Below are 113,598 nucleotides of genomic sequence, written 5' to 3'. Positions count from 1 at the left end.
CTAAACCAATGAGCCACCCGGGCTGCCCAGAGCTTATTTTTAAATAGACCTTCTCCACTTACTACTAGTATGTTAAATTTTATTTATTTTTAAAGGTTTTATTTATTTATTTATTTATTTATGAGAGGCAGAGACATGGGCATAGAGAGAAGCAGGCTCCTCACAGGGAGCTGGATGCGGGACTCGATCCCAGGTCTCCAGGATCATGCCCTGGGCTGAAGGCAGGTACCAAACCGCTGAGCCACCCAGGCATCCCTAGTTGGTTTAAAAGATCAATTCAGCTTATCCTCATTTGGTAATCCTAATATTAAATGGTATCACATGTATGAACTATTCCAAAGGCAGTGATTTCCCACAACTGGTGAGGTCATGGATTCAGATATAACAGGAATCGGAAGTTGAGTTTTTAAGATAAAATTTTATTAACATTTCTAAGTCTGTTCTGTTTGGTAGTTGAGTACTTACTACAAAGCTTACATACATATTTTTTTCTTTCTTTGAAGTTAGAAAATACTGATGATAGAGTTAAATTATATTATGTGGGATTTTCAGCTTGCCATAAGATGTCCATGTTCCTGAGTTGGTTGTAGTTTTTTGTTTGTTTTTTTTTTTAAGATTTTATTTATTCATGAGAGACACAGAGAAAGAGGCAGAGACACAGGCAGGGGGAGAATCCGGCTCCATGCAGGAAGCCCGATGTGGGACTCGATCCAGCGACTCTGGGATCATGCCCTGAGCCAAAGGCAGACGCTCAACCACTGAGCCACCCAGGCGTCCCTGGTTGTAGTTTATTTTTTTTTTTTTTTCCCTGGTTGTAGTTTAAAAAGAAAAAAAAATCCCTGACAGACAGTGGTTTCAAGTATGTAAATTACTAGTTAGTATCTAGTGAATTTTGAATGCTGAAAATAGCTCACGATGTGCCCTTTAAGCCAAGGTATGAAGTGAGATTTATTTTTAAACCTAATCTTTCAAGAGCTCTGACCAGAAAGGAGAGATCAGGGACAAGGCACAACAAAGTATTAAAATTAACATTTGAGTTCTCAGGTTTGGCAAGGCCTTTCAAAACTGGTTTAAGGGGTAAGTATAGATAATTTTACTTTCTTCAAAGGGTATAAAGGCCATATCAGTGTACCCTGAATACCAGTTAGTTTGATTGCATAAGAGGGAAGCTACCCACTGGTAGCTCCCATAAACCTGTCGATTTGCAGTTTGCAAAACATTTTACATATAATAAAACAACTATGAAAAACCACAACATATATTTAAGAACTGAACTGAATATTTTATTCCTTCCATTTTACTCCTAGTGGGGTTTTAGGTCTACAGTGACAGCTGGGCCTTGGAGTGCCAGACACACTGGTCATCACAGGAATCCCAAGTGTACTGCAGAACCGTAGGAGAGCCTCTTTTGTCTCCCCTATTCCACTGTTCTAACAAACAGCAGTACTTTTATTCTCTAGTACCAACTGGGTGTCCAACAAGTCACTTCTGACACCAGCCAGAGTTAGCATAGACTCTGTAAGTTAAATGAGCAGTGCCACAAGACTGCCCTCACTTCAGACAGTAGCCAAAAATGAGGTATCCAGGATATCTGCACTTGTGCCCTGTCAGCTACAAATTAGGGGTTCCCACCCTTGTCAGGTTCAGTACACTAGAACAACTTAAAGAACTGAGGAAAGTGCTACATTTACTAGTATAGTTTTACTCTAAAGGATACAACCCAGGGGCACCTGGCTGGCTCAGTTGGTAGAGCATGTGACTCATGATCTCTGGGTTAAGTTTGTGCCCCGAGTTGGGTGAAGGAATTACTTTAAAATGTCTTTTAAAAAATGCCAAATGGAAAAGATGTATAGGGCAAAGGGAGTTGGGGGAGGTGGGCAGAGCTTCTGTGAACTTTTGGTGCTCTACTCTCCCTACACAGGATGTGTTCACCAACCTGGAAGCTCTCTTAACCCTTTACCTTGTTTACTAAATTTCATTACCTAGATGCGATTGATGAAATCATTGGCCATTGACTATTGAACTTACTCTCCAGCCTCTCCCTGGATATCTTGGGGTGTGGCTGATTATTCCAGCCCCCTAATCATGTGGTTGCTTGCACTGGTGACCAGTGCCAAGATCACCTCATTAGCATAAACTCAGGTATAGGCAAAAAGGAGCGTATGACAAAAAACATCTCAGGAAATTCCAAGGATCTTAAGAGCTCTGTGCCAAGAACCAGGGACAAGACTGAATATATATATTTTTATTATACCTTACCTACAATCCGATTCAAAGGAAAACTAAACTGAACCCTAATAGGAATACATTTAAAACCCAGAAGTCAGGCAGCCCCGGTGGCGTAGTGGCTTGGCGCCTGCCTTCGGCCCAGGACATGATCCCACGTCCGGCTTCCTGCATGGAGCCTGCTTAAAAAGGCTGACTTCCTCATACACTATTGAAAGGAATATTAGTGTGGAAATATATGTGCTTCTGTTTCTGCTACATTCAACTTGAAATTAAAGATTTCAAGACCGAAAGGGTCTTTGAAGTTCTAGACTATTTGCCCATGTTATAATTGGAATAAGGCAACAGTACCGAGGCCTAAATGTAGATCAAGTCCACAAGAAAATCAAGTATGTTTTAATGTACATCTTCAATTGAACATGAGTTGTTTTAAACACATTATCGGAAGGTCATCAGTGTATTCACATGGAAATAATGTTTTATAACTATGTCATACAAAATTAAAAGGAAATGCCTGACCTTAAAAGTTTAGCCTGATTCTGTTGGAGAAAACTTAGCTTCACATTCCTTAGGTTTAACACTCTTAATTACATCAAGAGAGGAGGGGAACCTAAGCTTAATATTTTTCAGATATGATGTGCTGAGCTGTGCTATGGCTCTTACACCATTTGTCATAAAAGACTTAAAATGAGAAGCGGCAGGAATTAAAATTTAAACCCTCCCCACCACCACTACCAATTAATACAATCCTTTGTAGTTGGAGACCTAGAAGTATATTGCTTTAAAAAGGTAACAGGAAAAAAAAAATAATAAAAAAAGGTAACAGGGCAGCCGGGGCTCAGTGGTTTAGCACGGCCTTCAGCCCAGGGCCTGATCCTGGAGACCCAGGATCGAGTCCCACATCAGGCTCCCTGCATGGAGCCTGCTTCTCCCTCTGCCTCTCTCTCTCTCTCTCTGTGTCTCATGAATAAATAAAATCTTTTTTTAAAAAATTAAAATAAATTAAATAAATAAAGTAAAAAGGTAACAGAGGCTGTCATAAATGTATCCTGACCTTATGAGGATATCTTAAAGTTACTCTGCTGTATGAAGATTACTTCATTAATCCTGTTGACATGGTGAATAGGAAGGCAGGCTGTGAATTCAATATTTTTTCTTCTCACTTTTCCTAAAACCTGATGTCATACATAATTATTCACCTGAAATAATGCCCACCTTGATGGTCATTGTTACAAAAGACAGTCTAGGGGCAGCCTGGGTGGCTCAGCCAGCGGTTTAGCGCCACCTTCAGCCCAGGGCATGATCCTGGAGACCTGGGATCGAGTCCCACATGGGGCTCCTTGCATGGAGCCTGCTTCTTCCTCTGCCTGTTTCTCTGCCTCTCTCTCTCTCTCTTTGTATCTCTCATAAATAAATAAATAAAATCTTAAAAAAAAAAAGTCTAGGATAGAAAAATAGCATCATGGGCAGTCCCGGTGGCTCAGTGGTTTAGCGCCACCTTCAGCCCAGGGTGTGATCCTGGTGACCGGGATTGAGTCCCCCATTGGGCTCCCTGCATGGAGCCTGCTTCTCCCTCCGCCTGTGTCTCTGCCTCTCTCTCTCTCTCTCTCTCTGTGTCTGTCATGAATAAATAAATAAAATCTTTTTTAAAAAAGTAGCATCATTTATGAATCACTTATCATATGCTGAACATTTAATCATCTCAGTGACCTGAGGTAAATATAAATGAGGGAAAGTAAGAGAAGGAGATGAGAAACTGGTGAAGAAGGGAACCAGTATTTGAAACCAAGGAGCTTGACTGCACAGACTACAGTCTTGACTAAAATACAGTTAACCTTTGTATGAGCCTTCTTTTTGGAATCCACATCAGCCCATGATGGGGTTTGGGGTGCAGGGTACAGGAGATCAGAAAAGCTGGCAAGATACATGCAGCAAATTCTTCTGATGTCTCCTTGCCCTGACACTACACCATCTAGGCAGTGGTTCTCCCACTTAGTGCATGAGAATCTTGTTAAAACATACATCGCTAGACTTCACACCCTAGGCGGCTGATTTAATTGGTCTGGATTAGGGCTCTAAAAATTGCAATTGCATGTCTAACAAGTTCCCAGCTAATACTAACACCCTTAATCCTGGAACCCCTGTCAGTTGGGGAATAACGGACATAGGGCACTCCAAGGAAGCACAGGATGAGTAGTCTTTCTGATGGTCTTTTTCTATAGTGTAGACAGGTGCTACTCTAAAAATATTTTGTTACCTATTGCTCATGTTTATCATTCAAGTAAAGGACTGGACGAAGGCAGCTATCTTCGGTTTTTTTCATTTCAAGCAAGAACATTCTGCTTGTTCTCAGTAAATAATTACTTCTCTGTTTCTAAAATGAAAATGCCACAAAGACAAGAAGCACTGGAGAATAGAGAAATTAAAAGCCAAAGTATCAAAATAATTGGCTAGGAATACTTATGCTGCTTCCAAGTAACCCAAATATACGTAAGACACAAAATGTTAGCTAATATCTGCTGAGAAGTAAATGCCAATATATGAATTCACTTGAGAGAATAGCTGATCATTAGTTGTGGTTTTGCGGTCTGGTAGACTGCCTGCCTATATTTGTCAGGACATAAACTGTCCTGTGAAATAATTGTTACTAGATATAGCTGGGAAAATACTACTGAGGAAATACTATGGGTTCAGAACCCTGCTCCAGTTAAAACAGTGCTCATTAAAAACTAAAGATTCAGGGCAGCCTGGGTGGCTCAGGGGTTTTGTGCCACCTTCAGCCCAGGGTGTGATCCTGGGGACCCGGGATCAAGTCCCACGTCGGGCTCCCTGCGTGGAGCCTGCTTCTCCCTCTGCCTGTGTCCCTGTGTCTCTGCCTCTCTCTCTCTCTCTCTCTCTTTGTGTATTCTCATGAATAAATAAAAAACTAAAAAAAAAAACTAAAGATTCAGACAAAGGTAAATGATTTATTTTTTATTTTTATAAATTTTCGTAAGATAATTTTACTTAAGTATCCGTGGGCCCAGGGCTCTTACGCTGTTCTTCATTGCTGAGTTGTAAATAATACCCAAGTGCCAATTATAAGAACATATTACACTAATTACTACTACGGGGCTACACCTTCAAGAAAAGTTTGGAGTACAGTTGCTACTGTAAGTGAGAATCTCAGGGACTCAAATTTTATAGTGAAAATTACTTTTATAATGAAAATTTCTCAAGATCACAATTTGTTTTTTTATTTTTCTTATGTTTTTTGTATTTTACCTTTAGGAAGAAAGTTCAATATTGAACTAAAGGATGCAACGGGGAGATCTGAAGTGAATTAAATAAAAATATTGAGAATATTGGGACACCTGGGTGGCTCAGTGGTTGAGCGTTTGCCTTTGGCCCAGGATGTGATCCTGGAGACCCAGGATCGAGTCCCACATCGGGCTCCCTGCATGGAGCCTGCTTGTCTCTCTGCCTATGTCTCTGCCTCTCTCCCTCTCTGTGTCTCTCCTGAATAAATAAAATCTTTAAAAAAAAATTAAAAAAAAATATTGAGAATATTGATAGAACTTAGGCTCACTGGCAGAGGGAAATGTAGTGGCCCTTCACTCAGCCACTGAAATTTGCAACCTCTTTCTTTTTCGTTTTGTTATTTATTTTTTTTTAATTTTTTTTTAATTTTTTTTTTATTTATTTATGATAGTCACAGAGAGAGAGAGAGAGAGAGAGAGAGAGAGAGGCAGAGACATAGGCAGAGGGAGAAGCAGGCTCCATGCACCGGGAGCCTGATGTGGGATTCGATCCCAGGTCTCCAGGATCGCGCCCTGGGCCAAAGGCAGGCGCCAAACCGCTGCGCCACCCAGGGATCCCTTCGTTTTGTTATTGATGTTAAATTACACCTACTCAAGTAAAAGATTTACATATTTTAGGAAATAAAGTAAAAAAAACATATCTTAGGTAATAAAGTAAAAAAATATTCTTTAGGGACACCTAGGTGGCTCAGCGGTTGAGTGTCTGCCTTTGACTCAGGGCATGATCCTGGAGACCCAGGATCGAGTTCCACATTGGGCTCCCTGCAAGAAGCCTGCTTCTCCCTCTGCCTATGTCTCTGCCTCTCTCTTTGTGTCTCTTATGAATAAATAAATACAATCTTTAAAAAAAAATTCTTTAGGAAATAAAGTGAAAGTTATTTTACTGGTTATTTCCATTTATCAGAAATAATGATTGTTAACATTGCATGAATATTTGAATATCTAGCTCTACACACACACATATACACATGAAAGAGAGAGGAAGAGGAGGAAGGAGAGAAGGAGAAGAAAAACAGAATTTAAAAAGGAGGAAGGAGAGAGATGAGGGGAGAGGGTGTACTTTTTTAAACAGTATTGCCATGCTAGCTTTAATTCTTTCAGTTTAATCTTGCTTGAATTTAATAAGCTGAATAAAATGGTAAAGCTCAGATAAATCTTTCTTACTGCAAGAAATATTAGTTCTTGGGACGCCCGGGTGTCTCAGCGGTTGAGCTTCTGCCTTTGGCTCGGTGTGATCCTGGAGTCCCGGGATGGAGTCCCACATCAGGCTTCCTGCATGGGGCCTGCTTCTACCTCTGCCTGTGTCTCTGCCTCTTTCTGTGTGTCTCTCATGAATAAATAAATTAAATATTTTTTAAAAAGAAATATTAGTTCTTTAAAGATTCTTACAAAGTTGACAAAGGATTTTAATAAGTATCAATTTTGATTAAATTTTAACTTGTCAGTTGACCCCCATGCTGTGAAAGTATGAACTTGGCATTCTCATACTTCCACTCATTGATTTTGTTGTATTTGCGCTGTCAAGGTTTATAAAGTCAGTGTTCAGGTTAAGCCACTGTTGAGTTACAGCTCAAGAAAGAATTAGTGAAATATAAGATCTGAAGATATTAACAGAATATAAAAGAAGTTAAACAGAAGGTAAAAATTTGGAAAACATCAAAAGACATGAGCTAGAATGAGGTCTGACATACATAATATCCAATTAGAATTCTGAAAGAAAGGTAAAACATGGGATAGGGGTCATAGTCAAAGAGATTGAGAATTTTTCTGAATTGTTGAGAGATATGCATTATCAGATTTAGGTAGCACACAGATCCTAAGCAGTATAGAGAAGACAAATTTTCTTGGAATAAGATATGCCTTTGGAGTTGCAGATCCAACTCCACAGCACTATGAAGTCTTAGAAAACTTTTACTCTACTTCCTCTCCCAAGATTTGTCAAATATCCCTATGGGAGGAAAAAAGGAAGGAGACTAGGGGTAGGAAAACCCTAATTCAGGCTCACATTCAGTAGGATAGAGTATACCAGGTAACAATGCCAGAAAATGAGGACTGTCCCTATATGCCCTAGACTAGTAACTACCAAATATGGAATCAGAACTTGAAATAGTAATAATAGCTACCACTTATTAAGCACTCATTAGAGGAAGCACTGACCTGTTTGTGGCCCGAACTACTTAAAGACTGTGATGAAAGTTGTATCCTTTCACACATTTTTAGTGGGGGCTCCTCCTGCGAACCACCCCAAAGCCCCTAAAGTCCAGATTAAGACAACCTAATTTAACTGTTTGCAAGAAACTTTGTCATTAATTCTCACAATTTCCAGAGTACAGATGAAGGACCTGACATTAGAAGATGCTTGAAACAAAAAAATAAATAATAAATAAATAAATAAATAAATAAATAAATAAATAAATAAATAAAAAAGATGCTTGAAACCAAAGAATTCATACAGCTAAGCTAATCAGTGCCAGAACTAGGAGACAAGGTATAATGTTATGACTCAAATATCTAAACTTTTGGCCATTGCCAGTGTTTCTCAAAGCATAGAGCAAGTACCTCCTGTGTTAGAATCACACAGGGCTGTTCCTAAGAATGTATTTAACTTATTTTCTGCCAAGACAATGGAGCAGAGCTTAGAAAACTGAGACTACCTGCATTGACTAGGTCTGTTTAATCAATTCTTTCAAAAAATGTTTTTTTCTCACATTAAAATATTTTTTCTGACACATATGCCCATTGTAGAAAATAGGAAAAAATGCTGGAAAATATTAAGAAGATCATTTAAATTACCTATGATTCCACTAGGTAACAAAAAAACATTACTAATATCTAGTGTATATCCTTCTACTCAAACATATCACAAATTTGTATCATTTGGCTTTGTAACTTTTGCTTTCACTTAATATGTTGAAAATACTTCCCCATACTATTCAAAATAAGAATTTTTAACTTCTAAAAAACGCTACACTGTAATCAACCTATTGAATGGCTCTTTCTAGAATAAAAATAATGCTTTTTTTCAAGTGGAGGGAATTGAATGAGCAGTCACTAGTCCTATATGGCTGGGGATCCCAGGACTTCCAAGGGAAGGGAAGTATGAAGGAAAGGCTCTGAAAGGGAATAGGCTCTAGCAGAATGGCTGCAAGAGAAATTGGGGTCAAGGGAGCTCCTGGAATGGAATCTGGCCAATGGACTTTGGAAGTGGTCTCTGATGCTGAAATTTTCCTGTTTTCTTTCAGTAACCTTCCAAGCCACTAGAATCTAGCATCTTTGGTGCTCTACAGGGGCATGATGGGAGGGTCTACGAAAGAGTCTATGTTAGGTTGTGAGTTTGAGGCTCTTGGCTTCCAAGCAGTTTCCTTAGGAACTCCTATCCTGTATATTATGTTACAGGATTCAAGTAGAATTTTATATTTTTAAACATGTAATGTCTTACCCTATGCTTTATTGCTTTAGAAAGAAAACAAGGGGGCAGCCCCAGTGGCTCAGTGGTTTAGCACCACCTTCAGCCCAGGGCCTGATCCTGGAGACCCAGGATAGAGTCCCATGTCGGGCTCCCTGCATGGAGCCTGCTTCTCCCTCTGACTGTATCTCTGCCTCTCTTTCTCTGTCTCTCATGAATAAATAAAATCTTAAAAAAAAAAAAAAAAGAAAGAAAGAAAAGAAAACAAGGGGCACCTGGCTGGCTCAGTAATGCTCCACCTTAGTGGAGCAGGTGACTCTAGATCTTGGGGTTGTGGGTTTGAGCCCCATGTTCGGTGTAAAGAGTACTTTAAAATCTTTTTTTCATTTTTAAAAAAAGATTTTATTTGTTCATGAGAGACACAGAGAGAGAGAAAGAGAGAGAGAGGCTGAGACACAGGCAGAGGGAGAAGCAGGCTTCATGCAGGGAGCCCGACGTTGGACTTGATCCCAGGTCCCCAGGATCAGGCCCTGGGCTGAAGGCGCCACTAAACCGCTGAGCCACCCAGGCTGCCCTTTTTAAAAAAGAAAGAAAGAAAGAAAGAAAACAAACTGATGGCATGTACTATTTTTAAAATCGCTCTTCAAAGAAAAAAAAAAAAACATTTTTTTTTCTTTTTAGGAAAGGGCCTCCCTTTATTTTTTTATTTTTTAAATAATTTTGAATTTGTCTTTTTTTTTTTTAATTATTTATGATAGTCACACAGAGAGAGAGAGAGAGAGACAGAGATACAGGCAGAGAGAGAAGCAGGCTCCATGCACTGGGAGCCCGACGTGGGATTCGATCCCGGGTCTCCAGGATCGCGCCCTGGGCCAAATGCAGGCGCTAAACCGCTGCGCCACCCAGGGATCCCAGGACCTCCCTTTAAAGACAAATCTTTCTCACAGAGAATTTTCCTCTTCCACAAGTAGATAACCACTCTCATCAACCAGGGATTGGTTGCTTGCCAATCTCAAGGGCCAGTCCCTGGAGCTGTCCAAGGTTTTGTTTCTTGCTCTTCCTGTTCGTGTCCCCCTTCGTCATACAAAGAGGCAGCAAAGTAAGAAGAAGGGCACGGACTCTGGAGTCCAACTGCCTGGGCTTGAATCCCAGCACCAGCATTGGACCGCTATGTGATCTTGAGCAGTCAAGTAACATCTCTGGGCCTCAGTTTCCTCATTTGACAAAACGGGGATGGTAATAAGAATACCTAATTTATAAGGTTATTCTGAGGATTTAATCAGTTACCGTTGTGAAAGTATGCAAGCGCCTGTCAAATAGCAAAAAAAGGAATCTCTGGCTTCCCTAATTTCTACCATAAACAGACTTTAACTTATTTGACTCCTTTAGCACTTTTGCTTTTTGTAATTATTACTCTGCAATGAGGAATACAGAAGAGTATGAGGAAGTGGCAAGAGTCCTCACCGAGCTGTGCCTTAGGGTGCCCGGTCTTGGCTTTGCCATCAACCAAGCTGTGTGATCCTTGTTAACTGACTTCTCTGACCTCACGTTCCTCCTCCGTAAAACGAAGGACGGTGAATTTCAGTAAATAACCTCTATGCGTTGACTCTCCTGGGAATCTCATTTTCTGCTCAACGCTCAGTTCCGGTGACTCGGCTTCCCTGTTTGTAAACTGTAAAAATATCTGGCACCTACCCTTAGCCGGAGGTTTGCAGCTGGGGAAGAGACAGGCGCTTGCAGAGGCTCCCAGCCTCAGCGCTGCCAAAGCAACGGACCTGACGCGGGCGGGGGTCCGGGCAGAGGGGGCACCCGCGCGGCTTTCTGCAGAGCCTAAGCCTGCCAGACTCACCTGGGGGAACTGTCACGGTGGTTTGCTCAAAACCCGGTTCTGTCGGGAAGGTTACGGGGTCGCGGTCTCCCACGGACCCGCAAACCTTTGATCGAGGGTCTCCAGCGGTTCCGCACCCGGCGTGAGTTGAGAGCCGGGTGTGGCCCTGCCGCCGCTTCCCATCCTTGCCGTGCGAGGGCCAGACCCCCGCCTCCGGGTCTCCGACGGGTGTCCCCGCGCCGCGCACCCCCTCCCCCCGGCGCCTCCTTCCTGGCTGCCATAGAAACCGGCCTACGAGGTCCGGGCCCGCGTACCGGCGCCCGACCGGCCCCCGGCCACCACCCCCTCCCCCCGGCCGGCCCCCTCCCCCCGGCCCCTGGCCCCTGCCCCCCCCCTCCGGGCGCCCCCCCCCCGGCCCTGGCCTCCTCCCCCGGGCGGCCCCCTCCCCCCGGGCGGCCCCTCCCCCGGCCCCTGGCCCCCTCCCCCCGGCCGGCTCCCTCCCCCCGGGCGGCCCCTCCCCCGGCCCCTGGCCCCCTCCCCCGGGCCGGCCCCCCGCTCCCGATTGGTCCTCCGGGAGGCGCTGCGGGGCGCCTGGGTCCCCGCCGCAGAGCCCGGGCCCGGGCGGCGGGCGGGGCTTGCGGGGGCCGCCGTGGGTCCGCCGTGGGTCCGCCGTGCCTGACAGCCCGGAGCCTCCCGCGGGCCCGCGGCGCCCGCCACCCACGCACCAGCCGCCCGGGGCTCGCGGCCCCGCCACGGAGGTAAGCGGCGGCCGCGGGCTCGCAGCCAGCACCCCCGCCCGCGTGCCCTCCGCCGGGCTGGGGGCCTGGGGCCGCGCGGGGCGTCGGGGACAGGGAGACCCGGCTCCCCACGGGGCGGCGGGCGAGCTGGGGTCCGCAGAAGGGCGCCCCTCCCCTCCCCTCCCCTCCCCTCCCCCCCTCCCCGGGCGGCGGGGCGCGCGCGGCCGGAGGGCGTTAGGCGGGAGGCGCGGGCGCGCTGGCTGCGCCCCTGGGCCCCGGAGCCCGCCCGACGGCGCCCGCCCCGCGCACACCTGGCGCGGGCACCTGAGCGCGGGGCACCTGCGCGACCCCGGACGCCGCCAGCGGACGGCTGTGGCCCCCACCGCCCCGCGCCACCACGCCCCCGACACAGTCGTGCTGCCTCGGAAGACTGTGCAAGTAAGGAAGAGCCTCGGCTCCTCCTCCCGGGGGTCCCCTTCGGGAATATTAGGAGCTCCGGGATGACCCGGAAAGGATGGCAACGGGGTCTTTGAAATGTCGTGTCTGGTCAGCGTCTGCGTGCCTGACCCAACATCTGGGCAGATGGACAGGTCAAGGCAACCCAAGGCAACCTAGGGCCGCCAGGATCAGCCGGCCCCACTTTTTCCTTCCCTTCCTCCCCAACCTCGTCCTCCTCCCCCACCCTCCCCCGCTGCCCCCGTCTTCGTCCTCCCGCGTTCACTAGACAAGGCGGCCCTCTGTGAGACCCGCCCCCCGCCCCCTGGCCCACCCCGCTTCAGAATGGGAGCAAGTGAACCACATTCTAAGCTCCCACCCGTGCGATTCAGACAAGTTTGGAAATTAAACAAATCGCGTTTGCGACCGGAGACCGCGGGAATCCAGAAGGGAAACAAACAAAACCAGACCCGAAAAAATCTATTGCAAGTTAAGTCAAGATTTCAAGGGAGAATCTAAAAGGACTATTTGTTTATGGCAATATGGGGTGTGTGTGTGTGTGTGTGTGTGTGTGTGTGTGTGTGTGTGTGAATGTGAATGTTTGAAAAATCTGTATCACTCAAGCTTGCATCATCAGTATTCAATGGGATTCACAGAAGCGCTTCAAAAGATGGTTTCTGTTAGTGTTGCAAAAGCACTTCCAATTTTGGTTGCCATGGTAACCGGAGAAGTCGCCCCGCACCGTTGAGACGCTGCCTGGCTGGAACCAGGAACTGTTCTTGAGATCTCCTCCCGTCCCCTCATGTCACCATGGTAATAATAATTGAGCTTATAAGACACTTGTTTCTTTTCTTTGAAGTACTAGAAGCCCCGGGCTTGGTGTCTTTAAATCTTTATCGTTTCAGAGTTTGCAATTTGTGGAACAGAGATCTTCCCTCCCAGACAACTGAGTGTAAACACTTCCCTCCAGCCGTGGGCCCTGCTGGCCCAGCTCGCTCCCCACAGCTCTCTCCTCTAACGGGAGAGGCTTGAAGGAGGAGAGTTTGATGTTAAAGGAATCCTGGCCTGGCACCGCATCTCCCTCCCCATCCAGCATTTCAATTTGGAGTCCTAATTAGCTCTCTAATTAGGAGATGGGGGGAATGTGAGTGGAGGTACCAGAAAGACTAGAATGGGGGGAAAAGCTAAGTCCTACTGTCCTGGACTCTCCTGTCCTGTGGGCTGTTGAATTTGCCTCATGGCAAATTTATTTTTGGCTTGACCACTGTTCAGTGGTAAGCCTGGAAAACCCTTCAGAGAGGCCTCCTTCTGTGTTAGGAAAAAATGTGGGTTGGATATTTAGTTTGCGGTATGTGCTTTTTTCTAATAACTGAGCTGCATTTAAAATAAAGGCAGGTTTGTATGAAATCTAAATTTCCTGGTAATAACTACAGCTAGGCGGTGGAGCCCTCTATGCTCTTGGTTTAGCCTTAGGTTTTCAATGGAGATAGATTCATTTGGGGGCAGCAGTGGCATCATTCAGATACTTTCATTAGCAAGTGTTGGTGTCTTTAAAGAATCATAACTCTTGATCTATCCACAATCCCTGAGCGATGAATCCTATAAAATTAATTTTGTACGATGATGGCACATGACTGGGAAATTTGAAAACCTCTAGACTTAGAGTTTTAAAAGAAGGGAAAAATAAAAAAATATTTCATCCTAGTAGGTTAATGTTTTCAGGCAAATATATAGTTTCACTTTGAGAAATTTAAAGATTAAAATAATGTGAAATCCAACTTCATTTTTTGAAGTTCATTACAGTATCTCACTGTTAGAGACTAAAAAGCCTTAATTCGTTGGCTGATTTCTTTCAGTTCTTGAGAGGATCAGGTGTTTATAAAATTAGCCTCATTCTATTGTATTGTCATTTCCTATTGTTGTACTAGAAAAAAAATTTCTAGAATTGAAGTTATGTATTTTGAGAGAAGGAAATATTCAAATTTCTTGTGAAGACAATAGTCTACAATTTGAATTAAGCAGATCACAGCTTCTAAAATTATTTTCTCCCAAGAACTTCAAAATAGTTCAGCCAGTATTATATGGTATCCTGAGGAATATTAACCAGTTTTACAGATGGGCAAGTTGCATTCAGAAGTTTCAAGTCATTTCAGTTAATCATTACATGGAAAGTGAAGAGACAAAAATACACCAGAGTCAGCCAAGACTCAGAGAAAAATCAAGATGAGAAGAAAGACAACAGAGGAATTGTGAGAAGAATTTAAGATTAGACAGAAAAATAAAACTGTAGGGAAAAGGAGTCTTAACTGAGAAAAGAAAACGCACAGAATGAGGAAAAAGGAGTCAAAGAGAAAAAGTCAGGTGCAAAGAGAATTGCACAGAAACAAACTCAAAACCAAGACAGGGAGCAGGAAACTAAAAGGAACTCCTCATCTTTCATGGAGAACAGGGACCTTGATGTTTTTCCCAAAAGCCCAGGTATCTCATTTAGCAAACTCCTCTGACTTGTGTCGCAGAACTATGGGAGGCCTGAGTGGCAGATTGGGGTGCACGCTGGCCCACTGCCTCCTGTTGCACCCAGACCTTGAGATGAGGCAGCTTTCCCATCTGCAGGCCTGTCACATGAGGTGCTCCCAATCCTTAAGTCACCAGGAAAGCCTGTATCTCCATTTATTGGGGTCATTTAATTGAGATAATCTGTAGATGCACTTGATTATGTAATTGTATTTTTTTACTTTAAATTACAAGTTTTGATCTTTAAAAATTGCCTATCAAGTAATGCATTCATCTAATTTTATGAATTCGAGCATTTTAAAAGATTCTAACAAAAACAACAGTCCCCCTCCTTGGATACAGCCACTCTCTGCTCTTGGCTGTTTGATTACTTAACCTCCCCATTTCTGAATATTTGCTTGTGTAGCTGGTCTTGATTTATCAGTTTTAGACAGAATCTATGGGCCTTCTCTTATTGTAGGAGTGGATATAGCTCTCTCCAATCCTTGCAAATTCCCCCCCTTTATTTTTGCAACATAATTGATGGAAAGAAATCAGCCAGGGCACCATTGACATAACCTTTTATTTGGTTTCCCATTGCCGAGCATGGGAAAGCTCTTAAGAGCATCTGGCTTGGGTCAGGTGGGCTAAATGTTTCCTAAGACTTTAGCCAGTGTAGCCAAAGTTCAGCTAGTATCGGAAATAGTTGATCATGGGTGGCCCTCGGACAAGGGAGGAGTTGCTCCTGCAGATTAGCATCTATTGTTTGCCTAATTTGGGTTTTATACAAGGGAATGGGGAGGAAAAGTCAGTGGCTGAGTCTTTTGGGATGGTAAGGAGCCAGAGCTGCAGGGGACAAGGCCTTGTGCACATCTCAATGTAAAATTCTGTCCTACAACACCTCTGTCAAGTAATATCACAATTTTAATTAAATCGATGTTGAGTTAGCATTATGATTGTGTAATTATTGTTCACTGCAGAGCCAAGTTGTAAACTACGATATTTCTTTTTTCTGTACAATTTTTTTGGAGAAAAGAATTATTTTTTATTTGCTTAATTTTTAGGAATCTATTGTTATTTCTTCCCAGATATGCTAATGGATCTGTAAAACACCTCTCGTATGTATTTTCTACACAACAAAATGCATCAGATAGTCGTTAGTTCCTTCTGGGCCGCCCCTCATCCCCACCCTCCAAAACGGAGCCCTCAGGGGGATCCCTGGGTGGCGCAGCGGTTTGGCGCCTGCCTTTGGCCCAGGGCGCGATCCTGGAGACCCGGGATCGAATCCCACGTCGGGCTCCCGGTGCATGGAGCCTGCTTCTCCCTCTGCCTGTGTCTCTGCCTCTCTCTCTCTCTCTGTGACTATCATAAATAAATAAAAATAAAAATAAAAAAATCAAAATGGAGCTCTCAGATCCCCAGTCTGAACCAGTTCTTTTGTAGCCTTGACACACACCCACATTGTGAGATTTCCCTTCACTTCACTTCTTTGCGAATTCCTTGTTCTCTTGTTTTTCTCTCTGTTGGTTTACTCTTTCATTTTGCAAAGCATCCACTGTGGTAACTTTTTTTTTTCTTTTGTACTGCGGTAGCGTCTTAAAGAGTTATGGGAAAGTTTTGAGACCTTGCATGTCTGAAAATGTCTTGATTTTACTCTCGCACTTGGTAGTTTGAGTATAGATATAGTTCTAGGCTGGAAATTAATTCCTGCAAATTTCTGAAGGCATTGGTCCATTGTTTTTAGCTTCCGGTGTTGCTGTAAGTTCAGTATCATCCTGATTCTTGATTCTTGGCCTGAAATCTATTTTTTCTGTCTGGACTTTGTAGGATTCTCTCATTGTTTTATGAAATGTCACTAAGTATGAATTCATCTTCTATGGATTATGTTCACATACCTACTGGGCCTTAGAAACTTGTATCCTGCCCTTCTGGAGAATTAATGATATAGGCATACTTGGAAAAATCATTCCATTTTATTGGTTACTTTTCCTTGCCATATATTGATTATTTTATTGCATCAACTCAAGACTTCTAGTTTTGAATGACTTGGTTGCTGCTCTTTGGAATCATGCATGCTTCCAGGACATTTTGCATTCCATTTGTTTTCTTACCACTTTTTGTCTTCTAAAAATGATCAGTGCTCGTATTCATATGGGTCATACCCGTAACTCTACTAATAGTTTTTATACTCTGTGCATTTGCTATATGGGACATGTGTGTTTTAAAATGTAAATTAAAGCACAAAGACAGCAAATTTGTTGTAGACTAAACAATGATGTGATGGCCAAGTCTAAAATGATGAGGGGGGCAGCCTGGGTGGCTCAGCGGTTTGGTGCTGCCTTCAGGCCAGGGTGTGATCCTGGAGACCCAGGATTGAGTCCCACGTTGGGCTCCCTGCATGGAGCCTGCTTCTCCCTCTGCCTGTGTCTCTGCCTCTCTCTCTGTGTGTGTCTCTCATGAATAAATAAATAAAATTCTTTAAAAATAAAATAAAATGGGCAGCCCGGGTGGCTCAGCGGTTTAGCGCCTGCCTTCAGCCCAGGGCGTGACCCTGGAGACCCCGGATCGAGTCCCACGTCGGGCTCCCTGCATGGAGACTGCTTCTCCCCTCCGCCTGTGCCTCTGCCTCTCTCTCTGTTTCCTCTCTGTGTATTCTCATGAATAAATAATAAAATCTTTTAAAAAATAAAATAAAATAATGAGGGATCTTTCATGCCAACTCTAGGTAATCTGCAACATAAATATTTCTCTAGAATATAGTCTTATTCACCCTCTCATTTTGCGGGTGAGGTAACAAATCCAGAGATATTAACTGTGTGGCCATTTCTCCTGACTCCCACCCCCTTTTTTTAAATAGGCTCCATCCCCAGCATGGAACCTAACATGGGGCTTAAACTCACCACCCTGAGATCAAGAACTGAGCTGCGATCAAGAGTCAGGCACTTAACCACCTGAGCCACCCAGGTGCCCCTCTCTTGACTCCCTTTTAAACATTCATTCTTTCAACCCTCTGTCTTTGGCTACCTTGTCTTCTATTCCTTTTCTTTTTTTAAACTTTTTTCTTTATTATAAAGAAGGATTATACTTCTTTATTATAAACTATGTATTATAAAAGAGTACATATTCCAGAGATAGCAAGAAGTAGTGGGTAAGTCTTACTTACTTTTACTTTTTTTAAAATAATTTTTTATGAAAGATTTTATTTGCTTATTTATTTGAAAGAGAAAAAGAGAGGGAGGGAGAGCGTGAGAGGGGGAAGGAGCTGAGGGAGAGGGAGTGGGAGAGAGAATCACAAGCAGACTCCAAACTGAGCCACTGAGTCCATCCAGCACAGGCTTGATCCCACAACCAAGATCATGACTTTAGCCAAAACCAAGAATCAGAACCTTTTACCGACTGGGCCACCGAGGCACCTTAAGTCTTATTTACTTTTTAAAAAACATTTATAGTTAATATACAGTGGGTTTTTTGTTTGTTTTTTAAATTTTTTTTAAAGATTTTATTTATTTATTCATGAGACACACACACACACACACATACATACACACACACGAGGCAGAGACACAGGCAGAGGAAGAAGCAGGCTCCATGCAGAAGCCCGACGTGGGACTTGATCCCGGGTCTCCAGGATCATGCCCTGGGCCAAAGGCAGGTGCTAAACCACTGAGCCACCCAGGGATCCCAATATACAGTGTTATATTAGTTTCAGGTGTATAATATAGTGATTCAGTAATTCCACATCATCCAGTGCTCATCATGACAAGTGCACTCCTTGATCCCCATCATCTATTTTTTTTTAAGATTTTATGTATTTATTCATGAGAGACACAGAGAAAGAGAGAGGCAGAGACCCAGACAGAGGGAGAAGCAGGCTCCCTGCAGGGAGCCCGATGTGGGACTTGATCCTGGGAATCCAGGATCATTGCCCTAAGCCAAAGGCAGGCACTGAACCTCTGAGCCACCCAGGCATCCTGATCCCCATCATCTAAATCACCCATCCCCCACCGCATCTCTCTGGTAACAAACCATCAGTTTGTTCTCTATAGTAAAGAATCTGTTTTTTGATTTGTCTCTCTCTCTTCTTTTGCTCATTTGTTTTGTTTCTTAAATCCCACGTGTGACCAAATATACAGATATAGTTAACAGCACACCAGCACTGCAGTGTTTGTAGCAGCAAAGCCTACTATAGCCAAACTGTGGAAGGACTCACGATGTCCTTTAACAGATGAATGGATAAAGAAGATGTGGTGTATATATACAATGGAATATTACTCAGTCACCAGAAAGGTTGAGCACCTACCATTTACATCAGTGTGGATGGAACTGGAAGGTATTATGCTGAGTAAAATAACTCAATCAGAGAAAGACAATTATCATATAGTCTCACTCATATGTGGAATATAAGGAATAGTGAAAGGGACCATAAGGAAAGGAGGGGAAACTGAATGGGGAAAAATTAGAGAGGAAGACGAACCATGAGAGACTCTTGACTCTGGGAAACAAACTGAGGGTGGCTGAAGGGGAGGTGGGTTGGGGATGGGTAACTAGGCGATGGGCGTTAAGGAGGGCATGTGATGTGATGAGCACTGGGTGTTATACTATATGTTGGTAAATTGAATTCATTTTTTTGAATTTTATTTATTTATGAAAGACACAGAGAGAGAGGCAGAGACACAGGCAGAGGGAGAAGCAGGCTCCATGCTGGGAGCCCGATGTGGGACTTGATCCCGGGACTCCAGGATCACACCCTGAGCCAAAGGCAGACACTCAACCTCGGCCACCCAGGCGTCCCGACAAATTGAATTTAAATTTAAAAAAGAGGAAGGAATTAATGAGCTCATAAAAACTAAAAAAAAATTCCACATATGAGTGAAATCATGTGCTATTTGTCTTTCTCTGACTGACTTATTTCACTTAGCATTATACTCTAGCTCCATCCATGTTGTTGCAAATGGCAAGATTTCATTCTTTTTTTTTTTTTTAAGATTTATTTATTTATTTATGAGAGAGAGAGAGAGAGAGAGGCAGAGACACAGGCAGAGGGAGAAGCAGGCTCCACGCAGGGAGCCCGTCGTGAGCCCGACGTAGGACTCGATCCTGGGTCTCCAGGATTGCGCCCTGGGCCAAAGGCAGGCGCTAAATCGCTGAGCCACCCCGGGAACCCCGATTTCATTCTTTTTGATGGATGAAGAATATTCTGTTGTAAATACATATACCGCTTCTTCTTTATCCATTCATCTAATGAGGGACACTTGGGTTGCTTTCATAACTTGGCTATTGTAAATACTGCTGCCATAAACATAGGGGTGCATGTATCCCTTTGAATTAGTGTTTCTGTATTTTTTATTATTATTATTATTTATTCATGATAGTCATAGAGAGAGGAGAGAGAGGCAGAGACACAGGCAGAGAGAGAAGCAGGCTCCATGCACCGGGAGCTCGACGCGGGACTCGATTCTGGGTTTCCAGGATCGGGCCCTGGGCCAAAGGCAAGTGCCAAACCGCTGAGCCACCCAGGGATCCCCCCAGTGTTTCTGTATTTTGGGGGTAAATACCCACTAGTGCAATTCCTGGATTATAGGTTAGTTCTATTTTTAACTTTTTGCGGAAACTCCATACTCTTTTCCAGGGTGGCTTCACCAGTTTGCATTCTTATCAACAATACAAGAGGGTTCCTTTTTCTCCACACTCTCACCAACACTTCTTGTTTCTTGTTTTTCTGATTTTAGCCATTCTGACAGTTATGAGATGATATCTCATTGTAGTTTTGATTTGCATTTCCTTGATGATGAGGGATGTTGAGCATCTTTTCATGTGTCTCTTGGCCATCTGGATATCTCCTTTGGGGGATCCCTGGGCCGCTCAGCGGTTTAGCGCCTGTCTTCGGCCCAGGGCGTGATCTTGGAGTCCTGGGATCAAGTCCCACATTAGGCTCCCTGCACGGAGCCTGCTTCTCCCTCTGCCTCTCTCTCTCTCTCTCTCTCTCTCTCTCAATCTGTCTCTCATGAATAAATAGATAAAAGGTTAAAAAAAAAAAAAGTAAAAGGATCTCTCCTTTGGAGAAATGTCTGTTTATGTGTTCTGCCCATTTTTTAGATTGTTTCTTGGATATTGAGTTGTATAAGTTCTTTATATATTTTGAATGCCAACCGTTTATTAGACGTGTCATTTGCACGTCTTTTCCCATTCAGTAGGTTGCCTTTTAGTTTTATTGATTATTTCCTTCACTGTGCAAAAGCTTTTTATTTTGGGACCCTGAGTGGCTCAGCAGTTGAGTGTCTGCTTTCGGCTCAGGGCATGATCCTGGAGTCCTAGGATTGGGTCTCACATCACACTCCCTGTGGGGAGCCTGCTTCTCCCTCTGTCTGTGTCTCTACCTCTCTCTCTCTGTGTCTCTCATGAAAAATTAAATAAAATCCCTTTTTTTTAAAGATCTTGGAAATTGATTTGTTTTCTTTTTCTTTTATTTATTTATGATAGTCATACAGAGAGAGAGAGAGAGAGAGAGGCAGAGACATAGGCAGAGGGAGAAGCAGGCTCCATGCACCAGGAGCCCGACGTGGGATTCGATCCCGGGTCTCCAGGATCGCGCCCTGGGCCAAAGGCAGGCGCCAAACCGCTGCGCCACCCAGGGATCCCTCTAATCCTATTTTTAATCCCAGCTAGAGAGATTACCATGGTTAACATTTCAGAGGGTTGTTTTTTGATAGTTAAAAATAAAGCAAAAAAAAAAAAAAATTCTTGAGATATTGTACACAATTTTATTTGTTGTTCTTTTCACTTTATGTTTTGAGGTTTTCTCTCATGTTGTTGGATAGTCAGTATCATTCTGTATGGTATATTTGTTTTCTGTATTGATCCTAACCCAGAACCTTACAAATTACATTTTCAGTAAGCACTAATTGTCTGGGAAGACTACCCTTTCTTCTGGACCCTTTGGGTTTGGTTCAGGTGTAAAGAGAGATTCTTCCATTACGAATTTGTGAAGCCCCCCCACTCCCCCACCCCACCCCCGGTTTTAAATGCCACATTTCATTTGTTTTCCTGACCTCCATTTCCTTACCTTAGCGCTTGTTTACTCACAGGGGCAGATTCCTTCAGGCCTCTTCTGCTTCAGGAAATTTTCCTTATACATTCACGACACCCAAGATGTTCTCTGAACGCCCACTCTCCTGTACACATCTCTAGCCAAGCGCTTTGTACATTGTATTTAAATGACCTGGGGCACCTGGGTGGCTCAGTGGTTGAGCATCTGCCTTTGGCCTTTGGCTCAGGTGGTGATCCCCAGGAATCAACACCCCCCCCATCCCCACATCAGGCTCCCCACAAGGAGCCCACTTCTCCCTCTGCCTATGTCTCTGCCTCTCTCGGTGTGTTTCTCATGAATAAATAAATAAAAATCTTTAAAATATATAAACGGTCTTTGGCACAAAGTAAGTAGGCAGCACTTAAAAATAATGTTTGCAGGACTGGACGTTCCATTGATGCTGATGGAGAATTCCATTGTAGAGTGAGAGGGTAGCAGCCTCACATTGCTTAGGGTGGGAGTGAGGGCAAGAAAGTAGGGGAGAATCATCTGTTTGTCATCCTTCGTCTTTCTAGCAACATCTGTTCAGTGGGATTTCTGTGACACGCACAGCTCCTGCTTGTGAGACCAGATGAAGCAACAGCATCTGCTGTGTGTGAGGCACAAGCTCTGAGGTCAGATGGGCCTGAGCTGGAAATCAAACTGATATGTGTTTTATTGCCTGGATAACTTTGGACAAGTCCCTAAGTTCTTAAGTTTAGTTTCTTCATCTGAAAAATGAGGGTAATTGCAGGCACCTTTCAGGGCTGTTGTAAGGATTAAAGGTAATACGTATCAATTAATTGGAACAAAACAATGATAGCTATTCTAAGTTAAAAATGCTTTTGGCTGCGAGGAATAAAAGAACTTGTCTGCTTAGCTACAAGAAGTTTATTTTCACATAGGAAGAAAGCTCTAGGTAAGGTGTATTAGCCCAGGCTGCTGTAAAAAAAAAAAAAATACTATAAACTGGGAGCTGAAACAACAGAAGTCGATTTTCTCACAGTTCTGGAGGCTGAGATGAGGGTAAGATGAGGGTGCTGATGAGCGCTGCCTTCCTGGCTCTCAGATGGCCACATTCTCTCTGTGTCCTCACATGGCAGAGAGAGGGGTCAGGCGGGGGAGCTCTCAGATCTCTTCTTGTAAGGACTCTAATCCCATCATGGAGACCCAACCCTTGTGCTCTCATCTAAATGTAAATTCTGTCTCCAAATACCATCACCCTGGGGGTTAGGGCATCAACGTGTGAATTCTGGGAGAAGTACAATTCATACATAGCAATAGGTTATGTTAGCTTTGTTTGAACTGCCATCAGAGACCTAATTTATTGCTTTTTGCTCTGCCATTCTTCCTCTTGCTCTCAAAGTTATCATTTCCTTATCTTTAGGTGACCACTACACCTCCAGACAAGGTCCACACTGGAAGAAAGGGAAAGGGGCTGTGCTGCTTACTTGGTTTAAGGCCGAGTCTCCTTACTTGGCATTGTTGTATAGGAACCTTTAGGAGTGTTATACCCTATTTTATTTTAGTGTTATACCCAAGTTACCAGAAACTTCTTGTTAAGGTCTTATTCTCCAGAATTATGTCTCCTGGCCAGCCCCAGCTGTGTGTGGTGGGGGCAGGGGGGCTTTCCAGCTTTTTTTTTTTTTTTTAAGATTTTATTTATTCATGAGAGACACAGAGTGAGAGAGGCAGAAACACAGGGAGAAGGAGAAGCAGGCTCCATGCAGGGAGCCCGAAGTGGGACTCGATCCCGGGTCTCTAGGATCAGACCCTGGACTGAAGGCGGCGCCAAACCGCTGACCCACCCGGGCTGCCCTGCTTTCCAGCTTCTATAGCAGAAGTCAAGGAAGGGAGAAAAGAGTTAGAAAGATGTTCATTGAACCAGCCTGTAACTTTTTTTTTTTTTTTAATTTTCTTTTTTTTTTAATTTTTTTAAAATTTATTTATGATAGTCACAGAGAGAGAGAGAGAGAGAGAGAGAGGCAGAGACACAGGCAGAGGGAGAAGCAGGCTCCATGCACCGGGAGCCCGACGTGGGATTCGATCCCGGGTCTCCAGGATCGCGCCCTGGGCCTAAGGCAGGCACCAAACCGCTGCGCCACCCAGGGATCCCCAGCCTGTAACTTTTGTCACATTGTCACTTATTGATAGAGAGCCCATATGTCCCCATAGGCCAGGGACAGCCCTGGTTTACACCTGTTGTCCCAGTGTGATTATTAAATAGCAACTCCTTCTATTCTCAAAATTGTCCTGGATTGAATGACAAATTCTATGTTCCCTCTATTTATTGAGTACTTGCTATTTAATGTAGGCTCTCAGTAAATAGTGGTTATTAATAAAAAAAAGATAGAATGCAAGCATAAGATAAATAATAAGCCAAGATCACATGTGATGAATGCCTGTTTGGTACAGGCAGCCAATGTGTTGGGTTTACAGGAAAGAGAAATGGGTGAATCTGTAAATGAGTTGGGGTGAGCTGATTAGGGTAGAGATGAAGTATAGGGGGAAATGTGACACCATGGCATGGAAAATAAATGGATTGGGTACAGTTCGGAAGATAGGAAAGTTTATGTGCCAGAGTTTGCTTTGAAAGGATGAATAATAACAGGGGCACCTGAGTGGCTCAGTCGGTTGAGCATCCAACTCTTGATTTCAGCTCAGGTCATGATCCCAGGGTCATGGGATTGAGCCCCACATCAAGCTCCATGTTCGGTGTGGAATCTGCTTGTCCCCCTCCCTCTGCCTGTCTCCAGGCTCATGCTCATTTGCTCTTTCTTTCAAATAAATAAATAAATAAATAAATAAATAAATAAATAAATAAATAAAAAAAATCTTAAAAAAAAAAGACTAGCAATAAATAAGTCTTAACACTGCCTTTGTTTGAGTGATGAACACCTTGTAATATATGGGATACAATACTAAGATATTGATTTGGCCTAAGAGTATTTTGAGAACTTATGACACAAAATATAAAACATTTATATATTAAGTCACATATACTTTTCTGCCATCACAAAATTTATCAGAGAAATTTTGCATATGTGAAGAAACATTTTCTAGATTATCATCTTTTTTTAATAATAATTGATTGAGCAGGAGTAGGGAGAGGCAGAAGCAGACTCCCTGCTTAGCAGGGAGCTGGATGCAGGGCTCAATCCCAGGACCCTGGGATCATGACTTGAGCTGAAGGCAGATGCTTAACCAACTGAGCCACCCAGGTGCCCCTCTAGATTATTATCTTGCAGAGCATATAGTAGAGTATGACCTTGAGCTGTTTAGTAATAAAACCCTCCTTCATCAGGAGAAAATATTTGTATCTTCTAAATTTTCTTTTGAGTTGATCTGAAAAGAAAATATTTACTTAGCTATTTTTTTTCCTTTGCTTGGTTTTAAAATCCCAATTTGTTTTATATATTCATTCATTCTGTTGGGCTGGGTTGGTTGGTGGGTTGACATAGCGGAAATAAGGTAAAGAAATTTGGTTCTTGTCTTATCCCTGGCCACCGACTAGTAAGTCTTTTTCCTCTCTGGATCTGTTTCTCAAATACAAAATAGAGATTAAATAATCCTATTTCCTCTCTACTTTGGGTTCCTAAGAGTCCATGAGTGGTTTGGGAAACCATGAGACAGCCAATCGTTTTACAGTCTCAGGTCACTTTGGTTTAAGGAGGTATTAAGAAGTAAGTTTGCGGGCAGCCCGGGTGGCTCAGCGTTTTAGCCCAGGGTGTGATCCTGGAGATCTGGGATCAAGTCCCATGTGGGGCTCCCGGCATGGAGACTGCTTCTCCCTCGCCTGTGTCTCTGCCTCTCTCTCTCTCTCTCTCTCTCTCTCTCTGTCTCTCATGAATAAGTAAATAAAATATTAAAAAAAAAAAGTAAGTTTGCAGAGGAAAACTGACATCAGGCCACGAAGTCCCTGAATGTCCATCTAAGCAACTTGCCATTCATTTTTGGCAGAAGGAAGCCATTTCCTAAACAGCATGGAAGATCAATGGCACTCTGATGGATTGGAGGGAAGAAAGACAAAGAAGGAAAAGACTTGTTTTATTCCAAGTTCTGAGCTATTTTACAGTGTTCAGTGACCTAACAACATGGTCCAAAGAGCAGAACACCAGTGAGGCTTAGCTCCCCTGTTGCTGGGTTGGTGTTCCGAGGAGTTCTAATGGCACATCACAGGTCTAATCACTGTGACACTCTTCTGTTGGTAGATCAAGGCCAGCCCTCCCATTCCCATTCTATTATAGCTATCTGCCACTTTTCAGAGTTCACGTTATACTATTCCACTTGTAAAAAAGATCTACGATGGTACCTGTTTTCCCTAACCAAAAGAAACCTGAAGAGGATTTTGGCTTTTATGGAAAAAGTCAAAGAATAAAAATGCATTCAGCATTGGTTTTGCAGCGAGCCCTTACAGAGGTAGTGCCCCCGGAGCAGGGACAGAGGCGCCACCAACCTCTGTCCCTGGGAGCCACACTGAGCATCTCAGCATCAGCCAGCAGAGGTTTGAACTGTTGTCTGTGAGCATCTGTGCTTTATCTCCATTTATTTATTGTTTTTTAATTTTTTTTATTTACTTATGATAGTCACACAGAGAGAGAAAGAGAGAGGCAGAGACACAGGCAGAGGGAGAAGCAGGCTCCATGCCCTGGGAGCCCGACATGGGATTCGATCCTGTGTCTCCAGGATCGCGCCCTGGGCCAAAGGCAGGCGCCAAACCACTGTGCCACCCAGGGATCCCTATCTCCATTTATTTTGTGCAGCTGCTAGCAAAATATTTCCTAAAGTATCAGAAAAGCCCAAGAGAGGGATGCCTGGGTGGCTCAACGGTTAAGCGCCTGCCTTCTGCCCAGGGTGTGATCCTGGAGTTCTGGGATCCAGTCCCACGTCGGGCTCCCTGCATGGAGCTCTGAGGGAGCTCTGCCTGTGTCTCTGCCTCTCCCTCCCTCTCTCTCTCTCTCTCTCTCTCTCTCTCTGTCTCTCATGAATAAATAAATGAAATCTTTAGAAAAGAAAAGCCCAAGAGGGGTTATTTTTGGGGTCTGAGAATGCTAAAAAATTAAAATTAACAGTAATCGCTCCTTTACATTATGCCATCAAAGCTCATGAAAGGTTTTGCAGAAACTCTATACTTTCGAAAAGTGGCAGAAACCTGTATTTCCTTTCTAAATGACATCGCCAATATTCTGCAACCTTATTTCCCTATTACTTTTATTTTTGAAGGGAAAAATTTACAATCTAGATAATTTTTTTTAAGATTTTATTTATTTATTCATGAGAGACACACACAGAGAGAGAGGCAGAGATACAGGCAGAGGAAGAAGCAGGCTCCATGCAGGGAGCCTGATATGGGACTCGATCCCAGGTCTCCAGGATCACACCCTGGGCCGAAGGTGGTGCTAAACCACTGAGCTACCCAGGGATCTCCTACAATCTAGTAATTTGTCTGTCAGTCATCCAAACCAATTTTTGTTTAGATCTTCTCTTGGGAAATAATATTATCAAGTAGTTGAAGAGATTAGCATTCCAATATCATGCTGCCACTTTTAGGAGTAACCACACCATGGATTTTGATATTTAAGTTGCCTGTTGCAGTGATTTTCCCGTACTGATGTCTTCAAGTTTCCAAAGACTGCTGTTCCTGACCTGTTCCAAGATCCCATCTCTGATCACCACCTTTAATGTGGTTTGGAATTATTTTGGAATTTTTTTCTCCTTTTAAGTCTTCATCTTTACCTCCTCTCCTATCTTATCTTTCCCATTCCCAAAAACTCATTTCTTTTTTTTTTCTTTTAAAGATTTTATTTATTTATTCATGAGAGACACATACACACACAGAGGCAGAGACCTAGGCAGAGGGAGAAGCAGGCTCCATGCAGGAAGCCTGACGTGGGATTTGATCCCGGGACTCTGGGACCATGCCCTGGGCCAAAGGCAGATGCTTAACTGCTGAGCCATCCAGGCATCCCTAAAACTCATTTCCTTTTATGAAATCTTCTTTAGGTAGATTTTGATTCTCTCAACTTTTAACTTGTCAGATTTAGAATTATCTGCTGAGCACTTCTACTTTAGCTAACTGATGGAAATGTTGAAAAAGATTCCTCCCAGTTCCATACTCAGGACAACTCATTGCCCTATCCAAAATTGTTCAAATCTCTGGGCTTCTGTGGCTATTCTGACCCACTCCTATGTAATGACTTTGCTCAGACCTCTTTTAGAAAGTATGAAGATGTGAATCTACATTATGAAATTGAAACAGGTCTGCTTGTATGTGGGTGGCACGGAGTACAAGACTAAATATACCATTTTAAGCCTTTTCACACATAAAAACACAGAACAGTTCAGATTTCAACTGAAATCCATTAAACTTACAGATTCATTTGGGGGAGAGTTTATGAGTTTCTAATAGTATTCCCTTATTAAACATGGTATGTCTTTCCATTTATTAGATCTTGTTTTATGTTGTCCAATAAACACTCATAATTTTCATAATTTATGTCGCTCTCAACTCCTCTGTTGGATTTATGCTTAGGTATCTCATCAAAGTTATTGCTACTCATATCAGTGGACTATGTCTTATTATTTCCTTATTATTACCAGATTACTGTTGGTAAATACAAATGTTACTGAATTTGCACTAATCTCATCTCCAGCAACACTCACTGTTAAACCTACGTATTAGTTCTAACGGTTTATAAATAGGGGTTCTGGAATTTTCTATGTTTAAAATCTGTGTCGGCAAATAGGAACACTTTTATTTCTCCCTTTTCAATATTTAGTTATTGTCTTCTTATCATTGGCTGGAGGCTGCAATAACTATTGAATAGAAGAGTGTTGGCCGGATCCTCGTGTTGACCGGATCGTGTTGACTTTGTAGAGAATGCTTCTAATATTGAGCCACTTAAGATATTGTGCCACTTAAAAAGATGCTATAGGTTTTTGGTAGGTAGCCTTAACTTGCTTGAGCAAGTTCCCCTGTATGCCTCATTTGCTAATATTTTTATTAATAATGAGCATACAATTTTATCAAATGCTTTTTCTGCATCTCCTGAGATATCCTTTTGCTTTTCTCCTTTAATTGAATTTTGTGTTGAATTAAACCCACACATCTTCTATTGTTAAGCCATGCTTATATTCTTGGGAGAAATTTTACTCAGATGTGCTTTTATAGGGCAGCCCCGGTGGCCCAGCGGTTTAGGGCCACCTTCACCCTGGGGTGTGATCTTGGAGACCCTGGATCGAGTCTCATGTCAGCCTCCCTGCATGGAGTCTGCTTCTCCCTCTGCCTGTGTCTCTGCCTCTCTCTCTGTCATGAATTAAAAAAAAAAAAAAAAAAAAAAAAGTGCTTTTATAAACATATTGCTAGCTTTGATTTGGTACTACTATTTTTATTTTACATTTTTGGTATCTATGTTAGGGAGTGAAATTGACTTATAATTTCACTTTCTTGTACAGTCTGCCTAACTTTCATCATGTATTCTCTTCCAAAAAGGCCTGAGTTGTGGTTGTAACCTAAAGTATAGTTTTGTTTCTTCTATGGTGTGTACATATACGACAAACAATGCTATCCCTTCTTATTTATTACTTCCTTTGAAACATTTAAGTAATAATGATAATAATTATGACCCATTTTGGACTTTCTCTGTATAGTTGTCACTCAAAAGCACAATTATCGGGATCCCTGGGTGGCGCAGCGGTTTAGCGCCTGCCTTTGGCCCAGGGCGCGATCCTGGAGACCCGGGATCGAATCCCACGTCGGGCTCCCGGTGCATGGAGCCTGCTTCTCCCTCTGCCTGTGTCTCTGCCTCTCTCTCTCTCACTGTGTGCCTATCATAAATAAAAAATAAAAAATTTAAAAAAAAAAAAAAAGCACAATTATCTAGAGTTTCATCAAGTCAGTTTGGATACTTGCAGTAGTTATTTCTTATTGTTATTACTTGTTATTACAAGTCCATTACAAAGTTGAGAATAAAGAAGAATTTAATTTGTATATTAACTATCACTGATGTTCATCAAGCCTAATGGTTTATCTAAAAACAAAGCACTTTAAAGAATATTACTTTCTCATTCCCCTACCTGCCTTTGCTACTGTCACTGATTCATGTCATACCCAAACTTGGACTTCATGGCACTTGCTGGTTCCTTAGAGCATTATGTTCCACAGTAGAATGCACCAAAGGAGGCAGCAAGTGGACTGGGGCAGGCTTGGATACCATGCTGGCACTGCAGCTTCCCAGCTCTTTGAGTTTGGACAAATTCCTTAACCTCTCTAAAATTTTACTTATGCCATCAGTCAAATGGGAATTTTAATAGCTGTCTTGAAGAGTTTGTTATAATGATTAAATCTATAATATAAGCAAGCACAGCCTGGTATATTGTAAATGCTTAATAAAAGTAGCTTTTAGGATTCTTTCACTGTAAAAATGAGTAAAATGCTAGCAATACTATGCTAGCACCAAATAAAAATATGGCTTCTCTCAAATGTCCTTCAAAAGGTGCTGTTGATTTGCAGATTTTAAGTTTATGTGACAGTGCCTTTCATATCGTATGTCTTAATTCTTTTTCTTTTGACAAATATTTATTTGGTGCCTCCCATATCCTAGGACTAGATGCGAGGGAATATTGAAGATCTGAGATAATAAGCAGCAGAGTTCAGCCTAGAGAGACCAAACATAATTAGAATATGAACTGATAGAACATAAGGTATGAAATATCAAGATGGGACATAAGGTAAAATGTGAGAATAGCAAGATAGGAGTTCAGTGGGACTCTTGAGAAAGAAGCAACTAACTGGCTAAGTAGAAGAAAACACAAAGAAAGTGATATTTCAGTAGGGTTGTAGAGGCTAAAAAAGGTAAGGAGCAGTGTGTTCCAGGCTGAGCAAACTGGATATATAAAACTATCCAGGCATGAAAAGATGTTTTATGTTAGGAAAGGTAAAACTTTAGGAATAAATTGCATAATTGATTCAGATGTCAGAACCTCCCTTCAGGGCTGGATATGTAGCTGTGAGTCTTTGAGCTTGAAGGAAGGGGGCCAGGGATGCTTTGAAACCTCTGCTAGACACTGACCCTCTGGTGTCCTAGAGGTAGGATTTAATTCCCTGCTAATTAGTGTTGGTTTTGGCTCCCCTGGGGAAGTTTAAACACATAAAGAAGGAAAGGAGTAGGGAGAAAGGCAAAGGCAAGTGCATGGATGTGTATGTTTGCTGAACTGTTTCAGAGGAATTGAGAAGTGCAGAAAAGGTCTTGAAAATAGAGCAGGGATTATTTTGCACGCTTTAAAATGAAGCAAATTTTGCTGGAGGCTGCTAACATCTCACACCCTAAAAATAAAAACAATGAGATATGGAACCTTTTTTTTTTTTTTTTTAACTCTTAACTGTGATCATTTTAACCTCGGTAACCTTCCAAAGGGAAGCCATAATTGGGTTGCTTTTATTGTCTGTGGGCTGGAGCAAATGCTGGTCTGTAAACATTCTGATGCTTCCAACTCAAATAGCCTTCTTAGGAATGTCTACCCACATTTGAGGTGTGCTTCACTGGGAACCGTAGAATGTTATATAAAAGCAACGGGGCATCTCACCAAACCCCACAGTTTCAGAAATTTTCCAGCCAGAGGTGCTCTGGTTAGGGGCACTTATAACAGAGCCGCCCTTGTTTCAGGAGAAAACACTTGAAAGAGATTTGGAGTTTTAACATTTTTTGCCTTTATTTTTTCTTTATCATAGAACAGTTGTTAGTAGTGCTGTTGTTTTTCCACCAGAGAAGGATATGAAAGAAATATCTATTTCTGTATCTTCCAGGATCCATACTAGCCTTTTTTTTTATTTTATTTATTTATTCATGAGACACACACACACATACACACACACAGAGAGAGACAGAGAGAGAGACAGAGACAGAGAGGCAGAGACACAGGCAGAGGGAGAAGCAGGCTCCATGCAAGGAGCCTGACATGGGATTCGATCTTGAGGCTCCAGGGTCACGCCATGGGCCGAGGGCAGACCAGACACTCAAGCGCTGAGCCACCCAGGCGTCCCTCCATACTAGCTTTTAAACTATCTGTACAACAGGAGCACCTGGGTGGCTCAGTCGGTGAGCGTCTGCCTTGGGTGCAGGTCATGATCCCTTTGGGCTCCCTGCTCAGTGGGGAGCCTGCTTCTCTCTCTCCCTCTGCTGCTCCTTCCTCCTTGTGCTCACGCTCTTTCTCATCAATTAAAAAAAAATCTTTTAAAAAAACATCTATACAACTCAGATCCACTCAGACAGCACTTATGAACTCCTCCTGGGTACTCAGTGTCCAGAATCCTGAAGCTAATAAGATTGAGGACATGCCCCATAGAAACCCGCATTCCAGTAGGGAGGACAAATATGTACACAAGTAGCACAAGCACTAGACGGAATTTGAGGATCTTCAAGGAAAACACAGAGTTCATGGAGGAAATATCAGGGGAAGAGCTGAATTGTGTGTGGACTATCAGGAAGAGAAGAGAAGGGAATTTAGGCCAAATTTGAATAGCAAGTAGACTTTTAATCATGAGGTGATTGAAATGAGGAAAAGAATGGAACTAATCTCCTGTAAAACAAGAATTTAAAGTAATTGTTGTGCTTAACAACAAAATACACCTGTTTTAATTTGCTTATTCATTCATCTATTCCATAAACGAGTACTGACTACCTGTGCCAACTAGCTGTGCTGTGCCAGGCACTGCGCAGAGATAGGCGACGAGCACAGCCTTCCTCCCGGCCCTCAGCACCCTCACCGTCAGCAAAGATGGACAGAGACGTTCACACAAGAGACAGTATCCACAGAGATGCGTGCGAAATTCGCTGAAAGTCTCTTGGACTCAAAGGAGGTGAGGAAGCCTTCACAGTGGGATAGAGTTTTGAAGGTTCAGTGGGGGATGGGTTGAAGAAAACAGTCCTGGTAGAAGGAACCATTGGAGGCTACTGCTCCTCGTCAGCCCAACACACACTGTGGATGGAATTCAAGCAAAGATCGCCGAAGATGTCTAATGAAACACAGGTTCTGATTTTTCTTAGGAGCCTTGAAAAAAAATATATCAAGTATCAAAATATTTTAAGACTTGTATTGCCTCCTCCCTGCCAGTGCCCTAAAGCATGCATCTCCACCTATTGTGGGGTCCAGCCTTGCTGGGTTGAGGCAGCAGTCAAGGGTAAAAGGACTGGGGTGGTATTGACGCCGGAAGATTTAGGACTTGCTTCACCTTTAAGACTAGGAGAAGGCAAGAGAGAAGTCTGGGTTGGTGCTCAGATGTCTGACTTGGCTGACAGGGTGTTGGCCACACCCTGCCTTGGGATTTCTACTCCACCATGTGTCATTCTGGTCATTCCCCATGTCTGGCAGAGGCCCCTCGGAGGCAGGCAGGCCTCCAACACTTGTTGCCCTTGCAGAGTCCCTCCATTTTTTGCACTTAGTCCAGGCTCCAAAGGGTGTTTTATAATGGCCCCCTCTGAGGGCCCCAAGCAAATCCTCACAGGCTTTCAAGTCCTCAGGACCAGATTCAGCCTCTGACATAAGTATCATTTCAGCACAGCTGTCAGGAGGCTCCTGATACAAGCTTGGCTCAGGACAGGAGGGCTCAGCAGGGGTTCCCAATCCTCTCACTCATCTCTTGTACTCCCTCCCCTGGCTAGTGCTCCTCCAAGCAAAGGTAACCTGGTCCCCTTACTCCCTGCGGGACTGTGGCTCAGTGACAATAAAGAGAAGATGCAAGGGATCCCTGGGTGGCGCAGCGGTTTGGCGCCTGCCTTTGGCCCAGGGCGCGATCCTGGAGACCCGGGATCGAATCCCACGTCGGGCTCCCAGTGCATGGAGCCTGCTTCTCCCTCTGCCTATGTCTCTGCCTCTCTCTCTCTCTCTCTCTGTGACTATCATAAATAAATAAAAATTTTAAAAAAATTAAAAAAAAAAAAAGAGAAGATGCAGCCTGATGGAGACCCATCCTTATCCCAGCGTCACGCATAATTAACCCACTCCCAGCCCCCAAGTCTGTCTGGGAACAAAGCCCCAGGCAACAGCTAAATATATCTCTGGGATTGTTCCTGAATATTCTGAAGTGTCAAAGACTGAAAGACTTTTCCATCTTATCCTGGGCCTACATTGTACTACATTGTTTTCTTCAGGATTCCCAAAGCCCCAGCTTCAAGAGAAACAAACAAAAAATATCTACAGGTACATTATCAATAGAGGTTTAGCTTCCTCTCCACATTCTCGCAGGCCCAGGGCAGGATACAGGCTCCCTACATGCCATGTATTTTCATCACCAATAATTGAGCATCTAAGTCTGCTTGGGAATCTATTCTGTAGTCGGATGGTAACTATGTCACCATTTCAAGTGCTTGATTTAATATGGTGCCAGATTTCATTTCTTTCTAAGTCATCCTATTTCTGGATTCAAAACTTTAAAAAAGATCTCATCTTTGGAGTGCTGGACTAGACCATCTCAGTCGGGGGGGCCAGTGTATCATACTGGGGATGAGTCACTTTTACATTCGTGGTCATCAGAAATCAGCCACAATTCCCAGATATTGGTGAAGATAAGTGTGTATTTTTAGCCCTTAAGCCAAGAAAATTTCTGTTGTAATCATAGTCAAAAAAGTATCAACAGCAAAGGTACACACAGAAGAATACAGAGTAAAATATGACAGAGCTCTTCGAATTTTCCCCCTTCACCCCAATTTCATTTCCCTCCTTGTCAACAGCTAGGAACCCCATACATCCAGAACCTTCCCTGCACTTTGCAGATATCTTTCCTTTTTTTTTTTTTTTTTTTAAGATTTTATTCTTTTATTCATGAGAGACAGAAAGAGAGAGAGACAGAGACACAGGCAGAGGGAGAAGCAGGGTGCATGCAGGGAGCCCAACATGGGATTTGATCCTGCGACTCCAGGATCACACCCTGGGCCAAAGGCAGGCCTTAAACTGGTGAGCCACCCAGGCATCCTGATATCTTTCCTAATACATGAATATAGATCCCTGCTTAAGTGAGGAGTGACTATTTCCATGAAGCTCTCAGAAATCTCATTTCATGGACCCTGTGGTCATTCCCCTATGATCTCTTATTTTTACAGTTATACGTAATTCATGAAATTCAAACTCAAGTAGTACAGGGTGGGGAGAGGGGAGTGTGGGCCGGGAATCACAGTGGAACCCTTGATGCATCCTTCTGAATCTTTGCATGTTCGGTCTGTGATCTTCTTGCAGTTTTTTTTTTTCTCTTCTTGCAGTTTTATGCATTGAAATAATATCTAGTCTCTAGAGCTCAAGCTTTTTTCCGAGCTGCCCTGTGAGATGAGAGATCCTCATTATCTACTTTGACTTGCCTCCTTGGGGAGATTGCTTCAGCCAGAAATACCGGTCAATTAGCAAGCACGAGGGAACAGTCTGTAATTCTCAGAACTGGCTTCCAAAGCCTCCAGGCTCCCTGGTGGGCAACACTTAAGCTGCCTCCTTAGCACTGTGTAATCACTTCTCCCATCAGCCCCAGAATGGTGGCTGCTCTGGGGAAGAAAGTGTCTCTAATTACATTTGCTTCTCTCTTCCTCAATTGCAAAGGTCCTCTGTGCGGAGGTCTGTGCCAACCGGTTCTTGGAGAAATAAAGGCACAGCCAGCCACGAGAAGGCCCTCCCTCCCCTTTTAGAGAGCAGTTTCTTTTGCTTTTTGTTAAGCCAGGTAGGCCCATGTGACCTTCTACTTCGCTACTCATACTCTTTTTTTTTTTTTTTTTAGATTATTTATGTATTCATGAGAGAGGCAGAGACACAGGCAGAGGGAGAAGCAGGCTCCCTGCGAGGAGCCCAATGGGGGACTCGATTCCAGGACCCCGGGATCAGGACCTGAGCTAAAGGCAGGCGCTCAACCACTGAGCCACCCAGGCGTCCCAACCATTCATGTTCTTAAATGGATTTACATCATTATTTACCAGGCTCTCTTCAGATGAAAGACCAGTTTGGTTTTGCTGTATTTTCTCTTCATGTAAAGTCCAGAGTGACTGCATGATTTATGAATTTCCTTCCCCACTTTAGAGGTTTTTCAGTTTCCCATCAAGAAGAACACTTTTTTTTTTTTTTTAAGAGTTTACTTATTTATTCATGAGAGAGAGAGAGAGAGAGAGAGGCAGAGAGAAGCAGGCTCCTTGCAAGGATCCTGATGTGGGACTCGATCCCGGGACCCCAGGATCACGCCCTGAGCCTAAGGTAGGTGCTCAACCACTGAGCCATCGAGGCATCCCCACTTTTTTGTTTTAAAAAAGCCACTTAATCTTTGATCCTGGTATATTTATAGGTATAAACCTATAAAGACAGGTAAATGCCCTTTATTACCATTTTCTTTCCTGAGAGCATTTAAAAATGTAGAGAGGCTATATTTTATATGGACTAAATTGCTCTGGTCTGAAGACCTCAGGAATGATTTTCTGTGAGATGAGTTGAGGGGGTGTCCTTTATTGGAAACCGGGCAGGGAGTTGTCACTGTGTCTGCTCCCAGCTGGCCCTAAGCCAGCCTCCTACCAAATTGCGAGTTGTTCTTCATGACAACGGATGAAAGGCTGCAGCAGCTGAGATCAGATGTAGTGGCCATGGATGTAAAAGAACGTCTTTTCCCCTCTGGTATGCAAGATTTGAGTTTAAATGTGAACGATGTCTTGAGATCAACGCATTCAGTACCTTTTAGTGATGCAGTAAAGAAAAGTATCCAAAATTGAATAGAAAGATAGGGAAACGTTTGCTTAATGAATGAAGGCTTTTTGGAAAAAATGAGCAAGGATAAAGTATTTTGGGGAAGCGTGGACAAGTCATGTAACCTCTCTGGGCCTTTGTCCCCTCATTCCTAAAACAAAGAGGTTAGAGGAGAGGAGCACTGAGGTGTCTTCTATTTCTAACATTCCAGGATTGCACAGTTCTTCCTTCTGGCCATTTTGGACAGTCTGGGCAAAGACCAGTAGGCAAGAAAGAGGAGTAAGCTCTTAAGAATGTGAGCAGGAATGGAAGTTGCAAGCAGAGATATGAATTACCGAAAAGGGAATATGAATGTTCTGGAAGCAGGTTTTTTAATCCAAAAACGTGGTCCAGGTTGTTACAGAAAAAGATTTGGAGGCAGCTGGCTGGGTGGTTTGTATTAAGTGAATATTTTCTAGTGTAACATTTTAATTCCTTTCATTATTTTAAATGTATTTAAAAGTACACATTTAAAGTATACAATTCAATGGCTTTTCATGTATTCACAGAGTTGTGCACACATCACCACAACCAATCTTAGAATATTTTCATTACCCTAAAAAGAAACATTGCTCTGCTTAGCAGCATTTCCAACCCCTACCCCAAACCGCAGTCAGCCACTGATCTGCTTTCTGGTTTTATGGGATTTGCCTATTCTGAACAGGTTATGTAAATCGGATCATATAATATATGGCCCCTTGTGACTGGTTTCTTTCACTTAGCGTATGTTTTCAAGGCTTGTCCATGTGGTGGTATATATCTAGTACTTCATTTCTTTTTATTGATGAATACTATTCTATTGTTTGTATATACCACATTTTATTTCTCCTTTCATCAGTTGTTGGATATTTAAGTGGTTTCTACTTTTTGGCTATTATGAATTATGTTGCTATGCTTGTATAAAAATTTTTGCGTAGACATATGTTTTCAGTTCTCATAAGTATATACCTAGGAGTAGAATTGCTGAGTTGTGTGATAACTATATTCAGCTGTTATTGATTGATTGTGCAAAAAGGTGATTTTATTAAAGCATGGGGATAACGATTGATTGTGCAAAAAAGGTGATTTTATTAAAGCATGGGGATAGGACCCATAGACAGAAAGAAGTGCTGCTATGCAGCTGTTTTAAAAACTGACAGATTGTTTTTCAAAGTGGTGAACTGTTTCATATGCCCATCAGCAGTGTACCAGGATTCCAGTTTCTCCACATCCTTGCTAACACTTGTTATTACAACTTTTTGATCCTACCCATCCTGGTGGGTCTGAAGCGGTGCCTTATTGTGGTTTTGCATTCCGTGATGACTAATGATGTTGAGCATCTTTTCATATGTTTATTGGCCATTTATATGTCTTCTTTGTTTTTGTTTTTGTTTTTTTTGAAGATTTTATTTACTTATTTGAGAGACAAAGAGTGGGAGGGAGGGGGCTGGAGAGCAGAGGAAGAAGGACAGGAAGACTCCATGCTGAGCTTGGAGCTAGACGTGGGAGTCAATTCTACCACCCTGAGATTATTACCTGAGCCGAAATGAAGAGTAAAATGTTCAACCAACTGAGCCTCCCGGGTTCCCCTGTATATCTTCTTTGAATATATATCTATTCAGATCCTTCGTACATTTTTAAATTGGATTATTTATCTTTTTATGATGGAGCTTTATTTATAGATTCTAGATACAAGTCCCTTACCAGATAAATGATTTGCAGAAAATTTTTTCCATTCTGTAGGTTGCCTTTTCACTTTATTGATGCTGTCCTTTGAAGCATAAAAGTTTTTGATTAATGATGGCCAGTTTATCTGTTTTTATTGTTGTTCTTGCTTGTACTTTTGTATCATAGCTAACAAATCATTGCCTAACCCAAAGTTGTAAAGATTCATGCCTATGTTTTCTTCTTTTTTTTTTTTAATTTTATTTATTTATGATAGTCACAGAGAGAGACAGAGAGAGAGAGGCAGAGACATAGGCAGAGGGAGAAGCAGGCTCCATGCAGGGAGCCTGACGTGGGATTCGATCCCGGATCGTGCCCTGGGCCAAAGGCAGGCCCTAAACCACTGCGCCACCCAGGGATCCCCCTTATGTTTTCTTCTAAGAGTTTTATAGTTTTAGCTCTTATAATTGGGTCTTTGAAGCATTTTGAGTCAACTTTTACTTATGGTATGAGGTAGGGGTCTAACTTCATTCTTCTTCTACATGTAGATAGCCTTTTAATTATTTTTAACTATATATATATATATATCAGTTATTTGAGTGGTTGCTCCAGGCTTAAAATATATTTTTTAACTGATCAGAAATTAGTTTAAATTTATACTAACATAATTCCAGTGAGATCTAGATATTTTACTCCTTTATAGCTCCCTTCCCAGCTCCCCTTTGTTTTGTTATTATTGTTATAACTATTACATCGATGTGTGTTAGAAATACAACATATTGTTATGTTACTTTGTATAATTTCATGTACTTTAAGAAAGTGAGAGAAGGAAGGAAGGATAGCAAGTATAGATAGATTTGGGGGTTATTATGAGCCCCTGAGGTGCAGAAATGCTCTCTGCTTTGCTCATCTTCATGTCCCCTGCACCGAGAACAGTATTTGTCACATAGTAGGTGCTTACCTAATACATAAATGAATGAATAATGATCTCCATACAGATAATATATAGACTCCCAGAGAGAGAGAGAGAGCGAAAGAGCATCACAACAAGATGTGGAGATGAGTAGTGAAGAGATAAGAGAATAAGATTACATGATTGTGGAGGTGTTGTGGGAGAGATAATAATCACACTAAAAAATATGAAGACCATGTCTTTCTCATTCAATGTCATGTATCTGATGCCTAGTGCAGTGTTGACATTTGGGAAATGCCCAGTAGAGGTTTGAATGAATAAATGAAGCATCCCATGACTAGTGCAGATCTTGGGGGAGGAGGCAAGAGTTTCAGCCTCAGAAGTCCCGGTGCTCTCCAAATGGACACATTCTCTGACTCTTCTCAGTGACCATGACTCTGCACTGGTGCTTCTTCTGTGGTTCTCACCTGTGTCCCACATCCCCACTAGACTGTCAGCTCCCTATGTGTGTTCTCAGCAGAAAGTCCAACCACTGAAGGATAAGAAGTACAAACCTGTTGGTTAGAACTTAGCAGAGGAAAGATGGTAAATTTATCGTTAACCAAGTTGGTAGGGCAGAGAGTGGGCCATGAGAAGAGGAAGAAGAAAACTATTGATAATAGAATGAGACAACTGAGAGAAAGCCTGTGATATTCTAGATTTATTTAACTCACTCATTCCTCCACAACACCTATATTGAAAGCCTGTTTTATACTAGGCTAGAGATGCATATAACAAAGTGTTCAACTTTTCTTATACCAAATATTAAATCCTAGACATAAAAAACTTACTTCATTGTTGTAAGAACATTCTGGAAATAACTATACAGCCCTTTATAGTGACTAAGATGTATAAGACTGGAGCCTTGCTCCCTGGGCTTGAATCCCAGCTGGGTGGATCACCTGATGACCTCCTTGTGCTGACTAGAGCTCCTTTTCCTGTAAAATTGAGATATCCCGACTTCTGGATTAAACGGTGAGTACACATAAAACACGTAGGACAGTGCCTACCACATAGCATATAGTAAATAAGAGCTAGCTATTATTATTGATATACAATTATTATTAAACAAAGACCATAATAGTTAATTGAGATCATCTAGTAAGTTTCTTTTTCTTACGAAAAGATTTTATTTATTTATTTGACAGAGCGATAAAGAGAGCCAGAGAGCACAGGCTGGGGTGGGGGTGGGAGTGGGGGTGAGGGGAGTGGGGGGTGAGGATGGCAGAGGAAGAGGGAGAGTGTAGGCTCCCCACTGAGCAGGGAGGCCAGTGTGGGCCTGGATCCCAGGACCCTGGAGTCATGACCCAGGCCAAAAGCAGACGCTTACCGGACTGAGCCACGTAGGCGCACCCATCTAGCAAGTTCTAATACAATTTTAGAGTTCCAATTTCATAGTACCTAGCTACCCAGAAATCTTCTTAGTAGCAATCATTTATGTACAAATGAATTTATTTATTTAGAAGCTTTAGCTATTAAGAAGGAACAATCCTCTCCTTATGTATGATTCATTTTGTTAAATGATTACGATGGCAAAGAGCTGTTTTCTATCTTTGAATACCAGCTCCATTCCAGAGGTTACCAGAACAGAGAGGAACCCGCTGGATGGATATATCAGAGGGCTGGAAAGAAGTTGCTTTATTTTTTAATTTTTTTTTTCAAATTGGGTTAATATGAATGAATCCCTGTCTGAGATTTCAAAGCTGTGGCAGATCAATGGGCTCAGGAATCAAAGGCACCAAACGTGATGTTGCTAATGTAAATGTATAAGCCATTCAGAACACTAATTAAAGACTGTTCCCAGTTGGTTTTATCATGTAAAAGAATAGCATCATGAAAGATTCTGAGGCTTAAAAAAATCTTCAGAAAGATACCGTAGAAAAAAAAAAAGATACTGTAGAAAGGTTGAATGATTTTTTTTTTTTAAGATTTTATTGATTTATTCATGAGAGACACACAGAGAGAGAAGCAGATACAGAGGCAGAGGGAGAAGCAGGCTCCATGCAGGGGGCCCAGCGCGGGACTCTCGATCCCAGGACTGAGGGATCACACTCTGAGCTGAAAGCAGTTGTTCAACTGCTGAGCTGCCCAGGCGTCCCTGAATGATTTATTTCTATTACTGTATTCAAAAACCTCCTCCCTCTCCCCACCAAAGTGTTCCATAACCCACTATTGCTTGGAGTCCTAAAGTACAATTCAGGAGTACAATTCAAGAGTAAGATTTTTCTTACTGTAGAACTGCAGGTTCCCTCCTTTCAGTAGTTTTCTAGTAGAAGCAGAGAACTTACTTCAAACACTGAACATTAGTACCTGATGTTCTTTTTTCATCAGTAGATTGCCTGTGTTAGGTCATGCATGTCCAGTGAATGTCCAGCACTTTGGGTCCTGAACAAATACATCATGTGGAGAGGAAGTTGATGGCACATAATAAATGTTTAATAAGTGTTTGTTTAATGAATAAATGTGGTGAGGGCAAACTGAAAAAAAATTTATTATAAAGAGGAGTCTCATCTAGATAATTTCACCCTGAATGATTGCAAACAAGTCATATAACTGGATCATTCCATGCCTCAGTTTCCATGTCTTTAAAAGAGTTTTTTTTTTTTTAAAGATTTTATTCATTTATTCATTAGAGACAGAGACAGAGAGAGAGAGAGAGAGAGGTGGAGACACAGGCAGAAGGAGAAGCAGGTCCCACGCAGGAGTCGGATGTGGGACTGGATCCCAGGACTCTAGGATCACACCCTGGGCCAAAGGCAGGCGCTAAACTGCTGAGCCACCCAGGGATCCCCATTTAAAGGGTATTTTTTGGGATCCCTGGGTGGCGCAGCGGTTTAGTGCCTGCCTTTGGCCCGGGGCGTGATCCTGGAGACCCGGGATCGAATCCCACGTTGGGTTCCCGGTGCCTGGAGCCTGCTTCTCCCTCTGCCTGTGTCTCTGCCTCTCTCTCTCTCTCTGTCTCTCTCTCTGTGTGACTATCATAAATAAATAAAAATTTTAAAAAATTTAAAAATAAAGAGTATTTTTGATACATTGTGGTTTAAATTAAATTGTGGATTAAAATATTAATTAAAAAGTTGGTGCTTTTAGGAGTAAAATAGAACTATGTTAATTCAAAATCATAACATTGAAGACTCCCACTGCCCAGCTCACCTGGCTACAGTAAGGAGCAGGGAAGCAGTCTAAACATCACGTCGTACAGTTGCTCAACCCTGGGCATACGTTGATCATCAGGAGAATGAGCACTCACTCTTATTTGCCCTGAGATTCCTTTGAAAGAAGTGACACTAACAAGTAAAACAACACAATGGGTATGCAACTGTATCATTATTCTTAGCCTCAGGGACTGTCCAGGGGAAGAAGAAAAAAAAACAAAGAGGAAGAGATAACAGACATAAGTAGGATGATCACATTCTATATCATGCAAATGAAGACACTTTTGAAAATGAAAAAGCAGCTAATATTAATTACATGGACAGTTAAGGAAACCGGAATGTCTGGTTAGCCTGGGTCTACACCATGCCCAAAACCCATTCAAGCATATAGGATCAATTCTACCCTTTTTACCTAACTAATTTTTTCCCTTCCTGACTCCATCTTTTCTGATAAAACTCCTCCCAGCTCCTCTAGGTAAACACTGGGAGTTCTACCTTCATTTGATAGTTACAGCATCTGTGGTTCTCATTATAGAATCATTGGCATCATAGAGGCAATGAAGATTGAGGTATATGCCTTTCTGCTCCATTTGGTGAAATTCCACCTGTATTTTTAGTTAATTTACTTACATGAATGCTATCCAGTTTTCCACACCTTATTTTGTCTGATAAACTATAAGTCCTTGTAACCTGTAGATAATCTCTTGAGTTTGCTGACCTTTGACTTTTATTACTACTAACAAACCTTGATACTTTTCTTACCTCCAGTGCAATAGGTTTTTCCTTCTAATTAGCACTGCCCCCTCAACAGTCAGAGTGTTGACATCTCTGCTGGCCATACCCATTAGGATACCTGTGTGTTGTAATGGGAAAGAGGCAGGTCTTTTATACATTTGGTCAACAAATATTTAATTGAGCATTTATTGTGTGCCAGATACTATTCAGAGCCCTCGATTTGCAGTGTAGTCTGTGATTTGTCTTTTGGTTTTCATATCTTTCGATATGCAGAAATTTTTACTTTCATGAAGTCAAACTTGCCAATTTTTTTCTCTTTTATGGCTTGTGTTTTTTTGTGTCTAGTCCAAAAAACTTGCCCTACTTCAGGTCCTGGATATATTCTATGTATACTTCCAGAAACTTCATTGTCCTAGGTTTTATGTATAGGTCAATGATCCATCTCAAATTCATTTTTGTGTGTGGTATAGGATAAAAGTCAAGGTTCAACTTTTATTTGCACAGATTATCCCCCTTTCTCCTTTCCTAGGTTGTCCGGTAATACTTCTATTGGAAAACCTTCCCATCGGGCTTTCTAAACTGTGAGGGGAAAGCAGTTGAGTTACAATATTTCAGCATGTCCATATAGGCTTATGGGTTTTTAATCTCATTCGTGTGAATGTTACAAAGGTCCAGAAGGGGGCAATGTGACACTTGGACTTCAAGAGGGTTTTTTTCCACAGATGCTTTGGAATTCATCCTATATCGTTAAAATCAAGAATCTTAGGTTAGGGAATGATTCTGTAGACATCACGGAGTCCATCACTCTCACTTGTCAGGAAAGAAACTGAAGCCCAGAGAGGGGAAGGGACTTGCTTAAGGTCATACAGGCATTTAGTGGGAAAGTCTAGACCCCAATTTCATCCTAAGTTTTCTTCCTTCTGGCCTGTATACACCTATAAAGCAAAACAAATGTTACTGACTAAATACAAACAAAGCTTCAACCAATGAAATTTCGATTAACAATATCACTTGGGGGGCACCTGACTGGCTTAATGGTTGAGCATCTGCCTTCGGTACTGGTTGTGATCCTGGGGTCCTGGGATCAAATTCCACATCAGGCTCTCCACGGGAAGCCTGCTTCTCCCTCTGCCTATGTCTCTGCATCTCTCTGTGTGTCTCTCATGAATAAATAAACAAAAATTAAAAAAAAAACTCAACATTATCACTTGAAAAATATGAATAATTGTTTTGTTGAAATTAATTTGTTCCTTATAAGTAAATTAAATAATTACAGTGCTTTTAAAAACAATGTCATAGTTATTCATATCATACTTTAATTTCTTTCAAATGACCAGTCCTCAATAAATATTTGTGAATTTTCTTTGTATTGAAGGTATAAATAATTTAAAATATCTTAAGATCTCAGAAACCGTTATCTGAAGTCTCTGCAATTTTTATTCTCTCCTTGACCCAAGTACTTTCTCTCTATAGGTATCACATTTTTCAAATAATTATACATTACAAGACATTCAAATGATATGGAAACATAGGAAGTAAGAAATGAAACAAGCTCATTTAACATTATAAATATTGTATAACATCAGGTTGTAAAAATATTAGGTTGCTTTGACAAAGGTCAAAACAATGACCTTAAGGAAGGCTTAAAGAAGGTAGAATCTTAATTCTCTCACAACCAAATCTACAAGTGAGTGACCCTGGGCTGATACGGTGGCTCTGTAGTGAGGGAGGCCCAGGTTCCCCCCCCCTCTTGTGGCTCTGCCATTCTCAGGCCATGGCTTCCATCTTGGTCTAAGATGGCTGTTTCCATCTACACCACCATGTCTGTATTCCAGCCAACAAGAAGAAGGGAAAAAAGAAGAGGAGGATGACACGCTTCTTTCCTTTCCTTTTCCTTTTGCCAACAACTCATGACCAGAATTCAGGTGCATGGCTGAACCGAACTAGAAGGGAGACTGGGCAATACACTAGCAGGATAACAGCACGCCCAGATAAGACTTCTTTGTTGTGGAATAATGGCTTTCAAATCTGGTTATGCAACACAGTCACCTGGGAAACTTAAAAACAGACCAAAAAAGTCTGCCCTCTCCCAAGATCACTGAAATCACAACCTTTGGAGGTAGGAGCCTAGGTTTCTGCATTTTAAAAGAGCTCTGTGGTGATTTTGATGCAGGTCAGGGCTAAGAATCAGTGCTATAACAAAGTACAGACAGGAAGGAAGGAAGGGAGGTAGAAAGGAAGGAAAGGAAAGGAGGGAGGGAGAGAGAGAGATAGAGAAAGAAAGAAGAAAGAAAGAAAGAAAGAAAGAAAGAAAGAAAGAAAGAAAGAAAGAAAGAAAAGAAAGAAAAGAAAAGAAAGAAAGAAAAGAAAAAATAGAAGGGGTACAAATAACAGCCTCTACAATACTCCTCTTTATTACCCCCAATTCTGCATCACCCTCTTCCCACCTCCACCCCTACAGGGTTGTCACCTACTACTTCAATCTGTATTCTTCAGACCTTTTCCAGTGAATCCACAAATGGACACATCTATCCATACATATGTGCGTGTCCAAACACCCAGTAGTGACTCTCAAATTTCTCTATGTATGGGTCTTGGGATTGCAATATTGTGGAGGTTTTTTTGCATGACAGTTTACGTTAATTTAAGAAAATATAGATATCAGAGAATGGGGAAATCCAATGGGAGAATTTGGGGTGTTGGGAGAGCGATAGCCTACCTGAGACACCTGCTGGCTCAGTCTCTACAAATATCACATTATGGAATCATTTATATTTTGCCAGTGATTGGAAATGGCATGTCTATTACATGGGAAATTTCCATAATCCGTGAGATTTTTTTTTTAATTCTCTATTCTGTTAGTTCAGATTGCTATTGTACACTGACACAGGTTCACTTTTTCATATTGGATAACTTCTCTCCTGTTCCCTGTCACCTTTACCTTCGCTTACCTACACTACTAGGTAAATATTTACGAATTCTCAGATTTGTTGTTTATACTGTGTGACGGGATCGCTGAGATATGGGAGGCTCTTAATAAAGGTATCAAATCCACCTGAACTTTTTATATGGTAAAAGTAAAAGCTTTTGTTCTGGAACACGTTTCTCCCTTTCCCAGATCCTAGTCCTCTGGCCTCTGGTCATGCTAGCTTTCTTGAGTTCTGCTCAGATAGAAAAGGACAATGTTTTCCTAACTTCTAAGGCCATCACTCAAACGTGGTTCTCTACTTCGTGAACGTGCTATATCAGAGTTGAAGTTCTAAGGCAGCAAAAGAGCAGTTTCTGTTTTGACTTGCAAATATTTTTAGCCCCCTAAAAATAAACGGTGAGCTGCAAATAGACACAAATGTTCCCACACTGTGTTTCCTAAATTCATTATTTTTGAAGAGATGAAGCATACATTTTGTTTTTCTGCTTAGGGCCACCTGCTTATCATTCAATCCATGATTCCATTCTGTACCTTAATGTTATTCCTTCTCCATCCTATACCTTAATGTCATTTCTTTATTTGTTTAGATGCCAGCATACTCCCTCAGAGGAGATGGGAAGATTTATGTTTTGGAAATGGATTAATCACACATAAGATTAAAATCCTTATGGGGAAGGCCTTGGGTTTCTGCTATGTCCTGACTGAAACATAATAACATTCTCTCCCTTATGTGTTTGAAATTCCTGATTCCACATGTTACAAGGCTTAGGTACACAGTCTTCTCCCTCATGGTGCTTATAGTCAAGACATCAAAACAACTTCTTTCTTTCTTTTTCTTCTTTTGACTTAAATACGTATTTCCATTTTAAAATCACTTTGTTTTGTTCCTTCCATCATGGTAAGTGTACTCTTTAATCCTCCTCCCCTATTTCTCCCACCCCCCACCCACCTCCCCTCTGGTCACCTCCCCTCCGGTTTGTTCTCTGGAGTCAAGAGTCTGGTCCTTGGGGACACCTGCCTTAAGCTCAGATTGTGATCCCGGGAGCCTGGACTGAGTCCTAAGTCAGGCTCCTTGCTCAGCAGGGAGCCTGCTTCTCCCTCTGCCTGCCACTCCTCCTGCTTGTGCTCTCTCTCTATCTCTCTGACAAATAAATAAATAAATAAAATCTTAAAAAAAAAAAAGGCCTATTTCTTGGTTTGCCTCTCTTTTTTTTCCTCTTTGCTTATTTGTTTTGTTTCTTAAATTCCACATATAAGGGAAATCAGAGGGTAGTCTTTCTCTGACTTATTTTGCTTAGCATTATGCTCTCTAGCTTCTCATGTCATTGAAAATGGCAAGATTTCATTATTTTTTTATGGCTGAATAACATTCCATCATAGATATAGATATAAATATAGATATAGATAGATATTTATATCCACATCTTCTTTATCCATTCATCTACCAATGGACACTTGGGCTGCTTCCATAGTTTGGCTATTGTAATTAATACTGCAATAAACATGGTGTGCATGTGTCCCTTTGAATTGGTGTTTTTATATTTTTGGACAAATACCCACTACTGTAATTCCTGGATTGTAGGGTAGTTCTATTTTTAGCTTTTTGAGGAGCCTCCATACTGTTTTCCAGAGTGCCTGCCCCAGCTTGCATTCCCGCAACAGCGCTCAAGTGTTCCTTTTCTCTACATCCTTCACTTGTTGTTTCTTGTGTTTCTGATTTTAGCCATTCCGACAGGTGTGAGTGTGAGGTGATACCTCACTGTGGTTTTGATTTGCATTTCTCTGATGATGGGGGATATGGAACATCTTTTCATGTGTCTGTTGGCAAAAGCAACTCTCTTAACTTTAGTCAGGCTTAGTTTTTTTTTTGTTTGTTTCTGTTTTGATCTATGAAAAGGGAATGACAATACTCCACATCACAGGACTGTCATGTCATGTCATTCATTCATCTACCCATTTGTCACTGTTGCCTATTGTAAAATACCTAACATTTTAAAATTACATATATATTTTTGACCTAGTATGTTTTAACAATCTTTTTAAAAATAGCAATAGAAAATGTTAAACAGATACAAAAATGGTGCAAAGACTGTTATAAACTTCCATGTGCTCATCACCCAGCTTTTAAAATGATCAATTCGTTGCCAAACTTGTTTCATTTAAATTTTACTATTCCCTCCACTCCTGGTTACTTTGAAGCACATCTCAGACATATCACTTCATTTAACAATTATTTTTTCTGGAACTTTATCTTTTTTTTTTAATTGACTTATACTTGACACACAGTGTTACATTAATCTCAGTTGTACAACATAGTGATTCAATAAGCCTATGCCTTATGTTATGGTCACCACAAGTGTAGCTACCATCTGTCACTATATATTTTGACAATACAATTGACTGTATTTCCTATTTTTTAAGATTTTATTTACTTATTTATTCATGAGACACAGAGAGAGAGGCAGAGACATAGAGACAGGCAGGGAGAGAAACAGGCTCCATGCAGGGAGCCCAGTGTGGGACTCTATCCCGAGACTCCAGGATCACACCCTGGGCCAAAGGCAGCCGCTTAACCGCTGAGCCACCCAGGCGTCCCACTGACTATATTTCCTATGCTGTACCTTTTATCCTTGTGACTTATTTATTCTGTATCTGGAAGCCTGTATCTCCCACTCCTTTTCATCCATTTTGCCCATCCCCCCACCACTCTCCCCTCTGGCAACCATCAGCTTGTTCTCTGTATTTTTGGGTCTGTGTCCACTTTTTGTTTGTTTTGTTTTGGATTCCACATGTAAGTGAACTTGTAAGGTATTTGTTGTTCTCCATCAGACTTATTTCACTTCTCATTATACCCTCTGGATCCGTCCATGGTTTTGGTTTTTTCTTTTTAAAGATTTTATTTATTTATTAGAGACAGAGAGAGAAAGAGGCAGAGACACAGGCAGAGGGAGAAGCAGGCCCCATGCAGGAAGCCTGACGTGGGACTTGATCCTGGGTCTCTAGGATCAGACCCTGGGCTGAAGGCAGCGCTAAACCATTGAGCCACCTGGGCTGCCCTGGATCCATCCATGTTGTTACAAATGGCAAGATCTCATTCTTTTTTATAGCTTAGTAATTTTTATGGCTTAAATTTATTTTTTAAAACATTTTATTTATTTATTCATGAGAGATACAGAGAGAGAGGCAGAGACATAGGCAGAGGGAGAAGCAGGCTCTCTGCGGGGAGCCCGATGTGGGACTCAATCTCAGAACCCAGGATCACAACCTGAGCCAAAGGCTCAACCACTGACCACCCAGGTGCCCAATAGCTTAATAATTGTGTATATTCACCACATGTTGATCTATCAGTGGACACTTGGGTTGCTTCCGTATCTTGGCTACTGTAAATAATGATATAATAAACATTGGAGATGCATATATCTTTTTGAATTAGTGTTTTTGTTTCCTTTGTGTAAATGCCTAGCAGTAGAATTACTGGATCATACAATATTTCTATTTTTAGAGGAGCCTCATACTGTTTTCCACAGTGGCTGCACCAATTTATACTCCTACCAACAGCGCACAAGAGTTCCTTTTTCTTCATGTCCTCGCCAATACTTCTTATTTTTGTCCTTTTGATTTTAGCCACTCTGATAGGTGTAAGATCATAGCTCACTGTGGTTTTCATTTGCATTTCCCCAATGATTAATGATTTTGGGCATCTTTTCATGTATGTCTATTTGCCATCTGTATGTCTTCTATAGAAAAATGTCTATTCAGGTCCTCCGCCTATTTTTAATCAGATTATTTGTTTTTCTTTCGTGTTGGATTGTAGAAGTTCTTTATATATTTTGGATATTAACCCCTTATCATTTATATCATTTGTGAGTATCTTCTCTCATTCAGTAAGTTGACTTTTTGTTTTGTTGATGGTTTCTTTCACTGTGCAAATGCTTTTTATTTTGGTGTAGTTCCAACAGTTTATTTTTGCTTTTGTTTCTCTTGCCTCAGGAGACATATTTAGAAAAAGGTTGCTAAGGCCAATGTCAAAGAAACTACCTCCTATGTTTTCTTCTAGAAGTTTTATGATTTCAGGTCTTACATTTAGGTCTTTAATCTATTTTGAGTTTATTTTTGTACATGGTGTAAGAAAGTGGTCCAGCTTCTCCTCTAACAATCATTTTTAAAGATTAATGTTTGTTCCCACTTAAAACTTTAAACCTCTTTAAACATTTCAAACTGCATCTATAATTTAATTTATTTCATTTCCTTTTAAATAAGGTATTTTATTTCATTAACAAAATACTTCCAAAATACTAGTAATTTTTATAAATATAATTTATACATATAAACAGGGTAAGCCTTACACTTTTCTTAAATACATTCCTATGCTATTTATAAACAATGAAATTTCAACACAAAACCACAAATGTAAACCAATTTTTCAATTCTTTATTTAAAATTAGAATCATGGGTTCCTGGGTGGCTCAGCTGGTTAAGCATTTGCCTTTGCTTCAGGTCATGATCCCAGGGTTATGGGATTGAGCCCTGCATTGGGCTCCTTGTTCAGTGGGAAGCCTCCTTCTCCCTCTCCCTGTCCCTCTGCCTGCTGCTCCACCTGCTTGTGTGTGCTCTCTCTCTCTCTCATAAATAAAATCTTTTATTTTTTTAAATATTTATTTATTTATTTATTTATTCATGAGAGACAGAGAGAGAGAGGCAGAGACACAGGCAGAGGGAGAAGCAGGCTCCATGCAGGGAGCCTGATGCGGGACTTGATCCTGGGACTCCAGGATTACACCCTGGGCCGAGGGCAGGCACTATACTGCTGAGCCACCCAGGGATCCCCCTAAATAAAATATTTTAAAGAAAATAAATAAGTAAAACTAGAACCACAAAACTTTTTGTCACTTTATTCTGTTAATTTTTCTTTACAAGTATATAAAATACCAATTTCATACATCATCACAACAAAAGTATTAATACTATGGGATTTAAGTCTCCTAAACATCTCTGGTTTTGACAATAAATCCTCCCAAGGTTAAAAGATACTTGACCACTAAGTAGCTACTATGTCATTCTAGATGTCACAGAGGCAGGCATCTCCCAGCCAGTCTGCCACATTTGTGGATTAAACTCAACTAATCTGTTTCTATTCTCTACTGAATAGTTTCACTAATCTTCTTGGGACCCAAACTCCTACAGATATTTAATAGACAGTTGAGTATTTTATAGCTTTGTCTAACTCTGAGGTCAGAGTTGTAAGAAAAATGCCAATGACAGATATGCTGTGAGAATGAATTAGATGGTTAAATAAGCTTCATAAACACTGAATTGAACAAGCAAATGAACAAAACACAGACCGTGTTTCATAAACACTGAATTGAACAAGCAAATGAACAAAACACAGACTCGTGCATGTGCATGAGTGTGTGCTTTAAATATCACAAGACTATAAGGTACGAATGCAGATAGCTGAGTGGTATCACATGTGCCTCTCCCAGGTGACCTCGACTGTGGACCTCTGGATGACCCTCCCCTTTTCTTCAGGAGATATTCCTAGAAAACCTGGAGCCGACTCTGTAAATTGGCAACCTGAATGCCAAATCTGGCCTGATGGTTCAGTTTCACTTGGCCACACGGTATTTTTTAAATCTTTAATCTACCATTTAAAAGTTGAGAGAGTTCACCAAAAACTTGATTTCCAGCTGTTTTTAAACAAAGGCCAGACAGAAATAAGCCTGCATTCTAATGTGGCTACTCTGGCCGGAACTGAGTGTGGGCTTCTTCCTCATGCTTGGGATGGGCATTAAGCAAGGTATGGGCAATGCACTGAGCCTCATAGAACACCTGCGTGGCCCTCTAGGTAAATTTGAGTTTGTGACCTTGATGGCTGAAGTTGACCTTGATGGCTGAGGAAACCTCAAGGGAAGTTGAACTCCATGTGGGAAGAGCTGATGTAATAAGTCATCAGACTGGGTGGATTGGCCATGGATGGTGGTTATAAGTGGATTGGGGGACACCGAAGCTGAGTGGCCAGAAAAGTAGCCTGTAAGGTCAAGCAGAGTGAGAGATAGTGTTAAGAACAGCCCTCTATTCATTGCTAGGGCACACCCAGTTCTCCTTGATTTTCCACTTGCTTCAAAATTTCCCAACTGCCCCCCATGGAGATCTTGATGTGTGTTGAGAAATAAAGAGCTAAGGCCAAAAGCTAAGACGGTGCAAATGATTTTAAGTGGTAAAATATATTTTTAAATGAAGCCTATTTGTTAAAGATTCTCCCTGAGGGTGCACCATGCCTGAGAAAGAATTACATGGGATTTGTCTATCATTGCATCTCGTTGCCACACAGACAACCCAGCTTTTCCTCTAAGCAAACCAGTGCCTGCCTGCCCTTGCCAGCCAGTGAAAAGGTTGTCTGAAAGCCTTGCTCAGAAATTTTGTAATTTAAACTCAGACAAAGAGAATAAAGGCCAGATGGTTTTCTTTGATATACTCTTCTTCACAGTGGGTTGCAAGTCAAGAGAATGAATTACTTAAGGAAGTTCTGTTTTCTTTCATCTTATTTAATGCATTGCTATTCAGCAACAGTAAGCTAATAATTAAGGATGGTCCTGCCTCCTCCAGAAGCTTTGATCTATACTGATGTGACTCCATGTTTTTGGCTGGTTGGGTTTCTAAGCTCTCATTTACAAAATCAAAAGGGCAAAAAGTAAAACCCCCAACAAATGTCTCTGAGAAAAGGGGGATTTCATCTGCAATTAGGTATGTCATCATTTCCATCATTTGCATGATGTAACTTGATGTTTCGGGGACACTACTAGAAAGTAATCTAGATAGAAGCTATTTATAGCAACCCCACAACCTGTAATCAGGACATCTATTTCCAAACATCTAAGAAAAGTCTTAGGGGAAAAGATTACGAATGCAAACAGTATTCATTATACACATACCCAAATGGGATTTATCTTTCCATTAATTTTTTTCTTCTATTTTTTTTATTCTATTGGACTGAGAATCATTACTACTTTTGAAATTTGTTGGAAATTCAGGGCAGTCCCGGTGGCTCAGCGGTTTAGCGCTGCCTTAGGCCAACAGTGGAATCCTGGAGACCCAGGATGGAGTCCTATGTCGGGCTCCCTGCATGGAGCCTGCTTCTCCCTCTGCCTGTGTCTCTGCCTCTCTCTCTGTGTGTGTCTCTCATGCATGGATAAATAAAATCTTTAAAAAAATTTTTTTGTTGGAAATTCAAGTACAATAGGAATCTAAATAGGAACCATGTCTCATTTTACTGGGGACACAATAGTGTGACTCTAGAAATTCTAATAATTAGATGTTGGACTTCCTGAGTTGATCAGCTAATTTTCTTCCTTTTTTCCTCTATTGTTCATGTCTTCTAGATTTTTTTCTTTTCTTTTTTTTTTTTTTTTTTTACAAATGTTCAATCAAATGATTTAATTTCACTTTAGAAAAGAGCTCTTTTTGGTTCTCTGAGGGTTTGTGTGTGTTTGTTTTAGCATTTTGTCCTTGTTTCTATAGATGCAATATCATTTCTTCAGTCTTCTGCTTCCTGCCTTGCTTGCTGTTTCATTCAAGTTCTTCTCAGTGGTTGTTTTGATTGAGTGCGGTTTCTTTCATTTTGGAACCTTTCCTCAGGTGGTGCTTCTCAATTGGACATTCATTCAAAGCAGGAGGCACTAGAATCTGATTGGAAGCCCCCTGGCTGCAAGTGAACCCCACACCTGGGGCCTTTGTGTTGAAGAATCTGCAAATACTGGTTTCCGGAGATCTTTTCTCTTGAGAGCTATTAGGTTTATCCAAAAGAGGAATCCAGGGCACCCAGCTGGCTCAGTCAGTAGAACATGTGACTCTAGATCTCAAAGTCCTGAGTTCAGCCCCACAATGGGGATAGTTTTTACTTAATAAAAAACAATAGGGAAAAAAAAAAAAAAAGAGGAATCCCCTGCCTGAAGATTATATACTTATTTCCCTCCATTCTAAAAACTCAGAGTGCAGGGGTACAGAGAAAAGGGAAGGAGGGATCCCAGAACCCAGAGTCCGACCAAACCCTCTGTCCTGGGCCCTGTGAGTGGGAGGAGAAAGTAACCACCTGGCTTTGAGAAGGGGCTCCTGCTCTTACCGCTCCATATTTCAAACAATTCCTGTTGTATTTTGGTCTGCTTCATCCCTCCATACATGGAGGTACTTGGTCTCTCATAGTTTGAAGTGTTTTGAGCATTCAGATGTTGCAGTTTTTGTCACCGTCTTTGCCAAGTTACTCATTCTCCTCAATTTGTTTTCCAAGCCTGCAGAAACATGTTGACATTTCACTGGGCTGCTCTCCTTTCTTTTATTCTCTTTGTTTTTGTGAGTTTATACCCTTTTTCCTACTATTCCTATTGTGGATTTTTGGAAGGAAGTAGAAATAAATGAAAGTATAAATTTTTCAGTATTTAGTCAGAATTCCTAATTATGTTTTGACTTTACAAGCAATCCAATAGAGCAAGATTATTGTGTAAGATTGCAACACATTACATATTTTTGATTTTCTAAGTGTAAATACATGCACATGGAAAAAATGTACATCAGTTAAAAGAGTAAATAGTGAAAAGTACACTTTTCTGTCACTTTGATCCCCAGTCCAATTCTTTCCCCCCCAGATACAGTAATTATTGTCAATTCTTTAGGGATGCCCTCCTCTCTTACACTCCTGATACCACATTTATATACACTCTTCCAATCTCTTAGCCATATATGTTGGATATTGTAACTCATTCTTTTTCAAAAGTGCATAGTAATCCATTATGTACATATTATCATTTATTTAACCAGTTCCCTCTTGATAGCCACATAAAAAATTTCTAGTTTTTGCTGCAAAGCAATGCATTAATGAATATCAATCTAACGATCCTCATATTAGAAATAGGTATATTTTTATGCAGTGTGCATGAGTTAACCTCAGAAGTGGAATCACTGAGGCAAAGAGTATGTATGCATGCGCTTTACTAGTTACAGCCAAATTGTCCTCCAAGCACTTGTACCAATTTATAATCTCAGTAGCAATAATGACAGTTCCTGTTTCCCCAGACCCTCTCTCACCAGTGCATTATCAATGTTTCTTTTATTTTTAAGGTTTTATTTATTTATTCATGAGAGGCACACGGAGAGAGGCAGAGACATAGGCAGAAGGAGAAACAGGCTCCTTGCAGGGAGCCAGATGTGGGATCATGCCCTGAGCCAAAGGCAGAGGCTCAACCACACAGCCACCCAGGCATCCCTGTTTTAATGCTTTTTTTTTTTTTTTTTTTAAGATTTACTAGTGCATTATTTAAAACTTCTTTGTAGTTTCCAAGTTTATTGGTAAAAAATCTAATTTCAGTGTAGTTTCATGTGCATTTCTTTGGTTGTAAGTGGGGTTGAACATCTTTTTCTATATTATAGAGCCATTTGTATTTTTTGTGAAATGTCTGCTCATGTTATCATTTTTTTTCTTTGGAGATACTTTATTTTTCTAATCAATTTGCAAAAATCACTTATCTAAAAATTAGATCTTTGTCTATCATGTGTTGGAAAGCTTTTCCTACCGGTTTATCATTTAATTTGCTTTATTTGGGGCGCCTGGGTGGCTCATCAATTAAGCGTCTGACTCTTAATTTCAGCTCAGGTCTTGATCTCAGGGTCATGAGTTCGATCCTCACATTGGGCTCCATGCCTAGCATGGCACCTACTTAAATAATAATAATAATTTGCTTTATTTGTTTATGATACCTTTTGGCAAACAGTTATCATTTTATGTAGTCAAATTTAATGTTTTCTTTTATGGCCTTCTCTGAAATCATAAAAAAATTTCTTTTTTTTTTTCTAGTATATTATGGTTTCATTTGTTTTACATTTGCTCAAGTGACCTATTTGGAACTTATTTTGGAGTAGGATGAGTTAGGGGTTCAAATTTTCCAGTTGGCTTGCTACCTGTTTCAACAAGTTGGAGTTCATCCTCAATACAAACCCACTTCAACGTTTTCAAAATTGCCAAAACTCCTTTATCTGATCTAAACAGAAGATTAACTATCTCCCTAGCCACTAAGGCAAGACAATTGGTTTCAAGGCCATTGTGCAAGAAATTTAATTTGCAGGTAGAGGGTATATAGTGCAAGATAAAGCCTGACACTTGATAATTGTGCCTAATCCTGTATTAGGAAGAAAGAAGGGAGGAATTCCTGGGGGCACCTGAAGTTAATCAAGGTAGCGAGTCAAAACCCAATTGTAAATCCCTGGCCTGAATGGAGTTCAAGAAACAGAGCCCAAATCAGGAGAATGGGGGAACCAGAAAAGCAGAAAGTCCTGACCAAGCATGAGAAGTCAGAGAGCAGGGCAGCCCCTGTGGCACAGCGGTTTAGCGCCGCCTGCAGCCCAGGGCCTGATCCTGGAGACCCAGGATCGAGTCTCACGTCAGGCTCCCTACGTGGAGCCTGCTTCTCCCTCTGCCTGTGTCTCTGCCTCTCTCTGTCTCTCATGAATAAATAAATAAAATCTTTAAAAAAAAATTACCTCTACTAAATCATACCCAAATGCGACAGTTGATAAATTGGTATATTAATTCATTCCTTCTTCATCAAGCGTTTATCAGATAGATAAGTGGCAGGCAATATGCTGAGCTCTGGGAGATAGAGGGATAAGGTACAGGTCCTGGCTCTCCAGGTGCTTGTCTAGCTGGGGTACAAGTAGGTGAGGTGCAGAGATGGTGCAGTGGTGAGGCACCCCGAGCGAGACAGGCATGCCCAGAGTTGTGTGAAAGGCCCAGGAAGGACACAGAGCCAAGAAGTTCTTCATACAGCCTGCTGGAACATGAGATGGCCAGCACTGCTTTCCTGTCTAAAGTCTTTACTCTCTTTATATAGGTAAAGCTAAAGAATTATAATTTCCAAATTATAATTAATGCCACTCCTCTTCTCATCTGTGTGGTAACTTTCTGCCAGGGATCTGAGGAGACCTAGTGCCACTTGATCTTCATAGAGATTCTTACTCTGAGGTCGGGTTTCAAAGGGTCCGTTAGCCCCTTAAAATTGGATGCAAATTGTGTGCGCATGCTTTTTATTTCTGGGGAATAGGGTCATAGATTCCCCAAGAATCTCAAAAGAGTATGTGACCCCAGAAAGCTAAAGAACCAGTGACTAGATTTTCTTCAACCTAATTAAAGATCTTTTATCTTAAAGACATCTTTTAAAACGTCTTCACCAGGGGCACCAGGGTGGCTCAGTTGGTTAAGCATCTGCCTTCTGCTGAGGTCATGATCCCAGGGTGCAGGGATCAAGCCCCGAGCCCCATGTTAGGCTACCTGCTTGGCAGAGAGCCTTCTTTTCCCTCTCCCTCATACCTGTCCCCCTGCTCGTGGTAGCACCTGCTCTCTCTGTTGAATAAATAAATAAAGTCTTTAAAAAAATAATAAAACATCCTAATCAGACTATAACCTAGAGATGTGTGTGGTTACTAATGCCTGGCCCCTTTTACGCCTTTATCCCTGATCTTCCAGCTTCCTCACTGTCCAAAAAGAGGAACAGAGCTGGGCGGCAGTTTACTTTCCCATCTTTATCTTTATTTGGCAACCCCACACATAGCATAATAATAGAAACATCTCTGTACTTAATTGTAATAATGTGATATCATCAAACAGAATCAGAATTCACATTTCTGGGGCACCCGGGTGGCTCAGTAGTTGAGCATCTGCCTTTGGCTCAGGTCATGATCCAGAGCCAGGGATTGAGTCCCGCGTGGGGTTCCTCGCATGGAGCCTGCTTCTCCCTCTGCCTATGTCTCTGCCTCTCTCTCTCTCTCTCTGTCTCATGAATAAATAAAATCTTAAAAAAAAAAAAAAAAGAATTCACATTTCCAAAGCAATCTCTCATGTTCACACAGGTTTTGGTTCAGAACTCTCAAATCCAAAAATCAAATTCAACACTCTTTAGGTAGGACATTGTGTTCTGTGCTGAGGGAGTGAGGAAGGGAACAAGACATACAGATGAATTAAACCCAGTGCCCACTTTCACGGAGATGGAAAATGCACAACATGCTGTGGGAATTGAGAAAGTGATTATTTCTTACTGTACGTTGCAGGAGGAAAAGTCCTGAAGATGTTTATGCTGGACCGTATTGCTTTACTGCAGAGGCCACAGACTTAGCCCTCCTGCAACATTACCCTTGGCTTCTGCACCTTCAGAATGAGCTGACTGGCCTGGAGGCAAATACCCGATCAGAAATACATAGAAAATAAGCCTGGGAGAAAAATTAGCCTTTATCATGGAATGGCACATAAAGAGTGGGAACAACCATTATCAGAAAAATTGTGCAAGAACATACAGTGTAACAGGAAATAGAATACATTGTTATTTGAATCAATGTAAGGATTTTGGAAAACTGATATTAATAGGAAATCTTTATCATCATTAGTACTGTATTATTATTTTAAAAGTCTGGCTTTAAAGCAATTAAAGGCAATATGTATATTTTCCTTAATGTCAAGAAACAGAAAAATAGTATGGCTAAAAATATTAACAGGCTGTGAGGGCTTTTCTAAAATGTAGATCGAGGAGTGAGTGTATGTTCACTTTCTTCCTACTAAATCATATACAATCAAGCATTTACCACTGATAGTCACAACTGAAATTTGTGTGGTGCTTTTTTTTAGATCAATGCTTACAAGGCAGTTTCATGTTCGTTGTAAATCCTGTGCAGTACATTAGCATAGGCTAATAAATTTTCTTATTCTCTCTTCTTAGGATGAATCAGCACCTGCCAAATTTTTGAGACAGCTCACGGCTTAGAGGAAGGCTCATCTAAATAAAGGCCGGCTAAAGTGACATTGCAGGGACTTAATCCTTCTCGGGCAGCCCTTGTGACCAGAAGGCTGATTTGCAAGTTTCTTCTTTTCCTGGGGTCCAGATCATTGGGTCCCTGGGGCCCTGCTACTCGCCAGCAGAAGTGCAAAATGCAGGAGGTCAGAGCAGAAGGCCAGCGGCAGGGCCCCGGGGGCCTCCGAGGGGCTCTCACAGGCCAGTGTGAAAGATCCTCCAGCCATCAAAGGAAATAGCAAACTGGAGCCTTTGTCCTGGGACCAGCCGCCCACCACAGAGCATCAGACCGCATGGGTGGCCAGAGGGCTCCTGGAGGCTGAGCAGGGAAGTGGTTATGGTAACTGGCTGTGAGCGCGCCTGGACGGGGAGAGCTGGGAAGTGCGCCGTGAAGGCAAGTGTGAAATGTCCCGAGTGATGGGGGCAGCTCTTGGCTTGGCTGCGCAGGCCCTGCCGGCCTGTTGGCCTCTGCCCTCCTCCTACTGAAGCCACCGGGGGGGCCCCCTGGCTCCGCGGGCCACCTGTCCCGCTCCCGGGGCTCCCGCAGGCCCAAACTCCCGCCTCCCACCCCTGGGCCCTTTGCACCGCCCCGCACCCTGCCTGCCTTCCCATCGGTGCCTCTGGCCGGGCCGGACATGTGAGCCCGCGTGGACGATGACTGCAGTGTACGCGAATGGAGGCGGCCTGGTGACCCCCCACTATGCCAGGTGGGACCGGCGGGAGAGCGTGGAGAGCGGCTGTCAGACGGAGGGCAGCAAGGAGGACGGCGAGGGGCAGCCCCGCCAGCTGACGCCCTTCGAGAAGCTGACGCAGGACATGGCCCAAGACGAGAAGGTGGTGAGAGAGATCACGCTGGGGAAACGGATCGGCTTCTACCGAATCCGAGGAGAAATTGGAAGTGGGAACTTCTCCCAGGTCAAGCTGGGGATTCACTCCCTAACCAAAGGTAGGCGCTGAGCTTCCAGGATCCCCTCCTGTGGCACTGGGACAAGGGGAAAGGGTTAGGAGGCCAGGGCCAGGGCAGTGGGTGAAGGAGGCCCCATGGGACGCCAGCGCTGTGCCACACACCTTCCATCCTGACCTCGGTTAGTGTTCTCGGGAACCTGTGAGGTCAGTATTTTTATTTCCATTACCAGAGAGGGAACCTGAGATCCAAAGAAATTAAATATGGTTTCAGCAGTTCAATCTCGAAAGATTTTCACTCTAAACGTTCTCTTGCTTATGGTGTAGATGAATTCACTCAACGTTGAAGGGGCCCTGTCCTCTCCAGTTAGGCCTTGGAGAAGTGGAGTGGAGTGTGGCTTGGTTCGAGGCAACTCATCTTCCAAGTCCTTATTTGTAACTTCTGTGTATGTGCATCTGTGTCTGTGTGTCTATGTGTCTGTCTGTGTGTGTGTGTGTGCATGTGCATGTGTCAGTACTGATACACAGGAGACCTCCCAGGTCACTATTATGAGGGGATATAGCAGAGTTCAGGCTCCCCTCCTCATCCAAGGCTGCTCCTCCTGCTATATTTGGGGAAATGGCTTTTGATCTCAGGACTTCTCTGCTCCGGTCTACTCCGTACTACTACTTCTCACGGTTGCTTGACTCTTTGCTCTCTACCAGAGACCACGCTGGCTTGGCTCCGGACGCTCTGGACCCCAGACCAGCAAAGCCCACCGCTCTGGCCTCAGGGAGGACCGATGCAGAGCGCCCAGCTGCCCTTTGCTGTCCCAGCCCAGTGAGGGCACTTCCCTGTGCCACCTGTAACTTAGCTGAAGCCTGGAGATTGTAAGAAGGGAGGCGGAAGGCAGGAAAAGACCACTTGCAACTTGGTATCATTTACCAACTTCCTAAGGCCCACAGACTCCTCCCTGTCCTGGCGAGTATATTTCTCACCTGTACTGACATTTCTCACCTGCTACCATATCTCAGTGCTGCTCTTTTCTTATATTAGAGTTGCCTTTTGTTTTCTTTTCTTCTCTAACCCTCAGGCCCAACCCAATATCTGGCCCCTACATAAAAAGCACCCACATATACATACACGGAGGCACTCATACTCCCAAGTCACTGGAGCTCCAAGTCTCCATCCATCTTACTCGGAGACCAAGTGTCCAGGTGGGTCCACATGCTCACATCTCAGCCACTCACCGTACTCAGCCCACTACATGCCAGTACTTCTGTGAGCCTCCGCACCCCGACTCACACAATGCGGCCAGTGACAAGTGCTGACTTTACCCACAAAAGTAGATTGAGTGCTGTGACCTGAATCTAATTGGGACACGTGTTGCCTTTTGGTGGTGCCAGAGCAAGAATGAAAGACCAAGGTGTAAGACACAGGGAGAGGAAGGTTCAGAACCTGAGATAGAAGACGTGATTAGGGAGAAAGAGGACAAGGTGGGGAAAGACAAACCCAAGAGAGGTGCTCAGAAACAAGAGCATGTCCAGCGCAGCAGAGAGCCCACGAGGCCAGAGTCCAACCAAAAGGCCAACGTGAGCTGTTTCCTGAGTGTGGGTTCAGGTGTTAGATTCCAAGGGTGAGGAGGCAGCATGCGTGGGGCAGTGGAGAGAACAGGCACTTTGGGATCGGGCACATTTGCTTCAGGTCCTGGATCAGTCCTTTACGAGGCACTTCTTTGGCCCCTAGTTGCCTCAGCCATAAAATAGAGAGGATTCTTCTCTTAAAATTGTTGGAAAATCAGAATTAACATACACAAAGTACATGGCACACTCATTGGTACAACTTGTTTTGTTTTTTACTTAAATAAATTTACTTCAAAAGGAAATGTAGGGCACCTAGGTGGCTCAGTCGGTTAAGCATCTGCCTTCAACTCAGGTCATGATCCCAGGGTGCTTGGATTGACCCCCATGTGGGGCCCCCTGCCTGGCGGGGAGCCTGCTTCTCCTTCTCCCTCGCTTGTGCTCTCTCACTCTCTCTCAAATAAATAATCTTTTTTTTTTTTTTAAGAATAGTCTTTTTTTTTAAAAGAATAGTCTTTAGAAAAAAAAGGAAATGTATTATTTAAATAATGAAAACTAGTGTCACTTGCTATGAATAGAAGGTAATGGTAAAAACATATAATGGACACTTAATTTTTTATTATTTTTTATATAAATTTTTATATAAATTCTTGTGCGTATGGTGAGAACTTTTCAAATTTACTCACTTAGCAACTTTCAAAAAGTTCTCAAGGAAGATCGCCAAGTAATAGAGAGTAAAACACTCCAACAACCAGTCTGAGACTTTCTCTTTGCCTTACTTGGGAGAATTAAAGAATAACTCAAACAGGAATGATTGTTCCTGGGCTGTGATTCAGTGCTATTTAAGGCAGTTTCTCTGCAGGAAAATCAGTCGGCGCCCCATGAATGGTGCAGGCTCCACTTTGGGAAACACCGACTTCATCCAGTCCTCCCAATTTCGGGAGGCAGCACGGCTTCATGGGGCAGCCCGCGGTCTCGGGCCTTCTCCGGCCCACTGGCTCGGTGAGAGCTGTTCTCTAAGTAGCAGACGGTCATGCGATAAATACTGTGGGAAGACACTAGCTCTGGAATCCGTGAGACCTGGGGGGAATTCCTAGTCTTTCCAACTCTAGCTGTGTGACCCTGAACAAGTTACTTTATCATTCTGTGCCTCAATTTCTTCATGAATAAAATTTAAAAATATAACAAATGTCTACCATGTGCCTAGACAGAGCACACAGTAAGTATTCATTAAATGCTCCTTCTAGCCTGATGTCAAAGAAGTCTGGGTTCTTTGGGCCTCCTGAGTCACACAGCATTGGGTTCGCGGAACAGAAGCCTACTCAAATGAGCTCACGTGGAAAGGGGTGAATCATGGGCAGGGGAACCCTGGGCACCCACAGCAGGGAAGCAAGTGAGTTTCGAGATATGACCCTCTCCATCTCCTCTTTTTATCTGGGGCCTCACGGTTTCTCATTTCTACTTCCCTTGATGAAAGTGTTCTTCATACTTCTTTCCGCAGAGTGGCTTCCTCTGCAAAGTTATCAGAGGACTCACGGCGAAGAATGGTGGTTGCCAGTCCCCCATCTCTATGGTCTCCCAGCATTGTTACCCCTCTCCATCCCCTAGTGTCATTCTGCACCAGCTCACATTTTAAAGAGAGAGAATGTGATTGCTCCCTAGCCAACCGAGGACAGGCCACCGCGGAGCTCAAGGGCACCCCCAAGTCAAGTCAGCTGCGGCCTCTAGGGTCTCGCATCCCACAACCGTGTCAGCAGAGCCTGAGGTCCTAACTAGTGTCTCTGAGAGGGGAGGATAGAGAACACAGCAAATCGACGGACACATCTGCCCTCGAGATAATAACCAGCAGAGTAGAGAAATCAGCACAGGCCAGAAGCAAGAAAGTGAGTCTGGAGTCAGGCTGTGCAGTGAGGAGGGCAGGAGAAAGATGACTCACCCATGACTTCGATTCATGTGATTTCCTTCTCGAATGTCACAGGCTTCTCATCTCCCGTATGGCAAAATTAACTGATTCCAGTTCCTTGAGTTCCAGAGAACATGCCATTTGTCTGCTGTGCCAGTTGGGTGCCTCAGTGGCCTCAGCAACATGCTCTCCTCACTGCCGACCCGCTGCAGTGTAGCCCTGCTGTCAAAGGTTCGGTGTTACCCTCTGGCTGTGGGACATATGTACACAAGAGAGAGGAAGGCCCAAAGCACAGGCAGTGAGAAAGGCAGTTCAACCAGCAAAGTTAAGCAACAGAAAATGCTAATGGCAGGTCACTGAGCAACCTAAAAGTGAATCCTAGACCTCACTTGTAGGCCCATCCCATAGTGGCCTGATCCTAGAGCCTCACCCCACCTCTCTTCTATGGTTCTGCCCTCAGTGAGCCCCATAGTTAGGAGGGAGCAGGAAGGTGACAATGAAGGCAGCTGAAAAAGGGGGTGGAATGGGGGAGCAGGGAGCCCAGATGCCAACAGGTGTGAGGGCTCAGGAAAGAAAAGGGTGGCTCGGGTACCAGGAAGTAGAATCTCTTAGGGACTGGAGGACTTGGCCACCCCGAGCTAAATGGAATAGAAAGTTAGCTGCCACATACCTCCAAACTCTTTACCTCTGAAAGAGGAGATTCATCAGTGGGTGGCTTAGAAAGCCACGCTGGGCATTCCAAACAGTTGTCCCACTGCCCGGCCATATCAGATTGTGTAACATGGATGACAATTGTATAAATGTGGTTCCTGTACAAAAGCCAAACAGCCCAGAATTGTCATCAGGCTTTCTAGGAAATGTGGACTATCTAGATGAGACAATGGAGGGATTCCCAGGAAAGCAGAGGGTTTGGGTGCCAGGAGCAGCAATTAGGACGTAGTTTTAAAAGGGCACCAGCTGTTATGGATGCATCTCTAGAAAGAAGACTCCAGGAGAGGCCTCTGTTGGCTGGAGTTTATTTTTATAGCTAACAGCTCAGATTCCCCTGGGCCTTGCAAGCTGATAGGACAGCTATGAGTCCCCTTTTAAGCTGATTAGAAATTTCACAAAAGACATGATGCACTCAGCTTCTGAATATTTTATGTTCCATCTGCTTTCACAAACAAAAGTAAATGTGGCCACGAGGTGCCCATTCCTTCCTCTGTTGCTGCCCTCCCTGACCTGTTCTTCCCTGGTCTTCCTGTCACCCTAGTCTCACATTTCTAGAGCCTTTCTTTTTTCCCAATTTATTTATGCATCAGTTCATCATGTCCCCCCGCCCACCCCACACACCTTCCTTTTTTAAAAAATATAATTACCTCTCCTGTGCCCACATTTTGTTTTGGGCCTTAAAGAGATGAATGTGATACAGCTCCAACCTGTTAGGAACTGGCGGTAGGTAGTGGAGACAGGATGCGATTGGTAAGTGTTGCTGCAGAGTAAGGCCAAAGGGTGTGCCGTGCTGTGCCTGAGGGCAGCAGGAGAGGGTCATGTAGCAGGACGGCCTGGTGGTAGGTCCTGAGATATATGAAGTGCATGGAGGTATGAGCCAGTGAGGGGAGTATTTGGAGATTCAAAAGAAACCAAACCACGGGGACCCAGAGGGTGATGTAAGCAGGGCCTAGATCATGAAGAGTCTTCTTGCACTTTGGGGTTTGTCATTTAGGTATTGGGGAGTCACTGAGGAACTTTTAGCAGGCAATTAATACAAGTGATTAATATGATCAGCGTTCAGTGAGGAAAGCAAATTGAAGTTGAGGAGTGGCAAAAGTCAGAGAAGCCAGAAAAAATGTTAGTCTCAGGTCCAGATGAATGATGATGTCCATCTCAACTAAAGAAGTGACAGAGGGTCACCTGGGTGGATCAGGTTGTTAAGCATCAAACTCTTGATTTCAGCTCTTTCTTTTTTTTTTCAGAGAGAGCATCTTTCCTGGAGGGTGATCGCTGACCTGAAAGAAAAAAGTCATTGGCTGCAGATGTAGGGGAGAGGTGGCTGAGCAGAGGGGACGGCCAGCCTAGGGAGAGAGTGCGCCGGTATTGGCCCTGGAATGGCCAGGGTGGTGAGGCCAGGGGCAGCAGCCACCAGATAGTGTGGGGTCATCATATCACAGGAGGGACTCTGGCTTTTCCTCTGAGTGAAACTAGAGCCCTTTGAGGGAGCAGAGAAGTGACATGATCTGGCTTATGCTTTAATAGGATCACCCTGGCTGCTCTGTTGAAAATAGACTGCGAGGGGTCAAAGGCAGAAAAAGAGAGATCAGTTAGGAGCCTACTGCAGTTATCCAGGCAGGAGACAATGGTGGCTTGGAGCAGGAAGGCAGCTGGGGTGAGGTGCTCGGAAGTGGCTGGATTCTGGCTGTATCTAGAAGGTAGGGATAACGGGATCTGCTGACAGATTCCAAGTGGAATGTAAAAGAAGATTCAAATACTCAAAGATTTTTGGTCTGGACAAGTGTAAGAATAGAGTTTCCATTTACTGAAATTGGGAAGACTGGAGGAAGAGCAGGTTTGGGGAGGCGGAGATCAGGAGCACAGTATTGAACGTGTTATGTCGTGCATACTTGTTACACATCTGTTACACTTCCGTGGCAGAGGCCATGGGTGCCTCACCCACATCTCCCAGCGCCTTACCACCTCGGGGCATGCAAGCCTGACCTCCCCATGCCAGGTTCTCCGTCTCCTTGCCTCTGGGCTTTCTCTGGCTGCTGGAGCCTGCTCTTCCCGTGTGCGTGGGAGGCCAGAAATAGAGGGAATTGATATCCCCCAGAGCAGCCAACCACCAATCACTGGCAGTAGTTGATGTATAAATACCCCAGGCTCCTGTGATATTTAGGCAGAGTAACATTTAGCAGGACTGACTGGTAACTTGCTTGGTAACACACTATTTATTGGCCGTCTTTCCCATCTCTGTTCCTTATTCTTGTGCCTGTATTTCCTAGGTTACCTCTTTTGTAAACTACTTACACCTAAATCCCTGCCTCAGGCTCTGCTTCACGTGGAACCCAAACTAACAACTAAGTGACAAGGTCGTGTAGGCGGACATGCTTATGCATCTGGAATCACTGAGGAAATGATTGTAGGGAAGGAGTCCAAGGACTATGCCTTTAGGTAGCCAACATCCAGAGGCTACGGAGATGAGAAGGACACAGCCTTGGAAGTAGAAGAGGCAGGAGAAAAGACAGATACCATGGGATTCACTTATATGTGGAATCTAAAAAACAAAACAGACATATTCTTAAATACAGAGAACACAGGGTGCCTGGGTGGCTCAGTCAGTTGAGCATCCAACTCTTGATTTTGGCTCAGGTCATGATTGAACCCTTTGTCAGGCTCTGTGCTCAGTGGGGAGTCTGCTTGAGATTCTCTCTCTCTCCTTCTGTTCCTCCCTCTGCCCAAATAAGTAAATCTTTAAAAATAGATAAATATAGAAAACAAACTGATGGTTGCCAGAGGCGAGGAGAGTGGGGGAATGGGCAAAATAGGCAAAGGGAATTAAGAAGTATAAACTTCCAGTTATAAAATAAGTCACAGAGACGAAAAGCACAGCATAGGCATATAGTCAATAATACTGTAATAATGTTATACGGCGACTACTTACCGAGGTGAGCATTAAGAATGTGTGGAACCTGAATCACTATGTGGTCTTCCTGAAACTAACATAACATCGTACTCAACTATGCTTCGGTAATAAAAAAAAAATAAAAATAAAAATAAATAACTAAAAAAAAAACAGGGACACCTGGGTGTCTCAGGTTGTGATCCCGGGGTCCTGGGATCGAGTCCCACATCAGGCTCCCTTTGGGAGGCCTGCTTCTCCCTCTGCCTATGTCTCTGCCTCTTTCTCTCTCTGTGTCTCTCATGAATAAATAATAAAATCTTAAATAATAATAATAATAACCAAAGAGAGATAGGAAAAATGCCAGGAGTGTGTGTTGCCCTGGAAACCAAGTGACAAAGGTGTTTCAAGGAGGAGGAATAAAGCCTAAGAAATGACCATCAATTTTAGCAACTTGGGGGTCTGAGTGGTCACCAGAGTAGGGTGCACATTCCCTAAGAATTGCGCAAGATAATTCACTGATGAGGGAAGGCAATATTAGAATTTCCATTTATATTTATTTGTCCTATCTTTTCCATTTCTATGATTATATATATTTAAAATGTCTGTATTAGTAGTACATGTATATAATTTGTAAATGTATATAAAAGTAGTGCTCAAAAATATTTATTGATAAAGCCAATCAAAAGCCAATTTTTTTTTAAGATTTTATTTATTCATGACAGACAGAGAGAGAGAGAGGCAGAGATGCAGGCAGAGGGAGAAGCAGGCTCCATGCAGGGAGCCCCATGTGGGACTCCGTCCTGGGTCTCCAGGACCACACTGGCCTGAAGGCGGCACTAAACCCCTGGGCCACCGGGGCTGTCCCTCAAAAGGTATTTAGACCAATACCCTAAAGTATCAAGGTCTTTCCTGCTTCAAGACCTTCTCTCCTTCTCTCCTACACATCCTGACCATTAGAACCTACCCTCATCACTTCCCCATCTACTTTCCTCTAACAGTCAGATTTCAGGGAGAGCCTTCCAAGTCTTCCCTGATCGCCAGACTAGGGGTACACCCCCTTTATGCCTGCATTGCCTCCCACACCCTTAGCCTGTAAGCCAGAGACCTTCCACCTGCCTCTCCAGATCCACTCTCCACCCCTCATTCTGCTCTCTGCCCCGGGCTACAGCCAGTCTCCTTAGTTCTTTGGGTTCCGGTTGGCTTTGGTCTCTCGCAGAGGACGGAGGAAGGAGCAGGAGGACCTGCTATCTGTTCTCCCAGCTTCTCGCTGTAAGGTTGGCTCAGCCTAGCTATGTGTCTGGAAGGAAGGTCTCAGCTCCTCTCACGGCAAATTTCTTTACACAATATTCTGTGTTCTAAGGTCTCTTTTCTTCCCTTGCCCCTTTGCTCCCATAGACATGTTTTGCTTGGTCCAATCTAGGTTTAAAATTTTGAATTTGTTGCTGACACTTAGTGATTGGAACATTTGCATAAATTCAGATGTCTGGCTTCTCTTGAAAAAATCAGATTTGACAACACTGGAGTTGTTTGCCCTAGGGCATGCACTCCTCAGACTCCATAGTCCCCACTACTCCCTATTGCCTTGCAGTAAGCTTGCTGCCCTCAGACTCTTCACTAGATTTGGAGAAAGGGGAGGGTTACTTTCAAATGTGTCTACACTTTCTCTCATCTGCCAGCACCAAGAGGGTCCTCAATCTGGGATTGCCATAGTCCCCTCCTTACCCACCCGCCTGCTCGCAGGCCTATCCTTCTATCAATTTCCCACAGTGCAGCCAGAGTACTCACTCTGGTACGGAAATCAGAGATCACACTCTCCCTTAAAACCATCTTCCACTCTCCTACAGATAAAGGCTGCATTTCTTAAAACAGTCTCCAAGGCCCTGGGTTTTCCGACCCTGCCTACAACCCCAGGCTGGTGTGGACCCACTCCCCTAAGTCTCTGTGTCAGCACAGCGGGCCCCTCTCAAGTCCGCAGACACACACCCACACGGTCCCTCGCCCAGGCCCAACACTCATGCTGCTCCCACAGCCACGTGCTGGGCCTCCCTCCTCCACCTCTTGTTCACAGTGTCCTTTCCCGGGGAGGCCTCTCTGTTCTATCTGTACTCCTCCTTCACAGTGCTACACTCGTCATCTGGGCTTTTTTCAAAGTCTTTGTCCCTCGCTGGACTGTAGGAACGGTGTCTTCTTTATCGCCTGGTACTCGCTTGTACTAGTAGGTACTCGCTTGTACTCACTGAACATTTGTTGAAAGAGTGGATGTGGAGACCTAGCTCTTCATGGAAGAGCAGTTCCTGCCACTCGGCAACAGTTCAGAATACTGGGCTTTTTTCTGTTTTTCATAAAGATTTTATTTATTCATTCATGAGAGACACAGAGAGAGAGGCAGAGATACAGGCAGAGGGAGAAGCAGGCTCCCTGTGGGGAACCTCATGTGGGACTCAATCCCAGGACCCTGGGATCATGACCTGAGCCAAAGGCAGATGCTCAACCACTAAGGCACCCAGATGCCCCAATACCAGGGCTTTTAAAAATGTTTCCTGTGATTACCCATTTATGTTACCAAGCATGGCAACAATCTGATTGAACGCAGAGTGGAGGAAGCAGGTCGGGAGAAGTGAGACCCCAGGGTCCCCAGGGCACAGGGTTTAAGGAAGCTCGTCCCCTTGCAGCCCTTCTCCTGCCTTTCTTGGGTCCAGGCCCTGGGAGGGCAGCCTTGCCAGGAACCAGCCAAAAAGAAGAAAAATGAAATAAGACGAGGACTATGCTCCAGGGAGGTCTGTGCTCCAGGGAGGTTTGTAACAGCAGCCTGACCGCACCACGACCTGGTCATCGGGGGCCTGCAATGTGGGCAACAGTGAATGGCAGAGGGGACATGCGTCCTCACGGAACCTCCCAGAACCTCCCAGAAGTCTGGGTCGGCTCTGGTGGGGGAACAGCAGCTGGCCCTCCCGCAGGCAGTCTGCCCGATTAAGGGATGGAGCTCTTTATTCTCACCCTTTTTTTTTTTTTTTTTTAAAGATTTTATTTATTTATTCATGATAGACACACACAGAGGGAGGCGCAGGCTCCATGCAGGGAGCCTGATGTGGGACTCGATCCCGGGACTCCAGGATCATGCCTGGACCGAAGGCAGGCACCAAACCGCTGAGCCACCTAGGGATCCCCTTTATTCTCACCCTTAAAAGAGCAGCTCACCTAGCAGGCTGCCAGACCCGAAGTTTCTATTTCTGGTAAGCAGGTGGAGTGAATCTGCAGCCTGAAGCCTGCCAGGTAGCGGACACAGGACCCGGGAGGCCAAATGCATCGGGCTTGGCGGTGGTGACCCTGTCCCTGGGGCTCGCTGCCTGCAGAGGTCACATAAACCCCAAGGATTCTGCTCCCTTATGGCTGGGCTCCTCCTTCCCTAGTATCGCCTCCACCAGAGCAAGAGTGGTCACATCAGAGGCCAGTGGACCCTGCCCCTTTCCATTCCAGAAGCCCTAATGGGCCTACTTTATATACCGACAACGCTCTACTTGCAAGCAGCCCCATCTGTTTTCGTGCCCACACCCACGGTGCTAAAATTCTTCAAGGCAGTTGTTTGTAAGTGGGTCACAGGGGCCCTGCAACCCTGGTTTCCCATTTACTTGCCTGGAAATTTTTTTTCTTACCTAATCGAAAGTCTGGTCCCAATTCGAGGCAAAAACTGAATTGTTTTACTTTGGAGTAGATTCATCATTTTCAGACATTAACCATTTTTATTACATAATTGCTGTCAATTGTGTAAATTAATTGCAGGAAAATTAGAGAATACAGATAAGTAAAAATAACTTTTTTAAACCACCCATAATCTCCTTATTAATAAAATCACTATTCTAAATATTTTGATGCAAAACTTGCCAGATTTTTTTTGTATGCAAATGATATTTGTATTTTTTTCTCACTTGCTCTACATTGAACATCTCTTCATTTCAAGAAATAAAGACCCGCACCATTATTTTGATAGCTGCATGGTGTAGTGTCATAGAGATAGAGGAACCACACTTCGGTTAAACCCATCTCTCTTGCTGGATGCTGTTCCCAATAGCACAGAAATCTACATGTGTCAGATTATTTCTTTAAGATTAATTGCCAGGGGGCACCTGGGTGGCTCAGTGGTTGAGCATCTGCCTTTGGTACAGATCTTGATCCGGGGGTCCTGGGATCAAGTCCCACATCGGGCTCCCTGCGGGGAGCCTGCTTCTCCCTCTGCCTGTGTCTCTGCCTCTCTGTGTGTTTCTCATGAATAAATAACTAAAATCTTAAAAAAAAAAAAAAGTAAATAAAAAAGATTAATTGCCAAAGGTGAGGGGCGCCTGGGTGGCTCAGTCAGTTAGGCATCTGCCTTCAGCTCAGACCCTGGGATCACATCCCACACTGGGCTCCCTTCTCAGCCGGAGTCTGCTTCTCCCCTTGCCTCTCCTCTGGCTTGTGTTCTCTCTTGCTCTCTCTCTCTCTCAAATAAATAAATAAAATGTTTTTTAAAATAATAATTGCCAAAGGTGAAATGGCTGGGCCAAAACATGCACTATTTTTAGGGCTGTCAATACATAATCGCAAACTACAGTCCAGAACAATCTGTACCAGAGAACCCTCACTCCCGGTGAGCATCACACGGCCTGGTCAGTCTGCTGGTGACTGCCCCCGCCCCGCCCTGCCCCCCAAGTGCCACTGTGGCTTGTACTGTTGCATCATGTACCTGGCACTGACAGAGTCAGACAAAATGTGAAGGGAAGGGGCAGGAGGGGCAACAGACAAGGAGTCAACAGTGTGCTGAGACCACAGTACAGAGAATACACAGAACCCGGATGTCCTAGAGCAGGGAAGCAGGGACGAGCCAGGCAGAGGAAATGATCCAGGGGGAGGAAAGGTCCCAGGCTTGGGTGTTCAGTCTCTCTTCAGGGAACAACAAACAGTTGTGTAACGGATTAAAGCCATGCATGGGGTGTTGGGAACTGTGGGCCAGGGGTTATGAGGCAGAAGAGGTGGGTTAGGTCTGAATGGGAAGGGTTTTCTGGGCTAAGCAAAGAAGCTTTAACTTGATCCAGAAAACTGGGTAAAGATCATCAAACTGAATCTTCCTTGGAAGGTAGGAGTGGGCACCAAAGTCTGTGCCTGGAAGACTCACACTGATCCAAGGGATGAGCACTGACAGCCACTCAAGAACGGCTGTCATCACCACTGACGAGCTCTGTGAGCTTGGGAACGGCCATTTACCCTCTGTGTCTAGTGAAATAAAGGGGCCAGTTTGGGTCCCTCGCAGTTCTAAGCTTTTGTGCTCCTATGAACACTGGCATATCCTTTGACTTTTTCCCTCCCAGAAAAGGTGGCCATTAAGATCCTGGACAAGACCAAGTTAGACCAGAAAACCCAAAGGCTACTATCCCGTGAAATTTCCAGCATGGAAAAATTGCACCATCCCAACATCATCCGTCTGTACGAAGTCGTGGAGACCCTGTCCAAGCTCCACTTGGTGATGGAGTATGCAGGGGGCGGGGAGCTCTTCGGGAAAATTAGCACCGAAGGGAAGCTCTCAGAACCAGAAAGCAAGCTCATCTTCTCCCAGATTGTGTCTGCCGTGAAGCACATGGTGAGTGGGGGTGAGGAATAGAGTTTTGCTCCCACATCACCCATGGTGGGAGCCTGGGCTCTGGTTCACCCATGTCCGAGCATCCCAGAGGCCTTTCGTCCTGCAGGGGCTGACGGGAGTCCCTTCTGGGAGAATCCAGAGTCTGAATTTGATCACACTCATAGCCTCTAAAGCAGTGCCCAGGGGTCTCCAGTGACATAGCGGCCCCCTGGCTTCTGGGGAAGTTGGCAGAGCTGCTCCCATAGCAGGAGCACCCTCACCAGTCCCCGGCTCTGGCCTTTCTCCCCACCCACCCTCCACAGCAGGAGAGCTGGCTCCTCGCAGCTTCTTGGCCCTGGCTACCTACCTGTGTGTGTAGGAAGCTCTCTCCCCTCTTATTATGTCTCATTCCAAATCCTTTCCACACTTCACGACTCCACTCAGTCCTGTCTGTCTCTGGAACTTTCTTCAATCTCACATCAGCTCACACAGATCTTTCTCTCCATCGGTAGATCCCCCCAGCTCTAGCTGCCTCGGTGCTCAGCAGATTAACACTTGCTTATGTCATTCTTACTTTAGTTCTCTGATTATTTCATTATGTAAATCTGGACTCCTAAAGCACCCCCCACCCCAGTTCCTTCAAGAACTGGTTTTCCTGTGCCTTCTCCGCCATTGGCCATATTGCCACAAACACAGAGGGGCTGGACACATGGGCCTGGCCACCACCCTTATGGCTCCGCTAGTCTACAAGTCTGGGCTGTCCTCTTTACCCAGTACAGTCTCAGTCCAGTTGGCAGAAAAGAGACACTTGCCTGGGGGTCTTTATGAGCTGAGAGGCTGTTTCTGGTTCATTCTCTGACTGAATGCTGTGGGGGCAAGGCTGGGGTCAGTGGCTTCCCAAATTACTAGCAGGGAAGTTAGTGACCTGGGGACCCAAGACAGGCATCAGGAGAGAGAAGGGGAGGGGGAGAAAGTGAGCAAGAGAGAAGAGCACGACTGTAACGGCAGTGGGTGTTTCAGACGTGTGGTGCCAAGCGTTGCCATTTAAGTGGCCCTATGCTGCCGCGAACTTTCCCAGGGCCAGGGAGTAAGCGACACCCACACTGAGCAAAGAGATGGGAAGAGTCTTCCTCATCCTCTGTAGGAAAAAAATCGGGTGGGAGAGCAGAAGAGAACCCAGGCTGAGTCCTCCGCAGCCCTCTGCCCCTGCCATTCCTCCCGGCTCTCTGGTCTCTGAGAAGAGGGCTGGTGAATCACGGATGTAGACCCGGATTCCCGAGCGTACCTACTGTGCGCAGGGCCTTGCTGGGCCCTGCAGATACAGCATCGAACACCGTTCTCACGGCAGTCTCGTGAGATGGCTCTCGATCTCTCATTTTACCAAGAAAGAAAACACATTGCACAACTGGTATCGTTGAACCTAGAATTAACCAAGCCGTCAGGCTCCCAAGCCTGGATTCTTACCCCAAGAAGCCCAGTGAAGTAACATTAAACCATCTCTTGGGACTAAGGAGGTTAGGGGTCCCAAGATGGTCTGTCTGGATCCATCCCGATCGTGAGAGTGGGGGTGGGACATGCTCTAGAACCTTACCAAATATAGCCTCCTAACTTCTACTGAATTCTGCAAAGATAAAGGAGCACCCCCCCAACACACACACACACACACACACACACACACACACACAAAAGAGCGTGGTTGAAAAGTTGGGGGAGGCCTCTAAACCTTCTTGGGAGGGATCCCTGGGTGGCGCAGCGGTTTGGCGCCTGCCTTTGGCCCAGGGCGCGATCCTGGAGACCCGGGATCGAATCCCACGTCGGGCTCCTGGTGCATGGAGCCTGCTTCTCCCTCTGCCTGTGTCTCTGCCTCTCTCTCTCTCTCTCTCTCTCTCTCTCTCTCTCTGTGTGACTATCATAAATAAATAAAAATTAAAAAAAAAAATAAACCTTCTTGGGGATGGTCCTTGCCAAGAGATTGCTCAGCCAGAAAAACCCATATATGGCCTCAAACATGAAGGTTACTGTTTGAGAACATTCAGTTTCGAAAGATCCAAGTCTCATGTGGGTGGGACAAACTCCAGCTGTTGCCCCACAGAAGAACAGAACCTTTGGTCTCTTTGGGGGGGGTGTGGCTGTTATGTGTGCCAAGGGTTTGAAGACAGGGCAGCTCTGGAGGCCTGCAGATGTGACTTAGGTTGACATGCATTGAACTCCTGCTACTACCCCATCATCACCTCCCTGTTTCAGAGCAACCCACGCATTGGTCTTTCCGTTAGTGTCATACCTTGAAAGTGATGACTTTTCCCTACGTCTCCTCCCGCAGCACGAGAACCAAATTATTCACAGAGACCTGAAGGCAGAAAACGTATTTTATACCAGTAATACTTGCGTGAAGGTGGGTGATTTTGGATTCAGCACAGTAAGCAAAAAAGGCGAAATGCTCAACACTTTCTGTGGGTCGCCTCCCTACGCTGCGCCCGAGCTTTTCCGAGACGAGCATTACGTCGGCGTTTACGTGGACATCTGGGCCTTGGGGGTGCTTCTGTACTTCATGGTGACTGGCACCATGCCCTTTCGGGCGGAGACCGTGGCCAAGCTGAAGAGGAGCATCCTGGAGGGCACGTTCAGCGTGCCTCCCCACGTGTCGGGGCCCTGCCTCCGCCTCATCCGGGGCGTCCTGCAGCCGGTGCCCACCGACCGGCACGGCATCGACTCCATCATGAGCAACGAGTGGATGCAAGGGGTGCCGTACCCCACCCCTTTGGAGCCTTTCCAGCTGGATCCCAAACATTTGTCCGAAACCAGCACCCTCAAAGACGAAGAAAATGAGGTCAAGAGCACTTTGGAACACTTGGGTATCACAGAAGCGCACATCCGGAACAACCAGGCCAGAGACGCCCGGAGCTCCATCACAGGAGTCTATCGGATCATTCTACACCGAGTCCAAAGGAGAAAGGCTTTGGAGAGTGTCCCGATAATGATACTCCCGGACCCTAAGGAAAGGGACCTAAAGAAAGGGTCCCGGGTCTACAGAGGCCTAAGACAGACGTCTAAATTCTGTTCAATTTTATAAATTGCATTAAACTGCTGGTAATTCACCAAGAGCATTGTTGCTGCTTTTAATTTTTTTTTTTCATGGACAACTTGGGTGGAGACACTTTTGTAATTTTTAAATAAATTATAAACTGAAGATCTGCATTTCCCCCCCAAAAAAAATTTGTCTAGATTTGCTGTCTTATTCACCAACTCTAGCGTTCATTCATTTATTTAATCAAGGACTATTTATCCAGCACCTGCCGAGGGCCAGGAAGTGTTCAAGGTGCCAAGGAAAGAGCAAAGCATGAGAGAGGCCGGACCCTTGCGCTCCTGTGCAGGGGATTCTAGGGCTGGAGGAAGGCACTGGTGGAAAAAAACGTTTTTTAAGGAAAACCATCAGATAGTGAGGGATGCTCTACGGAGCATGCAAATCGGGGATGTGAGAGTAGAGGCTTGCTCCTTTGTGTGGAACCAGTAGGGAAGGTCCCTCTGAGTAGATGACGGTCCGTGACCCTGGAGAGCCGGCCAGGGGCACAGCAGGCAGCGAGGGGTTCAAGGCGGCTTCCTGCCAGCGCAGGGCACAGGCTCCAGGCCGAGGAGCTTCTCTGGGGAATGATCCCGGGGAGGAGTGAGGCGCCGGGCAGAGAAGCAGGGTGCTGGGCCCTCGGCCTCGCGTGGTGCCTGAGGTGCCCCGTGAGCGCGTCAGGTGCTTGCCCGGGTGCAAAAGGGGAAGCCAAGGGGAAGCTGGCCAAGAGCGCCCGCCCGGGGCCACCCGCCTGCCGTGCCCTGCGCTGCGCTGAGTACGACCCGGCCACCCCGGCACCGGCGCGTGGTTGGGAAGGAGGGTGCAGACTATGCGGCGGGAGGGCCAGGGGTGCCCCTGGTGCTCCCCAGCCTCCCTGGGGGGAAGGGCACCCAGCCCTGGCTCTGGGCTGCAGGACGCGGTGCAGACCCGCACCCCACGGTCGCGGCCTCGGGGGCCGGAGGAGCGTGTGGCCCAAGGAACCCGAGGGACACAGAGGGGCTGTGGGACACGCTCCACCCCAGGCTCCCCGCAGCTCAGCCCCCGGTTACATGCAAACTGCTGGGGCCCCCGGGAAGGACCTCACGGGGTCGGATGGGTCGGCGGGTTACAGCGTGGCCCCCATCCCGGCGCATCAGGATCCCCTGGAAGCTTGTTCAGGCTGCCCGGAGGACCGGCGCCGCCCCCAGGCTTCTGATTCAGCACCTCTGGAGTGGGGCCCCAAGAATTCGCCAAGAGTTCCTGGGCGGTGCTGCCGCTGCCACTGCCACAGAGGGACCCAGAGCCACAGGCCGCGCGGCAGCTGGTGGGGCTCAGCATCTCAGCTGGGCCCGAGCGAAGTAGGCATCCTGATCAGCAAACATTGGAGCCTCTGGGGCTGGCTCAGTTGGTGGAGCATGGGACTCTTGGTCCTGGGGTTGTGAGTTCAAGCCCCACGTTTGGTGTAAAGATTACTTAAAAAAAAAAAAAAAAAAAAAAGCTAAAAACAACCTTAGGTGCACCTTGGTGGCTCAGTCTGTTAAGTGTCCACCTTGGGCTCAGGTCATGATCCCAGGGTCCCGGGATTGAGCCCCACATGGACTCCCTGCTCAGTGGGGAGTCTGCTTCTCTCTCTGCCTGCCCCTCCCTGCTTGTGCTCTCTGTCAAATAAGTTAATCTTTTTTTAAAACACACCTTAAAAAGCAAAAGATTTGAGCCCTTATTTGTCTTGCTACAATCTCTGTTCACTGGTATCACGAGGCCCCAAAATTACGCTCCAGTGAATCTCTTGGGTTCCAGACCTACTCCTCTATCTCCTCATGATAATCACGCCCAACAGTCTCCACCAGTATAACAGCTCCTTTCTTTGCCTGATTGGCCACTGGCACAGGGACCTCAGAGTGACCGCGTGATAGTCACGGATTCCAGTTCACTGGACCCTTACTGGAGCCCCTGCTGAAAGTATCCCCCTGCCCCCTGGAAACCCAGACCTCTAATCTAGCTGACCCTGGGCCTAGGAAAGAGAGGTACTAATTCTTCAAGTGGGTCCCTGACTGTGCTGGCGAGAAAAGGTTATTTGCTTTCTACCTGTTGGCGCCCAGGCCTACATTGTGTGTGTGTGTTTTTAAGATTTTATTTTTAAGTAATCTCTCTGCCCAATGTGGGGCTTGAACTTGGGACCCTGAGATCAAGATCGCAGGCTCCACCAACTGAGCCAGCTGGGCGCCCCCAGACCTGTGTATTTGAATAACAGGGGACAACATCCATCAGCCTTGAAAGACTGTCAGGACGCGACCTCAGGCCTACAGCTAGGGTCCTGTAGCACCGGTGACTTAGCTGACCCACTCCGCTGTCCTGCTCATGCTGCCTGCATCTCATGTCAAGGCGCATAGTAAGATGAGTAGATGCCACGGTCAGGGGCCCATCGTCTTTTCCAAAAAGTCTCCGAGGCAGTGTTATGAGAGATACCCCGAAAAGAGATGAGCTGCTCTCCGTGTCCTAGCATGATGGTGTTCAAGGATACGTTGCAATCAGGACAAGCAGACCCATGTCCCGAGTAGGTGGCCGTCCAGTAAGGTGAGTCGCTGTGGTGCCCATCTGAAGTTAAACCCCGTGGATCTGATGATGCCCAGCTCACGAGGAGACAGCTCCAGGGGCTTCGTCTCCTACTGCCCCGTGATCAGGTGCTGCAGCTCGCGAGGGCCCGGCGCACACCAGCACCCGGAGGAGTCCCTTGTGGAGAGCATGGCCTCTCCAGGCCCCTCCAGGCCCCTCCAGGCCCCTCCAGGCCCCTCCAGGCTGGGCTGTGACCTTGTCCTGGGACGGCCAGAGACGCCACACGGTGTTCCTCTCTGCCGTGTTTACGGCCACGGTGCCAGTGCCGTTTGCACCAAAGCCTGAACTGGATCTTTCGGTGCGTTTGTGGGGATCCGCTTGAGCCTGGCAGCCGTGACCACTGGGTGCAAGAATGTGCTAAGCACCATGTATGTACCTCCAGGACCCAGACAGACCTAAGCCCTGGGCCTGACTTCGCACCAATGGATCTAAGACCCAACGATCTATCCTTTGCTGCGGAAGGAATGTGGAGCCGTGCCCCCAGGCCACTGGCCCTCTAATCCTCCATCCGTGTGGCAGGGCCCCGATTCTTCCTGGAGTCTGTCACCCACACTCCGGCACACATGGGTCTTGCGAGGCCATGTGAGTTCCTGCCACTCCGATGCTACACCCCCTTGGCACACTGTCGCAGCTCTAGGCTAGACGTCCTGCAGGCTGCCAAGGTAATCAGGTCCTGCAGACCCTGTGGTGACCCAGAGTGTGAGACTTGCAATTGCCCGGAGCAGATGAGAATAGCTGCTCATCCCGGAGGAACCTGAACTGTTCTAATTCTCCTTTTGATGGAAATTGAGAAGAATGCGTTTTCCAAAGTAATAGCATATCAATGCCAGAGGTTTCCGGTAAAGACCCCACACCCAGGGTGGCAGCTACAACAGACTAACAACTACCCTCCTCTATTATCCATCTGCTCTCTGTAGCAGCCTGATGGAGAAGTTAAAGGAGGTGGTGATGGGGCCCTTTACCCTTGTGTCCTTAGAAATTTTTGATGATGAGACTGACTTTGAATGCTAATACTGATGGCTGCATTTCCTCATGTGATTGCTCATGATTTACTAACATGACCTCGGAGAAAGTACAGTTCCAGAGGTTTCCATGTGGCTCTTCCCCCACAGGTCAGTGGTCTAAACATAGTTATCCCAAATATATACTTGAAGATGGGGGAAAGAGCCCCAAGGTGGGACCCATTGTGAGGCAGACGTTGGCCTGAACTCCACCCGTCACCCAGTTTCCAAAGACCCCCATCCACACATGGGCCATAATAGCGTTTAGGATTCCCTGGTATTTCAGTTTAGACTTTTTAATCCAACAGTCCTTAAAACTTCTGGGTGTGTAGTTGAAGTACTTGTGCCAGCAGGGCTTATCCTCAAGAAGACCTGGCCTCCCAGTCACTGGGCACTGGGTCTATAAATTAATCTGCATCTGGGACCATGATTTTCTCGTCATGACAGGCTACAGCAGTCTCTGCTCACCAGCTCTCCTCTTTTCATTCTTTTGTTGTTATAAAAGGAACACTCCAGCCAGCTGTCACTCAGGACTCTGTGATCTATTAGCCATTGTCACAAAGTCCTGCAGATCAAGACACCTTGATTTCCACTTCAGCCTGACTGTCCATTATATCATGTCCATTGCCTCTAACACTTAAATAATAATGCATGGCCTCTGCTGTTCTAGAATCTCATCATCTCCGCTGATAGTAGCATGCATTTCCCACTGTCAAGGCCTACCAGCAGTGGCAGCCATCACTGACCTTTTCAGAGCTGCTGGGACACCCCTCCCCAGAACATTCCTTGTTGCCTCCTGGGGACTGTAGGTAGGGGGTTCTTCAGTTGATGTTTTCCTTAACACTGCCATCTGTGACTCATTTACTGTGGGCCATACTCCCCTCCAGCTTCTCTAGCCAACCCAACTGCACATTAAGACCAGCTCCGGGTGTTCTATTGAACCAAGTGATGGGTAAATGCTCCCGTGATGATAAACTCTCTCCTTCCAGCATAACGGTCTCCCTTGGACCTCCACCCTGGGCCCCACACCCTCGGGATCCACTTGAACACATTTTGCCCCGGTTCCTGATAGTACACATTAGCCCGATTCTGCAATTCCTTCCAGGAGACCAGGCCGTTTCCTCCCACACACACAGAGGCTGCGCTGGCTGAAGCCATGTCGAGACCTGACCTGGCTCTGGCTTTACCTTTGGGGGAGGATCTCAGGGAGGTCATGCACCATCTCACAGGCGTCTGCCTCCCTGAGGTCTTGGCCGGGTCTTCAGGCAAGGAGGGACAAGCTGCTCCTGCCAACCCTATGTGAGGGGAACCTTGTTTTCAACACTTGCAGGTGCATCTACACTGTTGTTACCCACTGAGGTCCCAGGGTCCCACTCTCTTCCTACCAAGGCTCTGACTTTGATAAAGAATTGTCAGGATGGCATTTTATCTCGTCTGCAGCTCAGCCCATGTTACAATGAGACCCCAGGCCTCTTTTAGGTTCTCTACCCTCTGCCTGGGAAGGCCCCAGAGCTTCCACGGTGGGCCTCGAGTTGAGAGCTGGCTGTCTCAAGCCAGTATTTTTTCCCCCAGGCTGCCCAAGCACTTAATAAAAACTAGCCAAACCCACCATCTTCCTCATTGCCCACCTACCGCTCAGGTGCCAACAGGTACTGTAAAGTCGGGTCAGCACGTCATCCACCCGCATCTACAGCTGAGTCTGGGTAGCGATCGTGCCCTCCACGCGCCAGGGCTGGTCAGTCAGCACCTGCTCACCAACAGCGTTAGTGGTCTATTGTTGTGAACAATTACTACAAATGTAGCTGATTAAACAACACAAATTAATATCCGACAGCTCTGAGGTAGAAAGAAATCCCTCCCGGGGCTCTCTGGCCTAAATCAAGGGGGCACAGAGCTCCTTTGGGGAGCCTGGAGAAGAATCCATTTCCTTGCTTCTTCCTGCCTCTGGAGGCTGTCCCACATTGCTGGGCTGGTGGTCCCCCGCATCCACCCACAAGGCCAGCCACGCAAGGCCAGCCACGCCGCAGCTCCCCGGTCATCCGTCGACGCTCACCTTGCCCTCTAATCACAATCCTGCAAAGTTCTCTGCTTTTGAGGACTTACATGATTAGGGTGGGCCTATCTGGACAACGCAGCAAAATTTCCCCATCTCAAGACCCTTCACCTTAATTCCATTTGCTTTTGCCAAGTTGGGTAACCTCTTTGCAAGTTCCAGAGATAGTCATCTTCTGGGATGGGGGAAGTCGTGCCTACTACATTTGCCCCCTACAAATGGCAGTGTGAGCGGTTGCCATGACTGGTGAGCAAACCAGCTGCAACCTATTATCCTGAGGGTCTGCATCACAGAGCTATTCTGGGTACCGGTGGGCTTTGCCTGGATTCTCCAGAGGAGAAAAAAAAAAAAAAAAAAAGCCTGACATAAAAGCTTACATGCAGCTCACTGATTTGGGAAATGATCCCAGGATGCATGAGATGTAGATGCACACAAAGAAAACAGAAGAGGAAAGGCAGTGTAAGGGTGCACTACCCAACTGGCCGTGGCAATTGGTAGTTGGTTCTGCAGGATCTTCTGAGGAACCCGGTGGAATGCTTTATGCACTAGCCAAATGTCCACCACTGGTCCAGGGTCGCCCCATGGGAACTTAACTCATCTGTACATCCAGGCTGTGAAACTGTGAGTGCCAAGTGAGTTCTGTGGGAGTCCCACATCACAGTGAGGCTAAAGTGAAAGGTACTTAGCAGGAATCCAATGGAAGGTGCTAGCATATTCTCTGAGATCCTGGTCAAAGACCAAATGGAAAGAGTTGCCACATCTGTGGCTGAAGCTGAAGGCAGGGCAGAGAGCATGTGAAATGGGGCGCAGGGGTTCAGACACACGGAGCAAAGACTCTAAGACTGGAAGAATAACCTTGGCACATTTGAGGAATGAAGACAGGGTCGATGGAAACATTGTAAGCCTTGGTGAGGAGTGTGGTACTGACTTGAAGGAGGCAGACAACAGAGCCCCTAGGAGTTGGCAAGCCTGAATAAGAAATTTGCAATGTGCTTATTGCCGAGTGGGGCAGTCCAGGTAGTCTTCAAGGAGGAAGCAACTCTTGAGATAAGCCCTCAAAGATCAACAAAGTTTGGCTAAAATGGGTTGGAGATGCTAATTTAATAGCATCTGAAAGACATGGAGGCACGGCAATGCTTTTGCAAAGTTAGTCTAACAAAACTTTTATTCTTTTTTTAACAATAGATGCCTGCGCAGTGATGAAATAGGACAAAGATGGATTCCTTTTTTTTCTTCTAAACATTTAAAATAAAAATATTTTAAATTTTTATAAGCTGGAGCCCTCATGATCTATGAACTTCAGGAGGATTGGTATTCATAATCTTCAGCACCAAATTACTATCTTTATAATACTGTTTTTTTTGGGGGGGGGGCAGTGGGGAAGAATCACAGATCACCTATTTTCTTTGACTACCAATAAGGAAAATAATGAGGAACCCAGGGTTAATTAAAAGTAGTTGCTAGGAATCTTAAAGAAAATTTTCATTTTTTAAAAAGATTTATTTATTTATTTATGATAGACACAGAGAGAGAGAGAGAGGCATAGACACAGGCAGAGGGAGAGGCAGGCTCCATGCCTGGAGCCTGACGTGGGACTCGATCCTGGGACTCCAGGACCGCACCCTGGGCCAAAGGCAGGCGCTAAACAGCTGAGCCACCCAGGAATCCCTGAAAATTTTCATTTTTATGTCAAGATTATCTAGCTCTAAATTATTTAAAGACCCAGGGTGACTGGGTGACAGGCACTGAAGGGAGCACTTGACGGGATGAACACTGGGTGTTATACTATATGTTGGCAGGTCGAACTCCAATAAAAAAAATATACAAAAAAAATTATTTAAAGACCTTTTACGTTCCCTGCTTTACTAACCTCTTTAGTGTTTCTTTCAGGGCATTTCCAATAGCAGACAAGACAGGAAGTGTTTCAACTGAGTCACAGGAAGATCAAAAGTAGCTGTTTGCATCTGTTTGAGTTTTATCTCCTGCTAATCTTAAACTGACTCATTATGTTCATAGAAACAAAAACCCAGAAGGTTCAAAAAAAGTTCGGTGCCCAAACAGAGCACAAATTCCAACAAGGAGTGAGGGGAAGGATAGCACTCCTAAAGCATATTAATTAGGATTGAAGGATTTGTAGAAATGACCTTAGAGAAAGAACACTAGCCCATTTCCTAAATGATCCAGAGGGATAGACTGGTCCAGAAAATAAAAGAAATCACTAAGTATTGAATCTACACATGACGTATGAGCTGAACAGGGCTAGAAATAATCTGGGTTAATTTTTGATTTCTACAATCCGAAGAGTGGATAGGGCTCTTAGAGGTGATCTAGTTCAGTATTAATACCACTGCAAAAACTATAAAACCCCTAGGAGTGGGACACCTGGGTGGCTCAGCGGTTGAGCTTCTGCTTTTGACTCAGGGCATGATCCCAGGGTCCCACATCAGGCTCCCTGCTTGAAGCCTGCTTCTCCCTCTGCCTGTGTCTCTGCCTCTGATTCTCATGAATAAATAAAATCTTTTTTAAAAAAACAACCAACCCTAGAAGCACCAGCAACATGTGGCTCTTAGGGGCGCATAGGTGGTTCAGTCGGTTGAATGTCTGACTCTTGATTTTGCCTCAGATCATGATCTCAGGTTCATGGGATGGAGCTCCAAGTCAGGCTCTACGCTCAGTGGCCAGAGTCTCTCTCCTTCTGCCCTTTCCCTACTCATGCTTGCTTTCTCTCTAAAATAAATCTTAAAACATGTGGCTCTTGCTGACAGTAGGCCATTTTATATGGGCTGTAAAATTTGCTTTTAATCTTTATTTTTATTATTTTTTAAAGATTTTATTTATTCATGAGAGAAAGAGAGAGACAGAGACATAGGCAGAGGGAGAAGCAGGCTCCATGCAGGAAGCCTGATGCGGAACTCGATCCTAGGACCCCCAGGATCACGCCATGAGCCCAAGGCAGATACTTAACTGCTGAGCCATCCAAGCATCTCTGCTTTTAATCTTTAATTGCAACCCTTAATCTTAGGTTATTTTAAGGAAAATATAGTAATTTTCTTCATAAATACTTATGGCAAAGTTTATACATATTTACTACCCACTTGGGAGTTAATGTCTTTGTCTCCAGTTTAAGGATAACGTATTATCAGTACAAATTCTTCTATGTTAGATAAATAGCTCCTTGAAGGCAAGACCATATATCTTGTTTTTTTTTTTTTTTTTTAATTAAGATTTTATTTACTTATTCATAGAGACACAGAGAGAGAGAGGCAGAGACGTAGGCAGAGGGAGAAGCAGGCTCCATGCAGGGAACCCGACGTGGGACTCGATCCTGGGTCTCTAGGATCACACCCTGGACTGAAGGCGGCGCTAAACTGCTGAGCCACCCGGGCTGCCGTCTTGGTAACTCTTTAATTCAGAGTGCCTTGCTTATATCAGGTTTTCAAATGTCTGTTGAATGATGAACAAATAAATTAGTGAATGAATGAACTGAAATGAAACAAATACCCATACTTTGAAATAGCACATTAGCTGATTTTTGCCTAAACTGTTAGTTCAAGAGGGAAAAAGAATACACACATATCTGAAATATTTCTCTAAAACTTTATTCAAAGTTATTCACCTCACTGTTAATAAGGTGTACAGTTAATGCTCTGTGCCAATATTACGAGGCTTGCCCATTGCCGGCAATGGACTTTGAGAAAAACCCATTTCCTGACACCCAAAAGTTAAATTACTCTTTTCAAAACATACCAAACTCCCAATACTTGTGAAAGTATTACATGCACCATTTTCCCATTAATCTTTAAATGTGAACTTACATTATTAATCTACATCAGTGGATGTTAAAATGAAGTCATTTTAACAAATGGACTGTACAAATCAAAATACCACTAGTTAATATTAGACAAGAGTATTTTACAAACACTACATTACATATTACCTTGCAATTTGAAACATTACAGTTCATGTTTGTGTAAGTTTATTTTAGATAACTGAAACTTCACAGAATTTAACAGCAAATAAAGTTTAAAAAATTTAGTTCTGTACATTAGTTCCAACTATCTCTATTTTACAGTCTATAAGGCTCATGTCATAGTTCAGCACCAAAAAGATCTACAAAACTGTCTAACCAGTCTTCTTATTCATTTCATGTGATAGTATTTTTTTAAGTGAAAGTCTGAAAAAATGCTTTATAAATCCTACTCCCAGACCTTGAAATGGAATACTTTTTTTGGCCGTTCATACTATATAAAACTTGGGTTGTCCTTTTATTTATTTTCATTGAAAAGATACCAGAAAAAGGGAAAAGAAAGGAAAATAACACTTATACCGTGAATTTAGGCTGTCAGTCTGTAAGTTGAATTTATAACACTGAAGCATCACAGGTAACCTAACAATGCCCTGTGCCCCATCCTTCTATTTTGTTTTAAAATTTTAAAAGGCAGCCAGAAAAAATTTTTATTTATTCTTTAAAATAAGGCGCAAAGAAGGATTGCAACAACTTCCTCATACACCGCTTCACTACCATCTCCACCTTGAACCAAGGATTCCAAAGCTGACCCAGAGCTATGTCCATAGTTTCCCAGTGTACCACGCGGTCTATACCAGACGTCTGCTCAATGCTAGCATCTCTCTGTTCAGAGGTCATTACAATAACTCGTCACTGCTGGCCTGGATTTAAAGCAACATTCCAGTTTCCAGAACCAGTGTTACCATCCCAACTCTTCTCCCTCTTTAGGATTTATAAATTATAGAAAAAGAGTATATTTGTCTTGCCATTTTTAAACAGGGTTTGTGCATATCACATTTTAAGACTACATTCCATAAACTAGAAACTTTTTTTTTTTTTTTCAAAAACCAGATACTTTCACTAAGCTTGTTGGTTCAAAGTACAAAAGTCTTACATGTTTAAAAAAATTAAAATTGGAGACTAGTACCTCTGCTTTCTTCGCCTGAAGCACACAATTCATGATACCACATTCAAAAACTAAGCTTCATGCATACGAATGGCCAGAGAGGTATGAAGTTTACAGAGCCCTTAAACATCATTCCCGTACATTAAGCACTGGCTGGACCACAACAGGAAGCGTGTGAGCAAATTGAGCAAAGAACTCTCCCAAGAACACGATAGTTTTCCAGGCTTCATGTCAGTCACATAAAAAGTTACACAACATGTAATCCTTTAAAACTGTCCCCAGACATCCCATTCCCAGAACTGTTCCTATACAGACCCCCCACCCCAACCCGCACAGAAGTTTTCCACCTCACAGAAGTATCTTAATGCTCCCCGTTACTAATGACAGCTGCTTCGGCTTCTGCTGCTGTGGCAGGGAGTCTTGGCACTTTCTTAGCAGGACTTGGGATATGCTAAAAATCAAAGGAAAAAAAACTTGTCAACTCTCATAGCAGTTTTTTTGTTTTTTAAAAAGTCATTGTGTTAAATTCTACTAAGAAAAAAACTGAGAAGGGACAACTTTGGAGAGGTTTATGCTAAACATATATATTCTATAGAACTTTTTGTGGAACTAAACAGCCATTCTTTACTTTATGGTGAAGTTATTAGACAAATATTCCTAGAACAAGGAAGAGAAGGAGGCCACAGAGACCCACCACACACAGCATTCTACTTGTTACTCTTGCATTCCCAACTCTGACTCAGGTGGCCCGACTAGCTACTTCATCGGTGTAATAACAAGAAGAAAGACTATGCATCCTTCACATTGGTGCTGAACAGATAAAAGAAACAACTTCAGGGTTATATATAAAGTTCTCAGTTCAAATTGGGGCCATGATCCTTGGCAAGTCATTTAACTTTTCGCAGCTTCGTCTCTAAAATGGGAATAATACCATTTACCTCAAGATGGATTTTTTAAGGATTAAATTAGAAAATGTAAATAAAATCCCTAGCATATAATAGGAATTCAAATCCTTGCTATTAGTGTTACTTCTTGATAATCTGCAGAGAGATTTGACAATGGCCTAAGATGAGAAGGGCTCCAAACTCCGCTCTCACCTAGACATGACCACAAATGGGCCTTCTCTCTACATCAGTCTTCCTTTCAATATTGGTATTATTAACAAAACCTAGTCTTTACTGCGTGTTTTAAAAATGTTAATAATTATAAATGCAAAGCTCATTCTTTATCAACATTCCTTTAAGCTGCTCAGTCTCAGGTCCTGAAGCCCTGAGATCTGAGGATGGAGACTTCTCAGCCTGTCCAAGGCCGAGCAAAACACGAGGAGCTTCACCTACCTCAGTGGCTGCACTTGAATGTACGAGTCCTACTCCTTCACCCAGAGTATCCTCACTGGGGGAGGGGCGCCGGGCATAGGTCCTCCTGTGCTTCTCATCCACTCTGACGAGGTACCAGGTCCCTTCGAAGAGGGAATCTACTGAACTCTGAGGAATATAGTTGACTAAAGGAAAAGCAGAGAACATGAAACATTAGTTAGGATACATAAGTCACTTGGTAATAAAACTAGAGAAAAGTTGCCTATTTCCCCACAATTTTCACTGATAACACATTAGTACAGAATAAAGCCTAGACACCCTTATCTTATATGTAACATGTTTCAGGTTATTAGAGCCTTCTCCAGTAGGCTTTGGGTGTATACCTCTATGTTTAAACACAACTTAATATTTTTACCCAAGTGATGAGTGTCCTCTCTGAGCTTCATGTTTTCAGCAAAGACATCTGGTGCCACACAAGTTCTTGAGTCAAGTCTTGATTTGAGGTCACATAAACTTGCTGTTATTTTATCAAGAGCAGACCCTAAAACAGTAAATCCCAATATTAAAAGAGAATTTTTTTTAAAGATTTATTTACTTATGAGAGACAAGGGGCGGGGGGGGGGCGGGGCGGGCAGAGACACAGGCAGAGGGAGAAGCAGGCTGCATGTAGGGAGCCCGACGTGGGACTTGATCCCGGTGATCCCGGGACTCCACCATCATGTCATGGGCCAAAGGCAGGTCTCAACCGCTGAGCCACCCAGACGTCCCAAAAGAGAATATTTTTATATTCTCTTAACTGACTGGGTGGCGCAGTCAGTTAAGTGTCTGACTCCTGACTTATGCTCAGGTTATGATCTCAAGGTTGTGGGTTCGAGCTCCACATCAGGCTCTGCACTGTGTGTGGATCCTGCTTAGGATTCTCTCTCCCTCTCTCTCTGTCACTCCTCATAGCCCCCCACAATCTCTATTGGAAAAAAAAAAAAAAAAAGGCAAAAGTAGCACATCCCAAAACTTGAAAATGCTGCCAAAAAGAAAAAAAGCTTTCCATTTCTTGAAGTACCAGATACTACTTAGGTGGAAGAGAAAATGGTATCTGTTTGGCACAGCTCCCTATGGTCTCTGACTAGACATTTGTTCAGTATCAGCCAAGAGACAAATCAGGAAATAGATGGGATGTTAAACTACAAATAACTTATTGTCCATAGTCAACCTGACACAGTTTTAGATTAATGTCAAGTCTTCCATCAGTTTTTCTCCATGTTTTTGCTCCTTCCTGTTCAAGAATATAAGACAAGACCATAAACCTATAAAAATTAGGTATGTTGTATGAAACGAAACCACAAGAAAAGACTTGGTATTACTCATTCATATGATCAGGCTCCACAGCTGCCTGCATTAGACAGATCTGCTTCCCTTACCCTCCCGACTGCACCTCCCCTGGTTATAAACACTTTACAAATGAGAATAAAATAAAGTTACTTGCTGGAGACAGAAAAATCAGACATTGTGCCATAAAAAGATTTTTTCAGCTCATTATATATTTTTTCTGACTTGGAAAAAAGGGAAGCTCTCCCAACGCAGATAATCCTGCCATTTACCCAGTTAAAGTGGATTCTTAGAGAGTAAAAATCTGGCTACGTTGAAAGAAATGAAGATACAAATGTAATGGTCTATGGGGCAGATTCAAGTGCTTGCTTGAGGAGTCTGCTCAATCAACCTTAGCACAGTAGGTCACAACATGTTCTTGTTAGAAGAGCTGCGTTTACCTGGTGTGGCATCTTGTGTAACTCTAAGGGAGTACAGGGTGGCAGCCAAACCAGAACCGTAAGAGAACACACCAATCCTCTTTCCTGCCAGCTGCTGAGGGGAGTACCTGTGTAGGGGGAAGAAAAGTTATTAAAAAGTCTCACTGATCCTTTCTCTCTCTCTCTGCCCTTTCTCTTTCTCTCTCTCTCTCTGTCTCTATGAATGAATAAATAAAATCTTTAAAAAAAAAAAAGGGGCGGGAGCCCCGGTGGTGCAGCGGTTTAGCGCCGCCTGCACCCTGGGGTGTGATCCTGGGGACCCTGGATCGAGTCCCATGTCGGGCTCCCTGCATGGAGCCTGCTTCTCCCTCTACCTGTGCCTCTGCCCCTTTCTCTCTCTCTCTGTCTCTATGAATGAATAAGTAAAATCTTAAAAAAAAAAAAAAAAGTCTCACTGAGGGGCGCCTGGGCGGCTCAGCTGGTTAGGCATCTATCTGCCTCAGGTCATGATCCCGGGGTCCTGGGATCAAGTGTGGCATGGGGCTCCCTGCTCTGTGGGGGGTCCGCCCCTCCTCCAGCTTGTGCTCTCTCTCTCTCTCTCTCTCAAAAAAAAAAAAAAAAAAAAAAAAAAAGCCTTTATAAGTAAATAAATAAAAATTAAAAGTCTCACTGATCCAAAACTACAATGTGTGGGAAGACAGAAGTTAAGAGCAAAAATTCATCCGGTGGCCTTAGGAAGTGGACCTAAAGCTCTACAACAGACCAAAACCAAGAGTCTTTATCTTTTTGGTAATGATGGGGCTTACGAAAGTCATTATGCCATAAAATAAGTTACTTTGTCAACTAGGGGTTTATGGTTCAACTGTAGGTCAAGAATAAGATCATGAGAACAGCAGCCAGGGAAGCCAGCATGAAATGAAGTACTCAGGAGTAGCTTCATCCCATTTATCCTTAAATCAATGGACAGTAGCCTCAAGAATCTGGATGTCATCCTGTGATCTGCCACCAACATGCCTGACCCCAACGTTGGTCTTCAAAATCTAACATCCCCAAATAAGAGGAGATAGGCAGCTGAAATATGTACTTACTGTGCTAGAACAGAAGCGAGGGAGCCATAAACAGACGATGTGTACATATTTCCATTTTGATTTGACACAAGCAAAGATGCCTTTGTTTTCTGATTAAAGAGTTCAGCACTAGCCTTCATAAATGCCTTTTCCACATCTCTATCAAAGTAGGTATCTTCTAATTTAACATCCCTGAAACATTTAGAAAAAAGGCCATCTTACAATGTTCAAAGACTACATTTTTATTATAGTAGCCAATGTAACTAATATTCTAATCTGCCTGTATGATTTGCTTTCCCTATTTATTAAAAGCCAAGTAGTAACAGGTTAATTGCCGTGGAAGATGTAACAGTTGTACACATTAGGTCCTTTTTGTCAAATCTTTGTATAACCAAGTTAAGACAACTTAATTCTAATGGGTTAATAAATTCCCTAAAACTCTATTGTCACCAAACAGAATACACTATACTATTTCAAGTCCATCATAATGCCTATTTAGTTAGCAAAGTCAGGATATTGCAGAAGCTGAGTCTTAAAAGTTGAGTAGAATTTATTAGATGTAGAAGGGACAGGGTGACTTTAACAGGCACGGCAGGGAACTTTAAGTGGGGAAATGTGGAAGGAGCATGAAAGCAGACTTCAGTAGTGGCGGCGCATGGCATGGGATGGGACACAGGCGCTGGAGAGGAGATTTCAGAGGCTGGAGTAGTAAATATAGGCCCCATGGGGCTCTATTATCATGGTGACAGAGGGAACAGAACTAAAAGGAGGAAATCAGAAAATAGGAGTAGAAATGACTAAAGAATTCATGTAGATAAACTACCAGTTCTCTGGGACTCAGTTTCTTCTACTTTAGACTAGATGACTTTTAAGATCCAATTAACTTTAAAATGTTCATGTCTATAGGGATCCCTGGGTGGCGCAGCGGTTTAGCGCCTGCCTTTGGCCCAGGGTGCGATCCTGGAGACCCGCGATCGAATCCCACATCGGGCTCCCGGTGCATGGAGCCTGCTTCTCCCTCTGCCTGTGTCTCTGCCTCTCTCTCTCTCTCTCTCTCTGTGACTATCATAAATAAATAAAAATTAAAAAAAAAAAATACACAAAGAAGAAAAAAAACCCTAACAAACTTCTCTTACCCAAAGGCTTCCAGGCCACTATATATACTATTTTTATCTCTGTTCTGGTCATTAAGGAAGTCATTCAGCAACATCCGAGCTAGAGACTTCTGAACCAGCTTACAGTAGGGCGAGTGGAAGATCATGAAACCAAAATCATTCAAGGTAAAATCTTTATCATTTCCCTCTGCAAGAGAAATCCAAAGAAATTATGAAATTCACTTTAAAACACTAACTTTTGAAGTATGATTTTAGAACAAGGCTAAGATGTTCTTCTATCTTTAAACAGCAACCAAAAATAAACTGTATAATGAAATTATCTCTATGGCTTAAAATGCATATCAAAAAGACACCCAGAGACAGAACACTACCCATCACTACATCACTGTTTTCAAACCTCAGAGCTTAAGAGTCTGTAATTAATTTAGTGGGTTGGGCCTGTTTTTTGTTTTTTTTTTTTTTAACCTTACGGTATTTTTTAATGAAATAGAATAGAGTAGAAAATAGCTGTGTAACCTGTGGCATGGTAAGTAATTTCATGATATTTTTGTGTGAGTTTAGCACATACAGAGAGTGTAGAGTGTACTACTCACTGTGGGTCCCAGAAAGTTAGAAAATCACTGTCCTGTTAAATACCATCAAAAGTATGACATTTTACACACTGCAAGAATGCTTCTTCTCTAGGACTACTCAATCCTACTGTGTCATTCAATACTTTTTTTTTTAAACCTCTCTTACAGCCTATAGAATGCAGATCTATGAAAAAGCCTAATTTATATGATACTGTGTGTTTTAATGGCATTAATTCAAACATTGTCTTTTTGAGTATCTCAAGAACATTTTCAGGGTTAAAGACAGAGATTAATGAGGATACTGCAAAAGCAAGGATGAATTCATAGGTCAAATGCAAACAGGCTGTAGGGGGATGGGGGTCAACATCGGTAATTTATTTTCATTAGAGTTTGCTCTGGATCACAGTTGCAAACTAAAGCCTTGTAAAAACACCTCTCCCAAAAGATGAACAAAATTCAGGTTACTTTCTTTGCCTCAGTGTTGATTTTTTTTACTGGGGGTAAGCCTAAGCATTTCTGCACAGATACACCTCATTTTCAAAGCTTCCCTGTTTCCCTAAATTACACATTCCCAGAATCTGTGGGGAAATGCTATCTGGTGGAAGGAATGGTTCAAGGACACTAATGAAGGATGCCCACAAGGCAGTGTCTCACTGAAGACACTCAGCACATTACACTGCCCTCAACGGACGTCAAAACCAAGGGAAATGGATGAAACGCACCTTTCTGCCACTGGGCTCGGATCTTTTTGCGGTAGACAGAGTAGCAGCGGTCTAGTGCACTGAGGTAGCACTGTATGGAGAGTTTGCCATCTACTATAGGATATTCCGAAAGCATGTCAGGCTTGTAAAAGTCATAGGCATGCTGCATATGTGTCCCACGAAGTCCTATGAGAACAAGAAAGGAAGAGGACATGTATATCTGCAACCTGATGTTTGTATGTTAGTCAGCAGATTGCCTTGTTCCTAAAGCATCTAATCAACTCTTGCCACTTGCAGTATGGAAATCACAAGGTGGAACCAACACATAACTGAAAAGAAACATTACAGTATCCATGGACAGGCCTCAGACTCCTTTGATACACAACATTTTATACAAGTTTCCTACCTCTAACTGGAAGATCACAATTGCTCTACTGAACTGAAAACAAATGAAACTTGTCACTAATGAGTGACAGTGGGCAAGTTACTCCTCTGTTCTTACTTATACCCATTTTCTCTGTAAAATGAGAATGACATTACTTACCTCATAAAGTTGTTATAAAGACTAAATATGCTAACATGCATATTTAGCAGGTAGTAACTGCATTTAATGAATACTCAGTACTAGTTTCTATTTGTACTTTCAACTTTCTTGGCATACTTTGTTTTAATAAAAAAAAGAAATCCGCTCCCCCAAACACTCACCTCGGTCAAAAATTAAAGGCGCATTTGGCCCAATTAGCAGAGCAACAGCTCCCACTCCACCTGTAGGTCTAGCATTTCCTGTGGCATATACAGCAATATCTCCCGCAACTACCAGGGCATACCGTCCTGAAAAAGATTTTTGTTAATATGCAAGAAGGTGATCACCACTAAAAGTATCATACATATACACTGAAGTCTTCTGTTTTTCTAAAATATGCTTTCCCATCTTTGGCAAAGGAGAAAAAAAAATGTAAATCTTTATAATTCTGTCCTACATGTTAAAGAGAACCAGTTTATAATTCAGGTAAGTTGAAAGAGGTACATTTCTGACCATATTCAAACAAGCATAACTGGTAAATTCACATATGGCATTAATTAAAAGGTCATGTGGGCCTGCGCATCCTCAAGGAGAGTTTCTTTGGAATAACGTAACATACCATCCCAGGAGCTGGACTCAATCCAATTAACAGCATTGAAGACAGCGGCTGTGCCTCCATAGCATGCATTAGTTGTATCTATTCCTTCTATATCTGTGTTCCCAGACTCCTCAAAGAGCTGCATCAAATTAGTCTTCACGGATTTTGATTTGTCAATGATTGTCTCTGTTCCAACTTCTAAACGCCCAATGCAATCATACGAAAGGCTATGTCTCTCCATAAGGTTCTGAACCACAGTCAGGCAAAGAGAGTTGATATCTTCTCTATCCGTGCAGAAGCCCATCTTGGCCTGGCCCAAGCCAATAGTATACTTTCCAGCATCTACACCATCATATTTTTCCAACTCTGCTTGATCAACATATTGAGAAGGAAAATAGATCTCAAGGGCAACAATTCCCACATCTTTTGGCCAGCAGGCTTCTGCATTCAAAGGAAGTGACCCAGGCATGGTGAAAGAGCTTTAGAAAGAAAAACAGAAGAAAACATCATTCTAGGTTATAAATTCCAGACTGTCAAGTTCAAACTTAAGAAATCAACATTAGGAGTTCAACTATCACCTGAAATGTTAGTTTCTAAGTTTAGTATACTTCATCCAGGGCAATTTTATTATTATTATTTTTTTAACTGAAGTATCGTTGACACACAATGTTACATTTGTTTCAGATATACAACAGAGTTATTTGACAACTCCATGCATTATGCTATGCTCGCCATAAGCGTAGCCAGCGTCTGTCACCATATAATGCCATTACAATACCATTAATTATATTGGGGCAATTTTAATATGTGGAGGTAGCAATTATAGTATGAATGGAACACTATTATTTATAATTATTGTCTTAGAAAGATTTGCACTTTATTTAAAACCAGACCTCTTCAGGGGCACCTGGCTGTATCAGTCGGTGGAGCATGTGACCCTTGATCTCAGGGTTGTGAGTTCAAGCCCCAGGTTGGGTGGAGATAACTTAAAAATAAAATCTTTAAAACAAACAAACAAAGCCACCTAGACCTCTTTAGATTAAGACATGATACTTAAAGGTAAATATAAGAGTCTTCTACTATAAAGAGCTATAAGATATAAGAATACAATGACCATTTAGTAATATGGTCCACCAATCAGAATTCAAGTACCTGATCTATTCCCGGCCACCCAAGAAAGTTTAAATAAGTCAGCCAGTCATTCATCATGGATATATTCTTCATTGATCTAAACAATCTCAGCAAGTAGAAAAGGCACACTATGGAAGTCTACAAAGTCCATCTACACCAGGCCCCTGATACTGTAAAGAGCCCCTCTCCTCTGCCCAGAACCCAATGATTAAAATTTTACGCAAAAATAAGTTCCAGGACCCATAAGAGGGTCATATGCCAATATCCCATGCTTTCTACAGCTAAAATACGGGCAATAAATGACCACAGAATAACAAAAAATCACTTAGCTTCTAAATCAGGAGATAAACCCAAACTGACTCAAATTTGAAAACTGGTAATCCACATATTATTTGTGTGGCAGCTAGAGAACACCTCTTAAAACCAACTCTTCTATCTTAAAAAGGGCACTACAAAGACTGTTGCCACACTGTAAATACTTTCAGTAGTATCTAGATTTACCAACAGTAAGTTAAATGTGCTAGCCACTTAAGACCATTGATATGTGTGTATGAGCAAGTCACATAACTTATCAGAACCTCCTCAATTTGTTTAGAGACTGTATTAATCAGGAAAAGTTATTCTAGGTATTTCAAATAGGGGAGAATTTAATACAGGGAAATGGTTACAAACTTGTTGGCAGAGCTAGAGGAGCAAAGGGAGAAGGTGGCTATTCAGATCCCAAAAGCTCATACTCCTAACTAAAGCTGCTGGAGCACTTCTGCTGCAGAACTAGGGTCTACACATCTTCCCCCCCACCTCCCGCCTCCCCGCTCCTTCCTGCTGACAAAAACAAGCAGGTCTCTTCTTCCTAACTTCTAATCTCACTTTAGTGAGATGGGCAGTCCATCCAGAACCCAGTTGGCATAGGAGTCAGAAAATACAGTTATCAGGCTTTGAAGAATGGCATAGCCTATTAGTTTTAGAGACAGAATTTTCCTCCCTTTTAAACTTCTACAACTTAATTTCCTTTTTAGGCATCACATAATTGGAAGGTGCTACTTAAGTGACAGGATTTCAGGTCTTCATTGACCTAAACGTCTTAGCTTATGAGAGCTACCTGAGTCCTACCCTTTCACCAACTCACTACTACTTCGACTCCTAAAAATGAAGTAAAATCCCATATTTATGTCATTTGTCCTCTGCCACTCTGAAAACTCTAGTATAGTATCGGTATGAAATTAGAGACTATTGCCTTGGTCAGTTGTTAATTACTGAAGCCTTGAAAGAACATTGAAAGCAGAGAAGTTATCCTTAAATCATGTAATCCACCCTTAGCCTATAAGTCATCAAGTATATTAAAACCTAAAAAATAAGCACCTAGAAATATAATCACAAAATCTAAGTTAAAGATCTTAAAGGATACCACTGAATCTTCCTTCCAAATATACAAATTTTATTTATGTTTTTTCATTCATTCAAACAATGACAACATGTTACACGCCAAACATGTGGGATAAGTTTCATAAGAGATAATCCTTGCCCTTTCAACTAGTCACCATTTTTATGTATAAGATATAAACAACTAATAATAAACAAGTGAAATAACAATCACATTATGTTCCAAGAACTACTTAATTCAGCCTGGAGGCCAGGGAAAGAGTAGGAAGGGAGGCTTCTTGGTTACTGGTGCTGACTTGAGTCTTCAGAATGATTAAGGAGTAATCAGTAAAGCTCTGCTGAAGCAAATGGTGGTAGGAGATTTTCAACAGGGTGGACAATACACAAAAAGGCACAGTACAAAGAGCTACAAAAAGTTTTGCTAATTTACTGAAGTGAAATGTGAGGATCAGTGAATAGATCACGCAAGCAGTACGTCAGGAGAACTGGATCAGGGTCAGGACATAATGGTTCCGGTATGCTGATGTTAGGGAGCTTCAATTTCATAATGAAGACAATAAGGAGCCATCAAACCATTTTAGACAGGAATAACTTGGTCATATTCATGTCCAGATCAATGTTTCTCCAACTCTGGAATCAATTTGGTGGATGGCAAACAATGTATTTTAAAATGTAGTAGAAAAGGACAGAAAATAATCAGATTGCATGGCACACAGTAATTAAAGAATTTTTCCACGAAAATTCTGTTTCATTCATTCACACATATCCTAGGTTGCAATATAAAGTATATTTCTTACTGAAGGTCATAGTCAAAAAAGCTTGCGAGTCACCGTTTTGGCATAATCACTAGTGCCACCCAGAGAATGGATTTGGATTAGGGAGCAGATATGGAAGTCCAGTTAAGACAGGTTATGTACTAGAGCAATTACTACATGAGGGGTGAGGGAGCAGCTTCAAAAAATAGGGAAGCCAAGTGGCAGAAATTGTGATTGGCTAGAAGTTAGGAAAAGAAGGAAGTGTTTAGGATGGCTCCCAGATTTCCAGCCTCAACTGTTTCACAGCTTCACATGCTTACTATCACATCAGCTAAGTGAACAGAGAAGCGCCTCTTTACTCTACTCTTTCCTCTCTTCCACGACAACCTCTCAGTTTATGCTCATCTAAACTGCGCTACACTGAAGTTGAAATAAAGACATAAAGGGACTCAAATATCACTAGGCAGATTCTAAGTTTAGAATAAACTACGATTAAGTCCTCTGCATAATCAATAGAAAAGAGCTCTACAACTAGAGAACCAGTCCGTATCTTTTAAGAGGAACCCCTCCTATATGCTACCCTCTAAACTGCCAAACCAGAGGCAGTAGGATTACCCACCTTCCCAGCCTTTCCCACAAGGTTACCACCCTGGATCCTCTCTACTCTTCAAACTGCTCTAAACACACTGAGGATAGTGTGATTTTCCCTGCTTGGACCAGTAACTTGCAATGCTTTTAGAAATAAAATGGACAAGTATATACAATCTTCTGAAAGTATAAGCCAGTTTATTAAAAGCCACAATGCAGGGCTTTGATTCCAGAATTAATCTCTATTTACCATAATCTGACTAGCTCTGATCAGTTCTTGTATTATTGCACTTAAGAAATAAGGTGTAACTATTATTCTTAAACTCCAAGAGGTTAAAAATAAGTCCCTTGTTTCACTTGGGGCGGGGGAATGTAGCTTAACTAACCCACCCACATCACGTTCAAAGTGAATCCTGACTCTGATCGTGGTGTGGAAGAAATTTCTACATTATCTGACTCAGTCTTTATTGCTCATTCTCTGAGGGGTTTTGATAGCCAATATGTTCTCCCTATACTCCTGATAAAAAGCTGTCCCATTTGAAATATTTAGCTTTTGATTGAAATTAAGGAGGCATAAGATTAAGCAGGAAAAGAATGGAAAATTAATACAGGGAAATAACTGTTTCTATAGCATTTCAAGTAACAAAAAATTTGATACAGTTTCTGATCTGTAATCTTTACTTTTAACTATCCTATTAAGGTATGCTCTTATGCTGTCCTCTCAAATGCTCTCTGAAATAGACCAGATACAGTAAGAAAAAGAAAAAGGCCAACTAAAGATCTGAGATGTTCACATTATGGTGTTAACTCCATACACAATAGGGTATTCTAGTTAATTCACTATTCTAAATAATCACAGACAGAAACATTTCTAAATAAAATATAGTCTAAAAACCTGACAGCTTAAGAAATTATCTGCATATATTTTTAACTTTTTGCTGATAAAAAGCATTTTTCAGAGCATTGTATCCACAATTAAAAAAAAAAAAAAAATCTAAGCCAGATAATGGGATTCTGTATTTATAATAAAGTATGTAAATTTTCTCTTTAGAAAGGGTAAAAAAAATTAGTTTCTAGATTTAAAACAGTAGTCTAATAATCACAAAGTTGGACAGTCTCCCAAAGCACTACACCATTAATTAATATTTAAAGATAAAGTAACTCCATAATGGATTTTAAGAATGTGTGGGTCACATGAGTGGTTATTTGCCCTGGGATAAAAATTCAATTTCCCCCTTTCATTTAGAGAGGAAGGCTTTCCTTCAGCAGCATGCTAGGATGCCATACCTGTGTGAGGAATAAAGAACTGCAGTCTCCAGGTCTGTCCCTCTGTTTCCTCCTCCAGGCACTAGGAATTTCAAATAAGAACTTCTTTTAAAGTCATAAATCACCACAGAAATTCAAATAATGAATCCAATTCAGAGTTAAACATTTCTTTGTCCAATTATATTACTACATAGAACTGATTTTGACTTTGCTAGAAATATGGTAAAGCTCATAAAACTTTTTCCCCCTTTGAGATTCTCCCATTCAAGAGCTTGCTCTAGGGGTCCCTGGGTGGCTCAGGTCATAATCCTGGGATCAAACCCTGTGTCGGGCTTCCTACTTTGTGAGGACTCTGCGTCTCCCTTTGCTTTCCCCCCACTGGTGTTCTCTCTCTCAAATAAATAAAATCTTAAAAAAAAAAAAAAGAACACTTAGGAGTTTGTGGCTTTAGCAATTTGTACCTCTGAGTTCATCTATAAAATGGAGTTAATACCTGCCCTCTCAGGTGGTTGAGAAGATAAACTATGTGGATAACGCTTTGTAATAATATAAAGCATCAATACATCATTATCCTAGTTCTTAGTATTTCTCAAACAAAACATGTATCTTTCTAGTAGTAAGACCTAATTACCTACATTTATTTGATCTTATGCTCCTGACCTTCAACATGTCCACCTTACCCTCCCCAACCTTTTAAAAGTGATTTTTCCCAAACTGTGCTGGTAATAAAAAGATAAGCATGTGGTATCAAAAGAAAAGAGCATTATGCTTTATCATCATTTAAGTTATGTGGAGATAAAATGGGAAGGTGACACCAGCGCACTCACCTCAGTCTATCTGTTCTGAAGGATTGTTTTTTGTGTTTTTTTGTTGTTGTTATTCTGAAGGATTGTTAACTTGAGACAACAACAGTTCTTGTGCTTAATGAAAACGCAATTACCTTTGCTATTTAACTACTGGCAAATTGAGCATCCGTGCTTGCCTGATTAGTCAGAGACTACATTCAGTCGTCTGAATTACTTTTAGTAAATAATTTAGTAAGATTTCTTTGACATGATTAGATCATTTGAGTGCTCTTTAGATTTCATCCCTTTTACTACATTGAGTTTACCCTTCCCCCCGCAAATAAATAAGCCCTGAACTTTGTAGGAAAAGAGAAGACTTCTACATTCCAAGAGACCTCTTTGATTACAGAATTATATATACAGGGGATCCCTGGGTGGCGCAGTGGTTTGGCGCCTGCCTTTGTTTTGGCCCAGGGCGCGATCCTGGAGACCTGGGATCGAATCCCACGTCGGGCTCCCGGTGCATGGAGCCTGCTTCTCCCTCTGCCTGTGTCTCTGCCTCTCTCTCTCTCTCTCTCTCTCTCTCTGTGACTATCATAAATTAAAAAAAAAAAAAAAAGAATTATATATACACTTTGAGAAAATAACCTATATTTTGTTCTTTATTATCTTCAACTATGCTTTTGTAACCTGCAAATTAAGTAGACCACAGGGACTGGTTCTCACTGGTGGGGGGAAAACATGATTCCCCCTCCAGGTTGGGACTAAGTAACTTAGTAATATTTCTTCTTGAAACCATATTATATATATGCATTTGATGCTATTTCCATCAAGGAAATTTCCCCTGAACTGCCAATATTCCCTCTTTCAATTTTGATTATTTCAGCTGAGGAGAGTTTAGGTGGGGCAAGCAGGGGCAGAGACAAGAGGAGGAGGGGAGGGGAAGAGGGGGAAGAGAGGAGGACTTTAGAGCAAAGAAAAAAACAAAAGAAAGAAGATTCACGAGGACTGCCATGCCTAAGCTCTCGGGAGAGTCCTGGAGGAAAGGAAATGGAGGCTGTAAACGCCACTTTCAGGAACAGTCCATCACGAAGGGATTAGGCTTCCCTTTCTCTTCTGCAACTGCTAGAGGGTTCTTGATCCTGAGATGATCGAAACTGCACTGCCAAAGTCTCCAGCAGGTCATCAGCTATTTGTAACAGAAGGTCTTTTCAGAGCAATGATGGAGGGGGGGGCAGCACAGGTCAGGAAGCAGTTAATGAATGGCAAGCGGCTGGCAGGTTACCACACAGCATGTTTGGAGCCTCTGGAGCCACAATATAGGCATTTTTGCCAAACCTAGTTTGGCAAAGAGAAAAACTGAAGAATGCGGGAGGCTGCTAGCATCAACTAGGTTCATGCAATGAAGCTTTCTTTCTCCTGGGGTTTATTCAGAGTTCTAAATTCCTTCTTTGGGATCCCTCCTCAGCCTTGATTCAAACAAAGAGTCAAAGAAGTTCATCCAGCACACATTTAGGTACATGATAAACAGTAAGCGGTTACCTGCTGATCTTTTTCACTATAACAGGAGAGAAATACAGGACATCCTTTATAATGAGAAAGACCTTTCCTCCTTGGGAAGAAGCAAGCAAAACTACTGGTGAAGGCTTTGCCCATGCCTGTACACTCTGGTCTAGTTCTCTGTTAAAAAAATAGACATTCCGGCCTCTGCCCCAGAGTTCCTGGTCTGCTTATAAATTCTACTTCTATTGCAAGGCCCTACTCTAAGCTACCTCTTCCAGGAAGGTTTCCTCAAGTTTCTCATCAGGGCTCCGCAATTCTACAGCAGGTATAGGTCATTCACACAAAGTCTTCATATTCTACTCCCTGGAAAAATAGTCATGGGCAGTCTTTTGATCCATACTCAATTCCTAGAAGTCTCCTGGGAGAGGGGGCTGTATTTTGATCCTTTTTTGAAATCTCTCTAAGGGGCTCCTGGGTGGCTCAGTGGTTGAGCATCAGCCTTTGGCTCAGTTGTGATCCCGGGGTCCTGGGATTGAATCCTGCATCGGGCTCCCTATGTCTCTGTCCCTCTCTGTGGGTCTCTCATGAATAAATTAATAAAATCTTAAAAAAAAAAAAAAAAGAAAGAAAAAGAAATGTCTTTGAGATCTTGGAGAAAAGGGCATTCAACTGCCATTTTTTGAGGGGCTGAATTTGGAGTTATCATAGTTAGAGGACAAATCTTTTAGATTTAAGTACTTGTACAGCTCTCATCAGTAAGTTCTTTTTGCTATCACATTTTAAATGAGTTGCAGCACCAAACAGTGCCCGGAACGTGTTTAAGAAAACTGGCTTTCTACTAAAAAATGTAGGTGATCCAATGGAATAAGAGAACATGTGTTGCTCTTACCAACATTCCCATATGCACATATCCCCAGTCACAAAACCTGCAACGATGAAGCCTTTGAAAAATTAGCTTCTCTACTGCTTTCATTATACTCAGTTGACAGACAGTAAGTGAGCATCACCATATACCAAGAAGTCTCAGAATGAATAGATTGTTAAGAGTTGAGGGCTACTACCATTCCATTAGATTGAGTAACATATTTTTCAACCTTCTGAATCTGTACCATCATCTTGAGAAATATAAAAATGTCAAACAGGGTGCCTGGGTGGCTCAGTCAGTTAAGCATCTGCCTTCAGCAGATGTGATCCTGGGGTCCTGGGATCCAGCGGTCCAAGGGGCTCCCTGCTCAGTGGGGAGTCTACTTCTTCCTCTGCCTCCCCCCACCTTGTGAGTGCTCGTGCGGTCTCTCTCAAATAAATAAAATCTTTTAAAATAAAATAAAATAAAATTATAAGACTCAGTTCTTTACATGAAACTAAATATAGATTCTGATATATAGTCCATCAAATTCCTCAAACCAGAACCTCAACTGTATCTCCTCTCATTCAGTTCCATTGCCTTTTTTTTTTTTTAAAAGATTTTACTTATTTATTCATGAGACACACACACACACACAGAGAGACAGAGAGAGATAGAGGGGCAGAGAGAGAGAGGCAGAAGCAGGCTCCATGCAAGGAGCCCGACGTGGGACTCGATCCTGGGACTCCAGGATCACGCCCTGGGCCGAAGGCAGGTGCTAAACCGCTGAGCCACCCAGGGATCCCAGCTGTTTTATGGTTTTAAATTATTCTAGAGCACTGAGTAAATACACATTACATCAATTATCAGGGTTTTGCACTTCCTTCCATGAAAGCTATCTAAAATCTCAATCAAAAAGTCTTAAAGTCCATCCCACAGTTAAGAGAAACAAGATGTAAAAGCACTCTGGAGGAATACCTAAGAAAACAAAATCAAAAGCAAGGCCCTGAAATAGCCAGCAGATGACGTGGCCTTTTATGGTACATAAAACATCCTGTAATTTCTCCCCATTGGCAGCGCCTTCCTAAGAATTGGTGTTACCTATTAAACTAGAATTGGATAAAAAGGGCAAATCTACAAATTTAGGAGAGACCTACAAAGGTTAAACACCGAGAAAAGTGCGTCTTTCTCCTTCCCCGTAAAATATACTATCCCTGCCCTCCTTACCCCTACAAAAATAACTGAAATTTTAAAAATATAAAGTTTTGATCAAAGAAAGAACACAAACTGCTTAGAGGTCTCAAGATGCAAAGAACCATTTGGACAGATCCATGTTAAGGGCTTTCAATCTCCCTTCTAACAGAATCTGTACAACTAAAGTCCAAACTCCAACTCAGAAGGAAAAACCTGTTAACTACATGAGCGTCTTCATTTGTCGTGATTTTGTCATTTATCTTGCCATTGTTTTTCAGAATTCAGCAGTGTGATAGAGCAAACATCACTCAGCCACAGCCAGAACACATCATCCAACTGCGGCAGGTTGACGGGAGCATCAGCAGCTGTGGGAAGCGCTGCAGCAGAGGTGAGCGGTGAAAAGAAGCCTTTGATGGCCTAAGGCCAAGGCCACAGGGCAAACATGACAAGCAGAGATAACCTCCTTCATTACCTGTTGTCCACATTCCTCCTCCAGGGAAGCTCAGAGTAATCCTTTTCTCTACCATCCGTCACACAAGGACACGTTTTTTCGAAGACACCATACACTTAGCTTAATCCCCAATCCTCCGTGTGTGAAGGCCCTGCGGGTACCTGCCCACTACATCACAGCAGGTCAGACCGGCTCTAAAACTATTAGCAAGAGGGAGGCACAGGATTTCAGAACACCCAGGAAACCTTTTTTTTTTTTTTTTTTTCCCTTTAACAGGGGCATAGAAAATTCGGAGGCGGGAAGGTAGGTGGGAGGCAGGAACCTGTGATACCCGAAGCAAGCCGACGGAAGCAGTCAGCAGCCCAAGTACTCGTTAAATCACGGTTTTAGGGGGGCACTTGATGGGATGAGCACTGGGTGTTATGCTATATGTTGGCAAATTGAACTCCAATAAAAATAAATAAACATATAAATATTAAAAAAAAATAAATCCCGGTTTTGATGCTTCTCTGCACCTGAGCTAGGGAAGAAAGTCATGCTCGCCCGCTTCCCTTTCCCAGCAACTCTATGTGGCTGCAAGAGGACACACCCCCTGCCAACCTACGAGGCTCCATCTAACCAGGCGTGGTCTTCTCCATCCCTCGGCGTCCACCCTCACCCCAAAGCTCGGGGAACGCCCGGGCAGCCCAGCTCCGGGGGCGCCCCCCGCCCCCCGCCCCTCAAGGCGATCACGGCCGCGCCCCGGCCCCCCGGCTCCCCGGCCCCCGGCTGACTAGGTCACTAGAACCCTCGCCCTCAACGCCCTTTCGCCTTCTCCCTCCGCGACTCCCCAGCCCCCCGTCAAAGCCCCCGCCTGCGGGCCCGGGCGGCTGGCGGGGCGGCCCCGCACCCCGCACCCCGCGGCGCCCGCGCCCCCATCCAGGGCCAGGTCCACGCCTCCGCCCCCGCCCCCCGCCCCCCCGCCGGGACGGAGCTGGAGCTCCTTCGGGCCTAGTCAAGGACACCGCCCGCCCGGCCTTCATCCCGCCCGGCGCCGCGGCAGCCCGGCTCCCCCCGTCGCGGGGCACTCACCCAGACGTGACCGGGCGGCTGCCGGGAAGGGAGCGAGCCACGCAAGGGCAGTACGCGGCGCCTCCCCTCCGCCACCAGCTTTATAGCCGCCGACCCACCCGACTCCCGCACCGCCGGGAGTCGGGGGGAGGCTGGACCGCGCTTCCGGCAGCCAATCGCGGCCCGCAGAGCGGCCCGGCAGAGCCCGCCCCCCCGGCCGGCTTCCGCCAATCCGGAGAGACGTGGAGGCGGGCCCCGGCTAGGGCTTTCCCTCGTGGCTGGAAGGGCGGGGGAAGGGGCGGGGACAAAGCTGGAGGCCCGAGGAAGTGGGGTGAGAGAGTGACGTGCGGTGGCCCGAGAGCCGGCCTGCCAATCACAGAGCGGCGAGAGCCGGCGAGAGCCAACGGGAGCGGAGTGAGAGCCCCTCCGACCAATTGGGGTTCAGTGCGAGGAGACGGGAGCCAATGAGGCCTCCGCGTCCCACCACTGGGGAGAGATGGTCAAGTGTGGGAGGCAAGTTGGTCCCCACTCGAGAGGCTGTCAGGTTGCCTAGCAACAGAGCTGGGCTTCACCTGTACGATTTCTGCAATACTTTATTTGAATTCAATTTTAACGCTCTCTAATTTCCAGAGCGGCCAAAGGCGCCTGCATTACATGTTGGAGCAGGATGTCACCCCGAATTTGTAAATGTGTCCATGTTGTGAACGCTCGGTTTGTGAATATCTAATCCCTCTGTTCAAAGCTACCTTGACAGAAAGGGAGACTTCTGTCATAAATAAAGACTCCTAACTCTGGGAAACGAACTAGGGGTGATGGAAGGGGAGGAGGGCGGGGGGTGGGGGTGAATGGGTGACGGGCACTGGGGGGGGGCACTTGACGGGATGAGCACTGGGTGTTATTCTGTATGTTGGTAAATTGAACACCAATAAAAAATTTATTATTTTAAAAAAAACAATTACCTTGACTTTTTTTTTAATTTTTTTTTTTTAAGAGACTGCTATTGGGACAATTCTTCCTAAGTAAACTGGAAGCAAGTTGGGGTTAGACACACCAGTAAGTAGACAGTAAGGGGCCTTGCCTGAGCAAGGAAGTGGATTCTGATTCTAGGAGTTTTGCTAGCTCATACACTCCGAAGGAAGGGGCTCCATCTGGCCCCATTGTATCTTCTGAGCTTGATATGTGATAGGTGACAACCTAAAGATTGTTGAAAGAAGGAAGGGGCCCAGTAATTGTCGATATGGCAAATCCATAGGATATAAGCTGCCTAGCTCCCCCAGAAAATAGAGAGGAACAAGCTGGAGGAAATCACTGAAACATTGTTTGTGAGAACCCAAAGGAAGACATTTAGGGCTTTAAATTAGACTCTACCTCATCTCCTCCTCAGATTGAGAAACCCTAAAAATTAGCTTTGATGGGGACCCTGAGAGATGTCTTTCTCTCTCCTGTTTCATTGAGACCCAGGAATGCTGTTGATAAGAGGCCATTGATGATTCTGTGCATCACACAACTACTGTTACAGGAAATTTATTATCCACTATAGGTAATAACTTAGTAAGAGATATTCTCAGCAGCAAAGTGGCCAAATATATTGGCAATGGAACCACTGAGAGGTGGTGGCATAAGTTACTTGTGGGAATGGACCACTCAATAATTAGCACTCCATAGTAATGCCCATTTCATACTCTTGTAAAGCAACTAGGTGATAAAGAGAGAGAAAAATTGCCTGGTTATGATCAACAGCAATTTTGAAGGGGGAAATTCAACATTCTTGGCATATTAGAATGTACTGAAAGGCAGTACACAGAAAGAAGATACAGGGATGCCTGGGTGGCTCAACGGTTAAGCATCTGCCTTCAGCTCAGTGTGTGATCCTGGAGTCCTGGGATCGATTCTCACATCAGGCTCCCTGCATGGAGCCTGCTTCTCTCTGCGTATGTCTCTGCCTCTCTCTCTCTCTCTCTCTCTCTCTCTCTCTCTCTCTCTCTCTCTCTGTGTGTGTGTGTGTCTCATGAATAAATAAATAAAATCTTAAAAAAAAAAAAAAGAAGATACAATTTGTCCTTAGGGAGAGCAAATAGTTCCAACTCCAGGAGTTCATAGGAAATGATTAGCCAGAGAGCTATGAGGATGACCACCTTGCACAACAAGAAAGTCCCACAAGGCACAGCTTGTCTTTTTGATCAAATTAATCTTCAGTTAAGCAAAGTGAGCATGGTACTGGGAGGCTAATGAACGATGAAGTGGGTTAATAATTAGATATGGAGCATCTCAATCAAGTTTTTAAGAACAAGCCTCTGAGAGTCTGTGAAATATAATAGCAGATAATGCCAGCCTACAGAAATATTAGCTATGGCCCATGCAATTGAGGACAAAATACACATATACTTATTTTCAAAGGGGCTGTAAGTTTTTTGAGCTACAATTTTACACAAGCACAGTGAAGTCGATGTCATACTAGAATGTGCATCTTAAGATCTATGTTTTATTATAGTTTCTAAATTTAATGCTAACTCATGTTGGTCATACATTATAGATGCTATACATCAAAGGCAAAATACAGTTTATTGTTCTGTCCTACTTTGAAAGAAGCAAAAGTTTATTAAGAGGCAGGAAGATGTAATGATAACATTTAATAACATTTAATTTATAATAATAAATTCATCCATTGAACAAACATTTACGTTTTACTTGTTCTGTGGCAGGGATTATGCTAGACCTATGCTGTCCAGTAAGACAAGCATTAGCTGCATGTGGCTCTTGAATACTTGAAAGTTGGCTAGCAAAGTGAGATGAAATATAAGTGTAAAATACACACTACATTTTATTATGTTTTAAAAGATATTTGAGAGAGAGAGAGAGAGCATGAGCAGGGCAGGGAGGAGCAGAGGGAGAGGGAGAAGCAGGGTCCCCACTGAGCAGGGAGCCTAATTCAGGGCTCTATCCCAGGACCCTGGGATCATGACCTGAACAGAAGGCAGACGTTTATCCTACTGAGCCATGCAGGTGTCCCCACATCACATTTTCAAGACTTAGTACAAAACCAGGAAATATCATCTTAATTCTTTTTGTATTGATATATCTTATAATGATAATATTTGGATTGTATGGTTTATATGGCTCCCATTTGCACTAGATAGTGAGAAAACACAATTAAAGACTCTTTCCTCAAAGAGTTCGTAGTCTAAAGAATGGGGAAGAGAAAAGTAAATATAGCAAAAGGCTGGGTTTCCAGTCTTTATCTCACTAGGTAAAGAGTAGGAGAGGGTGGAGTAGGAGGAATTTTCAAATTTCCCAATTACAGGTCTCTCCATCTCTTCAGATTGACAAGCTTTATTTTGCCTAACTATTCCATAGATTCTGAATTTAATTCCCTATCAGGGCTGTCTCTCTACAAGCCCCTCTACTGGGCAAGATGGCATCTGCAGGAGTTTCCTGGGTTGTTGTTTACATCAGAGGAGGAGACTCAGCACTGATTGTGGGTTCTTTACTCTCCCTTTGCTGACCAGGACCCACATTGGCTCTGGCACTGCGGAACCCTGAGGCTCATCACAGCTTTCACTGGATGCCCTACCTGTCCACCCTCGGCAGTCCTATAGCAGATGTCAGCTCTAGGCTCCCTTAGCCTCCTTTGCAGAAAATCCCCTCAACACGGCCAATCAGTTTCAGCTCTCATCTGTCCTCTGCATGAAATAAGTAGCTTCTGTAATTCTTCCGTACAACTCAGGACCTGTCCCTACCTGACAGCACGATGAGACTAGTTCACCTCTATTGTTACACTTCAAGGTACGTTTGTGGTGCCCAGGGAGATAGTCTCCTCTCTCCAGAACCATCCCTCACTTCCTCCCCAGAGTGTTATTAGGGGGAACTTGATTGAAAACCCTACTGATTAAAAACAAACAAACACCAAACTACTGATAAAGCATTCTTACCCTAACAATCCAGTATTGTTTCCAATACAACTCCTCTCTAGGGTTTTTACCTTTTGCCCCTCCTCTTTCCCATTTTACCCCTGAAAGGGCTACTACTATGGGAGGATACATGAAAGGTATTTCTTAAATAGCACAATGAACAATCACAACATAGTTCAAGCACTACACAAAGAAGCCTGCCCAAAAGACACTGGAAGCTCAAAGGAGGAGTATCTAACCCATCCTGGTGGTCAAGGAAGGCTTTCCAGAGCAGGTGTTCCTTTATCATATTTAGGGACCTTTCTTGAACACAGCTCTGTGCCCGGCCCTGTTCTAGGCTCAGAGGTTCTATGTGGTATACAAGACAGATACAATTTCTGATCTAGTCAAGCTTAGTGGAGGAAACCTAAACATTAGGTAGGAAAATGAATAAGCTGATGTCTCTTCAGGCAGTGATAATGCTGTGAAGAAAATAACACAGAGTAGTAATGAAACAGAACGTGACTGTGGGGGTGGATAGGTCCATGAGGTGGTTAGGAAAAACCTCTCTGAAATGGATGGTGCTACGTGAAGGCTGAGAAGGAGCCAGTCTATGAAGCTCTGGGGGCAGAGAGATACAAGTGGAGGGATTAGCAAGGGCAACAGCTTGCCTGTTTGAAGAAAAGAAAACAAGAGGCCCAGGTGTCTGACCTTGCATTTTGAAGGAGTTACAGGAGATATCTGGGTTGCGGACCAGAGGGACCAGAGGGCAGGAAGAAAAGGAGGGAAGCGAGAGTCATTTTAGGGAAAGGGATCTATCAACTGTATAATGTGGGAACTGCAACCTCAATCAGGAATAAGAGAGTAAGTCCAAGCGATGGTGAGTGCCACTAAAACCTCCCTTGTCTAGGCTTTTCAGGTAGAAGGAATGTTAATAGAACAGCATACGATATTTTTTCCATACCACTGGGAGGAAAAAGAGTGAGTTCAATGGGATGTTCTTCCCACAGTGTAATCCTGGGGTTAATCTACTCACTCATCAACATTTGTCATAAGAGTTTCCTGAGTAGCTACTGTTTTTCAGAGATGACAACATGTGTCTTGTATACACTTTCCCTCCAGTTTACCACTGGGGAAACTGAGGTGCTGATAGGTTAGGTGACTTGTTTCAAGTTACTCAATTACAAGGTAGCAAAGATACTACAAAAATATGGGTCTTGTGATGTCAAAACCCATGTTCCTTGTACTATCCTATATAAAAAAACACAGTTGTGCCCAAAGAGGGTAGACTAGGGCAGGTGGTAGATGTTGGATAAAGGAAAGTAGGTAACTTCTCCCAGGAAGCCTCAGAGGACAGCGCTAACTACCTTGAGGACTCTTATCATACAACAATTTGGTGCCTGGCTCATGGGCTCAGCAGACTTCTTTTATCAGTTTGCGTAAAACAAGTCCATCATGAAGGGGTGCACTACACTCACCAAGTTTATGCTGCATTAAATCAGTTTACTATTTATAATACAAAAGAGACCACAACCCTTGAAGTCTACATGACTCACCCTCTAGGTTAACCAACATGGAAAGTCATGTCATCCTCAGAACATTGACTGGTAAACATGGACTTGGGAAGAAAATTAGAAATACAGTTCTTTCAAGCTCTTCTTCTCATCAGGTTAAGATAAGATTATGTATCCATTTTTCAATAGGATGGTCTTCCCAATAGGAGTGAAGATATGCCAAGGCCATGAAACTACCAATGAACTTCACCCATGCCACTTTACGCCTGTCTTTGCCGTTGACTCAAGAATACTTGAAATCTACTCCTAATCTCTTCTCTTCTGTGACCCATCCTTAACTGGACACTGTTTGTATTTGTATCTATGGCTCTCCTTTTTTATGAGTCCATGGCTGACCATCTCTACTTCTTCTGTCCGTTCTTTAAACAAGTCAGTATAATCGATCAGGTTAAAGTCTGGTCTTAACTGCCTGAGTAACATTTGGTTTCTTTAAAGTGATTTTCCTATCTCTGCTTCAGTGTGTATTAACTTTTTAAAGGTTACTTTTCAACAGATGACTCTATTTCCAGGTCCTAAGAGGGCACCTCACAGAAGACTCCACCTCCTGAAAGCACATAACAGCCCTCAGCACCCCCACAGTAGCGTATGGAAGAAATGTATTGAGACAGTGCCCAACTCACAAACAGCCTGGGTAATGCAGTGTGGTTACAAGTGAGTCACCCTGGATTTGGAGCACACAGACAGGCATGAATACAGAGGCCCAAAGCTGGGAAGGAAAGAAGCACTAGATACTTCACCCTCTAAAGAGCAATACTGAAAAAAAAATAAAATAAAATAAAGAGCAATACTGGAGCCAGTTTCATTCCTACAAAGGGCTTTTGAATTGGTGAAAGGAAAAGTCTTTCTACAATCAACCACCACCTGCTCTACCTCCAGGATGGAAAAGAAGAGGGCATGGTGAGGGTAGGAAGAGAGGGAGGTCAAGACACATCAGTCCAGAGAGGAGTTTGGGATTCTAGGGAGAGGACAATTTCTTCTTGCCCTATGGAGGAAGGTTAGTTCCTTCTCTATTGCTCCCAGGTTAAATCAAAGTTGAAGGTTGTTCAAAAGAAGAGGAGACTGGCATTCCCCTTCCTCGCTTCCTGATTGCTGAGCTGTGAGGGCTAAAGTCCTGTCCCACTGCTGCTTTAGGAACACCTTGTGGCATGCAGAAAACATTCTTTTTTTTTTTTTTTTTAATTTTATTTATTTATTTATGAGAGACACACAGAGAGAGGCAGAGACACACAGAGAGGGAGAAGCAGGCTCCTTGCAGGGAGCCCGATGTGGGGACTCCATTCTGGATCTCGGGATCATGCCCTGAGCTGAAGGCAGACGCCCAGCTGCTGAGCCACCCAGGCATCCCTACAGGAAACATTCTTTTTTTTTTTTTTTTAAGATTTTATTTCTTTATTTATTCATGAGACACAGAGAGAGAGAGAGAGACAGAGATAGTGACAGAGGCAGAGGGAGAAGGAGGCTCCATGCAGGGAACCTGATGTGGGACTCGATCTCAGGTCTCCAGGATCAGGCCCTGGGCTGAAGGCAGGCACCAAACCGCTGAACCACCCAGGGATCCCCATACAGGAAGCATTCTTGAAAAAATTTTACATACATCCCAGGGGAGGGGAGGAACACATTAAATATAGAGACTAGTGTCACTTTTGGTCCATAGATTTTTGAAAGAACGAAAGAAAACACATTGGAATGGTCACATGGGGAAGTACCTGGGAAAAGACAGGAGATCACCCGATCCTATGACACCACAACACTGAGGGAGTTTGAAAGAGAGCCTCAGAGGTCCCCACGGCTCCATGTAAAGGCACTCGTAATACACAGGGAGCAAGAGTTGTGTGGCCACTGTGTACAGATCTTGCTATGTATGGTTTTGCTCCACTAACCCCAGGGCCTTGTTTGGCTTTTATCCTAGGCTTATTTAGTCACATCACAAGATGGTTGCAACAAGTCTAAGCATTACATCCCCACCTAACAATATCCCAAGGCTGGAATAAGGAAAAAGGCCATCCTTCCCTAAATCCCTTTGGAAGAACAAAGACAACTTTTCTAGAAGCCTCCTTAGACTTCCTCTCATATTTCATTGGGCAGAATTTCATCGCATGCCTGTTCCTAAATCATTTATGATGAGAGAATACAATTATCATTATTAGCTTCAGCCTTCCCCAAAAGACTTTCTAGATTCTGGGGCACCTGGATGGCTTCGTCAATTAAGCGTTCAACTCTTAATTTTGGCTCAGATCATCATCTCAGGGTCCCGAGATTGAGCCCTGCATCAGGCTTCATGCTTCTCTCTCCCTCTTTCTCTGCACTACCCCCTCCCCACACACCACTCATGTGCTCTCTCTCTAAAAAATTTTTTTAAATAAAATAGAAAAGAACTTCTGGATTCTATTTATGAAGAATATGGAGTAAAGGTAGTCAGGAACTGCATTTGCCATGTGGAGGGATCCCCAGCTGACATCTGTTCTGCTTGAGCAGTCACCTTCCTATGTGTGGATATGGGTGACTGGGGGCTGCATGGACACTATGTAATTACAGAACTCTTCCTACCGGACATGGGATTTTATGGCAACAGACTCCCTTTAAACCCTAATTGGTTGCTGGTTGAGTTCATTTGGAGATTCCATTTACTGGTATATTAGTCAATACTCTTTTGGTTGCAAAGAACAAAAGCCAACATAAACCAGCTTAATCAATTTGTTTGCATAATGAAGAATCCAGGAGGTTGGTTTTATTTCAAGGATAATTGGATCCAAGAGGTCAGTTGATGTCTTTTACTATTATAGTGCTCCCCAACTCTGAAGAATGATTTCCTCCATGTAGGCATTTTTCACAGAAAGGCATTTTTTTTTTTGCTCATGATTCCCATCCCAAAGTCAACAGTTGAAAACAAGATAAGCAACAAGAATCAACAGTTGAAAACAAGATAAGCAAAGTCCTTGTTCCCATAGAGCTTTCTTTCTAGTGGGGTGATCTAAGGAAAAACACATACTCCTATATGCTTCCTCTACTCTGGGTACTCTAACACTGCTTTATTTCTGACACCAGACATGTGGATTTACCACAAATGAAGCAATTCTTTAACACCAGCTAGATATACTGCAATTTAACTCAATTCTGACACTGTCTACCTGGAGATAGCATCTGGTCTTACAGGTTAAAGGCTCAGTCTCACATGACTACCTCCCTCTCAAACCACTTCAGATGTCAATCACTAGTCTGGGTTACTACCTGTACCTCTGACCCATCACCTACAAATCAGAGATTCCCATGGCACCCTCCTTAGGTTCAACTAATTTGCTAGAGCAACTCACAAAACTTAGGAAACCAGCTTATTCCTTAGATTACTGGCTTATTACAAAGGATTTTAAGGATACAAACCAATAGCCAAATGAAGAGACACATAGGGAAAGATCCAGCAGTGGATCTTGTACTAGTGTATCTTGTACTCTGAAGTACAAGAATTTCTATCCCCATGCTGCTGGTATGTCCTGTCCAGAATTGATGTGTTTATGTGGGAAAAGGTCAGGGAGCTCTAACTCTCACAGCTTCCAACCAAGCAAACAAAATGCTTCTATGCAAAAGTTATTTTTAAAATAGTAACTGTTGGGATCCCTGGGTGGCACAGCGGTTTGGCACCTGCCTTTGGCCCAGGGTGCGATCCTGGAGACCCTGGATCGAATCCCACGTTGGGCTCCCGGTGCATGGAGCCTGCTTCTCCTTCTGCCTATGTCTCTGCCTCTCTCTCTCTCTCTTTGTGTGACTATCATAAATAAAAATTAAAAAAAAAATAGTAACTGTTTAGGGCACCTGAGTGGCTCAGTCAGTTAAGCATCCAACTCTTGGTTTCCACTCAGAGGTCCCCATGGTCTCATGGATCATAAGATCAAGCCCTGAGTCAAGTCGTGCTCCTT

The 113,598-nt window shown here is 43.5% G+C and overlaps 2 protein-coding genes and 1 long non-coding RNA gene across 19 annotated transcripts; 1 reads left to right on the top strand and 2 right to left on the bottom strand.

Annotated features, from left to right (window-relative positions):
* The first annotated feature begins 11,403 nt into the window (after nt 1-11,403).
* Nucleotides 11,404-75,126, top strand: NIM1K (NIM1 serine/threonine protein kinase). 14 transcript variants are annotated; one of them, XM_038535186.1, is made up of 6 exons: nt 59,280-59,417; nt 62,182-62,327; nt 62,436-62,817; nt 62,913-63,068; nt 71,778-72,046; nt 74,346-75,126. In XM_038535186.1, exons 4-6 carry the CDS (start codon nt 62,972-62,974, stop codon nt 75,093-75,095), a joined length of 1,116 nt encoding a protein of 371 aa, XP_038391114.1. In that variant the 5' UTR covers nt 59,280-59,417; nt 62,182-62,327; nt 62,436-62,817; nt 62,913-62,971; the 3' UTR covers nt 75,096-75,126. The 14 variants fall into 14 exon arrangements, with proteins under 14 accessions (XP_038391105.1, XP_038391113.1, XP_038391104.1 ...); XM_038535187.1 differs by lacking the exon at nt 59,280-59,417 and adding an exon at nt 60,556-60,571; XM_038535185.1 differs by lacking the exons at nt 62,182-62,327; nt 62,436-62,817; nt 62,913-63,068 and adding exons at nt 11,810-11,934; nt 58,400-58,865 and having other exon boundaries at nt 59,179-59,417.
* On the bottom strand, nt 50,525-63,293 carry LOC119874752. The gene is made up of 2 exons (XR_005358505.1): nt 62,871-63,293; nt 50,525-51,675 (listed from the first exon to the last, which is right to left on the bottom strand). It is a non-coding gene; the product is annotated as an uncharacterized LOC119874752 (long non-coding RNA).
* An 8,869-nt stretch (nt 75,127-83,995) lies between the features above and the next one.
* Nucleotides 83,996-104,401, bottom strand: HMGCS1 (3-hydroxy-3-methylglutaryl-CoA synthase 1). Of its 4 annotated transcripts, XM_038535173.1 has the most exons (13): nt 104,248-104,366; nt 103,198-103,376; nt 98,421-98,481; nt 93,301-93,758; nt 92,864-92,989; nt 92,180-92,344; nt 90,907-91,072; nt 89,792-89,962; nt 88,725-88,831; nt 87,374-87,499; nt 86,980-87,143; nt 85,990-86,093; nt 83,996-84,173 (listed from the first exon to the last, which is right to left on the bottom strand). In XM_038535173.1, the coding sequence occupies exons 2-12, from the start codon at nt 103,250-103,252 to the stop codon at nt 86,004-86,006; spliced, it is 1,689 nt and encodes a 562-aa protein (XP_038391101.1). In that variant the 5' UTR covers nt 103,253-103,376; nt 104,248-104,366; the 3' UTR covers nt 83,996-84,173; nt 85,990-86,003. The 4 variants fall into 4 exon arrangements, with proteins under 4 accessions (XP_038391101.1, XP_038391100.1, XP_038391102.1 ...); XM_038535172.1 differs by lacking the exon at nt 83,996-84,173 and having other exon boundaries at nt 84,308-86,093; nt 104,248-104,364; XM_038535174.1 differs by lacking the exons at nt 83,996-84,173; nt 103,198-103,376 and having other exon boundaries at nt 84,308-86,093; nt 104,248-104,401.
* Nucleotides 104,402-113,598: the final 9,197 nt, after the last annotated feature.

Source organism: Canis lupus, chromosome 4 (assembly GCF_011100685.1).
Source record: "Canis lupus familiaris isolate Mischka breed German Shepherd chromosome 4, alternate assembly UU_Cfam_GSD_1.0, whole genome shotgun sequence".
Lineage (NCBI taxonomy): Eukaryota > Metazoa > Chordata > Mammalia > Carnivora > Canidae > Canis > Canis lupus.
The sequence above is the reverse complement of the archived record's forward strand: the minus strand, read 5'-3'. Positions and strand labels throughout refer to the sequence as shown.

What these genes read in the sequence shown, in the direction of transcription:
- HMGCS1 (XM_038535173.1), bottom strand. Translation starts at nt 103,252, where the DNA reads ATGGTAGAGAAAAGGATTACTCTGAGCTTCCCTGGAGGAGGAATGTGG. An exon ending in AGGAGGAATGTGGACAACAG is followed by an intron (nt 98,482 to 103,197) that starts GTAATGAAGGAG and finishes TGAAATTCCTAG; the next exon opens with TGCCTGGAGGAGGAAACAGA. An exon ending in GCCTTTAATTTTTGACCGAG is followed by an intron (nt 92,345 to 92,863) that starts GTGAGTGTTTGG and finishes TTGTTCTCATAG; the next exon opens with GACTTCGTGGGACACATATG.
- NIM1K (XM_038535177.1), top strand. Translation starts at nt 59,126, where the DNA reads ATGACTGCAGTGTACGCGAATGGAGGCGGCCTGGTGACCCCCCACTAT. An exon ending in GATTCACTCCCTAACCAAAG is followed by an intron (nt 59,418 to 71,777) that starts GTAGGCGCTGAG and finishes TTTCCCTCCCAG; the next exon opens with AAAAGGTGGCCATTAAGATC. An exon ending in TGTCTGCCGTGAAGCACATG is followed by an intron (nt 72,047 to 74,345) that starts GTGAGTGGGGGT and finishes CTCCTCCCGCAG; the next exon opens with CACGAGAACCAAATTATTCA.